Source organism: Aulonocara stuartgranti, assembly GCF_965226115.1.
Source record: "Aulonocara stuartgranti genome assembly, chromosome: 23".
NCBI classification, from domain to species: Eukaryota; Metazoa; Chordata; class Actinopteri; order Cichliformes; family Cichlidae; genus Aulonocara; species Aulonocara stuartgranti.
The window spans coordinates 13,158,535-13,289,230 of record NC_138958.1 but is presented as its reverse complement, the minus strand read 5'-3'; the positions used below and the strand labels follow the sequence as shown (position 1 = coordinate 13,289,230).

At 40.8% G+C, this 130,696-nt stretch overlaps 7 protein-coding genes across 20 annotated transcripts; 3 read left to right on the top strand and 4 right to left on the bottom strand.

The window, feature by feature from the left end:
- Positions 1-852: 852 nt before the first annotated feature.
- dpt (dermatopontin) lies at positions 853-7,116 on the bottom strand. Its single transcript, XM_082525000.1, has 4 exons — positions 6,759-7,116; positions 4,255-4,380; positions 2,476-2,583; positions 853-2,306 (listed from the first exon to the last, which is right to left on the bottom strand). The coding sequence occupies exons 1-4, from the start codon at positions 7,025-7,027 to the stop codon at positions 2,240-2,242; spliced, it is 570 nt and encodes a 189-aa protein (XP_082381126.1). The 5' UTR covers positions 7,028-7,116; the 3' UTR covers positions 853-2,239.
- Positions 7,117-31,611: 24,495 nt separating this feature from the next.
- atp1b1a (ATPase Na+/K+ transporting subunit beta 1a) lies at positions 31,612-40,179 on the top strand. Its single transcript, XM_082523228.1, has 6 exons — positions 31,612-31,857; positions 35,988-36,116; positions 37,358-37,510; positions 37,614-37,783; positions 38,609-38,689; positions 38,803-40,179. Exons 1-6 carry the CDS (start codon positions 31,764-31,766, stop codon positions 39,055-39,057), a joined length of 882 nt encoding a protein of 293 aa, XP_082379354.1. The 5' UTR covers positions 31,612-31,763; the 3' UTR covers positions 39,058-40,179.
- Positions 39,653-63,465, bottom strand: nme7 (NME/NM23 family member 7). 2 transcript variants are annotated; one of them, XM_082523216.1, is made up of 12 exons: positions 63,357-63,465; positions 61,210-61,311; positions 60,842-61,008; positions 59,192-59,302; positions 57,750-57,800; positions 57,422-57,629; positions 57,223-57,328; positions 50,883-50,947; positions 50,203-50,271; positions 49,361-49,462; positions 40,749-40,856; positions 39,653-40,241 (listed from the first exon to the last, which is right to left on the bottom strand). In XM_082523216.1, the coding sequence occupies exons 1-12, from the start codon at positions 63,357-63,359 to the stop codon at positions 40,209-40,211; spliced, it is 1,125 nt and encodes a 374-aa protein (XP_082379342.1). In that variant the 5' UTR covers positions 63,360-63,465; the 3' UTR covers positions 39,653-40,208. The 2 variants fall into 2 exon arrangements, with proteins under 2 accessions (XP_082379342.1, XP_082379341.1); XM_082523215.1 differs by having other exon boundaries at positions 39,653-40,856.
- A 288-nt stretch (positions 63,466-63,753) lies between these two features.
- On the top strand, positions 63,754-67,137 carry LOC309699945 (uncharacterized protein). The gene is given in 9 exon segments (XM_082523227.1): positions 63,754-64,071; positions 65,163-65,230; positions 65,302-65,459; positions 65,538-65,641; positions 65,958-66,119; positions 66,202-66,407; positions 66,577-66,656; positions 66,739-66,793; positions 66,795-67,137. Coding segments are annotated over 9 exon segments (1,062 nt in total). The 5' UTR covers positions 63,754-63,912; the 3' UTR covers positions 66,865-67,137.
- On the bottom strand, positions 67,081-77,796 carry LOC309699942 (basic immunoglobulin-like variable motif-containing protein). Of its 3 annotated transcripts, none has more exons than XM_082523213.1 (10): positions 77,746-77,796; positions 72,992-73,534; positions 72,781-72,910; positions 70,832-70,927; positions 70,634-70,738; positions 70,456-70,550; positions 70,245-70,377; positions 69,364-69,447; positions 69,190-69,286; positions 67,081-69,111 (listed from the first exon to the last, which is right to left on the bottom strand). In XM_082523213.1, the coding sequence occupies exons 2-10, from the start codon at positions 73,464-73,466 to the stop codon at positions 68,815-68,817; spliced, it is 1,512 nt and encodes a 503-aa protein (XP_082379339.1). In that variant the 5' UTR covers positions 73,467-73,534; positions 77,746-77,796; the 3' UTR covers positions 67,081-68,814. The 3 variants fall into 3 exon arrangements, with proteins under 3 accessions (XP_082379339.1, XP_082379338.1, XP_082379340.1); XM_082523212.1 differs by lacking the exon at positions 77,746-77,796 and adding an exon at positions 75,821-76,650; XM_082523214.1 differs by lacking the exon at positions 77,746-77,796 and having other exon boundaries at positions 72,992-73,198; positions 73,338-73,398.
- On the top strand, positions 76,372-82,519 carry LOC309699944 (inosine-uridine preferring nucleoside hydrolase). 10 transcript variants are annotated; one of them, XM_082523224.1, is made up of 8 exons: positions 76,425-76,444; positions 78,873-78,936; positions 79,029-79,148; positions 79,403-79,591; positions 80,315-80,497; positions 80,642-80,753; positions 80,830-80,966; positions 81,044-82,519. In XM_082523224.1, the coding sequence occupies exons 4-8, from the start codon at positions 79,409-79,411 to the stop codon at positions 81,407-81,409; spliced, it is 981 nt and encodes a 326-aa protein (XP_082379350.1). In that variant the 5' UTR covers positions 76,425-76,444; positions 78,873-78,936; positions 79,029-79,148; positions 79,403-79,408; the 3' UTR covers positions 81,410-82,519. The 10 variants fall into 10 exon arrangements, with proteins under 10 accessions (XP_082379345.1, XP_082379343.1, XP_082379350.1 ...); XM_082523222.1 differs by lacking the exon at positions 76,425-76,444 and adding an exon at positions 77,811-77,840; XM_082523219.1 differs by lacking the exons at positions 78,873-78,936; positions 79,029-79,148 and adding an exon at positions 77,377-77,569 and having other exon boundaries at positions 76,372-76,444.
- Positions 82,520-82,594: 75 nt separating this feature from the next.
- On the bottom strand, positions 82,595-124,968 carry tmem131 (transmembrane protein 131). 2 transcript variants are annotated; one of them, XM_082523195.1, is made up of 41 exons: positions 124,637-124,968; positions 116,942-117,003; positions 116,764-116,804; positions 108,516-108,584; positions 106,481-106,601; positions 100,743-100,859; positions 100,525-100,647; positions 100,356-100,436; positions 99,914-100,064; positions 99,776-99,832; positions 99,611-99,672; positions 99,415-99,523; positions 98,926-99,034; positions 98,673-98,826; positions 98,157-98,327; positions 97,793-97,903; positions 97,306-97,440; positions 95,477-95,581; positions 95,314-95,400; positions 95,001-95,153; positions 94,835-94,910; positions 93,416-93,530; positions 93,185-93,323; positions 92,891-93,000; positions 92,734-92,806; positions 92,438-92,589; positions 92,210-92,352; positions 91,550-91,736; positions 89,625-89,810; positions 88,731-88,886; positions 86,702-87,120; positions 86,437-86,618; positions 86,229-86,359; positions 85,852-85,970; positions 85,006-85,140; positions 84,763-84,913; positions 84,491-84,609; positions 84,318-84,399; positions 83,798-83,901; positions 83,558-83,715; positions 82,595-83,474 (listed from the first exon to the last, which is right to left on the bottom strand). In XM_082523195.1, exons 1-41 carry the CDS (start codon positions 124,803-124,805, stop codon positions 83,196-83,198), a joined length of 5,403 nt encoding a protein of 1,800 aa, XP_082379321.1. In that variant the 5' UTR covers positions 124,806-124,968; the 3' UTR covers positions 82,595-83,195. The 2 variants fall into 2 exon arrangements, with proteins under 2 accessions (XP_082379321.1, XP_082379322.1); XM_082523196.1 differs by lacking the exon at positions 108,516-108,584.
- Positions 124,969-130,696: the final 5,728 nt, after the last annotated feature.

Here is a 130,696-nt window from a genome sequence, read left to right as displayed (position 1 = left end):
TTCGGAAGATTTAGAGGAAAGATTTAATTTTAAAAAACAAAATAGGTTTTGGCTTTTTTAACTCCACTATATGGGATTAAATTCTAGTTAAGGTGTGTGTCTTATGCTTACTTTATCTGCTTATCTGGAATATACAGTTGCCATGTATACTGTGAGTCTTGGTTGTAGTTTCTAACACAGCTTAAATGTGTTTTTCAGCCCTGAAACTTTATCCTGCGCTCATCAACATACATTTCTGGGATTTCAACTGAATGATGTGTTAAAAGCATATTTACAAAAAAAATTCTCATTATTTTCTGTCTTTTCTGTGTTCAAATACAAGAATAAATCTTTGCGCTTCAGGTCAAGCATTCTTTGTCATGTTTTATGACTTTAAGGCGCCTTAAAACCACGACGCCATCGGGAATCAACGTCACTGAAAAATAAACAAACATGATATTTGTTCACTAATCAGCTTTACAGGCGCTACCGGGGGATTTACCTTCCACAGTCTCTTACCTCTCTGCACACTTTCATTCTCGTGGTCCTTCCATCTGTTTGTTCAGTTGTGTGACTTGAACGCAGCTTTCTTTATAAAACCCTGTGAGCTGTTGAACAGATAATCAAAACAATCTGCCTCTGAGTTTTTGCTTATGGCGATATGAAGCAGTCTGGAGTCTACCTTAAGCCAATTTAAGCCCAGAGAAGCTGCTGATGTCATCACAGCTGGGTAGCTGCATTATTCTTTCTCTGAGATACTAACGTGGTTATTTTAATGTTTCAATAAAAGCTCTTGTTGCCACCGTCACAGCCTTTTATTTCCCTTTTATTATATTTTTAGGTGAAATAAAATTCAAACTGAACACAACAGAGTTTCACATTAAATAAATGAGGTTTTTAATCCAGGTTTTCACACAGCACGGTTACATGGATTTAAGTACAGGTTATAATTGCCAAACTGGACAAGACACTTTAATAAAGGATGGACAGAGGAAGCAGGTGGGACCTCGTTCATTGCATGCAAATCTTGTTTCGCCAGTGACTCAGAGAGAGCCTCTCATTGCTCCCAACATGACTGATCCGATGTTACTACCAGCAGAGTATCTCAGTCAGCTCTGTGAATGCCATTATGTGCATGAAAGTCACGTGTTCGGGAAATCTTGGAGGGGAGCCTGATGAGCTGTGTTTTCCACAGCCATTAACAGAGTATCAAATTCACTTTGTTTTGTTTTGTTTGTGACGTGCTGCCAATGGACTTCCACTTCATCCAGTAACCAAACAAACAAACAAACAAAAAAAGGTTGAAGCTGTCCAGAGAGCCCAGAGAAGCCCAAATCCCCCCAGAACCACCATGGAGATGTTCATTTTAACTGTTTATATGATATATTTATATTCTTCATGCCAGACTAATAGAAACAGTGGTTAAAAATGCATAAAATAAAATATACATATGTATACTATACATATGGATGAAAACATGAACCAAGTCACTTATGATTAACATCAGTATTATGCTGTTTTAAAGGGGACCTATTTCCAACTTCATATTTTATTCTTATACGGGGCCCTGGTGCAGCTCGTTCTCATGTTTTTTCTGGTTTAAACTCGTTTAAATAAAGTTAACAGGAATAGCCCCATTGGCCGTGGTGTCAAACATTTAAAATGCCTGAAACATCTTTTGGATTTTCAATTACCTGCAACATTAGCTGCGGAAAAACAGGGTTTGGATTAAAGGAAGAGTTTTTTTTTTCTAAAGATCAGTTTTCTCGGTTGCCAGGCTGATTCCTCCCATATGAAGAGTCTTGAAACTTACAGCACTTCCTGTAGAAACACATTAGCTTCAGGTCTAATCAAACAAAAAAAGGGAGAATCTCTGTCCATGAACATGAGCAGAAACGTTATACAAAAGCTGCCTCCCTTTAAACCAACTGTTTCTGATTGGATGCTCCTCTCATACAGAGGGTTTGAACAGCTTTCGGCTGTCAGTAACTGTGAGGGGTAATTTTACCAAAAAGCAACCGCCTATCTCTCTTTCACTGATCGATTGGCTGTTTGAAGCGATGGATACAGGTATGTTTGAATCTTCCCTGAGCATTTGGCTCACAGGGGTTGTGACTTTGGCCGTGTTTAATATGAGCACCTGACAGTGGAACAGGAGATATAAGACAGTAAAATAAAAGGCATAATAGGTCACCTTTAAATGTATATGTGAATATGTATTAAAAATGTTTATGCACCGATAAAAAAACTCCTCACATGTCTATAAATTGTCAAATTCACAGTCAAAGTCTGTCATTCTGCACAGGATGTACTTCCACTGCCGATCTCTGAAAGAAAGAAAGAACATCTTGTGAGTGTGACCACAACACGTGAATCAAGTTTTATCGTTTCCTCCATGTCTCGTCCACTGTGCCAATAAATTCTGATCCCGTAGGTCTGATTTTGAGATATAAACATACAGCTGCAGTTAGACATGGAAAAATGTTCTTGACAAACCTTAGCACTCCACTGAAGGTGGTCTGGGCACCTCGGATAAAGTATCCATAACTTGGGACAACTAGCTCTCCCTCTTCTTTGTAGTATTCAGGAATGTCAGTGGTCTTCCTGCAGGAAGCCGCAAATCACAATTTTATTAACCATTTGCTGATTGAGTCAGTCTGTTTTGTAGCAATCCGGTTGTTCAGTGATGACGCGACGAATCCTACTTCCGGGTCTAAAGTAGTCTGCATTTAATATGGCTTTTGTGTGGTTAACATGTTTAATGTTATATATTTTCTTCTATTTGATCTCAAAAAGCTCCTAAAACAGTCAGTGATCACTGTTGACCTCCGTCGGCTTTTATTACCGCTAATCATTTATTTAAGCTCAGTTTTTAAAACCTTGGGATGTAACTACAGCCCAGCCCATGCAGCAGTATATGAATGACTAACCTCGTATTGTGGATGGATTATCTCAGTTGTTCACCTGGCTGAAGTTTGGTCCTTTTACAGCATCCTGCCATGCGATTACATTTGTTCCTGACCACCGAGAACACTCACGGTAACTTTTATCGAGTGGGAAAAAAGTTAGCTTGTTTATATTATGTTTGTTTATAGCTGTGTCGCTAGCGGTCCCGTAGCACATCATTATATACCAGCTAGCCCAACTTCAGTAACCCTACAAACGTCACTGCTGTTTAGTTTTCTGTCTTCATTTATGCTGGAAGTGATAGCAGAGCTGTACGTTTTAATTTGTTTCCAAAACCCCGCAGTCAGGACATGCTATATTGTATTTAGATAGAAGCTAGCGAGCTAACTCCCTGCTAACTTCTAACTCCGTTAAATGTCATAAATTCCGTTTTCATGGATGCCTGGATGCTAAACTCAATTGCTACACCTGGTAGAGCAGAACGCTGATCATTTTATTAAAGATGAAAGACTTTAGACAGTTTTTCAACTCTCAGTAATGCCATAGTGATCGTTTGATATATGGACCTGCAGCAGAGTTTAGACCCAGACACGGCTAGTGACGTCAGACTGAACAACCGGATACAAATAAAAACATTAATACCACGCTCACAGTTTACCTAACAGCATCGTTAAAGCCAACTAAGTAACATCTTATATACTGTACAAAAGATGTAAGTCAGACTAATGTGGCTTAAACCTGAATTCTGTCTAATGTCCAGCAGGTGGCAGGAGAAAAGATGTGCGACTGTCTAGAAGTCTATGTGAAAATTAGCCTAGATCTCAATGGTTAATGGTGTCATTTGATATTTTAAAGTCTATTTATAACAGTGTGATTATTTTTTAAATGTGGTCTGACTGGGAAAAAAATGAGGTAATACTGAAGGATATGATGTAAGGCATGGCTAGCAACTGGGTCTGAAAGTGAGTTAAAGAGCCTTAAGCCTGCATTCTTACTGATGGCCTGCAGAGGGCGACTCCTCTGGCTTAAAAAAAGATATCCAGTTGTATAGAAGTCCGTGAGAAAATAACATTCAGCTCCCTTATTCAATGAGCTCAGTAAGCACTTTCCTGACAAGTTTATGGGTTCAGTCACTAAAACACGAGTTTTATTTTGTCGTTATTTTATGATCAAATTCTGTGGTCACATTATGGTCGTTATTAGAGTCAGGAATCCTTTTATAACCAGACTTGTGAAGTCTGGTTTCAAAAAGTTGATGACGTCTAAAATTTTCTGCTTGACGCTTCAAAACCTCAAGTTGTTCACAATTTCTCTGTTTGAATTTTGCATCCCCACTCAAAAAAATCGAAATCCAATCTGAAAACCTACATGCAGGAGTAGGGACAGCGGCGTTTGTAGAAGCAACAGTAAAACTGCCATTCCCGGTCAAGAGTGGACTCAAAGTACTTGCTCTGAACACCTGCTACCAGGCCGTTACGGGTGCATGTTGAAGTCCTGCAAAGAAGTATAAAAGTCATTAAGTGAGTAACACTTACTTAATATATATTCAACAGTTAAAAAGCTGAGAAACAGTTTTAGATGAGACTCATTTAGACAGTTTGGTGGAAAGACCAGCTATTTTATGTTTGGGCTAAAGACATGCAGCATGCATAGACGTTTGTCATGGCAACATGGACCTGGCCTGCAGCCTTTCAGTCGGGGGCTAAGTTTCCCTGCAGTTTACTGTCCTCCCTGGTGTAATTCAAACAGACAGCTATGTTAAAGAGGGGCAGGCGAGGCTGCGGTAAAGAGCCTTCACAGTGTTTGCAGACCAATCAGTGGGATGGGTGCAGTCAAGCTCAACTTGAAATAAATCTAAAGAGCACAAATGTGTTCTGCTGTCCAAACCAGAAAGAGTCATCTGAAACAGATAAGCGGTCTGTTTGGAGGGGGAATTGTAGACTGACGTCTCTGTGTAAACAGCGGGTTGAATCATAGACCCAAACCGGTTTTCTAAAGGTTGACCCAAGTCCTTTAATTAGATCAACCTTTCAGTGGAACTGATAGTTAGTCAGAAATGTTTATGTCAAGTTGGAAAGGACTCATTTTATTTTCTTCTTCGCTTTAGTGGATTCTTACTGTCAGAGCCTATTGTGCATTGCAGTGATCCTTTTAATCCTTTTTTCATGAATGGCATATTGCAAAAGTTCAGAAACACGTGAAACATGTGGCCTACAAAATGCACGGATATCCCTAAAGAACACAATTGGACGAAGCTCTTTAAAATTCACTGTTCCCAGAAATTTCAGCGGAAAACACTTATGGCTGCTCTGCAGTGAGATGGTGATTCATACAGACCCAGGAGGACCTGGATCTGTTCCTCTGAATGAAACAACAGAACAAAAAGCAATGTTTTATGAAAATAACAGAAGGACAAATATGTGGAAAGTCTGAGAACAGCTGAAAGTTATTACATACTAACTCTGAGTATGACAACCTTATAGGTCCAAAGAACTTCAGCTTAAAAAGTAATTTAATTACTGTTTTCAAATTATGTTTGGCTGGTTGCATCTGCTTATAATGTAAGAAATGCCTGAGTAAATAAAGTGGAGCAAGTGCAGGGGCTAGTGTTTATGTGGTGGTTTCTGTCATAACTGAATACTTTTTTTCCTGTCCTCACAGGTTCAGCACTCTTACTATTCTGAGAACCTCCTCTATCATATAAATGACTAACCATGTGCTGCGGATTGTCTCAGAGGTTTTCTTAGCTGAAGTTTGGTCCTCTGCTTATTGGGAACCCTCATTATAAACTTTTATTAAGAACAGTTTGACCCTTGTCCTCCATCTTCCCTGTGCTAATGTGTTTATATTAACCATAGCTCTGTAGCTAGCCACCAGGTGGCCACATATGTGGAAACTTTAGAAACTGCTTTTTAATCTCCTTGTTTATATTCAAAGCTCTTTCAGCGCGGTGTTTCAGTTTGATTTAGAAATCCTTCAATCAAAACTTGGTGTATCATCTGTAGATAGACAAGCTAACTTCTTGCTAACTTCTAACTCGGCTGGATGTGGACGTTAAACTGCACTGGGTCTCCAGGGAGAACAGAAACATTGATCTTTTTACTGTGGAATTTGGACCATTTTTAAACTCTCAGTGGTGCGTTGATTGATTGATTTCACACCTCACAGGGATTATATTCGCTCCTCTGCTTTGCACTTTAATCTCCACCTTTAGTTCATGACAAAACCTATGAGTTTGAGCCTGTGACGTCTATTCCTGAGATTTTGCTGCTGTGTTTAAGTGATCCACCCAGTAACAGTGGCATTTATGGGCTAGTTGGAGCAACAACCAACAAAGCTGTGCCTCTTGGATTTGCCTGAAGTTAACAGCCGAGTGATGCTTATTGGCTCCGGGATGCATTACTTGTATAATTATTACATAAAAGAACAAATCCAAGCGTGTCCACAGCTGCTCCACTGAGGAAAAACAAGATTTTCCTGCTTCCCTGATGTTTCCATTGGGGATTGTCCCTTGAGTGCATTTACAACCTAATGCTCTCAATCACTGTGCATCACTTATTTTGGTATTGCTGCAAGTAGCTGGCTAAAGCCCCTAAAAGCCATTTAGCATAATGTCATTTTCAGAAAGATTGTAAACTCCAACAGTTAAGCAGACTGGGTTTTGTGCATCTTCACATTAAATGATTTACTGCTATGAGCCGACTTACAGCTGACTGCTTAAATATGAATGACATTTTCTGATCTAACTATAAACCTGGGACGCATATGACTGTCTTCCAGCATGCCTCAGCACACAGCTGTCAAAGTTTTAAAAAGCAAATAGAAGTTGGCACCAAGCAAGTAAAAGACAGATTAAGACTTAGCGGACCCACCACTCCATCCCAGCACGGTTGATGTCGTCCCACCAGCAGTCACTGGGCTCCCCCAGACCCGCAGGTGTGGGCTGGCACTCAAACGACCACAGGCGGTCGGAGCCATCATTCTCACTGAAGTAGCTCCTGATGGCCACGATGACTTCACCGTGGGGACACTGGAAGTTGAATCCCTGACGGTAGCCATTGACCCAGCCCATGTCATAATGGTCTTGAGACTGAGCTGCCACTGAGGCCAGCAACGCCAACAGCACCAGAGCTGGATTCATGATGAGGAGATCAGTCCATCTACTGCACTTCTTCACATCTGCCTCAGCTTATACTCCTCCAAGCCTTTTGTTGTCCAGATGTTTTGTATCCAGGAGTGATGTGTAATTTGCTGCTGGCAGGATAAATCCACAAGTAGACCTCGCGTCATTTTAAGGTGGACTCTGAGACAGAGCTTTCACAAAGTCCTAGTGCAGATGAAGGTTTACCTTAAAAGACAGCGCTGTAATCCTCTGGAGAATGCATTCACATGTTAACCGTCTAAATATGGAGGATGAAATCATCTTAAATATTTGATGTCTTATTTTTTCCAAATGTTTAATTCTTTTTGTTTAAAAGTTTGGCAACAGCTAAGCAAAAACTGAGCAGTACAGCAGGTCTGTATAAATATTGTGCTCAAAATCATGAAAAACTATACAAATTGTTGATATGATGTATTTTTCTTAACCGCAAGAAATTGAATAAAAAGACCATTTGCCATTCAGCTTTTTCAAAAAAAGCATCTGGTGTTAAAAATAAAAGCAAAACAAACAAACAAATACAAGACAGCAAACTTCTAAATGGACAGTGGATGGCAGCACAGTAGCTATTTCCATCTTTTATATACAGCCTTTAGCCCGAGAATGTTTTTTTTTCAACCACCACATGAAGTTTTCCATATATACTAAATTTACTATGTGGAAATTGCTTAGGGTGACCTAAGCAATTTCCACATAGTAATGGGCGCTGAAGTTAAGTGCGAGTCACTCCCACATACTCAATGCTGTGCTGTGAATTTTCACTACCATGCCAAGAAAATAGTCCCAAAGGAAAACACTGATTACCCCTGCTCGTGCAATGTGTGACTTAAAAAAAAACCACAAGAGCCAAGCTGCTTAGGGAAACTACTGAGCCGTTTTAAAGACATTAAACACTACATTTGTGACCTGTTTTGCATGGTTATAGGGAATTAGAGGAACAGCTTCAAGTTAGCATTTAATATCATAAAGAAAACCGTCAGCAGAGCAATATCCATTACAAACAGTAACACACATGACACACCTTTAGAACTTGTGAAAACCAGGCACAAATGCACATGGCACAAAGTACAGTGGATGATTGCAAAGTTTCCTCGCTGTTTGGCGAAAAACCATTATTACACATCTCCTCAGTTTCTTCTGTTCCTGTGAAACAGCACTCCTGTAAAAGCATGACTGCTGTCAGAAGATGTGCTTGGATTATTTATGGAGTGAGGTGTGAGAATCATTTCTGCAGGTGTTGCTTTTGGTCACGCTTGCTTGTTTTATGTCCCAGTTTAAAAAAAAAAATCTAACAAGAAGACGTCACAAGGGGTCTGGAGCACATCTTTCACCTCATTAAGGTGCCAACACACTGTTTGGGTTTTTTGTATATGTAAATTTAATATGGACAAAAACACGTTTGGAGACTGGATTTATTTTATTTTCATTTATTAAATTAATTTAAAGATATATTGTTCATATGATTAATTATGAGTAGTGACCTGAGTACTGGATTATCAAATGTGAGGGATTCTTGGAAGAAATTATTGAAATATAGCTAAATATAGGGTCCTATTTTTAGCATATACTAATCCATCCAGACAATAATAATAATAATAATAATAATAAATTCCATCTTTTTCCTCTTCAGCTACATTTAAATAATACCAGTTTGTCCCAACTTCTTTTTACACATAGGTTGTACTTTTTACCCTGCTATATTATTCTTATGACTTTAAATGTTTTATTTCTAACCACAATGTTTTTAAATATATTAATTGCTTGGAAAATATGAATATTTATTGTAGTCATAAGACATCACTTGAAAATAAGTCAATGGTAAGTCATACAAATTTTTACACATATTTAATTATGTCATAAATTTGAAGAAACACACACATACAAACAGTGTGGTGACAGTTATGATCAAACTTAGGTTTCACATTTAAATTTTAGAAAATAAATATGTATATATATATTTTTACTACAGATAAAAGTTGCCAACTGTGTATCTAAATGTAATAGACAAAATGTCTGTGTGTTTATTTCTTCTACAACTTCTACACAATCAGGAGTTGCGATATAGCAGGTATATCTTGGAACTTGAAGGTTCTTCCTGTATTAGATTTTATGATGTCATCATGTTGCCAAGCAAGTTTTTATACACCAATTACAGTTGACGAAAGCATCATTTTAATTTCAACAGGATAAAATTACTCCTTTTTGACATTCACTCAAAAGTCTACCTGTTTGTTTGTTTTTAACTCTTCTTAATCTGATTAAATATATCAGATTACAATAATACAATAACAGTACATTAGTACAACTCCAAATCATAACAAAGATCACCTGAAGACGCTTTATATTGCAAGGTGAAACTCTACTACAATGATACTGAAAAAACTCCAACAATCAGAAGACCCCTTATGACCAAACACTTGGCAACAGTAGGGACGAAAAACTCCCTTTTAACAGGAAGAAACCTCAGGAATAACCAGGCTCAGTTAGAGTCAGCCATCAGTCTCTAACTGGTGAAAGAATTATTTTATAGAAAGTAGCAACATTTTTTACTTTAAAGGCAATTTTTCAGATACAATCCCAAACATTTGAAGCTTCCTGCTTCTTAAACATGGAATGGTTATTTGGATAAAAAAAACACCGTCAAACTGTACCTTTGGGTTCTCGGCTATAACTATCAATTATTTGATTGAGAAAATAATCAGCAATTTATGATTAATTAAACATTTTTATAAGAAGTTATTACCACAATAAAATGCCGCTTACAGTCACAGCAGACCAATGTTAGGGGTTCAATATACAACTTTTATTAGTGCAGTGAGGACAGAAATCCATTTGATCACGGTTCGCCTGAGAAACTGATCCCATGTGAGACGCCATCGTCAAAGCATCTAAAAATAAATAACAGCACATGCTCATCAGGAATGTGTCACTGCAGGAGTTCCACAAAAGTCAAAATGGAGCAGATCTGGGGGGGTATTTATAGACACTATTGTCTATTTAAAAATCTCTATTTAGAGCAGTTCTGTTGCTACTCTGAGAATGTAGGGCTTCATTCATGATACTTTGATCTGAATGTGACATACACGCTGTACAAGCCGAAGATCACACAGAGGTGGCGGCCGGGCCTCTGACTGAAAGTGGCTTCTCACGGTGTCGGTGTGCTGAGGTCTGAGCTCCGAAATCTCCTGCGTGCAAACGATTTGGCAAATGAAAGATCATTTAACGTAACTGGTTTCTAACATCAGGATGAGTAACATGAACATGCTGAAAAGATCTTTGATGCAGTATGTGAATAAAAAATTTTTTTGAATCAGATGTGCACAAATAAACACAAATAGGCATCTGTTTTTCATCTTCAAAGCCCATCATCATTCAGACAAGAGTCAGCAGCACTCCATTTGTTTACCGTGTTTGGCTAAAGAACACAGAAAAGTCTGTGTTTGTATAAATGCTTCATAATTTACCCACAGAGATATTAAATGTACAATTCACACCATACGTCAGAGTTTACACCTCTGTGGGTCTGTTTGAAGACACTTTGGCAAAACACTAAAGTCAGCATGAGCACATAACTGATATTTGCCTCTAAGACCTCAGCCACACAGGCCTGGAGACCAGGCAGCAACCTTTAGGGAAAACATGGCGTTCCCTGAATGCTTGGCAAGTGGTTGCTGGAGGTTACTGGCTGTTGCTGGGTGAAATTAGTTGCAAAGAGGGTGCTGTACCAAAAGCCTCCTCATGATTGCTTTGGTTGCTAGCAGACTGGTAGACTGCAAGTCATTATTTCCCAGATAACTGCACTGTAGAAAAAAAAAGCTTGAAAAGGCACCAAAACCATAAACATCCAGAGATCCAGCTCAGAGACTGTAATAAGCTGAGGTTTAGCCGGCCTAGGTTGGCATCCAGATGTCAGTAAAAGCGGGCAGTGTCACAAGTCTGCAGAGCTTGTATATTGATGTGAAGTGTTAAGATTTAAAATTCAGACACACAGATGCAGATAGAGTAAACAGAAAACACACCTTTACTGCTGGATACGAGTCTAACAAAGTGATATAAAGTCAGACCCAGCAGGAGTCACACCAACAAAGCCACTGAGAGGGAAACGAGAAACTCTGACCAACACTAAGCAGGAGACAGCGCTATATATACACACAGGAGGGCAATGGGGGGGGGGGGGGGGGGGTTAGACAGCTGGGAAACACAAGACACAGCTCAACTAATCACGGAGGACAAGACAAGAGACACCAAACACAGAGCCTGAGACTAACAAGATACGCACACACAGGGGAGGAAGGATAAACAAAACTATAACCTGCAGGTTTTAGTACTTCCACAATGACTTCATGTATCAGATTGTTGCTTGAGTTGAAGCAAAACAAATCTTTTTGACCTGATGGTGGAAGAGGAAAAAAACTGTGGATTTTTTGGAAGACACTAAAGCATTAAGGTTATTCTTTGTATAAACACACTGGCTGAGAAAAACCAGTTTTCCCTGCCCAGTGTTTCATTCAAACTCTGTATGGAGAACAATGTCCTGTCTATTAATTACTCTGGGAAAAAGGCTCATTTCTAAAGTCTGTCAGCTCAATAAAACTCAGTGAAGCTGGTATTTGGACACGAGCAGCTGCCAAGTAGATGCTGTTCCTCTCAGAAATGTCTTGAAACAGTTTGTACAGGAGTACAGTTTGTACACATTCCAAATGTGTACACTGTGTGGCCAAGTAAAAGAAATACAAATATTCAGCAATTCTTCTTATCTTTTGTGAGAAATGTTTCCATGTAACACATTGGAAGTTTCCGTTGCCTACTGGTGGTGGTCAGAGGGCCCGGTGGCGCCAGTGTCCGGCAGCCTCGCCTCTGTCAGTGCGCCCCAGGGTGGCTGTGGCTACAATGTAGCTGCCATCACCAGTGTGTGAATGTGTGTGTGGATCACTGGATGTGTAAAGTGCTTTGGGGTCCTTAGGGACTAGTAAAGCGCTATACAAATACAGGCCATTTACCATTTACACTTCCTTCTACATAAAAAAACAACAACACATAGATTTATAGCTAACAAATTTTGTTTCCAAGAAGTGAAATTTACATTTACAAACTCCTAAAAATGGATAGTGCGGCCAATTCCGAGCATATGTCCCACTCTTTTTTTCCACAACTAAACACAAAACCTAATTTTTCAGCTCCTTTGACAAAATGCATGACTCAAAATGTATGTGGCAAAATGTCACAGACTCATCAAATCCACACAATGTCTGCAGCTCTCTCACACACACACAGTCAAAATTTTGTTAAAGGATATGCAAGTCAAGTTTTCCAAACTGCATGTGGCTGTCTCTCTGCAAAAAATACAAAATAAGAAGTAAAAACAGAAAAGGACCAGAGGAGAGATTGAGCCTAAATGCAGAATGTTCTGTGTCACACAGGCTCCTTTCACCATGGTAACTCATGCTGAACATGGATATGGTCAGAGTTTCAGGTTAAACTCGCCTGGAAGTTGATTTTTTCAGCATGCTTTCAGTGTTATTAGGTGGTGCAGAAAGTGTATAAATGTTGTCATCGCTTTTACGCTCAAGGAAATGCAGAACATACGCCGAAAATACCTCTTCCATCAACCAATTTAATTTCACCTTACTGCTAACAAACTAAAGAGATTTCTACATCTCCTTTTTCAGGCTGTGGTACAGTAAGCTTTAATGTTCAACGTTTCTGAGCTTTCATCTGAGCCATTATCTTTGAAAAAAAAAAGCTGCAGCGCTGAGACCACACTCAGCCATAATATAATGAGCTGGAATTAAAATGTCAGTTTTACTGCTCTGTGCATGAAATCACCGGGTTAACGATTTTGTGCAGCATTAATGTCTTGTCTTATTTTGAACTGTGTTGTATTTCACTGTTTATAGCTTTTGTTCTGACCCAGGTCATAATTTTGTGTATTGTTTTTGCTCCTCCACACTTAATGGTGGCATTGTTCGTTTTCTCTGCATGGATTTCAAAGTCATGTGTAATCCCTCCAGCACACCCTGACTTTCTAGCTGACAGGCACTAGACACTTTATGCTTAATACCCAGCACTGATATGAAATTTGATCTGTGGTCAGTTTGAATGCATTTTGGCAAATCAAATGTGGAGAAAAACTTAACCAGTGCTTTCACCACAGGTTTTGCCCTCAATGAACGCAGCAGGGTGGCCTCGGGAAAACGTGTGGCGACATACAAAGTGATGAGTACATATTGAAGACCATCTTTGGTCCTACTCAGTCAAATACGGATTGGATGTGAAGAAGCTGGAGGGATTAACTTTTTGAGTTTACCACCCGTTAGACATATAAGACATGATCGACAGTATCTGGCAACATCAGATTGAAATCCTGGGCAGAGAAAATGGAGGAGCACTCTGTCATGAGTTTTCCTGATTCCTAAGTGTCCAGACAGATGGTGGTGATGGACCAGGCTTAAAACTTGTAGACCTGAGTGACCACTTCACACTCCATTCCAGACACTGGAGACCACTTACACAGCAAAAGACTGGTAAAATTGGTAAGACACAGGTTGGGTTACATGTGATTGTTTCTGGGCAGCAGACAAAGTAGCATCAGATACTTTAATGAGCTGCTTTCTGTCTATAGCCAGACTATAGCCAGACTGTGTCATCTGGTATCACATCAGATGACACAGTTTCATTTTTAACTTCAGGGGAAGGGCTAACAGGAGCATCAGACTCCACCACATCACCGAGCATAAGAGCCTGGGCACTAGTAACGATGCATGCCAGAAAAACTGAAGAGACACCAAGCCAAGAGGGGGCATGAAGGCAAGTATCAGCAGTTGGTTTTTCAGTGACTTCGGGCGTGGCAGGAAACACCTCTCCCCCAGCCAAATCACATCAAGATCAACATCAGCAACTGGCAGCTCGTCTGGCACTCCCACTCCCACTGTGCCAGACACCAAGGGGGAAAGTAGTATAACTGTATGAAGCAACACAAGCAAAATACTCCTTTTTATTCCCCACACTGGTCAGAAAAGGCACTATGCAGCGTGCCACAGAATCCTTTGCATCAGTATCTCTTAAAATAGTGATCGCAACTTGGTCCACCTCACTGGCAGTCAGTGAAAAAAAACCTGCAGAGTTAAAAGGCTTGGACACTTTATCTATCTCTTCCGAGTGGGGTTTTAAGTTTGTTTGAGCCAGCTGATGCAAAGAAAGCCTGGCTGTGTTGAACTTTGTGCGCAGTTACACTCCTCTGACAGCAGCATGTACCTTTGAGCAGAGATAAAACTGTTTTGATACATTTTTTGTGGTTTTACCAGAAGAATTAAAGGTTTTGCGAAACGTTTCTTTCGTGTGTGTCTTTGCCATTAAAAAAAAAAACCCTAATTGAAGACTGCTGTTTGTTTCCTGTTTCTTAACTGTGAGTCAGGGTTGCTTTCTTTTAATGACTGCAATAACTGTAAACTTACCCTTTAATGAGGCTTTTTTCTTCTTCAAGAAAGACCCCAAATCTAAAACAGTTACTTTGAAGGAGAAATATTATGCTCATTTCCTGCCCCATATATTATTTTAAAAGTAGCTTTCTGTGGTTCACATTTCGGGATGTCTGTCTTAATTTGTTTAAATGTTTGAATACATGCGAGATATTTCATATTTGACTATAAAAATGAATAATTATTTTTTTGGGACAATAAGCAGCACTTCCCACAGCTCTCCATCTACTGAGAAGCACAGAAGATTTTCTGGATTTTCACCAGAAAAGGTGTTAGGCTTGGCCCTGCTGGGCGTTAACAGGGTGCTATCCACTCGTTCTACCCCCTACTGTGTGTTTCAAAGCCTGAACAGCTGTGTGATGTATGTCTACCAGCAGCTCTGCTTCAGACTTCAGATGCCCCATCGATCTACTATACGTTCTCTAATTATCTTCTATAATTAAGGACCAAAAGTGGACCAGGGTGAGCAGATAAAGTAGAATGGCATCATTGTCATTGTGAGCAGAGCAAACAGCAAAACTTAGCAATGTGGCTCCAACATGGTGTTTAAAATAAACCACTGAAGACCAAAATGCATATGAATAAATACCATTATTCATCTGCATTTTATAAATATTTAAAATGGACAGAAATGCAGCATAGTTTGCTGTCAGTACAGACATTTATCAAAAAAAGTGTTTAGGTCTTTGGAAAGAAAGAGTCTCTGAATCTACAGGTGGGTGTTTTGGCTGATATGAAGCTTCTTCCAGAGGGTAACAGATGGTGAGCAGTCCCTGATAATGTTTTTTTGTTCTTTTGCGGTAGTGAGAGTTGGTTATGTCCTCCAGGGATGGCAGCTGGCAACCAATGATTTGTTCTGTTGTTCTCACCACTCCTTCCAAAGCTTTTTTGTTTGCGACAGAGCAGCCTGAACAGCACATTGGTAAGCAGTATGTTAAAAGAAACTCAACTGCAGTATATTAAAAACACATGAGTAGTCTCCTCTCCATGTTGCTCTTCCTGAGTGGAGTCTCTGATGTTCCCTCTTCACCTCTTCACGAGTAGTGTTGGCTGACCAATTGGCTGAAATTTCCCATTAGCACAGAGTGGGGCTGGAGGTGGTCTGAGTTACACTTTTTCCTGTTGTTCAGTATTACCTCTTTGGTTTTAGTGTTGTTCAACAAAAGACTGCTGATAGTCACTGAATTATCTCTGTATGCTAACTCATCTTGAGCCTGAGGAACAGTGACCACGATGGTGATGGATGAGTGGACAGGACTACAATCATATATATATAGAGTGGGTTAAAAAAAAAAAAGGACTCAGCACACAGCCCTGTGTAGCTCCAGAGTGATGGATAAGCAAGTGCGGGGCCCAAGTTTGATGCTCTGAGAATTATTTCTTATGAAGGCAGTGATCCAGACACAGATGGTAGGAAGAAAGCCCAGGTTTGTTGACTCAGATGTCTGGGGTGACCAATTTTTAAGAACAAAGGTGATGTGTAGATACAAAGTTGATGATCCATACCATCAAGCTGTGCAAAAGATTTGTTGGGGTTAGGATAAGGAGACAGGTGACGATCATTGAGCAGTAGGATTGTTTCATCCTGAGAAAGAGCGTGCTTTCTTAGTGAGCACTGGTGGAGTATCAAGGGCTAATACAAAGTTTTGGACTCAGAAGTGGGCACGATAGGCAACAGATCACTCACAGTAAAGACTTTATTTAATACAAAGGACTTGGGCAACAGGTAACCACAAGGAGTGAGCATCACGCGGGATAGATTCATTGGTAACAAGGAGTGAAGATTCTGGAAGGGAGGCATCCAGGTGAGTGTCCAGTGGAGCAGGTGAGTGTGCTGTGCAGTCTGTCCTTAAACTGCAGGCTCTTAACTGCAGGTAATGACATGCAGGTGTGTCTGCAAAGAGCAGGAAACCAGCTCACCAGAAGGGAGGTACCTGGATGCAGAGGCAGGAATGGAAAAACAACCTGACACTCAGCCTGGATGATGACACGGAGAAGTACAGAGAAGGTCGGAAAGAGCTTCACTGTGTGGATCAGTGAAAGCAGATGATTGGCTGCTGAGATAGGAACTGTGGTACTGCACGAGGAAGTCATGAGTGGCAGAGAAGAATATGAAGGTGGTACAGGACATGTATGAGGACAGTGACGGGTGTTAATGTTTATTTGGAAGGGCAATGAATATTAATTAACATGAGCACTTAGATTAATCATATAAATATACAGATTTAGCTGCACAGGCTAATTTTCATGTGCTGTCCCTGGCAGGTTGATGGCATATAAGATTATTAAACAAAACCAAAAATACAGCAATCTGTGAGCATAATTAAAGACAGAAACATTTATAAAATAAAACACATACCCCATACAGGTCTGGGTGGTAGGTCTGAGCCCCTTCTTGTTTGCAGTGTGATGGACAGGTTGTCAGATCAGGTAAGGCAGAAGTCTCCAAGGACTCCATGATGTTTGCAGATGCCATCCAAAGAAAGAGATAGACAAGATGGTAGCGAGACCTGCTGTGATATATTGTTTGGAGATGATGGCACTGACAACAAGACAAGAGGTTGAGCTGGATGTGGCAGAGCTGAAGATTTTCGGATCTTCATTGTTACTAGAATGTACAGGATTGGAAATGAGTGTGTCAGAGGGACAGCTCAGGTCGGGCGGATTTGAAGGCAAAGCTAGAGAGGCCAGGCTGAGATGGTTTGGACATGTGCAGAGGAGGGATAGTGGATATATTGGACATATATTAGACAAAGGATGCAGAAGATGGAACAGCCAGGCAGGAGGAAAAGTGAAAGAACATAGAGAAGGTTGATGGATGTAGGAAATGTGACGAAGGATGTTAGGGATAGGGTGAGAGTTTAGTTTAGAAACTACTGCTTTGAGGCAGGTTTCATCTGATTGGTTTGAACAGTGAGTGGGAGGGGCTTCAATACTCTCAGCCAGAGATGCGTGACCATATTGGGGATTTGTGCTCTCTTTCACATCATACAGAGCTAACTGTATTGATGAAAACTTTTAAACTGAGTGGGAACCAGTTTAAAATGAACATCCAGTACTGGAACAAAAAATAAGGAAGAGAACATCATTTCCTTAAACAAGTTAGTAATTTATCCTTTATCCAAATAGTTATTTTCCCATACAGAGTAAGGAATATTAGCTATCACTTTCACAACATATAATGCTGTTACTCATAAGGCTGATAATATTGATGATTGCTTCTCTCACCCCAACCGGTCACAGTAGATGGCCCCGCCCCTCCCTGAGCCTTGTTCCGCCGGAGGTTTCTTCCTGTTAAAAGGGAGTTTTTCCTTCCCACTGTCACCAAAATGCTTGCTCATAGGATTGTTTTGTTTTTCTCTGTATGTATTATTGTAGAGTCTACCTTACAATATGAAACGCCTTGAGGCGACTGATGTTGTTTGGTGCTGCATAAATAAAACTGAATTGAGTTAAATTGATGACAAGGCTAACACTCATCTTGTTGTTGTGTTACACAGTTGTGAAATGGAAAAGGCTGCGATAGAGTTTGAGGGTGTGGTTAAAAAATAAGCATTTAACAGTCAGAGAGTTTAGGAGTCAAAATGGTTACCATGGTTATATCGGTTTCCAGTAACTGGTGCAATGGGCGTGATTTCATCAGAGTGAGTATGGCTCAGATATTTCCTGTGACTTCTCGTCACTTCTGCTTCACTGATTGATTCCGGTGTAATGCTTGCTGCCTTTACAGTTAACTTTAATAAAATCAGGATCCTCATCCTCAGTGGATTTCAGAATGGACTCTGTGGAATACATCGCAGTAAAGACCTCAACGCAGCCTCTCAGCAGCTTTCTTAATGGAAGCAGTCGCTATAGGGAGGGTCACACAAGATACTATCAGGTGCCTGAGTTTAAGGTGCAGACCATGAACCACAACATCCTGTCCAAAATCCTGAGTGGGGATAATTCTTTTATGTTGCTCTCTCTCTCTCTTTCATGTTATTTTCTGTAATTATGTTAGTTGGTTAATGAATAAAACAATGATGCTTTCAGGGGCTCCAATATTTTCATTAAATATTAGGATACTGTCTTAATAAACATCTGTCATCGAGGTGCTACATCCTGAGCACCTTGTATAATTTCAATAAATAAGGTGTATATTTTTAAAAAGTACAAGAACAAGGGTTCATCTGATCACCAGCTTTCAAAGCGTGGAAATCACAAATTGCACATGGTGTAAGTGACAGCTTGATAAGCCACTCAGAAAAAAAGCTGTCTTAATGAGAAAGAAACTAAAATGTCTATTGTCAGATTAACTCAGGGGTTCCACTAAGGCCCCCTGAGATAAATAAGGGCTCATTAGTGTCCAATAATTCATAAATGGTGCCAAAAGCAAGTACGACAGGTCTCCTTTAACATAATCGACTTTGAAAATATATTGTCACCTGTGGCTATAATAACAAATAAATAGTGAGATACTTAGCTTCTTAAAAACGTAACTATCTCTGGCATGTCGTGTTGCGCAACTGCAACTGTGAGGATGTTAAAAGGTCTCTCGGCATGGTGCATTTTCCCCAAAAGCCTTTGCTGTTTAATAGTCCTTCACTGATGAAATTAAGAGGCCAGCCAAAAGGCCACCATAGTAACGTGGACAAAACAAATCACTCTGCTTCAGGCTGTAACCTCGTTAGAACAATGCGTCGTGGTTGTTTGGAGGCTGTGTCTGAGCCATGGTTGCTGAGGGAGGCAGGCAGGCAGAGATAAGCCTCACTGACAGTAGTGATAACATGAGAGTAGGAATAATTGCCCAGAAATTAATCACACCCCGAGTACTTCAGGCACTTGATACCCTGTTTTCATTTATTTGTATCCACTGAGGCCACAGCATCCGCCTCCGACTTCAAAGTAATCTGAAAGATGATGTGTGAGCATCAAAATGATTAACAGACAGGGAACCTTACTACAACAAAACTAATTTACATGATCTATTTTCTCTGATTACAGATATATTTAAAATGTCCCTATTATATGTTTAATATTTTAACACTGTCACCTACAAATTGAGTGAATAGGCTTTAATAGTTCTGCTTGGACAACCAGCACAGTTCAACAACTCTGATCTCCTCTGACAGATCCTGGAGAGTCAGAGCAAGAACAAACTTATTTCCTGTGGCTGTACTCCTCTACCGCAGAGGTCTCAGTAATAATTATGAAAGTCAAATGGAAATGTGAAGCCTCCTTACTTTAATGACACAGTTTTATATTTTCAGTACAAAGTGTGTTGCACCCACTTCATATAGCATAATGCTAATTGCAGACTAGTTCACATCACGTCTTCTTTGTCAACATGTGGATGATTGGGTGTGTCTGCATCGCTTACTCGAGGAACACCTGGTGCCAGGATACACTATAGGAATCAGTGGAGGCAGTGTGATGCTTTGGGCAATGTTTTTTTCAATATGTCTGAAAAAATCTTTTCATTAAAATCATATTTTTGAATAAAAAAATAGCTTTTTTGAAAAAATAAAATATAGATATTATTTATAGCTCTCTAAGAAATATACATCCTGGACATTCATCTTTAATAGCATAGTTTTTCAGACTCGTAGGTGCCTGGTTTTCTAGAACTTGCAAAGCACTGCAGAATTTAATTTACCAGAATCCTGTAACTGCAAACTGTGGCTACTGTCTAGTAACAGTTCTATAGTACTACCTCCAAGCACAGCTTTAGTGTGGTCTGTTTGCTAAGGTTAGAGAGTGAGGTTTATCAATAGTTGATCAAGACGTCACAGCAGACTGTATAGAAATTTCAAGGCACATTCATAGCCTGTATAGAAAAAGGCCACAGTTGCCTTGATGTCAGCCATTAATACTTGACTTTACATTCTGAAGCTTTAGTCTTAGTATGTACAGAGTATGTAGTTATCAGCTAATAACAGGACTTCACTAACTTGTTGCTATGTAATACAATGAAGGTCATTCAGTCTATACACAAATCTGTCTCATCTGCAGTGGAAGTGGATTAAAAAACACACACACACACACAAATGGACTTAGCTAATGTTTTTCCTATTTTCCTCTCTTGATAATATTCAAATGACTCAGAGGAAATCAGAGCGTAAACATTTTTTCACTAATCTGAGTATTTATTTTCCTCCTACTGCTCATCGGAGACTTTTCCAGCATATTTGAATTTCAAAACAAAACTGTTTGACCTTAAAGGACAACTATGTCCAAGGTCACTTGTCAAATCACAAACTAATTTGACAATTTTTAAACTCACTGCTGGAAAGGGAACCTGGTGAACCATCTTATGTCAACATCCAGACTGAATCTGTCAAATCCTGCTGATTTCTGTCCCGTTACATAATATCAATTTACTCACATCACTTTTTCCCCATTTTTTTTAAATGACACACTCAGACTGCGAATTTATATCTTTGCTCAATTTGAAGAAGTAGGTCAGTGAATGCTGATGGGTGGTGGGGTTGCATGTAAACACAACTATTACCCTCTACTGCTGAAGGTGACGCTTACATTTCACACTGGAAAATATGGATTTAGTTCCATTTTATTTTACACAGTGAGAATCAAGTTTAAATAAAGCTTCCACGATGCTTTTTTAGAAAATTATGGAGACAAATTAACAGGATCCTGGGTGAGAGGGACACTGATAAATGATGCCACACGTTGTAACCACATTCTAGTTTATCCTGATGTCATTTTCTCTTTTTGTCCAACGTAGAATTCTTACATAATAACTGTAAAAATGTGATCAAACAGTCATTAAATTGAGAAAAATGTATTTCTGACTCACTAAAAAAGCCATATGCAGTGCACAAAAAAATAGCATTATGCTATATTGCTAGTAATACCTGAATGGCTCTACCATGCTAAGAACCAAAACAAATCCTGTTCTTTCTCACTTTTTCTGGAATGCACTAACTTGGGACTGACGTCACTCCCGGGGGTTGGTTTTGTAACTTCATAGTAACATAGATGAAGATAACTATGCAGCTGAGTGGCATTAGGCCAGGTTGGCATAAAAAGAAGAAAATAAAAACACCTTCATTCCTGAAGAGCACAGAATAGCAAAACAGGTGCAATAAAAAGGAGGAACCAGGATGAATCCTATTTTTACACACTGAAGAGAGAGGGTGGAAGGGGGGGAGATCTGTGAAGCTCATGATCCCAAAGATCTGGAATGAGACAGCCACTGAAGGAAAAAGAAAGAAAGGACAGTCATCGGTAAAGCAAAGAAAAATATGTCACAGTGTAAACAGGATTATAGTGCAACATTAGACACGAATCGATTCAGTGAGACCAACCCAAAGCACTAAAGATAATTATAGGTCATTTACATTATAGGGGCAGTATGATAGCGATTAACTGAAATTTTAGACAAAGATGAGTTTTTAGTTTGGATTGAATGAGCACGGTGGAGTCAGACAGTCTGCTGTTTTAGAGGAGGGGAAAGGTTTCAGTGTCATGTATTTGAAACAGTTTTACCTTTGGAGAGAACAGGCTACTTTTTCTTTATACTGAGCTAGTCTAAATTTATTGGTCTCTCTTGTCATCAGTATAAGATCTGTGAAAAGGATGTTTTAATTCAAGAGAATAAATCAGGAACCACAAGCCTACATTACATAGATAAGGTTTTCAAAGTAATGTTTATAGTATGATTGTGAATTTAAACAAAACAAGCAGATCTCTTTCTGAATGTACACAATATTCTCAGTCTCAAGTTTACTCCTTTCCTTTTGAAGGCAAAATCCAATTATATTCCATTATAAGATGAAAGATGAAACCCCTCTTCAATCAACCATCAACAATGTCAGAGGTTAATTGTTGGTTTTAAAGTGATGGCAAAATGGATGTGAGAGGAAGTGTTTTGTGATGGTTTATAAAATGCACTTTGAATGGCCAGTAACTCTAAGCTACACAGATGTCAATTCAAGTTATATTCTGTCACTTCCTGCTTCTCAGAAAATAATCTCACTTACATTTACTACTTCAGCCTTGTTCTCTGCTGGAATATTTACATTATCTTTTTATAAGGGTCCTGTAAAATATGAAAATTTTTTGTACCAAATCCACTAAAACAGCTTGGTTTATATAGACAGGGGCTCGGAAAGAATGTGAAGGTCTTGTAAAGCCATTTCTAAACAACTGCAGATTTCAAGATCAACAGTTCAAACAACAGTATGAAAATACAAGTAACTCAGATGTGCAACCACCTTGCTGAGGTCTGGGAGAGGACCCAAACTGTCACCCTCAGTTTTGTTAGGATATTCAGCAGCAACACAGGAACCACCCAGGCTCAAGCCTGACATGAACTGAAAACTGCTGGAGCACCAGTGAAGCAGTTTTACATCTCTATGCCCTGAAAGGGTACCGCCCAAGAATTAAGCTCCCTGCTCCAAAATTGACAGCTTCAACCTGACTGAAACGGGTGCCCAAGAAAGGTTTTGTGGTCAGATGAAATAAATATTAATCCACATATTTGGAGAAGTAGAAGTAAAGGCGAGACCTTCAAACCTAAGAACACTGTAACAACTATCGAGCGTGGTAGCATCATGCTCTCGGGAGGTTTTGCTCCCAGTGATATTGGTATATCCCACAAACTGGATGTAATAATGAAAAAGCAGGACTACCTCCAACTTCTTAAAATTCACCTCAAATTGACAGCTAGATGATTGAAACTTGGATACAATTGGGTGTTTAAACAGAACAAGGATCCCACACAGACATATAAACCGGTTTTGGAATGATTAAAGAGACTAACATTAAGCTTCCGTAATAGCTTTCCCAAAAGTCGGACCTCATCCCAAGTAAATATTTGTGGACACTTAGTAAAAGATTTAAGTGATATTTGTGTATATGTTTATATTTGACTCTGTGTGGATTAGAGAAGATCCAAGATCAATTCAAACATACCTAATTCTTGTTTTTAAAGTCATTCATAGTCAGTGGTAAGTTTATTGTCCCCAATGGGAAATTGATTTGCAACATGCCAGCACACACACACACACACACACACACACACACACACACACACACACACACAGAGAGAGAGACCAGCCCAAATTTCATGAGTAGCATTAACAAAGTGCAATGTGCAGTAGTGATGGTATCAACGCTTATGGTTTAGTGATGTTAATCATGATAATAGCAGAAGGTATAAAAGACACTCTGTGTCTCTTGGTGTTCACTGCAAGCAACCTGAGAGAAGCAGCTGAAAATCTCTAAAGAGAGGACGGTCTTAACATGACAGAGGTCGCCATCATCAGCACCTTATAAAAGTGAACAAGCTGGACTTTAACCAGGTTACCAAGTCTGGTCGTAATGGTCAAAGAGAAATTACCATACCAAGCAATGATACAAAACATTAAAAATTTTATAAAAAGGGGTCATAATTTCAGATGAAACGTTAAAAACTCTCAATCTCCTTTAATAGTACAGTCGTTGTTGGACCTCAACAACAGCGTAAGCAATCCAAATACAACTGCTAACCTTGTGTTGTGGATGGATCATCTCAGATTTTCTCTTGAACACCTGAAGTTTTGTCCATTTGTTTCTACTCATCAAGACATTACATTTTATTTTAACACTTGGGAAAACAGCAACATTAAAAAAAAATTGAAAACAGAAAGAATTTGGGCTGTTTAAAACTGTCAGAAAGGGGTCAGATCATGAGTTTGAAGGAACTCAAGGAGCAACTGAACCCTGAAATGGCTAATGATGTTAGAGATGGAGACAATCAGCTAAACCCTGCTAATAAAGTCAATTTCTGTTTATACTACAAAGAAACAGGCCGAAGAATAGGGAAAGCCTTTCTATTCCTGCCAGAAAATCAGTCCCAGCTGATCAATGGGTATGATTAGTTCCCAAAATGTTTAACTGTCCTTTTAATAAATCAGAGGTGCAGTCACGCAAATTTCTGTGTGTTACCAGACGAACAAAAGGGTGTTTAAAAGTGACACAGAACAGCTTCAGTTACTCTATGGGTGACCAAATAAAGAAACAGAACTCAAGGGCTGATGGCCAACCAATACGTTACGCCAATTACATTATGTTTAAATGACAGCTTTAGCTTTTATGTTCAGCTAAAGGCTACAGTGGCATTAAATGCTCTATAATTCTGTAAGTCTTTGAGCTACCACACAGCATCACTTTAAGAATAGCCACCAAGGCTAAAATATAGTAAGCTGACACGGATTGACTCTGGTAGAGCTCTCATGGGTTCGGTTTGTAGAGAGACATCTCTATCTGTGATCACTGTACGGAAAATAATGTGACGTTCAGTTTATTGATTTTGCTGTGTAACCCAGACAACCCTGCAGGGCATAATCTCAATCAACATACTCTACAGCAAGCATTCGCTACTAAGACTGTACGGCAAACAATTCAGCTCATCCAGTTACAGTTTACATTAACATATTTTAACCCCACCAGGACATCGGCTCACTATGACCCTTATCTTTTCAAAAGCCAGCCAAGCTGCTATTTAGAAAAGAAAAGTCAGTCTGATGAAAACCAGAAAACCATCACATACATTGTAGAAATCCACAACTATATGCCAGGTACACTCTTATTCCAACTAGGTTAATTTTTTAACATCCACCAGGTTGTGGATCCAGTATTCTACAAAATGTCTGCCCATTTTGAAAACCCAAACAGAAAAGCCTTATGAGAACATGGAAAATTTTAAAACAGCATCAACTAAGATCAGCTGAGAAAGAGTGGTGCAGTAAACTGGAAATTGGCTAATTCATTTCAGTAGAAAATATTGAGACTTCCAAGGAGAAAAATGAATATGCGTGGAAATTTTCAGATTTGAATCCCATCTTGTGTGCTGCTATCTGGATGTTTCTGCTTGCTACGGTATGTGACTTCATCCTCACTTTTAACCCTTACTGATACTGCACACAGTGTTGGGAAGGTTACTTTTAAAATGTATTCCACTACGGATTACAGAATACATGCCCCAAAATGTAACGTATTCCGTTACGTTACTCAATGAGAGTAACGTATTCTGAATACTTTGGATTACTTAATATATTATCATGCTTGTTTACAACTACATGAATGTACTATTGCTGTGTGATTTATTACTATTACTGAAGGTTACTCGCCATATCAATACCAACTAGATGTTTAAATCTTAATATAAAATGAGTAACAGTAGGTGGACATTAGGTAAAGCTGCACTTTTTGCAGCGATCTCGTATAGAAAACTATTCCGCGCGTATATAAAACAGGTCCGCGGCTCCGAACCATAGTAAAGGGACCTCTGGCTAATAAGTCGGGTCCCTGTCGGCTCGTAGCCGAAAACTAGCTTTACTTTGTTATCTGGGTCAACTTTGCTAGCGAGAGACAGAGAGAGGCGTTGAAAGGCTGCTCCAACGGAACTTATTGTTTCGGAGGAAAACATGAACACAGTGTACAGTCGAGTGTTCATAGCGTACTTACAACTGGGCTCGTCAGGCTCTCTTTTTGGCTGCAGTGGTTATTAATATATTTACATGCTTCAAGCTCCCGTTTCTGCTCGGTGACAGCTCGTACTTTTCTCTTTTTTCTCCCTCCCTCGCTCACAGACACATAACGTGTATGGCAGTCCATTCTCCCTGCAGCACGGACTACACTGCCCATGAGGCTACATTCTTTAGGGCTATGCCTGTAACACTCTGCCTATTGCCTTCATATTAAATCATTTAAGAAAATATTTCTTCACGTCATTATGAGACGCGAGATTGAGACACGGGCATTTGAGCCTCTTAATGCGTGTTTTGCTTGGGTTTCCAACGGAAGGAGGAATCTAGAAATTCTAGGAATCTAGAATTACTGATAATACAACAGAATCAAGCAGTAGATGAAGCCATTGTTCAGTGTTTTAGAGCCCACATCACCAACCCAGCAGCAAATGAAACATCCAATCACTGCTGGTGGAAAGATGTTCTGAAGATTGTGGGCTTCGTTCTAATTCTCCTTCTGGGGCTTGTTCTCATCGCAGTTATTCCTCTTTAATGTTCAGAAATCCTACATCAGGAAAATATTTTAAAGAGAATAATTCAAAGATCCAGAACTGAAAATCAGCAACAAGTGATACCGCCCAGGTGTCATCTGCCACTCTGAGGCAGATGACACCTAAAAAAACTTTTTTTCCACTCACCCCCCAACCGGTCGCGGCAGATGGCCGCCCCTCACTGAGCCTGGTTCTGCCGGAGGTTTCTTCCTGTTAACGGGGAGTTTTTCCTTCCCACTGTCGCCAAGTGCTTGCTCATTAGGGGATCATATGATTGTTGGGGTTTTTTTTGTTTTTTTTAAAATTTATTTAATTTGACAGCATGTAAAATAAATTCAAAATGAACTGAGATGAACTGTTCCTGCTTGATATTTTCAGCTAAAGCAAATTGAGCATTTGCTGTTATGGCTTCCTAATGTACCTCTGTGTCTTTTAATTTTTAAATTTCTGTAAGTTATATAATAGACTTCATTATGTCCTTGATGTTTGTGATTCACTTCCATTTTAATCATTTATCTTTTAAATTTTAAGTCACACTTTGTTCAAATGCACTGTGTTAATGTATTCTTTACTGCCATATGAGATGAAAAGAGAGATGTTTCTATGTTGGTATATTTTAACTGACAGACTGTTTTAGTTTACACTTGACAAGTACTGCTTACCCCTAACAGAAAGTCACTTTATTTCTACCTGACGTAATTTATATTTCTGCATATTTGGTTTTGTTGAAAGTGGAGCTGGACATTGATGACAGAAGCACCGGCAGAGTCCATTCACTCATCCAGAAGTGGTCCACTAATGGATGAGTGCCACTTGATAAATGTGTTTCTAAATGAACTGACTTGACTTTCTAATTTGAATTAGTCACAATAAACAACAACAAAAAAGCAGATAATGTATCTATTAATAAGAAACTAAGCCAGTGGAAAATAGTTTAGCTGTGAAGTGCGAGCTGTTTCAGCTGTGGACAGTCTGTGAAGTAGAAATATGAAGTACAGCACACGCTCACACAAGAAAGAGAATAGCTTTTGCACATTTCTACTGTTCATTCAAAATTAAAATGCATTAAAACAGGTTTTGGCATCTACTGAGGATGAAATGGTGGATGATCGCAGGATCCTTTACCTGATAAAGAAATGCCCTTCCTTTCACAGCATCCAGCCAAGTGCATGACATTTATCATTGATCATCACCAGTCAGTGTCAAGAACAGGAATGCCAGATTAAAACTATGGCAAAGAAAAACAAGCAAAGCAGCTCAGTAACAGTCATTTATTGGATAAACGATGCAAAAAATTAGCTCGTACCAAAATGCTGGGAAATTAAATGGATTCAAAGAATTTATTAAGGTTCCTAATCGAAAACAGAAAAGTTCACCCCAAAAATCCCAGACAGTGGTAAAGTCCAATGACTGAATGTATTTTTAATATTAGTTAGCAATATTACATTCACATCACTTTTAAAATTTAGACTGTAAGACATTTCTGTGAACTTGGCATGAAAACAGTTCATTATTTGAAGTTCTTTTTTCTTTTGTTCTTATTACACCTCATTTTTTCAGGTTTTGATTTGAGATGTTTTGGTCCATATCCAAAGAGCTGATCCAACAGTGGTTTCTGCATAGACTCACTATTGTTGGTGAGCTCAAGACCAGCTCAAATGCTGCATACCACAGTCCATCCACAGTCGCTCTCAGAATGCTGCACCTCCTGGTAATCTTGGCAAACCCTCGATGCCTGTTAACAGTAGGCCGCTGTGTTATCACTGCACTATCAATGGCTTTCCAAAGCAGTGCATTACACTGTTCACTTTTAATATTATTGGTGAAGTTAAGGTGCTTTTTCGTTCTTCTTTTTTATATATTTGAACTTTAACTTCTGAATATTTCTCTTCTCATTTCCTAAACACAGTTTTCCGAAACATGTATTAACAAAGAAATTCTGTTTTGATAAGATCTGCTCCCACAAACTGACATGGAGTCGTCGTTGCTGTCACACCTTTTAATCGCCGTCTACCTCAGGTAATTTATATTTCTGTATGTGTTCTCTGAGCTAACAGTATTTTTTTACAAGAAGAATTGTGTTGCTGGTGTTTCTGCATCATATGGAGGCCTACATTTTTATACAGGTGATAAACCTTCTACTCGGTCCTGTCTGTCTTATTCAAGAAGTTAGATCATAAATTTGCTGCATGAGGAAATTTACAGAAGAACATGTCACTTCTTGTTTGCTTCAAACAATGCATGCACAATGTCAACACGGTGAATGTGTTTTGTGGGTGGGAGTGGTAGATGCAGCGCTTTTAAGCATTGCGTGCATGTTTTATTGTATGTCTCTGATATGCATTTTATATTTTATAGATCGTTTAATATTGCGTGCACCTGCCTAAGGGCAGCAACTGGGAAGCTAGCAGCAAAATCTAGTAAAAGGCATCTTTTTCTCACATGGAATCAGTGTTGTTATACAAGATCCTTGACAATTAAAAAAATAAAGTTGTCTAAAAGGTGTCATACAGGTCAACATTTTTTAGCTGTTGAAACAGTTTTAACTTATTTTAGCTGCAGTTCTGTCTGGCTGGTTTCACTTGGGCTGCATCTGCATATCAGCATGTTTTTAACCACAGCGTTCTTGTGAAGATCACATGGACCGTGTCACTTATCCCACAAAACTTTAAAGTCAAAATTTACAAAAAAACAAAACAAACAAAAAAACAGAAACTGAGAATAGCTTTCCATTGGCTTCACTCAGCAGAGTTAGTCATTTTGGTTTTCATTGGTTCGTTTCCTTTAGCATGTGCTAGTTTCCATCATATTCCACAGACAACGGCAAAATGTTCTGTCTTTATGGTGACAGATTTCCCTTACTGAGGATAATATAAGCAGGAAAATACAGTGATATGTTAACTGCACTTCACCCATGGTAGTAGGCTTTGATAAAACCCAGACTGTCCTGGAGTGCTGGCTTCTGTAAACCACCATGAATCAAGCAGTGCCATCTACTTCTGCTCAGCTCCTTGTGAAATTCCTTTGTCTTATGCAGTGTTCACTAATATATTTGGCAATGATGACTACCTCTCGGATGTCCAGTCATGACTTCGCTCTCGGATGTCTCACCATAGCGGGATCTGTGATTAACAATCGTGTGACTCTGAACTTCAGCGCTTAAGTTGTAATCACCTCTATAAATGATGAATTCAGCCACCAAAAACAACAGATTAGGTGCTTTTTAGAGCTGCAGGTTAAAGTTAAATGTCATGCTGCAATGTACGTCACTCCCTTCCCTTATCCTTTCATGTTGAACATCTCTTCCTCTTTTTTGTTCTGGTCACATGACAGTTTGTTGCTTCACCTTTTTCATACATAACTCAGACTTTAACATAAATGAATGATTTTCATTCTAAAGTTATTGTATTGTTATTCTAATTAAAAACAGCAATTTGCTACCATCTAGTAATAATAACAAGGTTGTTGTGTTTAAGTGAGTCTGTCCTTTTGTAAAATCCTTACGCAGCCTTTGTGACTAATGTTCGCTGCTGATGTATTGGCCCTGTTTCCTGGACCGAGGCTCTCCTTTTGTTTAACGTGTCGCAGTTCTTTGTCTTTTCTGTTTTCAACAAATGCGAGTCCCCAAAATCTATTCAGTCATCAATCTCAGCCTCTCCACCGAATATTTGAGAAAAGAATCAGTCTCGGTCTGACCAACATTTCAGTGTGGACATGAAAAGCAGGGTCAGGATGTTTATAAAGAGTAATACAAACCACACTGCACATCATTCATTTCTAACCTTGTGCTGTGGACGGATCCTCTCACACACTCTCTTGGCTGAAGTTTGGTGAGTTTGGGTCTATTTTGCTTGATCCAGCCCAGCAGCCAGACCCTGAACTTAAACGGGTAACAAACAGATGAGCAGCCTCCGTTTCACCTGTTCATGTTTCTCTGTGATGATTGCTTTGAAAAGTGTCTTTGTGCTGGTTTTCATATTTGTTTTCCATTCATACCTATATGCTAAGAGTAAGATTATATGAGAAGAATAGGGGTTTGTGTTGGTGTGTGGTGCTGTAGCCTATAGATTTATGTCATTAACTGGTAAACATGAGGAATCACAATCATTACATTTTTATCAGTTACTATCCTTACCTGTGTCGTTATCCACCTGTCGGTCAAAGAGGCACGCCTCTAACATTAAACATTAATAATGTTTAAAAGAAGATTTGTTCGTTTTTAAATTAACTCTATACAGTTGCTATGGAGTCTATGGGCCCTGATTCACTGCTGAAGCCTCCAGTGGCCATCAGAGGAACTGCAGCTTTTTAACTTCCTCATTAGCTTCATGTTGGACCCCTTCAGGGGCGGATCTAGAGAAATGTTCTTAGAGTGGCATGAGGGTGGCATGGAAATCAAATAGGGTGGCAAAATCAAAGCCTTTTTGTTTGTTTTCCACCTGGAGACGTTTGACTACATTGCACTCTGCCTTTGTGAAATTCATTAGTACCCTCGCTTACACACATAAAAAAACAACAACGACACAAAACACTAACTATACAAGATAACACAACACGCTAACTATACACTCCACGCTAAACGTCGCAAATCTCTCCCATTTCAAAACTCTCTCTCTCTCACTCGCTTACTCTGTCTTGCTGCCATCACTCCCATAACTTGCCCCTCTTATATTCAGTGTTAACTGTAGCTAGGCTCAAGTTGTTAATGCTAGCTTATTTTAATAGACAACACTGTCATATGCAAAACTAGGGTGGCAAGATATCATTGTAGCGTGGCACATGCCACCCGACGCCACCCTTCTAGATCCGACCCTGGAGGTTTCCTGACACTACAGGTCATATTTTTCTTCCCGTCTTTTTCTCCCCCACCCCAGAGTCAGGTTGATGCTTGCCATGACTGCAACGTAGACTGACTGAAAGTCGTGTTCTCCGTGTGCTGATTAGCCTTCCTACCTCTAACTGCCGCTCTCTGTTTGGCTGTTTTGCATTGAGCAGGGGCAGGTTGTGATTTGCTACCCTCGGCCCTCCTCTCCGGGGCTGGACTTGTTCACAGAGTTTGCAGGCGGAGTCACTGGTTTCCCCTCTGAGATAAATAGTGCGCGGTACAAGTGGGAGCAACGCGCAATCGACTGTCCTTTTCTGTTTCCTGCGAGGGACAGTCGACAGTCTCAGCCTGAGAACTGAGACGCAGCAGAGCCGTTAAAGCAGAGAGAAAGCGACACGGGGGGGAGTTACCATGTCTGGAAATAAAGACAGCGACGGAGGATGGAAGAATTTTGTGTGGAATTCGGAAAAGAAGGAGTTTCTAGGGCGCACAGGAGGCAGCTGGTGTGAGTACTCTTTTTGTTCTTTATTTCCGGCAGGCGGGCTGCTGGTTGTTGATGATGGAGCAGAGTGGAAACCGACCGTGCTCACAGCGGATTATTTGTATTTTGACTCAATGTTTTGCCGGTGCAGACGTTCGCACCTGTTAGAGCTCCCAGCCGGAGGCGCGCCGAGTCGTGACTTTGCCTTTTTAACGGAGGCTGCGTGCGCAAGTTGGTGTTTAAAACGAGAATGAAGTGAAAAAAGGTGATACACGAAGAAGGAGTGCTCGGTACGGATCGATTGGAGTCCAAAACAAGGACAGTAAATGAGGACAATAAGCCAATTTGGTCTCCGTGGACGTAAATGATTTCCTCCTTTTGGGGTGTTTCTGTGCATTTTTCAGGGCTCCCGCGGTCATAGGTGTTCATTACGAAGGCGTAGCCCTGATCAGCTCATTGATTAGCGGCAGTCTTTTCTGAAAAGGTCATCTTGAAGGACAGCCGAGACTTTTACCTGAACCAACAAGTTGGTAGCTGCCACCGTTTATTTTGTTGTTCTGAGTGTCAGCCCTCCGCGGGGAGCAGGAGAAGGGCTGAGGACATTTTATTCCTGCCTTTAATAAACCCGAGCAGCTGATCCCTGGACCCGACACCCGGGCCCAGCTCTGCCTTCCCCACGTTTTAACTCGAACCCGGGATTATTGGATCCGGCTCTAATCGTTTCAGCGCCGTTTTCAATACTTTAAGACGCCTAACGCGGTCCGCAGCGGTTGATGGTTTGATGGGATCACTGCCCTGCATTACATAGCGCCAATTAGGCTCGTTAAACCGTTTTGCACGTCAGATATGGCGCGTATGTGCGCGTCTCCCCCTCCTCTCCGGACGCCGCACGGTAACACTGTGATCACGACTCACATGTCTCCCGGGCCGCCCCTCTCTGTATTTTTATCCTGGAAGAAATGAGGCGTCGCTGTGTGCGCGCGTTGAAGCGCATTCTTCGGGGCTTAATGAAAGCTTCAAACTAACACGTTTATTTCTGAGAAACGGTAATTCTCTGTGGCTCAAAGCACGGCTGTGTGTGGCGATTAAAATCAGGAGCTGCTCTCGGGTGGAACATTTCACCCACTCCATGTTCTAGGTGGTGGTGTGGGGTTACCAGGCTGGTAGTTCAGTGTCCCGTGGAGCACACGCAGTGAGCCATGTTGCTTTAGCAGCAACAGGTATGTCTGCTCAAAGCATCTCTGGCCACAGCGCTGATCACAGACTTGTTTGAGGCTCAGAAAAAGCCTCTGAGTGTGACCCAGTCTTTATCCCCCAACTTGACACAAGCCTCTGTGGTTGTCTTATTTTTGGTCATTTCATAACCACTGATTTATTTTAGTTTGGGTTAATTAAATGGCACATAAATATTCTTACGCTTCAAAGTCCTCTTTCATTTCAAGACTGTAAAGAAAAAAAAGCCCTGATTGGATTTTTTTTTTTTTTTTTTTTTTTTTTACTACAAACACATCCGGATCATGAACACAGCACCGTCATCTGCTCAGTGATTTCATGGTGGATGACGGTCAGGTTTTTCCATAAAGGACTTTTTTCTGGTTTGAAATGGGCCTTTTGGGGTGGAGGGGTGTCAATTAACGTCACTTAACAGAAGTCTGTGCTTTTTCCTGTTACTTTTTCTGCCTCCCCCCCCCCCCCCCCCCCCCCTTTAATAAACAAAATACATTTTAAGCCTTTTTGTTTTGTCCCCCCCCCCCCCCCAAGAAAAAAACCATCCTCGTAGCTACAGTGAAAGCCCAAAAACAGGGATTGTTTAAAAAAAAAATAAAATAAAAATCAACTGGCACAAAAGCAGTCAAATACAGAGAACAGATTGGTGCCTTTACTTGCAGCATCATGTGCTGGTAGATTTATAATTTAAAATCTGCAAAACTTTAAAACATACAGTGTGCAGTACAGAGTAAATCATTAGCACATTAAACTGTGTTTCAGTAAAACACTCGTGCTAATTGTGTGCCATGTGAGTCGCTTGCACTTTTCATAAAGACAGACAGGAAGTGGCGCGGTGACAGCGTCAGTCTTGGCGCTCGTTACGTCTCCTCCACGTGTTTGTCTCAACATGCCAGACGGAAAGTAGGCTGCGGGGCTGGTGAAGGCCTCTGCGAGCGTGGAGACACATGTGGTATGAATGCGGGGACAGTCCCTTCACGGCGTGCTGCAGCAGCCTGCTGGGGGAGGTGCTCTCAATTCAGAAGCTGCCTTTCACCACCCCCTACGTCTCCCTCCATGCTGTTTACTCTGAGCCCTGCAGCGTTTCAGGCCGCTCCGATCGCTCAGGTGAAATCACACAAACTGACAGCCAGACAACAGGCTGTACACATACTCAGCCACAACATTAAAACCACTAACGGCGCGAACAGCCGCCCTCACGACGGAAGCTTCTGAGGAATCTCCTGGCAATCCAATGGGTCTTTACTCTGACACAGACCATCAAAGCCCTCCTAGTGTTGCCACTTGGCAGCCATTTTGAAGCATGATCTAAAATGAGCTGAGTTTCAGAGGCGTAGAATCTCCAGTCAGCTCTGAAAACTGCCCCAAAAGTTTGTTGAATTTGCCCCAGAGAGAGGTTTTTAAAAGCTCTTTTCTCCTAATAAAGTTTTACTTCCACCACTATTTCTGAGTGCCATGTCTTTCTTTTAACATCTGTGGTGCCTTCAAACATCTCCCTCCCCCATGATAAGGTGACTGGTGCTTACACCGTGAAATTGGCCTGACCTCAAGACCCCCCCCAATGTTGGTCTGATAAAGCCAAAAAAGTCTGCTGCCAGTTACCATTGCAGCGCACACAGAGGGTACAAAGTTTCAGGCAGGTGATTCTAATGTTGTGGCTGATCCTGTTCTGATTTCAACAGGCCAAGACAGGTAAAGAACATCCGATTGGATGGTCCTTCCTGCTGCGTGCCACACCTGTTTGACATCTTTTCACTCGCACACGAGGAATAAGCCGTTATTTGTTTTGCAAATTCACCTCCCCTGCACAGCAGGCGGTTATTGCAGCATATTTTTCCGAGATGGCGCACTCCTAGGAGTTGACAGAACTGTCAGAAACCCGCGCCTATTGTCAGGCACTGCTTCATAGGACACTAGCAGCCACCGCTTGGGGCCCGACTAGACTCATCCCAGAGTCTAATCATGCTCTGTATTGAGGGGGGGGGATTTGAGGGGAAAAACCAAACAAATTCTGCTTGCGTCTTTGCTATCACAGGCAGCTAGCCAAGTGGCCTTTAAAGGCCTTAAAGCGAACCTCCTTTCAGGTTCGCTGAGCTCTTTTCTACTTGATAGAAAATCAGAATCAGCATTTTTAACCTGCCACAGATCATAACTGGGTGTCCGGGGGCTTTTCGGAGGTGACTACGACCTTAAGCACAATTGAGCATAGAGTTACAAAGAGTCTTTGTTACCTTAGTTAACAGAGGTTCAAGCATCCCCCCCACCCCCACTGTTTTGGCCATCTGAACAACAACAACCTTTTAAAGCTTGCTGAAATTAAACCACACTTACAATTTACAAATTTGTTTGATCTCAAAACTTATTTTCCTCTGGAATGCCAAAAATCTGATGGGGAAAATCAGGAAATATGATGCTGATGGTTTGATTGCATCATACAGGGAAGCATGTGCCGTTACAGTTTTGTTCACTCGTGTAATGAAGCGTTTGCCTAAATTCATCACGTTTCTATGCACAGGAGCATGAACAAGGGCTTTTTCTTTTCTTTTCTTTTTTTTTCTTTTAATCCTAATTGTTGAAGGTGACACAGCCGGGTGGGGGGGTCTGCAGGACTGAACAGTGACTCATCCTGTTGCTCTGGAAGCACAGCCAACCCACCTTCTGCGTGATCTGTTTAAACTTTAAATTAGGTGAAAAGAACCTGGGAAAGGGGTTTATGAAGGATATGTTGCTGTTGTGAAGAAATGCAGTACATTTTCCTGGGTTTTGGGTAGCTGATGCTAGTCATGCTCTAATAAAGCAGTCAGTCTTATCACCTTCAGGTGCTTGTGACTTCTGAAATCTGAGGCGATGTTATATTTCACATTTGAAGCAGTTTCTTTCTTGCTGCTTTCATCTCAGTAATTTGATTTCTCTTCCTTCCTCTACAGTTAAAATCCTCTTGTTTTATCTGATTTTCTACGGATGCTTGGCTGGAATTTTCGTTGGGACCATTCAGGCATTGCTGCTAACATTAAGCAAAGACAAACCCACCTATCAGGACAGAGTTGCTCCCCCAGGTAAGCACATCCTCTTCCTCCTCACCTTTCTGACTTTGCTGCTGCATCAGCTCAGCGATCAGACAAAAAGCCTGTTGGTGTTTCGTGGGCGTTACAGACGACTGTTTGGGAGGGGTGTGCCTCTGAGCAGCTCCTCTATCGGCAGTGTTTCTGACCTTAAATAGGTTCGGCCATTTTGTCCTTCACTCCCCTCAGCCGGTCGATGTTCCCCCCGCGGGCAACAGGGGAACTAAAATGTGTGCTATGATTATGCATCACAGCTGACACGACTGCATGTACTTGCGTGACTACAGTTTGTGGCTTGTTTCTTCAAAGGAAGAAAAAGTTTTGTTTTTCCACCACAGCTTTTAAAGGCTTGAGGGGGGGGGGGGGGGGGAAAACCTAATGTGTAATCTCGTGAGAGTGTCATCAGACAACGCTGCAGCAGTTTAAAAATTTCCTGTGCGCTCTGAGACTGATTTGAGTGCCAAGCCTCATCTCGCGGTTTGCACAGCACATGCTCTGCCCCTTAGCAGTATTTTTAGCAGCCATTCTAGATGACTGGCTGCATGTGGCTGCCGTTTTGTTCACGACTGTTGACAATCAGAGATTAGAGCGAGCAGAACAACAGCGTGAGCGTAGAGAGCTCTAAGCTGAAGCAAGTTTCCAGAAGTGGCATGATCAAGGAAGCGGCGAGAAAGGTTCTTTTTTTTTTTTTTTTTTTTTCTCTCCCTTCGGAGCGTGATCCCGCCTCCCACTCAGAGGCTAAAAGTTTCCATTGTGAGAGAAACACACGTGAGAGTGGATGGGTGGGGGTTGGTGAACTTTCACAAGCCTCCTCTGACACTCAAACTGCTGCTTCTCCTCTCGCCGTCTCAACCGGCAGCTCGAGTCCCGCTCATATCTGCGGCAGCAAATAAAACAGGTCCTGCGGCGAGGCCGAGAAGGGTTTCGCGGCTGTCATGCTGCCTCTAGCTACTCTCACTGTCACACTCTCCCCTCGCCACGCCTCGCGCACCAACTCTGTGGAAAATTACTGCTGTGAGGAGCTCTCAGAGGAAATCCCCAAGACCCTCACATTGTCCTTAGATAATGGAGAATGCTCACAATGGCTCACGTGCCATGTCATGTTGCTTCTCTAAGATATTTACACTTTTTTTTTTTCACACAAATTGAGGTTTTTTTTTTTTTAAATAAGATGTTTTTATTTTTTTGTCCCATGACTTTTGTTTTCCTACCAAACCAGTGTGGTGTTTTTGCAGGTCTGTCACACACCCCACGCTCAGACAAATCTGAAATTTCTTTTAAGAAGAGTGATCCGAGTTCATACAGAAAGTATGTCCAAAGCATGAACGAATTCCTTGAGCTGTACAATGAGACAAAGCAGACTGGGGACTCCTACGAGGAATGTGGAAGCAAGTATCATACAATGCAATCAGCTTTCACCATTTGTCACTCATGAGTGGATGTTTGAAGATCTAAACTTAAATTTTGTTTTCTTACTTGTGGCATTTTCAGCGCTTCCTAGCACGTACAAAGATCGAAGTATGGAAGAAAAGAAGAAAGTCTGCAAGTTTTCTAGGTCTTTGCTGAAAGACTGCTCAGGCACAGACCCTGATTATGGCTTCATGGAGGGGAACCCATGTGTTATCATAAAGCTCAACAGAATTGTCAACTTCCGACCAAAGGTATAGTTACCGCTTAAATTCAAAGGCTAATAAGTAGCGCAAAATGGCACCAGTCCTTTTTTTTTTTTTTTTTTTAAATTCTTTTAATGAGCTTAGGCTCACCTCAGACATTAATTTAACCTGCAGGCATGAAGTAAACTGTAGTCCTGGACTGTGCTGCTCTGTTTTTATATACCTGAATATCAGTATAATAACAGCACAGGTGGCGGTGATATGCTGTGTAGCTAAGTTAGAGCTAGCTGGCTAACATCCCCCATTTTGGCTGTAAACTTGTGAAGCTTTGCTTTGTGGCCTTAAGATGTAAGTAATCTGTACTCAATCATTTGGCTACCTTAGTGGATCGTTTCTGAGTGAACAATCGTAGCACTATAGCGCTAGTAGAATTGCCTTTTCAAGGAAAAAAGATGTTGTAAATTACAATAGAGAAACTTCTCATTCCCATCTACTCGTAGTCTCACTGCCTCTCAAATGACTAAAACAAGTGAGATGTGCTTGCAGTGAGCTCTTGCTCAGAGTAGAGTTGGCAATCATTTGTCTCAAAGGTCAGATGTGTGGTGTCAGGGGAGCTAAGGGGTCAGAGCAAACAGAAAACCCAAATCCACAAACAGAAAAGCAAATACCCCCCCCCCAAAAATTACAGGGAGTGCATTTCCAACTTAGGAAACCTTACAGACATGTGAACCATCCATGAAGCTTTTTCCATTATGTTTGAAAATGGGAAAACTTTTGAGAAGCTGGAGCTTGAAGTTGCATTGTGGTTAATGTAGGCACCAATAAGTGAAAGTTTAATTTAAACCAGTTATTGCTTGTTTGTTCTTTCTTTAGGCTCCTTCAAACAACTCATTACTAGAAGAACTGCCGGTGAAAGTTAGCTCTAACGAGATCCCCATTTACTGCAAGCTTAAGGTACGTTTGCGAGAGCGTGTGGCTGTGGCCTTCCAGTTCACAGATACAGGGAGAATGAATATTTGTCTTCAAAAGGACCGGCTGTAAGTCTCACTCAAGTATTGTGTTTGCAGAGAGCTGAGGATGAAGGCCAGATCGGAGAGATAAAGTACTATGGGATAGGCCAAGGCTTTCCTCTGCAGTACTACCCATATTACGGCAAACAGCTGCACCCCGACTACCTGCAGCCCTTGATGGCCGTTCAGTTCGTCAATGTGACGGAGGGAAAGGAGATCCGCATCGAGTGCAAAGCATTCGGAGACAACATAGATTACAGCGAGAAGGACCGCTACCAGGGACGCTTTGACATAAAGCTCACCGTGTCGTGACCTGAGCTACTGCGAGCACTCAATTTGAAAACGAATCCAACTTAGAGAAACCCATTCAGATAAAAACCACCACTAGTCTTTGAACATTCATAATATACAGGACCTACACTTAATCCGTGTGCTTTACACTAGCTTTTCTGTGTGTTCGTCGAGGGTTAGAATGTAAAATACAAAAGTAGCAATAGCAAATATTTATTCTACTGTACATGAAAAGATTCCTTGAGCCATGGGAAACGTTCATCCATTTACTGTAAAACGGCAATTCCACTACTGACGTGTAGCGAGTTGTTTTCTGTCCCGAAATACTTCACCCTTACGTGGTTTCTATATATTTTTGGAGTGTCCAGTGCTGTAGTCTAGTCCCAGCTGTAACCTCTTTGTCTTATGTCCGCTTTAGTGGTCCAAGGTGTGTGCGCGCGTGTGTGCTCGTGTCTATGTGCAGGCGTTTACAGGAGTGTGTGTTCATGTGCTCTGACTAACTGAATTACTGGCATGGTACTCTGAATGTTTAAGGCCCACGTCTGAGTAAATAAGTGCTCTGTGTTTGCGCTTCGTCGTCCCGGTTATTGGAGGAGGGGCACATTTGTTTTGTTCACCTTAGCTGTTAGATATGGTTTGATTACATTTATGTTTGATACTTTAATGCAATTTTTTTTTTTTTTTTTTCTTTTTTTTTTTCCTTTCTGATTCTTAGTGTAGCGCTTTGTGGGTCCAGCCTAGAAGACAGTCACCTCCACAGAAACAGTGGCGACTCAGTTCTCTAAAATTGGTTTGCTGGAGACATCACGTGACGTGATGCTACTTGGTATTGAATGTTTTAGCCATTTTCATGGTGGACAAATTTTATATTTATGCAGTTGTACAAATTTTTTTTTATTTTATTTTTTTTAATTTTTTTTTATTTCCAAAAGTGTAACGTATGAATCTAATACCAAAGTCGCTGGTCAAAAAGTTCAAGAACATCAGAGGCAATGCAGTATCCCGTGTAATACGTTTTAGTTGGTGTTAAAAAATACTTAATTCAGTGTTGAAGATCAAAACACTTGTCAGGAGTCTGCTCTTGTTACTTTATTTAATCTGCATAAGGCTGGAACAATAAACAGAAAAATGAGAAAACTGGAAGTGTTTGACTGTGTAGTTCAACGTGGTTTTCATCCATCCAAAATCTTGAAGAAATACTGCACCTGGAAAAGGAATTTAAGGGACATTTATAGTAACAGCTGATGAATTAACACTGTCTGACACCTCAAATGTCTCTGCACAAGCCCTTTCTTTGCTACTGTTCCAGTCAGGGGAAAATGGCAGCTCAGTCAGTCATAGGCTAATGTTCAACAAGGAGGCGTTTGTCCAGACTACAGATCAGGAGTTTTCCTGAACAATGACGCACGATGGGTCAGGCCCACTCCCTGCAAAACAATGGTTTTGTTTCAAATTCCTCTGCCATTCTTGCTTTTCTAAAACCAGTGTGATCTGAGGCTGCCCCGGCCCACAGGGCGCAATCATGAGACTGGACATGGCCTTAGAGTCCAGGAAGGTTTTGTTCTCGCTAAATGTGAGGTACTTATTTATGCAGGGGCTCAGGGTTTCTTCATAGTGTCTATCTGGAAAAGAATGAGAGGAGCTGTACAGCTAACACATTATGGGTGTCGTTTCAGTGTATGGAGTGCACAACATGCGCATGCGCCACCCACCTCCAAAACACTGTCTTCGGGGAGGTCTGTGCAGTGGACGGCGTTTTTCACTTTGTCTTTGCCGTACAGGGCGCGCAGCGTGGTTGGACGAAGGTGCCGTGCAATTTCCTGTCGGATGGAAACATCTGGATTATCACGTGTTCATTAGCGTTGCACTTCAACATTAAATTAAGTGAATTCGGCGCTGTGACGCCATCTCTATCCTGGTGTCAAAGTCTGTGGACAGTTGTGAAAGTCAACATCCTGTACCGGCAGAGTGATTACTCAGCGGCTGAACATGTGATCCTGTGGAGGAAGTGACAAAACAGACACTCAGCAAATTTTCCACTGACTTAGGGGTGGGGGCCTCGGTTCTCAAGCACATTTTCACCACAGCTTTTCAAAAATGACTTCACTTTTTGCTCATCTTTTGCAGAGACCAACTGGCAAAGCAAACTAACCTTCATTAAATAAATAAACCCTCCCTGAATATGTAACACTAAATCCTGAGTACTGTACAATGAATGGCTGTTTAAACCTTTTCCTATTATTATTATTAGTATTATTTATTTTTTTCTAAATTTCATTTCCATGATGGATAACTTGTTGACTTGTAGTTTTACAATCACATTTGGAGCCTTAACCTCCCTGTCTGCTCAGTTAAGACTTGACTTTCTAGCTGCGGGCAACTGTTTAAGAAATGGTTTAGATTTTCAATAATATACAAAAAGGGCAAAAAAAAAAGTAAACCAGACACTCGATTAGTAGAAGGTCCAGACAGCAGACAGCTAGCAGTGATTTAACTGTGACCGAGCGTTTGCTGTTACGAACTGGCTTGATTCATCAGTTTCTTCTACTGACTTAATTATATGAAGACTAAATATTCTTATACCTCATATCTATTACATGTTTAACTTACCATCTACATTTTAAAAATTGATATGAAACCATCCTTGAAGTTTAAATTTTGAATCTTTAATTTGAAGCTTTTTGTTTGCATTGGGGTTTTTTGTATTTATATAGAAAGCATTTTGTGACACTGTTTTACAAATTTGACTTTCAGACTAAAACCACTCCCCTTTATTTATAGTTAAGTATAACAAATTTTTTTCATTTTAATTTCTTACGGGCTACAAATCAAGTCTTTTTATTCAACACTTTTGTCTGACCGCTATAGAACAGTAGCCACCTTCTTCCATGCAGCACATTTATCTTCAGTCTATTTCTGACACTCCTAAGGTCAGAGCTGGCCTGTCTCATCCTCTTGAGTTTCCAGGAAATGAAACCCTCCCAACAATGTCTGCCATCAGGAGAGGGGTGTCTGATGAATAGTTCATTTACCAAAATGCCTGTTTAATCTAAAGCAAATCTTACGCAACGTGAAGTAATATTTGATATGCTGGGAAAAGCAAAAAATATGATGGTGTTAACACAGCAAGGGTTGTGTGGTCTTTGTGTTCGGCAGCAGGGAAACATTTCTGACTTGTTTATCCTTCGGTGGATTATGAGCCTGCAGACAAAAGACAGGAACCAGTTTGAAGGTCACAAATCACCCAAGGCTTCCTCTCAAAGAGATGCATTGTCTTTCGAAAAAACCAGTTGGAAACCCATCTGCTGTTCGAACAATCGCACTACACAACACGTAAAAGACTACAAAGGAAAATAAAGACTACAGGCTCAAGGACTCGTAGCTAAAGATCAGCTGGGAACTTTGTGTCAACTGAGTTTTGTTTTTTTTTTTAAAACTCCCTTTTAAGGTTAGACATTTGATTAGGACGTCAGTAATGGCGGCTTTCCACCAGGCTGCCATAAAAATGACACTTACAGCTTAAAAACTAACCACCAACTAACACCCATTGCATCAAAAATGGAACTGTTGCTAACAAAAAGTTGTTTTATAGGTATTTTTAGGCTTGGCCAGCAAAAGACTACCAGAAGCATGATGAATTTCTTTCACCTCGGCCTTCTTGAAACAAAGTCAATTGATTAAGAATTGATTAAGCTCAGAAAACACCCATGGATGTCCAGCATTCAACTCCAATTTTACAATCTACCAGTTTCTGATCAAGCACATGTTAGCATGCTAACAAGTAAGCAGACTTCCCTCGTCCTGGAGTGAGGGTTGTGGATCCCTGGAATAAGGCCTGTGGTGAATCATAAAATACAACAGTAAAAACACCTTCAACATTCAGCATCATCATGCTAAATAGAAGCGGTTAACGGTGCATTAAAGTCGCGCACTTGCGGTACAGCTTATTTACAGCCTAACATTAACTTCTAAGTTCTTGCAACTGCGTTTATGGTTCAAATGAATTATACAACTGGAAATTTTTGTGGAGATTCTCCTCATCTCTGGAAGACAGCAGGAACATCAACAGGTCTCCTAATATGGCTGTTTGCTGAGTGTGCGTGCTGCTGGTGGGAAACACAGTATAACATCCTGTGCAGATCTGCAGTTTATGTGTCCCGTGCCACATGAGACTAAAGCCAGCGATGGCAAAGGGGAAGTCAGGGGAAGATTTACTTAGCAATAAAAGAATTCTTTGCAAAACACTGCTCTCTGTAATTGCATTATCTACCCATGAGTGGCCTGCTGTCAGTGTTTAATTTGATTTTAATGAGTCCCATAGTGTACCAGACTGATGCTCACATAACAACTGCTAACTCTGGTGGCCAGCAAAGACTCGGGCACAGGGACCTAGTGGTCACATGAACACACAGATATGCCTGATCCTTAACACCCTGCTGACTGTCCCACCCTGCTGAGAAGAGCAAGACATTGAACTGATACTTGAGTACACCCACTGTACTGCACTCTTTGAGCCTAAAGTCACGAATACTACAAAAAGTGAAGTGCTTAGATTGAGAGTTTTCTATCACCATTATTGAAGTTTTAGAAAATATATATTTTTTAATTAGACAAAACATTAAACACAGCCTCTAAAAAATGTAAGAAAAAAGAAATTTCAATAAGGCAGAAATTACACAGACAGAAAAAAAATAAAAGGGAAATAAAACAGTTCAGTGAGAGAATGTCTACGTACAAACGAAAACAGTGTAAAAATCTGAAGTTACAATAAAAAGGCTCTACAAAAAAAATAAAACTGAATAAAACAGTGCAGGTTTGAAATTAAACCACAGAGATGAGGGAACAGATGACTGGCTGCTGTGTTATTTCTTTAAAAAAGGAAAAACTAAGCAGTGTATCCTGTCTTCGACCTCTATCCTTGCAGCTCTTTAGCTGGAAACGATTTCTTGTTTATCTTTTTCCTCTTTTATTTTCATTCCATGGAACAGATAAAAGAGAAGCAGATCCTGAAGCTGCTGCCAAAATGAAATATGGGCACGGACGTCTCAGTAGGCCAACTTTAAAAGGAACAACGAACGTGTCTGGTTACAGTTTCCATCGTTAGGGTTTTGGGTGCTCTAAACTGGACTAAATTTAGCACGGAGACCTCTACAGAGAAGCCGATACTTTTTTCCACTAAACCATTACGCCTCAAAAATCAATAGGAAAAGCATATTTTTCACCATTACAATGCAGGGCTGGTTTGATAGCCTTGTGTAACGGGAAGTTTGGGCCTGTCGGATCATCTCTTACAGTAATATCTTTAGTTGGAACACAGTGGCCATCCATGCTGCTTGTGTATAATCTAAGAAAGTAAAGCTGTATAGACGACCGTTGTGTCTGTCCACTCTGATAAGAGGACACATCACAAGACACGGTGCAATCTTATGACTGAGTGAGTGCAGCGCAGGGAAGCTGAAGGGTGGAGGTGTGAATATACCAGCGCTCTTTATGCCTAGTTAATGCACTTGGCTGTATATTCGAATCGTTTCTGCTCCCTCCTGTATGGAAACACTGGGATTAAATTGATCTAGCATCCACTCTGGCATGATGAAGTGGGTTCGAGGTCATTGAATCTGTGCTGTGTATAGATTAGTCAAACAGAATTAAATCAATAGTCTATTCTTACCACAAACAACTGACCCTTAACTATGAATAGACTTGTGGGGGTGACAGTGTTTGTGCAGTCTAATCTGTCAGCCTGATAGTGACGTCGGGAGTGTCTTTACGCACACATGCACGCACACGTACGCACACACTACGTTTGATAAGAAAACATTCCCTACTGTGCCCGCTGTTTGAAGAATAACGACATCTACGGGGGTAAAAACCATGATTTTTGTCAATATTTAATCTTCATTATTTAACTAAACCGAACTGTAAATATTTGCCAGAAAATTCTAATTTTTTAAAAAACTGGAGTGTTGAAACTTTGGACAGATTCAAGAAAAAGAAATCAAGCATCAATGCATTTTTGAGTTTTAATTTGTATGAGGTGACATAAAGGTCTTAGAAACTACAATATGGTTACTGAAACGTAAAAAAAACTCTGACTTTCTGCTTCCAACATTATGAGTGAAATGCAAACCATTTCCAATCTACTGTTGTACTTTTGACTGAGCTGCTCATATATTTTTGTGCGCATTGATGATGTGGTCAAACTCTGTACCGACTGGACTGGCTGGATTTAGCTACATGTGCCTGTCCACAGAAAACGAGCAGAGCGGGCAGCGGTTCCTGGGATAGATTGTGGGGTTGTGCTTGCAGAGCTGGTTCTAATGTTAGCCTGTAATGTTGGGCACTCAACCATTTATCCAGTTTTAAACTATAAGGAGGCATGGACAGTGTTTTTGTATAATTAAGGAAGTAATAAAGTACTCGGTAATCAGATTAAGCATGACCTATGCACGTGAGCATCAGTTGCATAACAGAATGAGAGCGCGTCCCATATCTGATGATGGTTGTGTGTGAAGTGTAATAAGAGTTTCGGGTTATTGTCCTCATAAAGTACCCCACCCAGTGCCACTGAAATCATCTGCACGTGAAACTTAAATCTCACATCTCTAATATTATCCAGCCTTTTCCCGTTTCTGTCAGCCAGTAATTTGTAACCGTTAATACACGCTTTCATTTTCATCCCGTCTAGATCACTTTAACTCACTTGTCAGTGCATGTTTCAGTTCTTTGTTCAGTTGATGCATAACAAAAGCCAGTGGGTGATCAGCCCCGTTCCTGCTTTCTTTCACTGTCTTCCAGTGAAATTTGGAATTTATTTTAAAATTGAATTAAATCCATTCAAGGCCATCCGCTCATACAGCAGACCTGCTGACGCCTTAAACCTGTGCTCAAACCTACAGTAGAAAATTTTACATCTTTTAAATGGGTCTTCTTGACCAGAAGGCCATCTTGGCTTAAGCTGATCTGGAAACAAAAAGGGTGCACTTGATTTATATCACAACACAAAAATGGCAAAAGTCAAATCCTTTGATGTGTTTTCTTGTTCTTCTGAAGCTGCAGAAGCCAAAATTGTAACTGAAATTAAAATCCAGCTAATCATCCAGCCCTGACTTTCTTCTCAGAGACCTCTGCCCTTATGTGACTAATCTGATGGATCACAGAGGTGAACTCTTCTGAAGAGCAGGAGTGCTGATGTTTAGGTGATTTGTCAGATTATAACGAGGTGAGAGTGAGGCCATGTGGTGATTAAACTGTTTGACCTCCCAGTTAGTCAGAAAACTCTGAAGCAATCAAAGCGGTTAGAGTCCTGTATGGGGCAAGAGGGCTAAAAAGAAATGACAGCAGCTCAGTGAACAGTCTCCTCAGACTAATCGGAACCACAGCTGCAAAAGTTATGCATTATATTTATTAGCTTTATAGTTACTTTTCAACTAAGTTAGATCTTAGATTGCATTTACTCATTTCAGTTTGGAAATGTTTCGTTTTTAATGTGGATTTTTATTGTATTTTCGTTAGTTTGTACATTTTGTGTTTGTTTTGTTTTCATTCCTACTTTTAGTTTTTTGTTAACTACAATAACTATTAATCTTTGTTAGGGTCAATGAAATAATTTCCCCATTAATCTAAACACATTTCTTCTTCTGTTGGGTTATTCCATATAAATCAGACAAATCTGAAAAGGTTTGTAGTAGCCAACTGATTCTTCAATAAGTTGAATATTTTAACCGGATCAATGGAAAGTTTTCTTTCACCCTATGAACATTTTAATGAGTAATGGGCTGAAATTGTACAATCCTCATCATTTCATAAATACACTTGGTGACAGACTGAATTTTGGTAACAGAACTTAAACGTGTTTTTTCAGCCTGAAAATTTCATGTGGTCATCCTCCTGTACTTTTCAAGTTATGAGGGTTCAAAAATGCTGGGGGAAAAAAATCAAAAAGTACCAAATCTGGACAGACACCTGTACGCTAGACCTGTATTCTACACTCAACAAAAATATAAACGCAACACCTTTGTTACTGCTCCCATTTCCCATGGGATGGATGTAGAGACCTAAAATTCATTCCAGATACACAATATAACCATCCCTCCCAAACAGTGGTCACAAATCAGTCCAAATGTGTGGTAGTGGGCACATCTGCTATATTGAGATAATCCATCCCACCTCACAGGTGTGCCACATCAGGATGCTGATCTGACATCATGAGTAGTGCACAGGTGTACCTCAGACTGCCCACAACAAAAGGCCACCCTGGAATGTGCAGTTTTTTGCGCTATTGGGGGTCTGGGGACCCAGAACCGGTCAGTATCTGGTGTGACCACCATTTGCCTCATGCAGTGCAACACATCGTCGCATGGAGTCTATCAGATTGTCAATTGTGGCCTGTGGAATGTTGGTCCACTCCACTTCAATGGCTGTGCGAGGTTGTTGGATATTCGTGGGAACTGGTACACGCTGTCGTATACGCCGGTCAAGCACATCCCGAACATGCTCAATGCGTGACATGTCCGGTGAGTATGCTGGCCATGCAAGAACTGGGACATTCTCAGCTGCCATCTGCCCTGAACAATGTGAACCATGATTCATCCGTAAAGTGCACACCTCTCCAATGTGCCAGACGCCATCGAATGTGAGCATTTGCCCACACAAGTCTGTTACGGCGACGAGCTGGAGTCAGGTCAAGACCCCGATGAGGACGACGGGCATGCAGTTGAGCGTCCCTGAGACGGTTTCTGACAGTTTGTGCAGAAATTGTTTGGTTGTGCAAACCAATTGTTCCAGCAGCTGTCTGGGTAGCTGGTCTCAGACGATCTTGGAGGTGAACCTGCTGGATGTGGAGGTCCTGGGCTGGTGTGGTTACACGAGGTCTGCGGTTGTGAGGCCGGTTGGATGTGCTGCCACATTCTTTGAAACGCCTGTGGAGACGGGTTATGGTTGAGAAATGAACATTCAATGCACGGGCGACAGATCTGGTTGACATTCCTGCTGTCAGCATGCCAATTGCACGCTCCCTCATTGCTTGTGGCATCTGTGGCATTTTGCTGTGAGACAAAACTGCACATTCCAGGGTGGCCTTTTGTTGTGGGCAGTCTGAGGTACACCTGTGCACTACTCATGATGTCAGATCAGCATCCTGATGTGGCACACCTGTGAGGTGGGATGGATTATCTCAATATAGCAGATGTGCCCACTACCACACATTTGGACTGATTTGTGACCACTGTTTGGGAGGGATGGTTATATTGTGTATCTGGAATGAATTTTAGGTCTCTACGTCCATCCCATGGGGAATGGGAGCAGTAACAAAGGTGTTGCGTTTATATTTTTGTTGAGTGTATTTAGAATAATGTGTTATAAACTGAGCAGTGGAAAACACATCTTTATTTCGACATCAATGAGCAGCGGCGTAGAGTCATGTGCCCTGGAACGCATTAGCTAATTAACTTTAGCCTTAAATCTTCAGCAGAGCTGATTACAAGTGAAAAACAAGTTGAGTGTTTGATATTTTAAGAAGAATCACAGCTGAGTTGTCAGCAGCTGCTGCACCTGTAGCGGGTGCAGGTGTGGAGTCTGTCACTGTTATGGCAACCGAGCAGAGCGTCAGATCATCAGATTTCACATCACACACCAGCATAGTCACGCAGCTCGGGCTTCATTAACACACACACACACACACACACACACACACACACACACACACACACACACACACACACACACACACACACACACAAATATTTTTTTATCTGTCTAGTCTGACAACAAACAAAAGCTTTAAAAAAACCTGAGCTATGTATTATTTTTCCTGTAAGCAGCATTGAACCAAATAGTGAGCTCAGTCTAAATTAGAAATATCAGGCTTTAATTACTTCTCAGCAGATGTTTCCCAAAGAAGGTGAATAAGAAGAAGGTGCAGAAGATTTAGCCAAGCAAACGGGTATGTAAGGCTGCACAAAGAAAGGGGGAGGAGCGCGAATATAATTGTCTAAACTGGATCTACTCAGGACAATAAAAAGTAAAGCCACAGCAGAGAAATGTTATCTCTTAAGACGAGATACTTACCGTTTAATGCTGAACAACTTAAGACCTTTCATAAAAGGAGGATTTATCGCTGGGCTGCTGGATTACTTAAAGCTAGGTGCATGTGTGTGTTACATGTTGTATAATCACTTCATTTTTTTGTGAAGAGGACATTTGGAAAACTCCCTTTTAAAGACAGGCTGATGGATGGATAATCGTTTGCAGAGAATATTGATGAACATTTTGACATTTCACTTGTTGAACAGGCTGCTCCTGCAGAATTTAAACAGGAAACACTCACCGGATCAGCAGGGCCACAGAACTCCCTGAAGGTCTTTGGTGCGTCTGTGCCATGAATCTCCAGGGCCATGCAGGGTCCAGAGCACAGCTCGGTCACCATGTTCTGCGGGAACCAAGCGGAATTAAAACCCACCTAGTGCTATTGTTTTGGAGTGACACTGTGTACTTATATTATTATATTATATTTATAAACATAAGACTTCCTGCTAAGTTTAGAAAATATGTTTCTATAATTTGATTCCAGATATTGGTCGCACTCATCCTCCTTGTGCTTGCTGCTGTGGGTGAATATTATCAGGTGTCCAAAAACACTCCCGTGAGTGCACGTTTGAGAATTGTTTCATTTTTGCTGCCACACATGCATCACAAGGCTGACACTAAAGACGTATCTCTGACTTAACAGCAGTATCTGACGCTATTGGCGCCATTATTACATAATGTCTCCTATCAGCTCCTATCAGTTCATTTTACACAAACTAATGATGTAAACAACTAAGATTACTAATCATCTGTATGCATTACTAATATACATTCAGTAAAAATAAATATTTACTCAAGTTCAACATTCAGTTTGTTTATTAATGATGATTATCATAAAATGTGTGTTTTTTGGGTTTTTTTGTTAACTTAGATCAGTTTACATACTCATTATAGCAACAATCAAAAACTGAGCTTCAAATATGGGCTGCTGGCTGGGAATCTGACACGCCTTGTTACTCTCTGAAGACCTTATGACTTCCTTATCGCACAGAATTTGTGTTGGTGTCATCAAAAGTAGCAAGGGGCAGGGCAGTGATTCTAGGGCTTCCTGTGAGGGCACAACAAGGCAGTGTTTATACTCACAGGATACTCTGTGACGATGCCGTTGTAGACTTCATAGAACTCTTCGGCGTTCACCCGGTCCATGTTGAACTGCGAGGAAAAATGATTAGACATGAAAAACAAGTAGGAAATTACAAATGGAGATAACACTCCAGGAAATGACAGATGAAAAATAAAAGGATACAGACAAGAAAAATTTAGCTTTAATCAAATGGACAGACTTCACTCAGTTAGGATGCTCTGTGCTTATCTTCTGTTACTTTCTGACTCTGTGTATGATGCCGTACCCAAGTACTCCTGGGAAAACACCTGTATAATTTTGCTCAGTGCAGACGCTTGGTAAGAATGTCTCCTCTCTGCTTGTGTTTAACATCGCATCTATTTGATTGCAAATACAGATCAAGGATTTTAGCAGAAAATCTTGTTTCCTGGAATTCTTTTTCCACTTATCAGGGACCTGTTATTTTCATTTCCAGGTCCATATTTTTACGACTTAGGCTCTTCTAGAATAGCTCTGCATGATTCACAGTTCAGATTGTCTGAAACAAGCAGTTTTAGCTTCTTTTAAGAATGCTTTCTATCCCCATCTTTATTGACAAAGTATGTGTGCACAGGCCTTATTACTTTAAACTCTGGTATATTTCATATGAACATCTACCATTACCACTAATTTGCATGAGGACCAGTGGAAGAAGATTTACCATCTGAAGAGCTGAGATCTCAAATCCACCAGCGGATATGGAGTTCAGGATCTTCCCAGCCAGACCTGTGGATATATCAGAACAGTTCATATCTGCAATCTTCTATAATCTTTCTGTCAAGTTTACCCAGGCTGATAAGTGAAGTCTATAGTGGGGCAATAAAACCTGGAGTGAGATCCAAAACAAACAGCCTCTGCAGCAGCAGCATGATTACCTGATTAATATTCTGAAGTTAAGAGTTATTATTAGTAAACATGCAGTGAAGCCATCATAAAGCGAGTGTTTATTTTGCAGTGACCTCAGTTTTTCCTTTGCATTGAGATTGTGTTATGAGCATCCCGTTAGTGGAAAAATGATTTTCTTCCTGACAGCCTACTATTTAGAAAAAGGTGCACGTCTCATTGCAGCCATCTATTACTGTAAAATCTGGCAGAGCTGCAGTGACAGTGAAGGTCAGACTGATGCAGACACATAACTGAATGAGGGCGCCAGTCCCATAATCTCAGTCTGACTTCCTGATAAAATGTCGTCTGTGTGCTCGTCAGACCGGACTTTCCATTAACTCTAAACGCCACCGTGTGGATTCATGACTTGCACTTTTGGCATCGATGAGTCTCCTTCAGTCCAGTTGTGAGGGAAGGAAGCAGCTCCCGCGTCCTCTGTGCCCTCCCCAGGCAGCAGCCGGTTCAGGATCGGCACACGCTCTCAGCAGCTGGTGCTGTTGCTAGGAGATCATATTCTGGGTGCCTGGCAACAGTAGCTTCTCTGTTCCAGTCATGTCTGAGTCACCAATTCCTTCATCACTGATGTGATTGGCTGAGTCCTTCCTTCAAATGTAGCTGTCACGTCAATTAGCCTTTTAAGTGATCCCCGAGGGATCGGGGCTGTTTGGGCACTGATGATCTCAGTTTGGTCTCAGCTGCAGCAGCAGAACATGGACGGATGTACAATTTTCTAAATTCAGTTTAATAAAATTCTTAATTATTCTAAGCATTAATAAAAAATAAAAAAAAAAGGGGGGGAGGGGACATATAACTTTAAAAGTTGCATTTTTGAAATTTAACACAAATAATTTACAGGACAATATGCACTTACAGGCCAAATTCAATTATCCTTACGGATGATGCTATAGGATAAATGTCTTTGTGATTTTCTATTAAAATGTATTTTGGAGTTTTAAATTTTTTTGAATTTGATTTTTTTAATCTCAAGAAATAAAAGGAAGCTGAACTAACAACACTAAACTTCGGTGTTCAAAATTACTTACTATTATTCTTTATTTTATAACCAATTTCTGATCCTGAACTAGTTTCATATCTCATTGTTAATTGGAAATCTGAAAAATAAAAAAGTAAACTGTCAGATGATCAAAACGAATTAATGAAATTGCAAAGGAAAGGTACTGAAGACACTTAAAAACCAAAACTATATAAGCTGAAGTTGACTAAAGTTACATTTAACAGGAAGACACAAACAAAACATATAAACAAAAACATTTTAATAATTCTCTCTCTCTCATTTCTGTTCAGGCCTCTGGTAGAGCACCTGAGCGCATAATTATTGCTATTATCCACATATTTTCAAATTTACTGACTAACCGGAAAGAAGAAGAAAAAAGCAGCAAGAAGCATTATTATTTTTTGATTAAGATGCCAAATTTAGGGCTGTCAACGTTAATGCATTAACCCGTCATCACGATTAAAATTTTTTAACACAATTAACCCATCTGGAGTGCAGAATGGACAAACTTTGGACAAACTGCCTGAAATGCGTTGACAGAGACATTTCAGGGATTAGATGGGCTAGTTGCATTAAAAATTTTAATCATGTTAATTGTGATGACGTGTTAATGTTGACAGCCCTAGCCAAATTACAGTTATTTATGCCAATCCTGAACAGAAAACTAACTTTTCAGGGTTCACTGTCATACTTGATTAATATCTGACTTCTCAAACACTTCCAGTGTCCCAGCTAATATTTGGGTATAAGTAATGAGGTAACCAGAGAAGTTTCGAACACATTCCTAAAATTTGTATGTTTTCCTTTTTTATGACAGATGATCTAATAAAGTTGGAAAGCACTGTACAGATCGTATATCAATATATCAATAAATATACTGATACACATATTTAGATACAGTGTACGTGTCCAGCAGTTTCCCCCCCATTCTTTTAAATGCATTTCACTGCTTTATGACTATCTTACTCAGCTCTACATAACTGTTCAATATCTGTTGCTACAAAAAATGATTTGACTTCAACAAATGCAGACCTGATTTTGAGGCGACTGCCCCTTTAAATATCAGAAAACAAATGAGCGAAAAAAAAAGTTATTGTGCCTACAGCACAGCTTTCCCAGCATTATGTCAGCAAATACCTGCTAAGCCACCAAACCACAATGAGCACAGAGAAATTTGTGGCTGGACTTTGTGAGATTGTGCAAGATCCTCCTTAAATAAAGATAAACAGTCTGTACTGTAACAACGTAAAACAAAAAGTTCTTGAAAGCTAAACAGAGTGAAAACAGCCTAAATAACAGAGCAGAGGTACCAGGGTTAACCCTAACCCTTCTTTTTTTTTTTACCCAAACAATAAATAAATAAGAGTATAACACAGGGGAGAGCTTTTTAAAATAATTAAAGTGGACTTAATTACAACAGCATCAATGTGTACAGTCAGCACTAAATGAGCAGCTCCATCATAAGCCACAAGTCTTCATTCACACATACTTCACATCTGAGGTCATTTACTGCAGCAGCAGATTGCGAGATTAACAGTTGCTCAACGAAACCCTAAAGAAACCAAAGAAAGCCTGAGTGCAAGTTATGCAAGTTTTTTTTTTCCCATTTCACGCGTTCTCTCTCACGCATGTTTCACAACATTTGAACAAGTCACAGCAGGGAGACCACAGGTGTAACGTTAACAATGGCACCATTCCCTTTAGGTGTGGCAGGAAGTCATACAAGAGAGCAGCATGCAATTCAGCAGGGTGTTGGCGCACACACACACACAAACACACACACACACACACACACGTGTGTGCGTTTTAAAAATGTCCCCCAAGGAGAATGGTCTGCACTGTGGAATAAAACATCTCTTAACCAGAAACACTACGTTCCTCTCACCAACCCTCTAGGCCACAACATCAGAGTTTTACTGACCTGTGGAAAAAAACAGGAATCCAATTTTCTTAACTTGAGAAAAATGTACTTGTTGCACCCAGGTTCAGTCTGTCTCAGTCTTCTTGTTCCTCAACTCATCCTTGCTGTTTTAAACCATCTTGCTGGGTTTAACATCTTATCTGCACTTGAAATCAATTTTACAGTCTCCATGCATCTCTTTCTGTTTTTCCATTAATGTAAAAAGTACCGACAGCAGGAAAGATGTGTTTGCAAGACTTTACAGGTGGAAGCCTAACTGTGAAGTTTAGAAATGCCATCACTGGAAAGGCCATGAGCTGGTCAAACAGCCCCATGCCACAGGTGGTTAACCTGTGCCTTAACAGAATGCAGTTTCAGTCTGGTCCACAACAGTAAGTGTAAGTAAGATAAGGTATACTTACTTTACTACTACTTGGGGAAAATATAACTAAGACTTTGTTCTGGGACTTCTAGAGAAAGCAGCAACACAGAACAGATCATCAATGACAGCTGGGGCGGAGGTGGGTTGCAAAGCAGTTTGCAGTTGCAGTACTTACTGAGTACAAATTAAAGCACCTTAAATAACACGCCACACGCAACGTTAGCCAGTTAGATTTATAGAAAGGTATCAGCTGATGTGGACTGGCACTGAGATCAGCTGATCTGCTCAGATTGTGGGAGAGCTGTGCGGTGCCTGAACTAACACTATCCTTGGTTAATGGTATTATTTTTGCTGTTCCAGAAATTTTTTTTAAAATATAACCTGTAATGGAAATGGATTTTTAACCCAGCTCAAACATTTTACGTTTTGTTTAATCAGATTTGGGTGGAATTTTTCTTTTAGGAAGGTGCTCAGTTTAGCCTGAAATAACTGTCAACACGGCTGTCTAGTGGCAGGATTTGTTTCTAGAAAGACTTTGTTATAACTAAGGCTGAAAGGAATGCCATTATTGGTTACTTGCATTTACAGCAATAACAGGGAGCCTGGTCCAATCTGATACTAAACAAATGACCACTGAGGACAAACACTTGAGGCTAAATGAGGAATAAATTGAATTAATTCATGAGGGACCCCAGTGAGCTTGTTTACTCTAATGCACAGCGCTCCAGGACAACGAGCCCAGGTCTCTCCTCAATCAACAACTCTGTGTATGCATACTTCAGCTCTTATCCAGAGAATTTCAGATTTCACAGGTCAGAGCTCCAGAGGCATGCACTGTGAAAAGGGATCAGGGCAGGGATTTGGAAAAATCCAAATCCAAATGTGGTAACCACGCAGTGCCTCCTTGTGACACAAGCACAATAACAGTCATGCATGGAATGAGTGTCAACCAACAGTACTCTTGTGCAAGTATTTATGGTAAAACTGATTATTTAGATCAGTGGTTTCCAAACTGTGTTCATCGAGGTTGAAAACTCAGGACTGCTGTGGGACTTTGTGACAACTATATATTATTTCAACTTCTCAAAAAATAACAACTTCATTGTTAGTATTTATAAAAATCCTTCAAAAGAGAATCAACAGTCTGTCTGCGCAGCTGTAAGGCAGAGGGAATTATGACACATGAAAGGTCCTGACTATTAGTGAGAAGGTTAATGTCACAGGAGTCAGTTCCTTGTGTTGAGGGAACCAAAAGGGAACACCAGTGCAGGTGACCCTACAATTAAATACAATAAGAAAGAAAACCACTGCAAAAGCTACATGTGTCAACATCACGTCAAACTAGCTAAAAGGGCACTCCCTCAGAGAGAAACCTTTTAAAAGATTTCCCAGAACCAAAAGCTTCAGACCTCTTTGTCTTTTTTGTAAGAGCGATTGGAGGTAAGGTATGAGGAGGAGCCAGAGCACAAACTAAACAAACCCTCAAAAAAACAACAAAAAAACAAACAAAACAAAGCTGTAAGTTGGGTAGGAGGCGCATGAAAGGGGCACACACGCTTTCCTAAATACTTCACACTTTATATAAACAGAACATGGTGACAATAAATGACAGAGAAAATGTCAAGTCTGTCTTCACTGACTTTCTCATCCAATGGATGGACTCCAACTCCACCATGTTTAACTGGAGTTTGCGACAGAAGTTTTTGTTCTGTTCTGCAGCCTGAGTGAACCCGGGAAACTGGCACCTGAACCAGATACAGGGATTAAGCTAGCAATGTTCCACTTAGTGGATGACTTGTTCTACCTCAACCTACTGGTAGGGAAACAGGAAGAGCTGAACAAGGATTGCCCAACAGTAAATTCTCAAATGATAAAATAAAATAAAATAAATAAATAAATAAATGTCACACATTATACCTGAGCCCTATGTGAGGGAAACCCTGAATAAAAGATTAAAGCAAAATGTGTTATTTTATTAATAGCAGATGTTAGCCAGGTTTTTCTTTATAATAGTCTGACTATTATTGATTGACTATAGTCTGACTATTAGATTAATTTAAGTAAATTAACTAAGTTAACTCTAAGATCTGGAGGCAATCAGGCTGCCTGAATATTAGTACTTACGCTGATATTTCAGGTTTCAGTGGTGTTAAATGTTCTAAACATTGGTTGTTTTTCTATTTTAGGCTTCAGCTCATGTACACTGGTCTAATTATTTTTGGTATTTTTGCTGTGTAACTAGTCAATGCTGATTGTTCTGCTGTTTGTCTTAGCCAGGACATGCTTGCAAAAGACATTTTTAATCTCAAGAGTCCTTTTATCCTGAAAATAAAAAAATAAAATAAAGATCTATGCTCTTCATACAGTAACAAAACAGAAAAAGAGTCAACTTATGGGTTAGTTTGCAATTTGTATTGTTACCTTCTTTCAGTCTTGCAGGCCTGTATTTTATTTTATAAAATAAACACATTGTAAGTCATATGCTGAAAGGCAGCATGAACACGGGTTCAGTCCCCCCCGGACTGTTTCCAGTGTGCCATCTCAACTTGGGCTTTCTCTATTGCCCCGTCAAATAAAGGCTGAAAAAATGCCCCCAGCAAAAAAAAAGACTTAAACTTTTTTTAAGTTTAAGTCTATTCTGAAGAAGTCTGCCACATCTAACCAAATTCATGGATTTTAACATGTTTCAGCACTTTTTGTGAGCTGATGAATTTGTGGCTAACTGCTTGTATCCAATTCAGTCTGCTGAAATTTTGCTGTGGTGTGTGATTTGGTTCACCTTCAGGTGCAGCTACTGTTAGTAATTGTGTTCTCCTTACCTTCAGATATGGCGTGGGGTTTGATGATGCAGCATGTGCAGTCCGTAAAGGCGGCTGTGTTAGAGGGACCGTGCCCAATCGTGGAAGGGAAGAAAAATTCAGTTTCCTAACAAGAATAAAAACACTTTGATCACGTCTGGGCTACCAGGGCACATGTGAGGATGAATAAAGTCTGGAGGTCACAGAGTAACATCCTCACTCTCGCTGCTGCAGCGGGTGAGTCGGAGCCATGCCCGACATTTTTGATGCCATCTGTTCCAAATTGGGCACGGACGCTCTGTGGCGCCTCCCTCCGCGCCACAGCAGGGTCTGAAGTTCCCAAGAGCCCCCTCCAGATAGACATGGCCTCATCACCCATCAGCTCCATGGCAACCACCGGGCCCGAGGACATAAACTGCACTAGGTTACTGCGAAATGGAGCAACGTGTTTGTTTACATTTACTGTTAGGATTACTTTGAATAATATTTTTTTGCTATCAGATATCTTTTCTACTGAAATTTGAGGCATCATTCACCGGGGCACTCACTTAAAGAACGGCTTGCCTTGATGTTCAGTGTAAAAGTCAGCTGCCTGGCTCCTGCAACGCAAGAAACCCATAAAACAATGAGTAAATGAGCAGAAAAATGACGCTGTTTACTGACAGAGACATTCATAGAGGTCATCAGTCTTCTTATCTCCCAGCTTTTTATCTGCGGTAATAAACTCATTCTACAATCATACTATTTAAATAAAGTGACATTTCAACATCAACATTAATTTCATGTCCTTGGATTTTGGGAAGTAAATGATGGGCACTCTCCCCTGCCCCCCAACCATGATTCCACCAAGGCTAGACATAGAAATTCCACAATTTCAAATGTGTAGGTGATAAGAGTTATGATTAATAAACTGGTACCAATTACAGAAAAATATTCTGAGCGTTTACTACTCAGAAGAGGTTTTTTTTACAGTACATTTTGCTTAAAATATGCAAATAATTGACCCAGTTATAAGTTCTGCTACTTCTGGGAAGCAAAATGAAATGTAAAACTTCTGAATTTTATTACAGGCAATGCCAAAGGCGGCAGTAAATTCAAACCTTGAGCCTACAGTGGATTAAGTGGAGGATGTTCATGTTAAACATGGTCAAAGTTTCTAATAATGAGGTTAGGGTGTGCACAGTAATCCCTTTGAGCCAAAAGGGCTCACAGGGCTGCAGACTGCTGTAAATGCTCACACAGTTTTTCCACTCTTGGATCTGTGTTTTTGTGTTTTTGAGACATGTCATAAAAAGGGGATATCCTTGGATTTGATGATCTGACTCCACAAATTTAAAGCAGAAGGATGTTTAGATGCAGAAACAGCAGGTTACAGACAAATGCATAGACAAAATGCTGTACATAAACCCCAGGTATTTAACTTATACAAATACAAAATAATCAATAAAAAAAAAGGTTAATTTTATGCAGAAGAGTGAACAGATGAGTCAAAGACCACTCATTTTATGTGAGCATTCTCAGAGACTTGAACATAAAGAGAAAGTTGATACCACCGTTGTGATATGACTGTTATCCCGGACTGGGCTTTTAGGTCTTGTTGAGCCATCACAGAAATCCCAGATATGTTCAATGTCTTTGTTGTATAACCCCTCAACTCAAAGTTCACTCAACTTAACAAGCATTATACTTCAAACTGTACTTTCAAATTAAACACAGAAAGATCAGATCAGGGTGAGACTGGGCTAATGTTGTGAGGTCATCCACCTGATAAAATTGCTAGTGTTTAATAAAAATCAGACCTTGTTTGCCTCTTGGCTCGCCATATGTTCCTAATGTGTGTGAGAACGGAGAGCCATCCGTCTGTTTATACAAGGACACTGGCACCAAATTGCCCGTGTTTCCCTCTCCCACAGCTTGTTTGATACTTTCCCACAGTGAGATTATTAGTATTATTATTTTTGGATGTTTGGCAGAGAGGCTGTGACTTTACCACGTGAGCTTTGTCATCTTGGCTTTGGTCACTATCAGGTTGGAGGAGTAGATCAGCTCAAGGATATCTCCGATCTTGGTGACTACGTCTGGCTTTATCAAAGCAAGCGTTCTGGAGACACAGGGAGAGGAGAGGGAAAATAAGAGATGCGATTGGACAGCAGATATCACAGCCAACAGAAGGCTGCACATTAGCACACTCAGGACACAAACAAAATAATGTAGGTACAGTGAATACAAAAAGTCTACACAGTTATAGTACCAGGTTTGTGTGATATTCAAGATAAATAATTTGAATTTTTCCACCTTTGATGTGACCTTTAGCCTGTCAAATAAAAAATAAATAAATCTTTTAAGGGGGAAAAAAGTGAAAACTTACAATAAACTGGTAGAATAAACATCCACACCCTCAAACTAACAGATATTTAAAAATCCTCACTAAATTACAGCATTCAGCCTTTTAAGTTCGTGTCATTGCAGCACATTTAGACCTCCACTATTGGCCCACTTTTCCTCACAAAGGAGCTCCAAATCTGTCAAATTGTGAGGGCGCCTTCTCTGCACAGCCCTCTTCAGATCCTCCCACAAACCTCTAGCTGGATTCAGATCTGGGCTCTGGGTCATTCCAAACGTTTAATCCGACCTTCAGAGGGGTTGTTGTGCTGATAGCTGAAACTCTTCAGCTTTCTAGCGGACATCTGAGGGTTGTGTGCTAACTGACTTGACTAGCTAACTGACTGGTATTTAAAATTGGTCACCTAGACCGAGGCTCCAGTTCCACCTATAGAACCCCTAAAGCATTATGCCGCCCCCACCGTACTTCACCATGGGGATGGTATTGTGTGGTCATGGGCAGCGTAGTTTGTGGAATTATGGCCATAAAGTTCAACCTTGTTCTCATCAGACCAAAACACAGCTTCAGACATATGAAAAACACAATTAATGTTGTCACCTGTGGTGCACAGGAAGTTTCTGTCAGAAATTCTTGCAGCTTGTTTAATGTTCCTGCAGGTCTCTTGGTGTCCTCCCCGACCAGTTTTCTTCTTCCTCCTCTTCAGCATTGATCATCTTTCAACTATCCAGTTGCTGGTGATGTCACTATTGAGCCATATTTTCTCCACTTATCGATGTCCATCTTCACAGTGTCCCGTATCTTTGTAGTGCTCCTGTTACTTCTCTACTGATCTTTATTGATTTACAGTCACTTCAGAGCATTCACCCTCCCCTACTGTATGCTATACTTCATTGTAGATTTCATTTTAAATAGATAATCTTTATCCGCCCAATATCAACAAAGTCATTCATAACCCAGCACTGGAAACTCTCACTTATAAAAGCATTCAAGCCTTTAATTCAGTACTTTGTTATACAGCTCCATAGATAAGTCTTTACAGTGTTTGCACACCTGGATTTAGTCTTTCCATATACATTTTATTCTGTGTCTACACAGCTTGTCAACATTTATAAAAATCACAGATTTCAACACTCAAGAGCAAACAGCTTTGTTGTAATCTCTTCATGGGTGTTTTTAATGTCTGTCAGCAGGTTACAGTTAAAGGATTTATTTGTAAGGCCATAACTTTCCAAATAGATCAATCGTGTCTACATGGGTAGACACCCCCCCAAATGTAAGTTAGATGAATGATCATACCTTTCTTTTTTACTGCCGAGTTTGTTTGCTGTGTACTGATCCCCATAATCGATCAGATGTAGCTGTCGTGAGAACACGTTCACTCGATTCCCAATAAATAAGTCCTCCTGATGCATGTCATTGTATTTGGTCCTTCTCAGAAATATCCGCTGGTTCTTTACATCAAACTGTAAAACAGGTATATTTTTCAGAAATGCTAAAGACAAAATCTGAAATTTTCATCAATATGGAGTTAATTAAAACAAATAAGCTATTTACATTTTCCACTACAAGGTATTCATATTCTGGATTAAAAAAAGAACATTCATAAACACACCTTCAGGCAGAAAAAAGAGAGACAAAAAGTAAGCACTGGAGCAAAAGCGTACCATTTCTACTGAGCCATCTCTGGGGTAGTAAAACAGTTGGTAACGCCGCAGGAGGGCGGAGGTGGGGTCATACCACTCAGTAAGAAAGGCAAACCGGTCCTCCTGAAAATAAATAAATAAATAAGTATAACTTAAATATTAAGCTTCTTTCTGCAAAGGAGAATTTCTGGCAACCCCCAAAAAGCCAAAAGAAAATATTTTTTCACCCACATGATTTAATTTCCTCCATTTCTCATTATAAAATGATCAAGAATAACACAAAATTGACCATTTATTTCAAAAACTGAAACTAACTAACTTATGAGGACAAATCATGTGTGTTTTTTCAACCCCAAAGGCCCAGTTTGAGCCAGGAAAACCCTGAATCTGTGCCAACAAATAAAACATACTGAGCTTTTAAAAGGTCGCCTGAAACCACAGGCCAATGTTCAGGTGAATGCGCAAGCCTCACAGATGTAAACTAGGAGGCATGAATCCACACAGTTCAGGTTTATTTTTACATTTTGGTCCATTTCCACAAATGTATTTATTAACAGAAAACGAATGCAGTACATAAGGTGGTCAATATTTACAAAATCTGGCTTTTTACAAACCAAAGGCGTCTGTTATTAATAAGCACAGAAATGTTATGACTCAATATGATCAAGTATGCTCACCTGACTAGTAGCAGACTTTATTCAGTTCACCTTGTCAACCAAAAACAATTCAGTAAACACGGATAACGATTGGTTAGCACTGTTGCCACTAAGCAACACAAGCCTGGATTTGGTTTGCAGGTCACTTCCTGCAGATCAGACCTTTCGCCAAACGAAAACATTTCGAGCATCACAAAACCAAAAATACCACAAAGAAGATCATTTTTTGGTTGTTCTACAGCGAATAAAATATGGGCTCATGAGATTTGCAAATATTGCATTCTGCATTCTGTCTTCCATCTTCAGGACAAGTTTGCATTTCCACACTCCTTATCTTCCTCATGACATTTCCTATTAAGATTAAGCAGTTAGGAAGACACAGGAAGTGATTTCACAGACTATTTCGCTGCAGTGATTGTCCTAATCACCGCCAGGCCAGTGTTATCATGTTTAAAGGATGATTTGCTGAAGGTGTCTCCTGGTCTTCTGCTCATCATTAATCCAATTGGTTTTGCAAAGAAAATGTTCCCTATCTCTTGCCCCACTGCTTCATGAAGCCTGGGGATGATCCGGGTCTTATCCCGAACAAGCAAAACATCAGTGCTACTATTACTTTCTTAGTTTGTATATTCAAAGCAGTGCTCCTTCAATGTGGGATGGCACCACTGGAAAGGCACAGAGGCAGTAAAAAGTAGGATAAATGAATACAATTTCTTCAAGGACAAATAAATCAGTAACAGTGTTTTGGTGCTGTTAGTCTGATTAATTAAGAAAAATTCAAAGTGGGTTATTTTTTCATAATAAATGACTGCCCTCCTCCTCCTTTCTTCGATTAGCTCTTAAAATATCAGTAATATCATTACTTTGTAATGTTTTATGTTTTCAATTATTTTTAAGATGCTCAGAATTTTCTTCCTCTCATATTCTGTATCATTGCATTTTGTTTTCTTTAAAGTATCTGCACCCACCTCCTACAGGTGCTACACAAATATAATTTGATTGATTGATTAACCAGTCTGCAGTTTAGCATTAATCAGTCGTCTAACGCACCGTGTGAGAGATAAGGATGTCTCTCACAACTAAAAGCTCAGACCACCTCCTCCACTCAGCCTAGTCAATCGAATAAACAGAAAACATGGGCACCAGCTGAATGGATAGAAACTCTTTGAGCAGAAACATGTTTGATGCCAGGTATACCAACATTAAAAGCACCTGCTCAGCTACACCTTTAGCTAATTTAATCATAGCTGATGTTCACCGTTAGACATTAACCACACAGCTACCTGTAGTATCTGTAGTTAAACTGTGTATAAGCCATAAATGATATTTTTAAAGGAGCTAACGGCTAACCCGTTAGCCTGAAGCACTGATGTTTAGAACTGCTCGGCTAGCTTGTGTTTATTATGCTAACAGTAGCAAACAGCAACCTGTTTCAGGCTCTAACGGAAGTTTTTACCTTCACCGAAGCCCTCACGCCCCCCGGTTTGATGACATGAGGGAATCTTTACTCACCATCTTTTAAAACATCCCTGTAAACTCTGTGTGACAGCACACTGTTGTTAGCTAGCAAACATTAGCCGTACTTCGTTTCTATAGTAACTGCAGAGGTGCATTCACGTGTTCATGGGAAGTCTGACCTTTCAGCACAGTTTTTGTTATTTGTTTTTATGCAGACCTTAAAATGTAATATATTAGTCATAAATGATTGGATGGATATCTTAAATTAAACTGTATACGTGATAATTATAAAGCAGTACAAAAGAAAAGCTGCGCTGTCTTGCTCCAGTGGTTGTTTATAAAGTAAAGGAGCGAGCAAGAATCGGATTCTGGTGAAATACAGTGTGCATTTATTGTGTAGGAGGACATCTAGTGGCGGTCTGCTGATGCTGCGAAGAAGTTCAGTTTTGAGCGGCCATAAACGCACCTTCACTGTTACCCGGAAGGACAACATTATGAAACGTGAAGGATCTGATGTTGCACTTCACTCTCTTCTGTGTGAATAATTAAGCTGCCCGGTGGTGTTATTTCAGAGGAGTCAGCGTTAGTAACTTGACTGAATGATCTTCTTATGAAAAGCAGTGCAAAGAATTCTCCAGTAAATCTTTTAATAAAGTGTTGCTCCATGGGCTCCTCTGCTCTTCTCACACAAATGGTTAATGATGAAGGGCCATTGATCCTAGATGGTGGACTGGCAACTGATCTGGAAGCGCATGGAGCCAAACTGCAGGTAAATCATAAAAATAACCTGCAACAGGTCACCATTTTCTATTGATTAGACTAATTTAATTTCTCTCTGGAGATGTTTTGTGTCTATTTTTAATCCATGTCTGTATTTTGAAGTTGATGGCAGTAACATATCTATAAAAAAAAGGGTGGGACAAGGCCATGTGTCTGGGAACTGAGGAGAGCAGCTGCTGGACTTATCAGGAGAGGAATGTCATCCCATTTTGGTCTGATACAGGATTCTAGCTGCTCAGCAGTCCTGAATCTCCTTTGTTGTGTTTTTGGTTTCATGATGCTCCAGACGCTTTGCTTGATGAAAGGTCTGGACAACAGGCCTGCAGTTCAGCACTCAGACTCAGATTTGATGAAGTATGCTGTTTACCATCATCCTGCTGAAATACGCAAGGCCTTTCCTGAAAAAGACGTCACCTGAATGGGAGCATATGTGGCCCTGAGATGTCCAACCCACTGAAACCCAAGAGATTCAAAAGCGCACAAAACAAAACAGAAGTGTTTTTTCTTCTTACATTAAGTTTCTTTGTCTACAGCACATCTGTTTGTGAAGTTAGAAAAACTCTGTCCACTCCACCCGAGAAACTTCCAGTCGTCACCACACCTGCATTTCCTACACGTGCTGGTGAAACTTGTGCAACTTGGGACTTGTTAGTTGCTCACAATGCTTCACCTGGGATGTAGACTGCAGATATTCCCTACTTAGAATCACAGCTTGCTGAACTTTACAGAGTCAGTCAAACCTGAGCATCAAAGGCTCATCTGCGATCTGAGTGTACTCTGTATCTTTGCAGCATAGTTTTGTATTTATTTTCAGAGAGATGGTTAAATGACCTGAATATATCCTCTGGCCTTGTTCTCACGGCCTGTCTGTGACTGTGAGCTACTTGTTTTTCACAGCTTTTATTTTTTTTTCATTGTATTATCTTTACTGAATTTCCCAAATCTGCCCTCTTGAGAAATATAAAGTACGTAAACAGGTGAATAATATTTTTATCTGGTCTTTACAGATCAAATATAAGATTTTTTTTTATTAATGTGAATCTGGACTGAAATTCGTGTGTGTGTGTGTTACATATGCAGGGAGACCCTCTGTGGAGCGCCAGGCTTTTGCACACTGCTCCTCAGGCCATAAGAGATGCTCATTACAGGTGTGTCCATGCAAAAAATGTTGGTAAATACAAATCAATCAGCACTTAATGTATACACTTTGTGTGAACAGGTTCCTCCTCAGTGGTGCCGATGTCATCACGACAGCCACATACCAGGCAAGTATCCCAGGATTCATCAGCCACCTGGAGGTGAGCGCTGAACGCGCCAGAGAGCTGCTGATGTCCGGAGTTCATCTGGCCAAAGAGACGGTGAAGAGGTTTGAGTCAGGTAGGAGAGCTTACGCTGAGCTGAGCCGACTCTTGCTGTAAACTGTGATATAATCTCACTGTTTATTTCTCTGTAAAGGGAAGAGACGCCCCCTGGTGGCAGGCTCTGTGGGGCCGTACGGGGCCTTTCTCCACGATGGCTCGGAGTACACTGGCGCTTACGCAGAGCAGATGAGTGTTGAAGTAGGTACCCCTCAGCCACCTACTGGACTTTATGCCTGCTTTGAGAAGATTACCCAGAATAGTTGTTTATATCTCCGGTTCTGGTTCTGTTTATATTTTCGGTTCATTTCATGAAAAATCATTAAGTACCTCCTTTTTTGGGACAATAACTTCAGTATATTTAATGACACTATGACACTTTTTACCTTAATACTATGGCTACTTTCAGAATTACAAACAAAATTGAAGCATTTTGAGTACAACAGAGATCTATATGACATTTTAATTGTAAAACACATTTAAGCTGTGTACACTTGTGTCTTTAATCTATTTGAAGGAGCTTAAAGTTTGGCACAGGCCTCAGGTTGACTGTTTAGCAGCTGCGGGAGTTGATCTGATCGCCTTTGAGACAATCCCGAGCATCAAAGAGGCGGAGGCTGTGGTGGAGCTGCTGAGGGAGTTTCCAAACTCAAAAGCCTGGCTGTCGTTCTCCTGTAAGGTAATCGCTGCCCGTGAACAGCGATGACGAAAGATCCATATTAGTTCGTTGTTAGTCACACAATGACTCGCCTCGCCATCAGGACGAGAAGCGTATATCGGACGGCAGCCTGTTCGCTGACGCCATGCGGGTCGCCGAGAGATCCACGCAGCTGCTCGCTGTGGGAGTCAACTGCTGTCCTCCAGACGTGGTGGAGTCGCTGCTGGACTCTGCTGGACCGCTGCACGTCTCAAACATGAGCTGGGTGGTGTACCCTAACAGCGGAGAGGAGTGGGACACTGAGCGGGGGTGGGTCTGAAGCTAAATTAACACACTAAGTCTAAACGCCTCACATCAACGTTTACATTCTGTAAATACAACATAAAGCTACCATAAAAACTTGATTCCTTAAAGAGAAAAAGGAAAATCTGCTAAATATCTGTGTGGATTCAGTAAAGGATCTTTTTTTCATTCAAAGGTGGCAAACATCAGGAAAACCATCAGGATGGACGCCTGATCTGAGCCACATGTGGGTGAAGCAGGGCGCTGCTCTGATAGGTGAGCTCAGCTGCTTTCTCTTATACTCAGTCTTTTTCTGTTTTGCAGCATTTTCTCTGAGCAGCTCTTCTCTGTCTTACAGGGGGATGCTGTCGTATCGGCCCTGCTCACATAGCAGAGCTAAGACAGCAGTTAAAGGGGCGTTGAACCTCCAGCCTCTGCAGAGAGGCCTCAAAACTTGGCTGCCTACAAGAACAGGACAAGCTGAAGGAGGCAGAAACCTGTCACTGCTGACTTTCTGCAAATTATAATGAAATCTGTGATTGATTACATGATGCTGGTGACTAAGACTTTCATGGTAAAAAGGGTTCTACATGCTTTATTTGACATGAAATGAGACTGTGAATAAGCCGTGTGAATAAAAGCAACACCGGAAGAGTCACAATAAATGTTAAACAAAAAAGAAATACGAATGCTGCAGGAATTCTTAAAAATCCCATTTTATTGTAAAATAAGTCAATAAATAAACCACTACATCAAACCCACTTAGGTACACAATGACTGTGTGTGTGGGTCAGAGACAAACGGACCCACAAAAGGTGCAAAGAAACATGTAAAGGAACTGCTCGTGTCTGAAATAAACCATGAGTGTCACTCGGAGTGTCCAAAGTTTCTACAGCTCCTGTGTTTAAACACCAGGATTGTCTACCGTCCCCCCGGAGATTTCACGAAACACAACACAACGCCAGCAGCTTTCACGATACTTTAACTGGACGAGCCGCTGAACGCCAGGTGAGAAACGATCCCACCTCCTGTACCTGTACGATGAGCTGCGTCTGAAAGAATGTACAGTGGATGTGTCGGTGCAGCTCAGATTAAACCTGCAGAAACGTGTCTGTGATGAGCGGCAACGCCGTGAGGTTTGCTTTGAGTGGGTCCGACTTCTCAAAGCTCCTTTTATTTATTATTTATAGATTTATTCATTTATGATTGCGGCCAAATCTCTTGCGGGAATGATTACAGCAAACCAAAGCATCCTCCCTGTTTCTATTAGAAGAAAACGTTCTGCTGGGATATTCTGCAGAAGTGTTGCACGTTTTCTGATTGGTCAAATATTTGAGCTTTTCGCAACAGGTGGCTACAAATGAGTTTATTAATTTCAGTTCTTCTGCTGCGTCTCGACACAACAACACAGAGCTATTGAAGAAATTCGGCTGCTGCCAATCCACATTTCCACAGACCGAAGAACCAAACTTGCCGTAGTGTTACAAAGAGAAAGTTGAGACGATTTACATGGGAAACATGTATTTGAGAATTATTTCTGAATTTTTACTCACTCAACACTCAACCTTTTTCCAGAGGAAATAACTGTAACTGGTTCAATGTCGCCCCGGTTAGAAGGACGCAGACGACTGATGGCCTCAAAGTTTACTTCGTTAGTTTGTCGGTTTACTGCTTCAGACTGAAAACACAAGGCTGGAAAACCATTTCAAGTTACTGCTGACCTGAAAGCTGCACGCAATGCTACATGGGCCAGAAATTTCATGTGGATCAGTCATGGAACTGCCTCTGTAATGATTGCGAAGCAGCTGTCTCCATATTGCTTGTCTTCACTGCTAAAGGACAAAGTGAGCAAAGAAAAAGGATATGGCCACAGGAGACAAACAAGAAGTGAAAACACCCTAAAGAGAGTATCTGCTTCAAAGCACTAAAATGAGCTGAACATGTGGTAGTCTTAAATATTCAAAAAAGACTCTTGTGATTTCTGTAAAGCTTCTACTGTCAATAAATTCAATAAAAACTGCTTCCTGGTCACTTCCCTCTATAGGTTTTTAACTGGGAGGAGACCCCCTAGCAGACCCATATCTCATTTTGACTGGGAACACCTTGGGATGCCGCAGGGGGAACGGGAAAGGTCACTGGGAAAAAGGATATCTGGCATAACCTGCTGAGCCTAGAAGTGACCCGACTTTGGATAAGCAGAAGAAATGGATGCATCGAGCAGTTTTAGGAGATGATTTTAAAAAAAATGAAACTACGTATCTGAGCTGTTTTTGGACATTTAAAGAGTCCTAACGCTTCACTAACAGTGCATTTTGGTGTTTTCATGCCGTTTATTAACAGTAAACTGCAGAAAACCCCAGACCTATTCTTTAACTTCATAACTTCACTACTGTTTAGATACTCAGTCCTCATCCTGCTCATCCCTAAGAACCTTTCAGTCTGTGATGTCTTCTTCGAGGTCGCTGTCGGGCGAGCTGCGCTGTCTGTACTCCGTGCTGTTGGACAGGCGTTTCCAGCTGGTGTCTTTCTGGCTTCCCATGCTGTGCGAGCGTCCCAGCTGGGCCATCCGCTTGGCTGACGTCCTCTCTTCGCTGTCGTCGCTCGCGTGGGCCCTTTCCGTGGCAGATTGGTGAAAGTCGTGCCGCAGGTTTTCCAAATTCAGCGCCCAGGGGCCAAGCTTCTGCCAGTTGACCCTCTGGAAGGCCATGATGCAGTGCAGGTTTCCACCTACCTGCGAATGAAGAAGCCTTTTAGTTATTCACCATCTCAGACACACAAACATTTAAACAGCTGGTCTGAGAATTGGAACCTTTTTGGTTTTGCGGCGCTGAATCCCCCTCTCTGTGTGGCGAATGTCCAGGTATTCTGGATTTTGGGTGTTGAGGTCAGTCACGATATCCAGCCACCTGCAGAGAGAACTTCCTGTTAAACTGCTTAACAGCAGCAGACGTGGAAATGGAGTAAAAACTGAACAGAAACATACTTTTTACAATGAATAGCCGGATGTTTTCTGCTGGGTTCCCCGATTAAGATCCAGTATTCCATTTCGTTAGTGGGAAGAGCGCCCCTTCACAGAAAACAGGACAACATCTGTTACTAAAAACTAGTCAACTAATTTGTTAATATTTTCATATGGTGACATTAAGAATGTAAAGTCTCTTGTTTAAGTCCATAAGATTTTACATCTCAGGACATAATAAAAAAATCAGCTGCTCCTCAGAGGGTCATAAAATTAGGTAAATTAAGTTTTTTAAAGTGTGCTTTCATGGATTTAACCTTTAACATGCTTATTGTGGCCTGTAGAGTTATGGAGTTTCTCTGAGCACTGCAGGGTTTGAGCATGGAGTGAATATGCTGGGATGTCCACTCCTGGGAAGACTTAGCACACACCTGAATGTGCCGAAGCCTCTGCTTTTAAAGAGGTGTTCACACTTCCTGAGCACCTCTAAGAATAAACAGTTTCCTGTTACTTACCCTCTAATTCAAGTCAAGACTTTGTCCTCAGGACTGCAAAGAGTCCCATTAAAACGTCTTTTTCACGCAGCCAAAAGATTAAATAAAATCTCTAACAAACGTAAACTTACAGCAAACAATGCAACAAAGAAATATGACAAAACAAAACAACTCTACACAAAAAGAAATAAGCTAAATTAAAAAGTCTAAAAAAGTTAAAAAAAAAATGAACGAGCATCATCAAGTAAATATCTACATAAAATAAAATGAGCCTTTAATGTGGATCAATGCAGTAAACCGAAACCTCATTCATTATATTTTGTGCAGGGGCTAGCAGAAAAATCTCAAAACACAGCTTTTAGCGAGCACTGATCTAAATGAGCAGTTCTAACTGCTGTGACGTGGCGTTACCTGTACGCCTTTGCTGCTTTGAGCGGCGTGGCTTCGAACCCCACGGGGCAAAAGTAGTGGTTCTGACAGTGGTAAATGTAGGCCATGGATTCGTCCTTCAGGCCTTGTGTCAGTTTCATCAGAGCTCCTTCAGCTGAAAAGAAGAACGAGTTTAATCACTCAAGCTGCACATCTGTAAGAATAACAGCGCTGAGTGGGTCAGCTGACTCGCCTGTTTCTCCTGCTGTCTTGTGCTTTCCGTGTGGTTTGTACAGAATATAGGAGCAACCTCGCACTCGGAAGTTGTCGTTGATTTGTCTGAACCACCTGTGAGGAAAACGCACTGACTGCAGACCTGCGCACTCTTTAGATTTTTTTTTTTTAAAGTAAAAGACGGAAGGTTTGTGTACCGCATCAGTGTAGCGTTGCCGGTGAAGGGACCAAACTTGATTTCTTCAAACGGCGGCTGAAACCCCAGAATATGCAGAGCTTCCTCCTGAGAGATGGGTGGCAGACTGGCAATGCAAACAAACATTTACACCTTTTATTCATCGCCCACACTTCATAAGCTGATTTTTTTTTTACGAGATAAGATGCAGGCTGCTCACTTTCCTGCGCCAAGCGTGCTGTACAGGAAGTTCCAGCAGGAAACCAGCGAGGAGATCCCACAAGACGTCTTATACTGTGGCCGACTGATGCAGTACCTGCAGAAAAATGGATTATAACACAAAAGACAGACTTCTGTTAAGGTAACGGGTCCTCTCCGAAAGAAGACAAGAGCTTCTGGAGAATCACCGGGGTTGCAATGAAAATACTTTTTTATGTGGGGTTTAATTTCTTCAAGTATTCATATTGGTTTATCAAAATTGCCAGAAATAACAGGAAATGCTGGATTACAGTAGGAAGGTAACAAATATTCACTGCCTTAAATCAATGTGCAACCATTCAGCAGAATGGCAGAGTCTTACTCCAGAAAAAACCCGGAGGACAGAGGCAAACATTTGGCACTGCCCTCACAGCTTTCAGTCATCCGCCTGTGCAATTACAATTTCAGATAAATGAACACTTCTAGATGCAGCTGTCACAGCCACAGCGACAACAAAATGAGACAGCCGTTGTGCTGTGAAAGAAAAACTCATTCAAATAAACACAAATGCGCTGACCGTGTCCTCGCTCTTTGGTTTCAAAACTTTACTGCCCTTCTTTAGTAAATCCTGACCCCAGGGGACAAAAAAGGGCATTGAGCTGGCTCTAAAGCTCTGCAGTGAAAATGGAGAGTGCAGAGAGTCAAATCAATCTCTCCCCTTTTATCTCAGACAATCAAATGTTTCCATCCATCCTCTACATGACTGCCATCTTGTGGCCACAGTCAGCAGTTGTCGCTAAAGCTGCGCTTATTTCATGCACAATGGAGACCATAGCTCCCTCTGTTATATAGTCGTGTCCGTCTCCCAGTAACACTGACCGGAGGAGCTTTTTTCTGATGGTTTGCATATGCACATTTTGGACAAACCTCTCGTCTGGTCTGATGGGAAACAAGAATGCAAGGGAAGCAACCCCGGCTCTGCTTTCACTGCTCTGATATCAATTATGATTGACCCTTTGTGTGGAAACACAGCTTAGTGGTGGAGTAGCAAGTAAAAGAGCTTCAGTGATTTACCGTCGGCGAATCACCTCAGCCGACATGTGTGATGTAGAGAAGATGAAGTTTGAAAAGGATGTTAATAACTCCTTTAGTACATTAGCAAGGGAAGCTATAACCATAATGGACATAATAGACAGTGGCGCTGACCATGTCTGGTCTAATAAAACAGGCAAGCTGAGCAGGTGCAGGCTCAGCAGCACTTTCAGAATAGCATCTATAAAAATCTCTAAACGTAATAGGTTTAACCAGCTGTTTTGCCAACACTCCACCAACATTTTCCATCCATATTTTAATCCCCCGATAGATATTGACCATTAACCACGTCACACAACACTCAACGCTTTTAATTCAGATTATTTTTTTGTGATTAATATTTTCATATACTTTTGTAGACCTGTATTTATCAGCTCATTAACTTTTTTAGAGATCATCGCAAACATGTGATGTTGGACATTAAACATTAAACAGAATAACTATTTACAATGCGCTCAACCTTAAACATACACAGCAGTTATATGTTTAAGGTAATATAAATAATACACGATTTAACACGGAGAGAGAACATTATTCTGTAGAGTGATTATTTTTACTTTTGATATTTTAGGCACAACTTTCCAATAAAACAGTTTCATGTATACTGAGGTGTTTTCATAGTGTTTTATTGGTTCTTTTCCTAAACAGATAGTAGATACAAAAATGTGAAGATGTCCATGTAGAGTGAAAATAAACAGCATGAATGGTATGTTTTAATCTGATCCAGTTTATCTTGTTAAATAGTGAGTAAATAGTAAAGAGAGATGTTTTTTGTTTGTGTGTACAGGGAGATGGAGGGGATGGTCTCTGCTTTCCTTTCTGTAAAAGTCACTGCACGAACATGGAGGAAATGAAAATGGAGGCTAAATATAACATTACCATCTTCTGAGGTCGAGCACTTTCCTCTGTTTGATCTCCTCCAGTGAGGCGTGAGGAGGGACATCTTGCAGGTTCCTGCTGGGTCTGTCGGATGACTTCATCTTCTTAGCGCCGCATTTCTTACCATTGCCTGAAAAAGTGTTTCAAAAAACATCAAAGTGTGACATCATGTAAACCAAACTGATTAAATTCACTTCCAGACCTTTCTTACTTGCTCTTATTTTCCTTGTATATGCAGTGTTGAAGTCTGCTGTGTCAATCTCCCAGGCCAAAATAGGCTTGGACACGTCCTCCATGTCACAGTCCTCGCCTGCCCCCCCACGGGAACCTCCAGTGTGTGCGGCACTGAGCTCTGTGGAGGGTTTGGGCTTTACACGTGGGGATCCGTCATCCTGCTTCTTTGAGAGCGCGTCCCTGCCTGTGTTTGGGGGGCAGTACACGGAGGCAGCCTGGTTTAAGAGGGCATAATCAGAGCAGACTGTGTAGAACTTCTCACGGGAGTGTGTGACCGGGCAGGTCCACGGCAGGTGGAGCTCAGCACTAGAAGCCCGCCTCACCCTCGCGGCATCCCGGGCCAGGGACCGAATCAGGCTGTGCTCCTCCTCCCTGTCTGCGGTCCGCTGCAGCCCTGATGGCTCCGCAGACCCAGACAGGTTTGTTCCCTGACCCTCTGAGGTGTTAGGCATCGAGCGGCCGCTAAGCTGACTGGCAACAGAACCGGACGAGACGGAACGCGATGATGGAGAAGTGACCTCTGCAGGGAAAAAAGGAGGTTATTCAAAATATATGAGAAGAAGATGAAAGTGCAGAGATAGAGACCTCACACTGCACTCAGATAGGAGAAATCAGTCAGCTAATAGTTTTATCTGACACAGAAACATCTGTATTACATCAGGATAGCTCAGCTCTGCTGCCACAAACACAGACACAGGGGAATCTTACATATGTTACATATCACAACAGATTTTTATTCACCAAGCTCTTTCTGTGTATTTGTTCTCCCTCTCCTTCTTCTTTGTAATTTTTACCACACTGAGCTTGTCTTCCATTACTGTATTTTATTTTACCAAACTATTCTACTTTATTTTTGCCTTTTTGTTGCACGTGATGTTTAATATTTTAATATTTTTGCTTCTGTGAAAGGAATTTGCATCCAATCACCTGCCTTCAAATGTATTTGGATCATACATTGGAGAGAATGCAGAACCAAAAAGCTCCTGAAACACATGAACCAACTTTCTTAGTCTAACAGTTACCATAACTAGCAAAATCCATCATTATCAAAAATTTCCAGTGGACTTTTCAACAAGATTGCTTAATAATTAAATAATTAAGTCCTACAGAGTGAGGGGATGCCTGAGGAATGGAGAAGAAGTGCACTGGTACTGATTTTCAAGAACAAGGGTGATGTGCAGAGCTCCACACCATGAAGCTGTGGGAAAGAGTTGTTGAAGCTAGGTTAAGTAGCAGCAGTATGCCTTCATGCTGAGAAAGAGCTCTACAGATGTAATGTGTGCTTAGGGAGTGTTGATGGGGGAGTACAGAAAAGGTCAGAAGGAGATTGACGGTCTCTGCATGGATCAGAGAAAGGATATTATAAGGCGCCAAAAGAGGAACTGCATAAGGAAGTCAGGAGTGGCAGAAAAGTATGTTAAGGTCGTGCAGGACATGTATGAGGACAGCGAGACAGTGGGGAGATGTGTGTTAGGAGTGACAGATGGGTTCAAGTTGGGGGTGAGATTAAATTTTTTTCAGTGGTGATGGAGAGGCTGATGGATGAGGTCAGGCAGGAGTTTGCAGATGACACTGATCCGTAGTGATCAAGTGGAGTCTGCAGAGGTGGAAGTCTAACGAAAGACTTCTTTAAGTTGCTTGAAGACGTTTCATCTCTCATCCGAGAAGCTTCTTCAGTTCTAGGGTCAAATGGTGGAGAGTCCCAGATTTAAACCCTGTGGGAGTATCCCCCCAAGAGGGACAAAAGGACCCCCTAATGATCCTCTACCCAATCACATGAGCCAAGGTGTGAAAACGGGTGTAGGTCATAATCAGCCAAGGTTTCGGGTGAGCTCATTGTGAAACCTAGCCCCACCCTATCATGTGATTTCCTGAGGTCATATGGCCCAGGATGTGAGTGGGCGTTAAGGCGTCTGGGAGGGAACTCAAAACTGGATTATAGATGGCAGACAGTTGGTGTCGTAAGCCACCGCCTTTGTTCAAAGATGGTCGCTCACAGTGGACATAAATGGCTTCTTTTACTCCTCTTTCAAACCATCCATCTTCTCTGTCCAAAATGTGAACACTGGCATTTTCGAAAGAGTGACCTTTGTTCTTTAGATGCAGATGGACTGCTGAGTCTTGTCACGTGGAGGTGGCTCTTATATGTTGTGCCATGCGTTGGTGAAGTGGCAGCAGAGGTGGAAGTATATACTGGAGAGATTGAATGGAGATCCGTAAAAGCAAGCCTGAATACATGTTTGTGGATGAAAGAGAGACGGATGGAGCACAGGTAACGAAGATAGATCGGTTTAAATAACTGGGGTAACTAACTCTCTCGACCGCGGACGAGAGAGGTGAAGACAGGAGAGCAGCAAGAGTGAGAGGGAAGGTTTACAAGATGGTAATGAGACCTGCTTTCATGTATGGTTTGGAGACAGGAGGTAGAGCTGAAGATGCTCAGATCTTCATTGGAAGGGATGGTGGACAAACATGAAGCAGATATCAAAAAATAAATTTTATAGACAAAGTAGAGTGTTAATAGGCAGAGGGTCTTATACAATTGTAAAGCAAGCTAGCTCCTTCATTTATATACAGTCTTTAAATCGTCCCCCTGGCAAACCCAGTGTTGGTCCACGTTAACGAAAACACCTGAAACTATGAACATAACAAATTCCAAAGACATAATCCTGAATGTCACTTGTCAGGCTCACGGAGAGACAAACAAGCACTGTTCCTCTTAGCCTTTAGCCTACAATGAGTCACCTATCATAGAAACAGACAGCATGGCTCTTGATATCCACCTAAACATTAACTAACGGTTCACCTGTAAAGCTGCTGCGATCACCCACAAACATCCAATTTGGTTAGCGGACGTAAACACGCCCAGCCGTCATTTTCAGCATCACAGATAGACTCATAAAATCTTCAGTAATGACCACCCTTGGCGGGGAGGCGGAAAAAGATAAAGCTGAGAGCAAACTACCAAATCGCCGCACACATTAGCACGAAAAATGTGGAAAATAGCCGAAAATAAGCAACAAACGTCGTCCTTCTGACCCGCAGCCTCTTCCTGAGCAGGTCCATCGGACTATACCATTCTGAGGAGCAACCGGGAGGAAGGGAAATATCAACGTTGTTAAATTCTTATAAGATTGTTAAAAAAACAAAAACAGAAAGTTTAAATGAGCAAAAACACTTTTCATCGCACACATGTGTATGTTATTGCACTGCATTAAATTTACTACATATTTGGACGTGTCCAGTTGGCGCCTCCTCTTCCCGTCTCAGTAAAATTATTTCTCAGTTTAAACCAATCACAGTAGAGCGCTTGAATGGACGAGTCTCGTCAGCGTCACGTGATATATTCAGATAGTTCCTGAAAGTGCATACCGGGCAATTTAAATTTGTAGACTCAGAGACACGTCCGTCGATACATTTATTATTTGTGGTAATTATTAATCTCTAAATGCATTAACTTAAAAAAAACGTTATCTTATATGTAGTTTCATTAATATATATGTATGCGGTGAGTAAACGGTCACCGTTACCCACGGCGTTAACAGTTATTACTATGGCTTTAACGCCATTGTAACAAGTTAACATTGTTTTTCCATCCACCCATCCATTCTCCTCCGCTTATCCCTTTTCAGGGTGGGGGACTGGAGCCTATCCCAGTTGTCATAGGGCGAGAGGCAGGGTACACCCTGGACAGGTCGCCAGTTTGTCACAGGGCTAATTTAGAGTTATGTCTTTGGGCTGTGGGAGGAAGCCGGAGTACCCGGAGAGAACCCACGCAAACACGGAGAGAACATGCAAACTCCACACAGAAAGGCATATACTTAAAACATTTTCCAAAAACCCAGGAGTTGAGAATCTCAATACCTCCATTGGTTTTGCCGAGAGCAAGTTAAATGCAGACATGCAGTAGGCTTGAATGGGAAACTGCCTGCTGATATTTAGCAAAGAATCATCAGTTACTAATGTAACATAAACTTTTATAAACCTATAGACATGTAATGACATGTAGAGCTGCATATTCTGTAAATTAGTTTCTGTGTATATGGAAATAAATATAATGAAGTTAGTCTGTAGGCACATTTTGAGGCAGATCAGTTTGTACTAAAAAGGGAAAGTTGAGACTGAAGGCAGACGCTGTCCCAAGCATCTTTATACATCGCCCTGTGGTCCAGAGGACGACCCCTGTACCACAATGCACACAAACACAGAGTGCATAGCTGCTGATCATAGCTATACTGTTAAAAGTGTATGTCACTTTTAACAGTATAGCTACAAAAAATGTTAATAATGACAGCATGAATAATAACATAACGGTTAATATTTTTCTGCATTATTTCAAGGCATTATTTTAAACGTTTAAAGGTTACCAGTGCCACGCCCTGTACTCATACCAGTAAGAAAGACTGAGGAAAGAAAAATGGAAGAGATTGGGACAAGACAGTGTGACAGAGGGGAGACGGCTATAAGAGAGAGACCGGAAATGTGTCCCTCTGCGGCTCACGAATTGGTCGAGCGCCTGCGGAGGCTCTTTGAAGCTCAAGCACGCAGACCTAAGGTGAGTCTGTTCATTGGAGATCCGACTTAAACCTTTAAAAGCGAAAATATAATTACATTACTTGCAGTTTAAACCGCACGATCACTCTATAAATACAGATTGGCCGTTTTTGTAGTGGACATACTGTGATTTCTTTCTTCTAACAGGTGACCTGACTCTAAAAACTATAAGCAAACCTGAACTTTGATCTTTGCGCGTCCTCTGGCGGTCGTGGCTTGCTATTGGATCACTTCCGGTTCCTGTTACTACTTACAGTGGTGTTTTTCAGCAGGTTAATCTGTGCATTACATGCTTACATGCTTTTGTTTAACGGCTCATTTCACAATGTAACCTTCACGTTCTTTATCAGAAACACACTCTTTGCTGAATCATCTGCAAATTATACGCATAATATTCACTCATTGTTTGTTTAGGAAGCTAACCTAATTGCTAAGCTTAGCCGAATCACTAGCAGAATGACTTCTCCTGTCCCTGGTGGTGTGCTATATGATAACAAGTAAAATACAGGGCCAATCTTACCGATACGGATACTTCAAAGTTATAAAAGCAGTTTATACAGAGCAGTGTGCTTGAACATGTTACAATGGTCACTAAATCGCAGCGATAGTAACTTTCCATAATAATTAGTTAACACAACAAAACAACCCTTTCAGCTTGTCATGTATTTTGAAACGTTTTTTGGTTTTTAAAAGAATTTATTTCATTTAATTTTTTTTAGAAACCGAGTTTTAAAGAACCTTGGGTCAACTTCTGTTTTAAATATTTGTTCATGGTTAAGATATGTTTTTCAGTTCCAATACTAGAATTTATTTAACACATTTCAGATGATAATATTATTTGAATAACCAATAATACTTCTTTTTATTTACATAACGCCAAATCAGATCAACAGTTGCATCAAGATGCTTTTTATTGTAAGGCAAAGAGCTAACAATCAAGATGACCCCCTATGAGCAAACCTCACAAACTTACTTACTTAAATACTTTATTGAGTAATTGAGTTCATTATTATTAGGTTGTTTTAAAAACATTCTGAAAAGCCTTTAGTTTTCAGGGCTCTCTTTTGTGGAAACAGCTCCCAGTTTAGTCAGATTTGTGTGGGATATTTTGCTCTTCGTAACAAGTAACAAATATGATTGATGTGATATTGGTGTCAAAACTTTTTTTTTCCTGTAAAAAGATTTTAAATGCGCCTTTCGGTACCTTTCTGAACTAAAATGACACCACTGACTCTAGTATTATCTGTAGGATTTTCATTGCTAATAGAGCATTTCCCTGGCATTTCTTGTTTTAACAAACACAGAAAAGAAAAAGGGCTGAGGGGTAAATCAAACCTGATAACAGGATAACACTCCTCAGAGGTCATGGTGAGGAATATTACACTGCTGTTTAGTCTTTGATTGAAGACTTGAAGATTAAAATGTCAAAAAAACAACAAAACAAAACCGTCTCTTGCCAGAAAGAGTAACCTCAGAGTCCAAAGGGTCACCGAGGAGAAGTTAATCTGTATGAGTGTCTCCACCTACCTGTACTGCCACAGCCAGGTGTGAGGCAACAAGAACCGAGGCAGGCTCCAAAGGTACAGAAGTCCACTAGAGGAGTTTCTCTCAGCAGATACAGGTAATGATGACAAAGGTCCTTCAGACAGCTCTGAATACTGAGCAGAATCTACTGTGTGAGCTGAGAATCAGGATCCTGGAGATATTTGATAGGCAGAGCAGTGAAAAACTCCTCTCTAATGAAAAACCAGGTGGTGCATATGTCCGCCTGTTAGGAGCTCATCATATTTTACTGTTTTACAGTTAATGTATTGTGTTGTTTGTAATCTTACAGGAGACCATGGAAAAGAAGCTAATGATCATCGACACCGATTGCGGCATAGACGATGCTCAGGCAATAATGATGGCGTTGGCGGCGCCTAACATCCACATCCTGGGCGTCACCTGCGTGTTTGGGAACACGACGGTCGACAACGTGTGTCAGAACGTTTTGAGGGTGCTCTCAGTCTGTGAGCGTAACGGGGTGCGTTTACTGAAGCTGTCTGAACAATCACAATCTGAGGAAATGCAGATTTGTGTATTTTAATATAGATGTAATGTTCTTAAATGATTCATTTTCTATGAATTTTTTACTGAATGTTTCACCTGCTGTGCAGCACTTCGGTTCACGTGTGTTTAAATGTGCTGTAGAAACAGTCTAAGTTGTTACTTTTCAAAGTATTGGTGTAGCACACAGACTCATTAGTCACAACAATTAGGGTATTGTCGAAATTAGAAGAGCACAGACCTCCAGCTATTCAAATATCAATTATTAAATAAAAACTGCATCACACACACACAGATGTTATGTTTAGAAACAATGATCTGTTTCTAAACTGCCCTCTCTGAGGTCCCTTTAAGGATTTTTTTTTTATACCTTTGTAAATCATCCATTGGTTGTTTAAACAGATGGGATTTGTCTGCCTTTGAGAGTCAGTAACAGACTTCCTGTCATGCATGTTCATAAAATGTTAGTTTAACCAGATTAGGAGAAAGGTTCCTGGACTAGTGAATTTCTGCTCACATAAACACAAATGGCAGCATTAAAGTAACATCCTTGGCGGAGTTTAATATATTGTAATCTTTGGTATTTTGTGACAAGTCTTGCTGAGCCTGGCCAGCAGGGTTTACACCGCAGTGTTGTGTCGGCAGAACTCAGGTGTTAATCTGTAAGGAAAGCTGCACTAATCTGAACTTCCTCCTGTAGATTCCAGTGTTTCGAGGTTCTGCTGGCCCTCTGGTTGGAGCGGGAAACTCACCCACTGACCACTTTGGAAGTGATGGACTCGGAGATGTGATAAAGGAGAAAGATCCTTGTTGGGAGGAGAAAATCCAAAAGGAGCATGCAGTTACCGCAATAATAAGACTGGTGTCCGAAAACCAGAACCAGGTTCAAAAACTCCTTCGTTTAGTCACAATTTGATCCTAAATTGTGATGCGTTTCCCAAAGAGCATGATTCTTTGCTCAGTTAGGCACAGATCTCAACAATTCCCCTTGAGAAAACACTAATGGAAGAAAACATGTCCTCCACAGGTCTCCTTGGTGGCTCTCGGCCCGCTCACTAATCTGGCGCTGGCGGTCAGACTTGACCCCCATTTTCCCCAAAAGCTCAGGGAGGTGTACATCATGGGCGGCAACATGGAAGGTAAAACGGCCTCGTGGTGACTGGTGTTCGAGCGTGAGGCGTTCAGGAGTGAATAATGGTGCTTCTGCCTTTATAGGAAAAGGAAACGTGACTCTGTGTGCAGAGTTTAACTTCGCCATGGATCCAGAGTCGGCCTATATTGTTCTTGAGGAGTTCCTCTGTCCTACCTACCTGGCATCGTGGGAATATGCGTGCAGAAACGCACTGACGTGGGTAAGATCTCCACGCTTAGAGAAGTGCATGGCCCTGCCATGTGGGTCACTTTAAACTGAAATTCCTGATTTGTGCAGGAGTTCCTTGAGGAGCTCGTCAATCAGGACGCTCCAGCTGCACGCTTCATGAGGATGATAACGTCTAAATGCTGGGCTTATTCCAGAGAGGCCATGATGACTAAGAGAGACGTGTACTTTGGGCCGGGCTTTGTCTCCTATGATTCCTACGCGATGGCGGCCTGCATCGACCGCAGCGTGGTGACGGAGAGCATCGAGTGTCCCGTCCGCGTGGAGCTCCAGGGCTCCATTGCTCGAGGCATGTTGGCGCTGGATCGCACAAATCAGCTGAAGAAGAGCCACAGCGTGTTTGTGTTGACTAAATGTGACACAGCCAAGTTCAGCGAGCTTCTGAAGGAGTCCCTCAGACAGCCCTGCAAGAAGTAAAGTCTGGACTTCCTTCATTTAACTGCTGCATCACTAAGTGCCCTTTGACTGACATCATTTTATAGCCACAAATGATGTCAGGGAAGATGGTTACTAAATTTTCCCACCTGACCAATCACAATAAGCTGGATTTTTTGGAATGTTTTATTTAATAAAGCAATGCAACCTTTTACCGTTATAGGCGATCGTGATTGTTTAAAATTAAAATCCCTCAAGAGTACATCAGAGCTAAGGACATTTAAACTGCAACCAAATCAATTTTAGACCCACTCCAAGTGTCACAATCTAAAAAATAAAAGCTATATCAGAAAATGATTTGGACTCAGGAGGATTCACGGCGAAAAGATGAGTGAAATTTTACAAAGAATGCACTTGGTAAAGTTTTTCTACGATTAATAATCAGAAAACGGATCGAACATTGAGGGTAACAAAGCTTGAAACTTTGTCACATGAAAGTTGTTTGTACTCATCTCACAAACACACCAAATCATACTGAGTAAATTTTTATTCTGTTTCCAATAATAAACTTTTAGCATCAGTAACATGCAACGTAACAGCACTAACGTAAAATCTCTTACATTAAAAATTACAATCTGAGACATAAGATGAGGATGCTCCACTAAACACGTGCTACGTTAACTTTAAAAATACCCTTTGGAGGGTTTCATTGGCTGTATGTTACTGTGTGCCAGTAATATATACAATATTCTTAACTAAAAATGTTTCCTATCATAACTTTGTCAATCGACTTTTTACTTTGTTTTTTAGGATAATGGGATATCGTGTCATAAACACATATTTATGTATGAGGAACAGAACCAGCATTGTTACCGTGGATATTTGATCGGTTTTCTTCAAACAGTAGTTTTGGGTAAACTTTTAGGGCTCAGGCTTTCAGGTGAAGCGCACAACAACCTAAACCTCTCTGCTGTTCCATGTCCAGTCGTGGATGCTCTTTGTAATGAGGTCAGTGTACGTACCCGAAGCTTCAGACGGCTCTTCAATCATTCTGAGGTTTTTCTACGTCTTGGGTCATAAAGGCTGGCTTTAGACACAGAATGCACTGAGGGGCTGCAATGAGGCCCAGTGTCATATAAAGAAGGATCATTTTGAATCATGCAAAGCTGTTGTAAAAGCCTAAAGCTTGAAATGTTTCAATGGAATAAAAAACCTGAAACATGAGCGTTTCTGCTGAAATCCTTTATTTAATTTTGCTGACAAATCGAGGTGATGTACAATACAAACCTCAAACTTAAATATTTTTTTGATCACCTGACCAATTTATTCCCACAGAAGGCTTTGAAGAAGAAGAAAAAAAGTAGTGGGGACATGAATTTTCTTGAAGCTTTTTTGGGGGCTGTTTCATGAAGAACAACTCTGGATTTATTCAAGATCCCTGCAGCCAAATAAAAGCCTGGTGCAATGACAGACCTCAAAGCCACCAGTAGGAATCCAAGTGATGGTGAAAGCGGGACTTATGGCTTCAAATAGACATCTATTCCAACATTAATACTGAACTTAAGAGATTTTGCTCCAAGTGTCACTTTTAAAGGACAAACGCAGCCTTCGCCGTGCTATCAGCCTCTTAACTTTAGGGAAACCTGTTAAAAGAAATTCAAATAAAAGTAAGCATCCCTCCCCACCCCCACCCCTCGGGAATAAAAAGCTGCAGAGACCTATACGCAGCGCCGGGCTGGCGATCGCTCCAGGCTGCTTCTTGTCGGGAATCTGATTACATGAGAATTTGCTTTATGAGTACAGAGAACTTAAGTGCTACGGCGTGGCCTTAGTTGGTGTTGTTGGAGGAGCTGGGCCACGGCTCAGAGCTGCGCCTGCTAACGGTGGGGCCCCACATGCTCCAGGGGTTGTAGGTCCGACTCATCTCGGTGGAAGCCACCACGGCTGGCGGTGGCGACGGAGCGGAGCTGCTGACGAGATCCGTCAGAGGTGTCGAGGTGGTGGTTGGAGGGAAAGGGTTTAAGGCTGGCTCTGCACTCGTTGACCAAATGGAGCTGCCGAAGGGTGTGGTTGTAGACCACGGGTTGCGGCCGTTTCCCAGGAGTGACTAAGGGGAAAAAAATTTAATACAATCATGAACAGGAAGTCGGAGTATCTGCGAACTGCATCATATCACAGAAAAGATCTCACTGTGGCTGAGGTGGGCGTAGAGCTGGGGGTGCTGGTCCAGGAGTGCAGGGGATCCGTGGGGCTCGGTATGTCCCAGATGGAGGAGGGGACGGTGGTAGTGAACTCTGGCCAGCTCTGCTGAGGCTCAGATGGCTTTTGGAGACTCATTCCACTGAACACTAAAAACAACAGACACCACACACATTTTAGCTGGAAGGCTGTGAACAATCTGAACACGAGGCTCTGCGTCCGTCTGCTTACCTCCCGTCAGGTTGAAGTGGTTGTTGGAGCCAAAAGCGGAGAAAGCGTTGGCCGACTGGTAGTTTGGACTGCTGGTCGTGTCGATTGGACTCCACAGTCCAGAGCTTTAAGATAAAAAGGAACGCTCAGTTAATAGAGCTGGCCCTGGGACACCGATCCAGAGTACTGCACATTACTGTCAGGCCACGATCGCAAGAGAGTGGAAATTTGTGCAGCAGTGTGCTGATCTACAAACAAGGACACAGCCACTTCCTTTCAATCCAATCCAAACATTTGTGGAGAGAACTGACGAGTTTCAGGACAGAACCGAAGCCTTGGCACCTGTTCGCAGCTTTGAGCCATTCACCTGCGCCAATACCATCCTCATAATATCTGCTCTGTCATTCCAAATAAATGAACACTCCTTTGGCAGAGCAGAATATCACCTTGTGCTTATTTCAACACTAATTTCAGCTCAATTTGCAGTAAACTGCCTCTAAAATGAGATATTTGTGCTGGTGCACACTTTCCTTCCTGTTACCTGTCTGAGCTGTCGCTTTCAAAGGATCTCATGTGCTCCAGACTCTTGCCTTGGCTGTCAGTTTTACCTGCACCAGAGCCACCTGAGGGAGGCAGAAAACATCCCGTAAACAAAGCACAGTGGGAAAAATGTTCCCACTAACATAAAGGACTGATTCAGCGCTCCATATTCACCTGGGCTTTTGTCATAACCTTTAGTTACAGCGTCAGCAAAGGTGAGGTTCCCGTTTTTGCCCGGCTGCGGGAGGGCTGCAGGCAGTTTATTTCCTGGGGCTTTCTTCTGGTTTATCTCACTGTGAATATACAGCACGTGTTCAGTACTCTTGTTAGAATTGCAGCATGCTTTATTCTGACAAATCAAGATAAAACATGTCCTGTCTATGGCCTTGGCGCCTCTCACTGTTAACAAAAGTCCTAAACGACTGACTGTCCTGCATGTGAATCACCTGTTGCTGCTGACCACACTGCTGTAGGTTCCTCGAGACAGTAAGCTGGGGGAGGTGGGTGGAGGGGAGCAGGTCCCAGCTGTGGCCGATCGCTTCAGGAAAGGATCTGCATTTATCGTCTGCAGGGAGATCTGCTGAAGACTGTCAGCTGCTGCAAAAGGAGACGGGAGTAAAGCAGCTCGTTAGACTCGTCGAAGACCGGTCTGAACGCGAGCTGACGCCACCGATTGGGTCTGGACTTACGGATGCTGTTTTTGGAAAGAGGGACGTCCCACTCAGGTGAAGCGCACTCCTTCTCTCCTTCAGAGCTGCTGCTGTGTCCCAGCTCTGACGCTTTGGGGAAAAAGGAAGGCCGCCCGTCCTCCAGCTTTCCGTCTACTGTGAAAAACACGCCAAAACCACCAAGGTCATTCTGTGGAAAGTGCCTCTTAGTTGCCTGCTGGCCTTAGTGGATCTGACTCTAAGAATCGGCTGATTTTTATTCAGCATGTTACATGACGCCATGCAAAGTTTTACCTTTATAATATGACTGAACTTTGGCACTGCTTATTCGTGTTATTTTTACTTCCTCGTAATTTCGAAGACAGACACATGAAATCTATGTTTGTATAAAGGTATAAAGGAGACGTTTAATATCCTGTAAGTTGTTTTGAGCAGCCACCCAGCCCACATGAAAATATGACCCCGCAGTGAATTTTCAGAAACAGATGAGGGCACTAATGCTTTCTGATTCTGCTCCTCTACATCACAGACATTAAACTGCTGCTTTTTATTCAAAGTATGAGCCCATCATAGTGACGCTCAAAGAAAAAAAACATGATTATATCTTGGCTTTAGACCATCAGATAGATAGATAATCAGGTGCTACACCCACTAAAAGTTAAAGGACTGAGCGTCTTTAAATGTGTTTTTCAGCTCTGGAAATTTCATTTGAATATCTGCTGTATTTATGAAGCCTCAAAAATGGCAGTAAAAACAACGAGAAACCCCTCATGTACTTCGAAGGCCTGTAATACTGAAAATATTCACAGTATGAAGGTCAAATTCTGGATGGCATAATTAAATAAAGTTATTGTATACAAAACTTACATCTAGGTTTCTGTAGAGGTCTCGTCTTTGTGATGCTGGTGAGAGGATGGAGAGATTTGGAGGGGAAGTTCTTCCGCTGCTTGGTCTCCAGCGGTGTTACGTAGGGCAGCTCGAGAGAACTGAGAACACGAACGATTTGTTCAGGAAGAGAACAAAGTGGAAGCAGTGGCTTGTAGTTTAACTTGTAGGTGACTGCGTGGAGTCACACTGAGCATTTCTATGTGCCACTGATGTTTTTGGTCAGATATCAGACGCAAATAGAACATTAAGAAAAGCCTTCTGTGGAAAATGTGAGGTCATAAATGAGTCCACTGTGTTATTTTAGTCACTTTAGGATGAAAAGTAAAAAAGAAAAAGAAAAAAAAAAAGACTCAAACCTGGATTTTTCTGCTTGGTTCTCCTTCTTTGTGATTACTTGTTTCTTCATTTTAGGTTTTATAAGAAAATTTGATGTTTCTTCTTTTGCCATTTCCGGGGTTATTGTCCTTCCTTTCTTTTTTACTGGTTCCTGGAAAAAGTGATGCATATTTTTAGCAAACAACAAACAGAGACCATGTGCTGGCACATACTTTAACATTTTTTTACCTCTTTAATGTTTGTCTCCACATCTGGATTGGAGGTCTCTGTAGTCGTGGAGGAGCTGTCGTCGTTGTCGGCGAGATCTTTGAGCTCGTCTCCCTGAGTCTTTACTGTTGACTTTTTCTCCTTCTCTTCCTTCTTTCTCTGGGCTTTTGCTTTAGCGCGCAGCTTCCCTTTGGATTCCAACCCTGCAAACGATATCAGCACACACTGTAAAACGCTGTGAACGACCACAGAGAATTTCTCCTCTCATTAAAAGTTGTGTCTGTACCTTTGCTTGGTATGGACTGAGAACTCTGCTCCTGAAGAGTTTCAGGACTGAGCGGCTCTGGACGGTCGAGGTCGTTGTCCATGGCTCCAATGAGGTTGGCGAACTCGTCGTCGGGGCAGATGCCTCTGTGAGGCAGCAACGGGCCGCCTAAGCTTGGACTCTGGAGGTCAGGCTGTTTGGTGCTGCGACCTTTGCGGTTGGTTACCTGGCAGGGAGCTGGAGGGCCTTCGTTGCCAGAGACTGAACTTCCTTTGGTGAGCTGGGAGGAAGGTGGTTGCATAGGTGGGCGGGTGAAGCTGATCCTGGACCTGTTACCCTGGCCGTCGGAGTCTGGCGAGGGACGGCTGCTGTTCTGTCGGCCTCCCCGAGCTGACCCGTTGGTGGATGCGTATAAACCTCTGGAGTTTTGTGGTGGGTCGCTATAGATGAGTGTTCACAAAGAAGTCTGTCAGTAACTCTGTATATGCACATTTATAGTTTTAACATTTAAACTGTCTCTGGGCGTTGATAAAGAGCGTCAAACACGGCGGTTCAAATCTGTGAAGCCCCTGCTCGCTGCAGGGAGAAGCACCTCATCCTCTGAGTGACACACTGAGCACTAAGTGAGCATTAACAGGAACGACGGTGACAGAAGCTTAACTTTCAGGGGAAAAAAGCTTTTCAAAATCTTATTTTGCGGCAAAATCATCAAACCTTCTCGGAGGTTTGACTGCTGAGTCTATAGATTATTTAAAATAATTTCATAATTTCTTGAAATAAATGCTCAAATAGGCTCCCAGAACGCTTTAAAGATGGCTGCCGAGTGAGAAGATTTGCATGTAGAACTATTTGGTCTTGATTTGAATTCTCAGCTGTACTGAGAACAAGCACAAGATAAAAAAAAGTTTATCCGCAACCATAAAGTTTTGCTTTGTGCTCCATCTCAGTGCGCCTCCGATTAAAATTCAAATCGACTGAATGGCCGGCGATAACGGCCAATAAGCTGTTTCAGTGCCAGATATGGTAAAAACTGCAGGAAGCGGTTAGCCACAGGCAAACGGCCATCAGCAACCTTCTTGGCGCGTCAGAGGCAATTAATCCAGTTAAAAAAACAGCAAAAATCTTCAAATGTTTGGACATTTTAATGACTGAAGCCTGAAGTTTAAGGAGTGCCTGATTATAAGGGCCAGATCTGGACTGCAGGTCTAAATTTTGAATGAATGAAAAATGACATTACAGAGAAATGATGCTCATTGGAGTAACTACTCAGTGCACGTTGAGCTGTGGGATTAACATGAATTTATTAATCTGTGAATTCTATAAATTTCAATGATACCTATATGAGGAGAGCTCACATGGACGCATGAATGTGTAGAGCTAAGGATGTTAACAAATGGGAAATGCTGGGGTGCCCATCATGGTCGTGGTTCAAAAATGTATTTTAACTTCAGCTGCCAACTCTACAAGAAAGCAGCTCTTAGTCTATAACACACACACACACACACAAAAAAAAAAAAAGCTTCACGCTCCCGGGGAAGAACAGCTGGAGGTGATGGACAGTCGGTTTCCAGGTTTGGTGAGATCTGAACTATGTGCGAACAGCATCCTAATAAATGACTTCAACATGCTGAAAAGGACTGAAAAGCTGGCTACGGACGCTTGGACGGGCTTAACGTGTCCAGGTGAGAGTCACGCAGGTAAGTGTGCACATGTTCTTTTTGTGGTTAGGAGGCTAGGAGCCAAAAAAAAATTTAGTTTGGTGTGAAAACGACACTAATAATAATAATAATAATAATATTACGTTCACCCTCACATTCAGATGTTTAGAGGTTGGACACTGATCCTGTTTTATCTTTAAAAATTGTTCTAAGTTCTGCACACAAACATTTGAAAGGATAATTTTTATTGTGCGTTTGCTGCACCACTTTTACGTCCTCTTTCATCTCAAAAATCAGTTCTCTTTACCAATATGTGCTCGCACCTTTGAACACACCCGCTTGTGCCACGTGATCGGGCTTTGCCCAGGTTGTCACTGAGCATTTACACTTACTTTGAATCAGTGTGAATTTGCACAATGTCCCTGAGATTGAAGGGTCTCCCAGTCTCCAAGGTGGAGTTGGATTCCACGGACACGCGCCTCTTGAAGGGCTCCCATATGCTCTGAGCCTCCAGGTAGGCCGTGGTGATCACTATCAGAAACATGGAACTGTAACACAAACAAACAGCACACATGAACCGTTTGTCAGATTGAGATCAAGCTTTCTGCTAACTTAGTTTAATCTGTATTCCAAAGCCGTTGCTATACAAGCATAACTGAGGCTTATAAACAATCCCATGCAAACATGTGACCTATCTGCAGAACTAGATTAAGTATCCTACCATTAAACCTGAGTGTAGGGTTACAGCGTGAGCGTGACAAGGCTGCTGCTATAACAACACTTTTTGTTTCAGGGTTTTAAACAAACATCGGGCTCATTAATAAAAGTGCAGCTCTGTCTCCAGGTAAGAGCACCTGTTAGCCTTGAACACCACCCTGTTCCCTTTGGGTGTGTGAAGGTGGAGCTGCATGAATAGCTGAGAGCAGAAATGCGTGCACACAGATCCTCTCTGCTGTTTCCTCATCCTCATCTGTCTTTAGTGAGCATACAGTCTTTGCTGTTACTTTTCTGGCAAGCAAATAAAGTTTTATTTAAATCTAATCCTGCTTTAAAATAAAAAGAGCAATCCCAGTGATAAAGAAAGAAGAGCATTGGTTATGAGCAGGAGAATTAATATTAATATTAAAAGTTACATTAAGGGTAACATAATCTTGATGGCCTAACTGCAGAAATTCAGGTTAAAACCCTGAAGTCAACTCTACAGCTACTCAGTTTTTTGTAATGAATTGATTGTCACATAGAACCGTGTTCTGCATGTTTTGCTTGCGTTGTGCGGCGACACCCACCTCATAACGATAGACACAATGATGTAGAGCTGGAGCTCCCAGGTGGGCCTGGGCAGGGTCTCTGCACATGTGGCTAACATGTGATAGGGCAACGAGGCATTGAGGACAAACACAAATTCTGAGCCGCCGCACGACACCAGCTTCAGCTCCCGGATCACTCGAGAGGAAGTGAAATCGGGTGTAAACCTGACAATAAAGGAGAGAGAGAACACTGAGCAGCCTGTCCTGCGATCCACGTGAAACCTGCTCATGGGAGGAAACACCTGGGAGGTATCTTTATGATTTATGAGCTAATGAGTTATTTATATACACAAAGATATGTACAGTATAAAGATGAAGGGTGTGTCTGGTTTCAATGTTTCTTTGCCTATAATAAGCATCTGAGAGGCTTTTGTCTGAACGTACACGCCTCAGAGGATCCAGCCAAATTTCTCTCTGTGTCCAAATCTTTAAAAGCATCCATTGTGTTTCACCTGACAGTCCTGATCAAAACAAATTATATTTACAGCCCAATATCACAGGTAAACTCTCACCGAGGCAGAAACAAACCAAGGACAGCAAGAAGGTTGCGTACATATAAAAACTACCAAAAATAAAGGCTTGTTATTCAAACTCATCAAATAGGTGGGCAAATCAGACAAATACACCAGTTAGACACGAGATGCATTCAGGTGTGTCAGCACCTGGGTGTTTCTGTGTCTGCACAATAACAACAGCGCCCTGGAAAAGTACAGGAATTCAAACGAAACAAAGCCATGAAAACACATTTATGGAATTCACTCAGCTTATTCTTTTCATATCACTCACTCACACACACACACACTCTTTTTGTGTCCAAGTGCATTGTTCCTATTTGGAATATTCGAGTCATGACTTGCAGGAGTTTATTCTGGAACCCTTTTCACTTTGAATACATTTTCACTTCATTCAAATATATTCTTTTATATTCTGATATCCGTCCGTTTGTACGTTTTCACGGGTGGTGCAACCATAAACAAAACTTATCATAAAGCAAAAAAGGAACAACAGTAAAAATGCTTCGTCATTCAGAGGACCCCCTGAGGTTGAATATGGAAAGATTAATTGCACAATAAAATGCACACCAACGACCCTATAGAAGAGATTTCAAAGTGCTTCTGAAGCAAACTTTTAATGAAGCCTTAATCTTTGAAATTTACAAAAAACAAAAAACCCAACAGGGTTGACCAATCTAGCTTCAACTGTAAACATTATCAAAAACAAAAAGGTTGAAAGCTGATCTATAAAGCAGCTTTAAAGAGAGGGCGACCACAAAGAGCTAGAAATGAGCAGAATAGATTAGCTTTAGCATAAAGTAAGCCTCAAATACGAGTGAAAAAGCTTTATAAACTGTCGTGCCCTAATAAGTTTGATAAGTCATTGTCATAGTGTCTTATATTCCCACTCTTCAGTCTCACTGCTATGTGGGTTTGAGCACTCTTTTCATACACCTGTCAGGGCAGAGTAAAGAAAGGCTACATTTCTGCCTCAGGGCTTCTGCAGCTGTAAATCCTTCTCCAATCACAGCATGGCTCTCCTGGCCACACCGCTGGGCCAGATTCTGACACCTCTTTGTTACATTTTATTTTACAAATTTAGGGAAGCAACATTTCAGTATCACTGACTGTGTTTTTGTAGCATTACTGGAAAAAGTTGAATTAATGCAGGTGTTTCCATTATTGATTCCCCTGCCTGACAAAAGCACTTTTAACTACTCCCCCGTGAAGCTAACTTTCTTCAGACTGGCTAACACCAACAAAGAGAACATTTAAACAGCACTTAAATGAGCTTCTGCGCCTCAGATGGCCATATTAGGGATGGCTCGTGTGGCGAAGGGGGGAATGCACGCACACACGCACAGGAAAACCACTGATGATGGAGGTGTGTGTGTAGCAGTGAGTCCTTACAGTATGACGAGGTCTTTCGAAGCATTTGGCTTGAGTGCAAATTCTTGACAGTTGAGAACTTTGAATCCGAATCCTTCGCAGGCTTGTCCATTGATTTCTGCCGATTTGATGGTGATCGGGAGCAAACCCGTGTTCTCCACTCTGAACGTCCTTTTCAGAGTGAAGTTTGGCTCTTTCACTTTTGTTTCTGAAACAAAAAACAGGGACAATCAAGATTCAACTTAATGTTTCAAAAGAGGAAAAATTAGATAGAACATACTGAAACACACACACACACACACACACACAGTAAATGTACTGGAATAAATCCTGTTAACAGCAGGGCTCACTGCGTGTTTGGATATTTTCATTTAGGAAGTTTAATTAATACATAATGTTGTCTTTTTCTCTGTGATATTTTACATGTCTAATCTGTTTTATTTCATTGCATTTATTGAGCTTTACTTTGCACATCTATGAGTTCTCGTGGATGGGGCTGCCTTTGAAATTGAACACTGGCAGATTTACTGATCTTTAGAAAAATAGACCAGCAGGCCAATTACTAACATAATGAGTACATATTCCTGCCAACAGACAGTTGAACTTAAGATGAACCTCTACAACATGACTGGCTCACATTGATTGGGTGACACCGCTCTCTTGCATCGTTTATAAACTCACTCTCTGTGCAGTCTTTCAACAGAGCTTCAGTCATTTTAAACCTCAGCGAGCTGCCTTGTCCTGGAAGCTTCCCTCCGACCTTCAGGCTCTCTGTCGTGCCTCGTCCGTGAAGTATGATCGTGTCGATCACCGTCAGGTTGTTTCTAAACAGATGCCCCAGTAAAGTGATTCATTTCAATGGAGGAGTGCATTTTTGTTTTAGTTTCTAACATTAAAATGTGGTATTACCTGACTATGAGGAGGGAGGAGACGCTGTGGTTTCCAATGGGAGTAAATCTTATGTTGAAAGACTTGACTTCTCCAGGCAGCAGGAGGAGGTTGTACACAAAGGGCCTGGTTGAGCCTTCTACAAAGCCTGTACTGCTCCTCATTAGCGATGTCTGTCACACAAACGGAGAGACTGTTAGAGACAAACAGCTTCCACATGCTGTCAGATCCACGGACAAGAGGACAGTGATTAGCAGCACAATAAGCAGCCGATTCTCCGATTTCCTGAAAAGCCACCAAATCAACAATGGACTTACTTGATTTCTGTGAACCTGGAACTCAAAGGTGTTTGTGTTTATATTGATGTTGGATAAGTTTCCTAAAGGAAACCTGAAAAAGAAAAGTAGTAAAGAAGACTGTCAGCGTAAGCTGAGGGAAAAAAGAATAAGCGGGAGTTTAGTTGTGACTTCTTACCTGTCGGCCAGTTTTCCAGAAAACACAGAGGGGTTTGGTAAAAGCGCCAAGGGGAGTACTTGGACATAAACAGGGACATCTGCTGGGTTCTGCAAAATCACCTCCTCGTCCTGCGGACAAACGATGTCATGCCTGAGTTTGAAACATGTTTAAAACACGCAAAACCTGTGTGCCGTGGTCCTAAACACCGACTTCTGTCGGTGCTGTGCTTTTTTGGAAATCGAATTTCCCAGAGGAACCCACCCGAGGGATTAATAAAGTTCTATCTAATCTATCTAATGGGCGAGTACTCACAGAGGAGCTGTTGGTGTTGGTCAGGGGGAACGTGATTCTCTGTGAAGAGTTGACCAGCGAGGGCCACGTCAGGTGTGCGGTTATTTTAGCCTGAACGTTTTTCTGGAGATCTGTGTTAACTTCAAAGACAGCTTCGATCCTTTGGTGAGAAAAGAAGTTACATTTTTACTTTATTTTATCCTGGAAAGAACTTTTATTTCATAGTGCGCTTTGAATGCACAACGTGCTTACTTGTGCACAGAGCGCTCCTTGAGCTCTTTCCATCGTCTGAGGAGCTTCTGGTGAAGATCGACATCGGCGTCCCAGATATCCTCCTGTAACGCCAGCCCATGAGGTTTAGCCTCAGCTGTGGAAGGAAAAAAATAAATAATAAATTAACCACTGAATTCTCAACCATGGGCTCAGACTAGATTTATATTTTAGGGATGGGACTCGACCATAAACCCACATCTCTCGAGGATTAGGGATGCCACGTACTGATGATACTGTGAGATTTAAAAATGACACATCGGTATTATCTGTCTGCTATGCATGTATAATAATATCAGAAATAACACTTCAGTTGTTCTTTTTATATATTTCTGAGCCGACTTCACTGCTGTTGTTTACAGACACCTCACTTCTCCTTTCCTTGCTCTCGGTCTCAGTGTGTGCACCTCCTCACATACAGAGTGGAGAGATCAAATAATATTAATGAAGCTGCGATGAAAGAGTCCAAATAAACTAAATAACGAGAGATTGAAGCTGCTGCGGCGGAAAAATCATCGTCTGACCAAAACTTGCAGTCGTTAAAAAAAAAAAAAATGACTGCAAACAAAGAATAGCTTCTTCATGCTGTGTTAGCACTCCTGCAGCTAACTTTTATTAAACACAGAACAATGAAATCAACTGAATTGACAGTATCAGACTCAATATTCAATCCAGAGTAAATCCAAATTTACTCTGAATCCTCCAGTTCTCACTTAGCGACGTTGGGGAAGGAAAAAAAAAAAGTCACTTCAAAATGAGCAGATGTTGCTCCAGATGGAATTCACCCAAAAGGGCTGCAACGAGTTTGTAAAACTGTATTAAACAACAGTTCTATGGCTACTGGTACTGCTCCATCTCTCTTTAAGCAGATAGTTGTTCAAGCCCTGCTGAATACCTGGACCCCATCTTACCCAAAAAACTACCAGCCTGTCTTCCAGACTTCCATTTCTTTTAAAAGTCTGGGAAAAAGTCTTTCTTCATTAACAGAATCCACTGATAAAAGTTTGCAATGATCTGCTCGGGCTCTGGGGACTGTGCCATCCTCATCCTCCTTGGCTTCACTGCTGCATTTAACAGCACTGACCACAACGCGTGCACATCAGTGCTGGCATCTGCACTACGCTGGTTCATCTTATACCTGAATAATAGATCCTTCTCTATGTTTACTGTAAACTATTCTTCTTCACCAGCAGCACTGTGCTGGTGTAGGGTTCTATCTTAGGTCCCATCCTGTTCTCTCTATACATACTTCCTCTGGATCAAATCATCAGTAAACATCAAAATTTGAGACACTAAAAGGATCCCACCTCCTCACAGAGGCATAAGTCCGGTCTAAAGGGTTTGTTGTTAAAAACACCGACGTGCACACAAACACAGAGTTTAATAACAACTAAAACTTACATTTAAGCACAAATGGCAGGCCCACATAACAGTGATCACCACACTGCAAGCCGGCGTCAAAATAAATGTTTGCCACCTGTAAAACAAGTAATAAAAATACGTTTGTGTCTCAAAAGAAAGCGTGACCCACTTTTTGTGTTGTTGAGGACTGGGAGGATTTTTGTACCTTAGACTTCCGTCTGGGCTCCAGCTCGTCTTTGCTGTTGCGGAGACGTTTGTAATAAAATCGGATGTCTTCTGTCAGGGAGCGGATCTGCTGCAGTCTCACTTTCTGTGTGAAGGAGCTCTGTATGCTAAAGCTTTGGTGAACTACCTTCCCCTAAAGAAGAAGACATGTAACTCAATCCAACACCTCAGGCATTAAACAGGAAGCTGGCTGCTTCTTCTTTTCTTTTCTTTTTTTTTTTTTTAACTTAAACACTCATCTTCTGCATGCTGCCAGCACATGATGGCTGTGAAATCAATTTTGTGTTACTTACTGGAAATGAAGGTGGCAAAATGATGTGTTTGGGAGAGCTGTTTAATGTGCCCACTGCGACGACAGCTTTCACCGGGATGGTTAATATCTGAGGCCAAAAACAACACCAGGTTATGCTTTTATGTTGAAGAAACTGCCTGAAAACTACACACCAGCCAGCCTACCTCATAATCTGTGGTGAGGTGTACAGCCCCGTCGTACGTGCCCTCCAGAGCTTTGGCCACTAGTGTCACTCTGAATGCTGCGTAATATCCAGATGCTAATATAACCTGTGAAAACAAAAAGGTTTTCTGTCTCTCAACACTTTGTGAACAAGCTACAGTTTCTCTAAAGTCCGTCCCCTCTTGTTTTGTTTTCTTTGCACACATCATCAAATTGCTTGGAATAACAATGTTTTATCTCCGATCTTGACACTGTGGTTGAAGAGCTTCCACATCCGAGACAGCAAAACACACAGGCAGTAAATTTCTTTCACAGGTTTCATAGCCTTCCCTTTAAAAAGGAAATGAATACTGAAATGGTTCTCTAAAAGCCAAAAACAATCAAGAACATAGTTTCAATTTGGATTTAAGATGATTAAAATGTTTAAAACCAAACAACCAAATGACAGAAAAGATTATCTGAGTAAGAAGACCTCTTAGATTCAAAATGAGATGCTGCTTAGAAGGAAAAAGCTTGAAATCAAAGAACAAACAAAACTTAATTATTTGATTTTTTGTGACATGCATACTACTTGAACAATATGATGCATGTCACAGTTTATTATTTTATTTTCATACTTTCCAAACTCTTTTCCCCCTTGAGAGGTTTCTTTTTTTTATCATTTTGTTTCATTTTCTGATTTGTTTAGCTGTACGACACTGTGGTTCACGGAGCTTTTAGATAAATTGACTTGAGGGAATCTCTGAGTGCTTCAAACGGTAGCTAGAATGGCTTTCAGGGCCTACTTTACAAGCTCAGCTGGTCTGACAGCCTCAGTAATATGAGAAGATGCTTCTTCATTAATCAGCAGTGGTTCTGCCAACTTCTGCTCAGCGTCTCTCATTTCTACTTTTAAACAACTTCCTGTTTTGTTGTGATCTCTGAAGTACTCACAGTAGTGTGAATTACTAAAAACAACATTAACTCAGCCAGGCAGCAGCCTGATCTGTGTTACAAACCTCATTCCAGATAAAATCGGTACAAAGAGAGAAACCTCTCAACTTAAAGCGCAACTGCAGCAGTTTAATGCCTGTGACACAGGAACAGAAACAAGCGGCAGTGCGCTGTGTGTTTGATCGGTTTCCTGATAACTCTCTGGAGAAAACCTGAAATAGTGCATTTTGGGTAAACTTTCAAGTTTCACATCACCCTGTGGACGAGGTGGGACCTCAAATTACTTGCTAAAAATACAAAAATCTTTTGTACTTGAGGTTTTATAATGCAAAGAGGTAAAATTCTGCATTTTGCATTCATTAAATATACTAAGGTTAATGTATGAATGTGAGTCAGCCGTTTGTGAGGATGGGGGGGGCACTGACTGGAGGACACCAGGCCCAGCTAAGCTGCATCTTCTTTAAGCCTTCATAGTGCATTTATGGTCAGCATTGAAAAACAGAACCGGGAGCTTCAGATTAATGAAATACTTTTGCTTATGTTAATTATTAGAGCCAAAAAAGTCCAAATTGTAAACTGCGCAAAACAGTTATTTGTTATTTATTAACCTTTTCATGTGAGATTCATGCTTTTTCTCAAAAAAAAAACATGAACATAGATATTTATAAGCTGTCACAATTTTTAAGTTTAAATTTTCACAATTAAATACAGAAGTGGTGACCTTGTTCATGTGTCTCACGAGAAACTCCCGTCCTCACAAACTACAGCCACAAAAGTTGAAGTGAAACTCATGTCGTAGGATTTCACTGGACTGATTGCATCAGACTGAAGCTTGCTCTGCTCACTCTAGCTTCCTGTGGGGATTAGCGTGATGGCGTTCGGGCTGTGGAGGTCTCACCGTTTTATGATGGGAGGCTGAGGTGTTCTGCAGCTCTTCCAGGTGACCCTGGGCCACCGTTGTGTTCCCTTTTTCGGTCTTCAGCAGCTCCATGGAGAGACTGTCTCCTGTGACCAACCAGGACTTAATCTCCAGCTGGAGGACAGAAAAGAACAAAGTGGCGCTTTTTCACTTTTGCCAAGCAGCATTAAACTTTACATGGTTTACACTGTGGAAACAACCTAACAGCCTAACCCTAACCAGCATCCGTTCATCTACAGTGGAGTTTTTAACCAACAAACCGCAACCAGGTTTATCTGAAGATAAGGACACGACAGCTAACTCAGTTTTACTCAGCACTTTGCAATCTTATGAAATTGAGCACGTCCATGGGGGAAAAGCTTTAGAAGCCTAACGACACATAAAGGCCTGAAACTTTCATCCCGAGATGCCGAGCTATGACAATTTACAATCGATCACTCCAATATCAACTTGTACGGCTTCTCACCTCTATGGGGTTACTGTTGACCACTACAAATATGATGCTGCTGGTGTCTGTTGCACTGCGGACACCAAAGTCCAGCAGGTTCTCCTTCAGACTGGGAGGCAGAACCAGAGGCTGTAAAAACAGGCAGTAAAAACAGCATGTTACACACTCTAAAGTAGATTTAAGTACCAGATTCAACAGCGATGTATTATGAAGCTATAATGCAGTCTGGTATTAGTGAACCAAACCACTGAGAGGCAAGAGCATCTATAACTAGTACAGGAGCTTTCAGTGGATATTATTTTATTGTTTAAGAGTAAACAATTGTATTTACAATGATAGACCGAGTTCGCCCGTCTGCACCCACTTCATGTTCACTGCGTACCTCCAAGAAGCCGGTGTAAGCCCGAACAGGCAGGTGAAACTTTGATGCGTTTGTGATGAGCAGGATGTTGCTGTCTATGTGGATTGATGGTCGAACCGGTCGGAAGAGGAGGGAGAAGATGTAACGCGACTCGTGTGGGGGGATGAGGATGGGCGTGCTGAAGTTCTGCACCTAAAACAGAAAGAAAAACATAAATAAATGAAAGCGATGTCAGCGCGATGCTGGAAGATCAGACTTCACAGTCGGGTTGACCTTGGATGGGTCGTTCCAGAGAAATCAGTGAGTATCTCCAACCCGAGACCCGACAAGCAGGTGATTGTTTTACTACAATAAACAATGATAAATTCCATGAGAGCATATGCACAATGCACTTAGAGGCTGTAACGTGGAAAATATTCATATTACGAGGGTAACATTTTACATGTCTATTCTAATTATTTTACCCAAAAAGATTCAGTTGAACTTTTCTCAGCTTTGACTGTTTTACGTTTCTTTGTTTAATGCATTTCTGCTCACATTAAACATTGTTTTGGCCTCTTCGGGGAGGGACACGTTGTGTATCCGGATTGCGAAGCTGAAGGCATTCGTGAGGAAGATGGGTCTGTCCACCGGGTCCACGGGGCTGTCCCTGATGTGGAACAATGTGGCTGTGTGGTCAAAGCCCAGGTAGCTGCCACAAGAGGAAGCACACACACAGCAGTGAAGCTTCAAATTAACTCTTACAGCAACATTTTCATTTGTCTCCTTGTTCATCCTCAGAAAAACTTACCCGTCTAAAACCTCTGCTTGGTATGGGATTTCAAGCTTGGAATAACTCTTCTCTTTTGCTTTAACTGTTATTTTTCCAGATAACTGATATGGTCTTCTGGCTTTTGAGGCTACAGGGGAAAAAAAAAAAGATTCAGAGAGCAGATAAGACACTGCAAAACACATCAAAGGGCCTGCAGGAGGAAGCTGCGCAATAGAAAGGAAGGAAATGGAAGGAACTTCTAAAAACTAAGTCAAAGGAGAACAACTGAAGCTTTTGATTATTTATACAGATGTGTATCTTGAAGGTGACGTTATGTTACTTAACATAACTTTATAAAGAAAGCTGCCAAAGAAGCATCATGTTCATGAGTTTCCTCAGGAGGAAAAAACAGCTGATTCAGCTGAACTCTTATGAATGACCACGTTCACAGGTCAGTGTTAGAGACGGTGACAAGTTCAGCTTCCTGTGACCTGTCAAGTAAGAGAACTGAAGTAAAACTCAACTTACCATCAAAACTAATACTTGCGACTTTGGTATATCTGTTCTCTCCAGCTTTGAGTGTAACTGCTTTGAAGTCTATTGTGACGGCTTCATTTGACGGTGTTGTACGTACACTCTGAAAAGCAGCATGAATACAGTCATGGATTCTTACAGCCTTGAGATACTTGTTGTGTTCATGCTTTATTTTGCTTTGGATACGCACCGTAATGGGAACATCTTTTGTCCCTGAATTTAAAAGGTGTAGATTCAGCAGCTTTGGACGATCTGCAACACGAGGAAGTAGGAGGCAGAGATCAGAGGGAGGAGTCGGGAGGTTGGTTTGAAAAAGAAAATACTGATAGATGTCGTTTCTTTAAGGAAAGCAAACCTTGTGATCTGAGTGTGCCAAAGTCAAGCATCTCTGTGGAGGAGTATATACCAGGGGCTGCAAACAATGAGTGAAACACGAGTGTTAGAAGGGAATAATGATTAAAAAGAACTGTCGCACAAAGGTTTAGCAGCACACCTGATGTGACCTCCACCTCTACGGGGAGGATGATGAACTGGTCCTCATTGGGAGCATTGGTTTTGATTCTGATGAAAGCCGTGTGGTTGTCCACATCTCTGGACGAGAAGCTGGCTCTCATCACCCCTTTTGTCTCAAATGGGGGAATCTCCTGGAGGAGGGGAGGGTTGGTCAGCGTCAGTGGGACCGCCTACTGTCCTTTAAAAACCTCACTTTGCTCTTATTCCCATTTTACTCTAATCTGTATGATTCATGGGTCAAAATAATCCTTTAGCTACTCTCGCTTTAAGACAACTTTTGCCTGATTGGCTTTAACAGCGTGTGGGTGGGGTTTCCCACATCACTAACAGCATACAATGACCTCATTGTTGGAAACACCGGCCATGTTTAATGTGAACAAGCACAACAGGTCCATAGCTTTAAAATCAAAAGGAGGACTCACCCATAATTTTATAGTGCCTCCTTGTTGGCCTGTGGGAAGCTCCAGATGCAAATCCCCACCACTGGAGTACATCTCAACCACCTGAAGCAAAGACAAGAAGCAGACCAAATCAATCATCAAAGAAAATGTGCAAATAAAATAAACAAAGGGTACAATGTGTCCGTATTACCTGCAGTGGTTCACTGTACGGGTTGTGGATGTTTATAAGAGGTGAGAAGCTGCTGTTTACTGGGACTCGGGCCCCAATGAAGGGTCGCAGTCTGTAGGGGTTTGGTATACCAACCCCGAAAACCTTCAGTTTCAAAGACAGATACGCAACATTAATCACATGTTTCACACAAAAAAAATGAGAGAGAGAAAAAAAAAGGTGTGCCACTTCATTTGTACCTGGTATGTAAACACTCCATGATGTGATGTATTAATAAATAAAGTATTTTCTACATTCCCAACTACTCGAGCAAGAAATACCACATCAAATGATGTGTTCCCTCCTGGTGGTATTATCTGTTGGAAAAAAAAGAGACATTATAAAAGACATTAATAAAGAGACGCCAAAGAATACAAATCTGTAAAAGAATTAACCCCCCCCCTTGTTACATTTGGCTAATTGATGATGATTCTGTACGCTCAGTTTTTATGCTCTAGCACAGGGGTGTCGAATTCCAGGCCTCGAGGGCCGATGTCCCTGCAGGTTTTAGATCTCACCCTGGGTCAGCATGCCTGACTCAAATGATTAGTTCATTACCAGGCCTCTGGAGAACTTCAAGACATGTTGAGGAGGTCATTTAGCCATTTAAATCAGCTGTGTTGGATCAAGGAGACATCTAAAACCTGCAGGACATCAGCCCTCGAGGCCTGCAGTTCGACACCTGTGCCCTAAGCCTGCAGAGGTATGTAGGTGTAGGTGAATAAAGCCTGATAACTGGTTAGTGGACCATCCTTAAAGAAAAATCCCCCCCCCAACCACACACAGGTCAGGACAGAAGAGAAAATACTTCATATGAATATGGCCATGGATCTGTGTCTACTATTTTCTAAATTATCAGATGCAGGCATTTATTTCACTTATAAAAAAAAGAATATTTTTAAAGACTGAAAGTCGACTGAACACCAGCTTATTACAGATCTGTCACATCTACCAGAGTTCGTGGATTTGAACATATTTCAGCACTTTGTGTGTCATGTTTGTATTCATCTGTTCATCATGTGGCCCTTCACTTCAGTAGCTAAGCCACTCTGACCCTGAAGGATAACGTCACCAACTCCAGCTCTAAAAAGAGAACCCAAACAGATCCCATAAGGTTATTCACATGCACTGACCAACAAACTTCTAACCTCACAGATATCAACGCCCACTTCCACACCACCTGATCGTAAAAAGGTCCAGTGCTATGAAAACATCACAGCTCCATGGTAACTTTAGCATTTTGGTGGGGACGGTTTTTCAGTGGGCGATTGCTCAGGGGGATTTCTGAGGTGGATTCCATCCTGCTGCATTTATAACAACATGAGTAATCCACAGCATGAGCTGCCTTTAAAAAAAAGAGGAATAAATTATCTATGTTTGTATACTAAAACCATTCTCAAATATACTCGTATAGACTTCAGCCAAAGCAGAATCTCCTGCTGTTGGAGGTTAAATGTTAATAAAGGGGTGTTAGATGATACGTAATAGGTTAAATAATAAAAGCCCGATCAGAGATTAATCCAAAACGTGCACTTTAAAATGTGCATTATTCGTTTATTATGTGATCAAGTTTTTAACTCTGAACCTTCATCAAACAGGAATTAAGCAGACTTAACAATTTAAAGCTTTTTGTGCAGAACAATCTCTGAACATTGTGCAAAAGGGAAGAAGCTGACTGTGTAGTGGCCTATGGCCATGGAGGGATACCAGATGAAGAGGTATTCAGATTAGGACATTACCCAGATCGTCTTTTCAGTCTACAAACCTTTTTCTGGTTTTGGTGTGTGTAAAAAAATTAGCTAATATACCACTAACCTAATGTTAGTAGGATGTGAAGAGGAAAAACAAAATTTGAGTCCAAAATCCAAAGGTATCCATTCACGTGCAACGAAAAACAGTAACAAATGATTGGTGTTGATCGCCTGACTAACAATTCAACTCTTCCTCAAAACAAATAAATAATAATATGATGTTCTGTTCATTTTTTTTTTTTTTTAAACTGTAACTTCCTCTGTGCCGCGTTCAAAGAGACAATACTAAGAAAACAAAAGTGAGGGTGATGAAATATAGGATTTTGAAAAAATGTACTCTACAATATATTCAAGTGATAAAGGCACAGGTAGAAAGTATTACCGCATACCTTAAAGCAGAGACTCATGAGGTTGGGACCTTCTGGCATTCTCTTGTTAGTACAACCATAACTAAGATTCAAAGCACATGCTGAACTACAGCATGTGATCAGAGGAGGGATCCCCAAACATATCTGCTACAGCAGCACATACAGGCTAACCGCATACAAGCTCGTGTGAAGTTTGTAATGGTGCAGTTGTCCTCCTAAGCTGTCAGATTTCACGTTTAATAGCACAGTTCCCAGCAAGCTCTAACAGAAGAGTTTGCCTTTATCTCAAAAACGTAAAGACTCGCTGATCTCAGTTCACATGTCGTTTCTTGAGGGAAACATAAAGCATAAAGTTTACGCTGCACTATTCTGGTTTGTACATTTGTCGCCCTCTCATCAGACCTGCTCGTCTCCGACCTGCTGATGTGCGCTGCGTTATTAAAAGAAAGTGAGCTGCGTCTTCGGTTTTTGCATAATCTTTCACTCCCATCGGCACATTTCTGCAGTTGCAAGCTCACACCAACTTGCCCCGTTAATAAATATGTTCAAAATGCGACACTTTTCCTGCAGAAAAAAACTAAACAAAAAACCCAAACTTGTTCCTGATTAATGGACACCACAAGAAAGCTACAAATATGAATGAGCTAGAACCTCTCACTTCTGATTTTTTTTAAATGAGTGGCATCAATGAGTTCAAATCCATTTTAGACACAACTTTAACCGATCAGAGCAATGACATGTGTGACGTAGAGCTGAACGGGAAACGGCAAAGAAGGCAGTGATTGTTGAAGAACTGCCACGTTGCATAAACAGTTATGACTGGCCTGCATGAATAAGGGTGAGTGGAAAAGTCTGGCTGAATGGGAGGGGATGGAATGCACTGAAATGTGAGCTCTCATATTTGTGTGGTTACCTAATTCTGCCTAATTCTCTGATGGTTAATAAAAAAAATAAAAAAAAAATCTCCCTGGAGGAGTGAACCTGTCTGGCCTAGAATCAGTAAGCCTATTCAAACAAGCCTTAACGTCGCCTTAAAATCTGCCCTGGCTTCAGTCCCACAGAGCGACTCGGTGTTTCTCAGTTGTACTTCCATTTAAATGCAGCTATTAAAAGGACTTTGATCTTCCTGCTGACTGCTCAAACATACTTTTGTACTCTATGGAAATATTTCCTCAGGTTATGATGCAAGATAACAAAAAAAAAAAAAAAAAAAAAAAAAGCAACCACATTTATCTCAGCAAGGCCTCACTCCATGACAGATAGGATTCTTAAGAATGTGTACATTCACCAATTCAAAGAATTGCAAACAAAACGACCTGACTCAGATCCCCCTGCTGCACACCTGTATAGGCTGTTGTCACCACAAACACCTTGTTCTAGAAGATGATTCACTGGCAACACCTTAACAGCGTCTCAGCCTCTAAGACACAAACTGCCTATTGTGAAGCCACAGAACAGGTTTCTCATATAAAAGGGAGGACTCTAATGCAGCACAGAAAAGCATTCAAAAAGCACGTACACATGATGCACACACCTTCTTATTCATGGGCTATTCTTTCTTTTTACCATTTTCTAAACACCTAAATACAGCAAAACTACCAAATGCCAAAAGCAGATTAAAAAAAAAAAAAAAAAAAAAAAAAGTGTAAACAAGTCAAAAGTGTCCCGTTTGCCTCAATGACATCTCTGAAAGGTTAAAGTTCCAGCAGCACGTGCCCAACACATCTAGACTTGTAGTCATCATAAAACATTACACACACATTTTAAACAGGACAGGTATGGAGCAGGAAAAACATAAAACAACCAAAAATATGTAAATACACATAGAAATTTTTTATTTTATTTGTAGCATTATTTTTATTTATTAAAATTAAATGTAATTGTTTTTTTTACTCAATTAAAACAAATTATTTACATTTCGGTTGAATTTTTTTTTCCCTTTGTTTTTCCCCAAACTCTATACCAATCTTATTTTAAATGTCTGGAAAATGTTTGATGACGAGTCAGACGAAGTCACCAGCCAACCCACTCAAATAACAACTTATGCTCTCTGCACTTTGAAGCCGGTAAAGGCATGGAAGACACAGTCACAAAGCTAGGCAGTCACATGTAGATCCAAATGGACCCTCACCCTCACTAATGACAAATAACGTCACTTATACCCAAGCAGACCTGAGCATAGTCGAAGATGTGTGAAGTATAATAAGACATGTTGGGCAGACGGTCCCAGACCTTTAGATTCAGATACTGGGATGAAACTAGCTCATAGGCCGCCTGGTAAAGGAACACCGAAAATTCCCACTGCTGGAGAGATTAAATAAATTCATTAGACTTCCCTCCCCGAGAAATAACCAAATCACAGCCCCTCATATTAAAGGCCACATCCACATTTCTTCAAGCAGCATCAACTGTTGGGACGAGACTCTATGACCAGATCCTGCATACAAACAATCTGTGAGGAAAAAGCTTTCTGCTGCTGGAAGTTTTCAGATTTCTGATCATGTTGGAGCAGGCATTGGTGTGCATACAGGAAAACACAGTCCATGCAGAGTTGTTTGTGTCTACTATCATAAAGGGGAAATCACAAAAACATGTATAAAAGCCTGCCTTCAGCTTAAGCCCTGCAGTGAAGAAAAAGTCATAAGGTACAAAGAACCTAATAGAGGAGTTTAAAACAACAAAAACACAACTTTGCCACTGCAGACACTGTTTGTGCTTTTCTTTAATTTCTTGATCTTTGGCATTTTCTTTTTTTGTGTGACTATTGTTATTTGCAGCAACCCCGGGGCTTCCCTTCTCGTGGGTAGCCTCTGCATTGATCAAAATCCCATAATCGTTCTCTCTGTGCAGATGAAAACTCCCAAAAACAACGTTTTCCCAGCAGGCTCTGTGAGGGCACAGTGATCATTTTTCCACACTTTACTAAACTATGTCTGAGCGCATGATCAAATCCAAGACTAACTTTACGAATAGCTCATAAATATCATCATCATGATCTTCAGCCTCATCTTGCTCTTCTCCCATATTTTCCCTGCAGGATGATTTCCCTCCCCCTTTTTTCCTAGTTGCAATAGAACAACATTTACAGGCTAATTGAAAGCAGATATTCATGTTTCATGAAGTGGTGATCATTCAAAGTTTTATTTAAAAAGTTCCTGAAAATGTTTAACAAGAAAAGAGACTTTAATTTGGTTAACATTTGTTTTCATTTTAGGTTTGAAGGATATTTTGGTACCCTGAAAACATGACATGTTCTTGTCTTTTGTATGAAATACATTTTACTGATGATTGAATTTCAACTGGATTTTTCCACTCAGTGTGGGAACAAAGTCACTGCATCTGGTTTGGTATAAGTCAGAACGGCATGAACGCAACTCTAAAGGACTGAGCTCATAACACATAACAGATATTTTGCTTTGCTTACATAATTTGATGTGTCAATAAATAAGTTTGATGGCTTTAATTTTGATTCTACAATTTAAAAAAAGAGAGACAAAAATAAACACATTAAAAACTCCTCACTGCTTCCGTATGTTGCAGAGCATCACATTACCAGTGACAACCAATCAGTAAAGACACTTCATGAGAGTCACAGGTCTATCCTCGCTCCTGTGTGTTTACTGTGCACTACCATTCATCCATGCAGTCTGACTCGTGTGTATGAAGACACACAAAATGATAATACTGATAAACACAAAGTCAGTACACTGAATTCATTTTCAAGATTAAAAGCGATCAACTTGCTTACACACAGCAATAACACACACACGCGCACAAAATAAATGTGGTTTCAAAGGTTTTAAAGTGACAGCTACTTACCCTATTCTGGAAAAAGGATGCGTGAAAATGTGCTGTTGTTGCTGATATTGATATCAAACTAATTTCTTCAGAGCTAGGGTTATGTAAATAAACTTTTTCCATTTTTGGCATTCCAACGGGCCTGGAAGGAAGAAGAGAAGGCTTGGTTAGAGTATATAACAATATATGTAAAATGGAGCCATAACTCACATCTCCAGCTTTCCATTTTTATATTCTTGGACTGTATTACAATAGCTTTGCATGATTCATAGCTCAAATTAATAGTTTTTGCATTATCCTGGGCTTCGTGCCTCTGTGTAAACATATTAGCATATTAGGGATATCCCCTCTCACTGAGATAATACAGATCAAAGAGATCCAAGACAGGAAAATTTGGACTACATATGCTGACCCCAATGTTTGCAACCCTGGCCATGTTTAATATGAGCATCCACCATGACGCATTCAAAGAAGAAACCGAGCAGCACCGATAAACATGCCATGAAAATTAAAGGTTTATGAGCTTGGGGAACCGACTGGTTTAGACTGTCTTATGTTAACAGATACTTCAGAGATTTTTGGACATTAACCTACAGGTGTAACTTTCCTGTGGGGACAGGATTTGACATTCAAAAGAGTGACTATCTCTGCATTGTTAACCCAACACCCCAAGCTCATCATAAACTCTTTGATTTCCAGCCTCAGAGTGAACCTGCGGTTTCTGTTATATCAGTATGCTATGAAAATCAACTCGCAGATACACGGAACTCGGCGTGTTTATGATTCTCGTTACTGAGTGAAATAAAATTGAGGGAAGTTAGTTTTCAAATTCTGCTAAAAATATTTTGTCTGCTGGTTAAATCTGAAATAATCCCCTGAATGCTCTTTGACACAAAAAATGTATTAAATACATTTTAAAAAGTCATCATTCTAAAGTCGAGCCACCATCATCACAAGCTCGGTGACACAATTTTTATGCCCTTAAAACAATCACAGCTGATAAGCAAATTGTTTACTAAGAAAGTGGGACAGGCGAAGATGGGCCGCGACAGCCGGGTGTCTGAGTGCGAGTGACCCCCGCTCCTCCGAGCGCTCCTGAACCTGCACCCTGGTCGTGTAAAATTTAGCCACGCTGGGTGGGTGTGCCTGACTGGAATGTGACATATTAAGTCCAGCGTAGGTGAAGCTTGGGTCTGTAAGAGCTAAAGCATATGTGGTTTGTAAAATGAATTCCACAGATTGCTCAAATATTTTCTTAGAATTTATTGTAGACATGCAGGTGCACTCTGAGTGGAGGTGCACTGCAGAATGACTAATACCTAAGAGCTGTATGAGTACAGCTAATACTGGTTAATATTATGATCAGTTATTTAACATGTTTACTCTCAGACCCACAGAAACAAACAGTAAATTTATTAAACTTTTTAAAAAAGAGGAGAAGAAGAAACTGGTCTTTTTATCTTTCGAACGATTGAATGGGGTCAGCTCTATATTTCCATGTACGGTTATAGCTTCTTTTTTTTTGGGGGGGGGGGGTTGTTTACCATGAATTTGTCAACTTCTCCTACAACCTTTGATATGTATGTTTAATTATACTTGAGCTTTTTTGATTGTATGTTTCTTTATAGACTACACTGGGATGTTTTGCAGTGAATCGTGACATTTCCTGTGGCAGATGTCTTGATTTCAGGAGTTGGAAAAAGTACGTTTCTGTATAAAATATGACTGAACAATGAAACAGTTTGGTTATCTGAGTGAGAATTAAGTTAATTTCCTTGAACTATGATCATATTTCAACTCCGTAAACTCCATAAATATGTAAACGTGGCGTTAATCAAAACTTCCACAGCCTGGTGGGGACTAACGTTTTAGTGAAGGATGTGGTAAAAAGCAAAAAAAGACTTTGGCACGATACTGGTTTTATCTTTTAAAAATTGCCGTAAGGCAAATTGAAGTCTGATCCAATATTCACTCAAGTGCAAGTTCAAACAGGACCACACAAACAATGTGAGAATCAAAGCGTAAATCACACCACTCCAAAGAGAAAGAGACTCACTGTTCATGAAAATCCAACATTGGAGGTTCAAATCGTATAGGTCGACAGTTCCCACGGTGTGTGGACGTGCTGCGAGAGACAGGAAGGTGTGACAGCAGCAGAAAAATCAAAATAGGAAAAACAGCCTCCATGTTGGTGTGCATTTCAAACAACTGAGAGGTCAAAAACATGAGCGCACGGTCAGTCTTCAGACTTTTTTTGTGAGTGCGTTAACCAGCAGTGTGACCACTCCCATTGGCAGAGCATGATTTCCATATGTAAAGTCTCCATGAAAATCTAAAGATTCACAGGAAAGGCAAAAAAAAAAAAAAATAACCCCAACAACAACAAAAAAAACCACCTCTCTCTTTGTGTCACCCTTGGTGTGTATCACTCCCCTTATAATAAGAACTAGTTTTGAGAATCGGGTAAAACTGGCCCCGTCGCGCAGCTCGCCAAACCTGTTTGACAGCAGGTGTATCTTAACAAGAGAGAAGCCCGTCCCTAAATACAGGCAACTCGTCTTTTTGGCCTTTATGCAAATCGCATGAAAAGAAAAATTCATCAGCAATGCAGACGTGGCACTCAGCGGAGCCTCGGGTAAAATATGTAATGTCACCGCCTTTACAAACACCACAACAAACAAGTGAAAATGTTTCATTGTGATTTTTCAAGAATCTCTCACAGGTAACTGCTCTAACACTACCTGGCAACTTACAGGAGATCAGTTTCACCTTTTTACTACCCAGACAAAGGAATCAGCAGTGAGGAGACACGATGAGCTTCCCGCAGCACACAGCAACGTGGCGGCCCTGCCATCGCTTCTGCCATCGATGAAACAACTACTGACAAATTTCGTGACATTAAGGAATCAAATGGGTCCTGGCTGTGAATCCTGTCACTGGGCTCAGCGCTAATGTGCTGAATGCCAGCATGTAACTGGAGCAGCCTGAGGAGGTCACAGTTAGGACTGGGGCTGCTGGCCACAGATCTCCATATGTGCAGTGACAAGTTAACATCAGCATGGCCAAAGACGTCACCGCCAGTTTTTTAAAGATTCTGTTGGTTTCATGGTACATCACATTATCATTAAAATCATTTGTGCAGGGGAGTCACGTGGGACCGCCGAAGAAGATGGCCGCACACTAGAGGCGCTCCTAAAGCCTGTTGATTAATGTTCTGAATCTGGAAACATACACTCCAGCTGTAGTCGTAAATTGGACACCCTTTGTGGACTTTGAAGCTTTTCAAGGATTACCGTCTTTGGAAAATGGCAGGTAACAACAAAGCAAACTTTTTTAAGGGAGCTAGGAAGAAGCAAGCTAGCATTAGCCTCGCTCCGGAACCACCCGAAAGTGCATCTGCATCTGAGGCCGCCTCTCCAGTAGTTGAGGACGGTATAGGGAGCGAGAGCAAAAAAGACATTTTTGAAGAAATTAAGAAGATGAACGCTACTCTTCAGGTCGTAGCAAAAGATGTCACCACTATTAAAGAGGCCACTAAAGAATTGAAAGATTCGGTGGAAGATATAAAAGTGAGGTTAGGGGAGGCGGAACAACGTATATCAGACATGGAAGATGCCAGCGTGCTTACCGAGGCAAAAGTGGACAAATTCCAGAAGAGGATGGACGCGTTGTGGTCGCGAGTGGAGGACCTTGAAAACCGTAGCAGGAGGAATAATGTACGGATCATTGGACTCAAAGAAGGGGTGGAGACACCCGGGAACGTGGACAAATATGTGATGGAGATACTGGCCAAAGCATTTGAGCTTTCTGGAAGTGAATTTGAAATTGAACGTGCCCACCGTTCCCCGGTGCCAATGCCGGAACCTAACGAGCCTCCCAGGGTGATACATGTCCGCTTTCTACGTTCATCTGCTAGGGAGAAAGTGCTTCGGGTGGCCAGAGAGAGGCGTGGAGTCGATTGGCAAGGCTCCAAGCTATCCTTTTTTGAAGATGTTACAAAGGAGCTGGCGGAGAAGAGGAAGGCATTCAACCCGGTGAAGAGGCGTCTTCGGGAGCTACAAGTGAAGCATAGGCTGATGTATCCTGCAACGCTCGTTTTCACGTGGAACGGACAAAAGAAAGCATTCAAAGACGGAAAAGAGGCCGAGAAATTTCTGCAGGAGTCGACTTAGAGGAATGCGGGACATGATGTAACAGATCGGAGTAGTGTATGTGGATTTTGAAATAAGGTAACAAACAAACAATGGGCACAATGGGGCTGTGGCGGTGGTGCTGCTGTCGGATGATTAGCGTGTCTCACGGACCACGAGCAGTTTGGGGTCTCAAGCTAAAGTTAGTTAGGCTTGGGTAGGAGGGGAGGGAAGGGGCGCTTAGCAACGTTGTTCAGAGTTGCTATGCAAAGAAGGGTTTTGGTTTTGTTCAGGTTTGTTTGTTTTTTTTGTTTGTTTTTAATGACGGCTAGTTTGATAAGACCAGATGGGTTTTGTAATATTGAGTGCCTATGCATATATTTGTGTTGTGTTGTAAAGCGCACAAGGTGTGCCTTACCCCATTTCTGTTAGAAAGCGATGAACAGGTATACTAAAATAATATCGTGGAACATAAACGGATGTGGGGACCCAATCAAGAGGAGGAAGGTTCTAACATACTTAAAATCTAAAAATGCAGATATAGCGTTTATTCAGGAATCCCACATTGCGGGGGAAGAAGAGGCGAAAAAATTTAAACGAGACTGGGTGGGCTCCGTTTTTCATAGTTCATATTCGAGTAAACGAAATGGTGTATTGATCCTTGTTAATAAGAAATTAAGCTTCGTGTTGCTGAAGAAGTATAATGATGACGAAGGACGCATTATATGCTTGGAGGCCTTAATTAATGGGGTTCGAACAGTTTTGTGCAATATTTATGCACCTAATAAGGAAGAGCCAGTTTTTTTTCACAAAATTAATAAGATAATAGGGGATCATGTGGGGCAGGTGATATTGGCTGGGGATTTCAACCAGGTGATGGATGGGATAATTGATAAGAGTAATCCCAGGGGTACGTCTACACCCAGGGACAGAGAGGCTGTTCATTTACTGACAGAGGATCTTTGCTTAACGGACATTTGGAGGTTAGTTAATCCCAGTTCAAGGGAATACACGTTTTACTCCAACTGTCATAAAACATATTCGAGGATAGATTTCGCCTTAATATCAAAGTCTCTGGTCGAGTCAGTCGTAGACTGTGAGATTGGTGCCATTGCTATTAGTGATCATGCCACAGTAGAGTTGCAAATTGACTTGAACACGGATAGAACGAAGAGGGGCCGCTGGAGGCTTAACACGATGTTGTTGCAGAACAAGAGTTTCAGTGAGGAGTTAACAAAGGATCTCAAAATTTTTTTCGAAATCAATATGGGTTCCACAGACAAAGTAGCCACAGTTTGGGAAGCGTCTAAAGCATATATAAGAGGAAAGATGATTGCATACGCATCAAAAGTTAAGAAAAGTGATCTAGAACGGGTAGAAACCTTGGATAAAGAAATACGGGAGTTGGAGAAGGACTTAGCGAGTCAATATTCAAATTATAAAAATCAGACTATATGTAAATTAAAATGCCAGTTGAATGACATTTATAACAAAAAGGCGGAATATGCCTTATTTAGGCTCAAAACAAAATTTTATGAAGGTGGCGAAAAGAGTGGAAGACTATTGGCAAGACAACTGAAGCAGCAAGATAATTTGAATAATATATCTATGATTAAGAAGGACGGCCAAGTGATAACCTCATCGAAGGAAATAAACTCAGTTTTCCAATCATTTTATCAAGATTTGTATACGTCTGCTGGTGTGCTTGATGAAGGGGAGGTGGAGACATTTTTTTCAGGTCTACAATTACCTACTCTCTCTGGGGAACAGAAAACGAGACTGGATGAGCCTATAACGGAAGAAGAGGTCAGGGCTGCGATCTTATTAATGAAGAATGGGAAATCGCCAGGCTTGGATGGCTTCCCGATTGAGTATTATAAGAAATATATCGATATTTTAGCCCCAGTCCTGCATAAAGTTTACCTTGAGGCATTGGAGATAGGTTCCTTGCCGAGTACGTTTAATGAAGCACTGATCTCCCTTATTCCTAAAAAGGATAGGGATCTGTCGGACCCAGCAAATTACCGGCCTGTAAGCCTTTTGGGCGTTGATTGCAAAATTTTGACAAAGGTTTTGGCCTCCCGCCTGGATCAAATATTACCAGATATCATTAATGGTGACCAGGTTGGCTTTATTAAAAATAGGTCCTCAGGTGATAACATTAGAAGACTTCTTCATCTCATGCACAGAAGCGAATCTAATCTAACCCCGGTTGCGGCCTTCTCGCTAGATGCTGAGAAGGCCTTTGATCGGGTGGAATGGGGCTTCCTTATGACGACCCTCGCAAGGTTCGGGTTTGGGCCTGGGTTTTGTAATTGGGTCAAAACTGTATATGCAAGTCCAAGGGCAGCGGTTTTGACAAATGGATTGGTGTCAGGGTTTTTTCATCTTACTCGCGGGACCCGACAGGGGTGCCCTTTGTCCCTGTTGCTTTTTACAATATTTCTGGAACCGCTGGCCTTGGCTATTCGAGCAAACAGGGGTGTCAGAGGTGTTCATGCAGGGGGTATGGAACACAAGTTGTTTCTATATGCTGATGACATCTTAGCAGTATTGACGGATCCCATGCAGTCTCTACCAGCGCTACTCACGTGTGTTGAGTCATTTTCAGGGTTGTCAGGTTATAAGATAAACTGGGACAAGTCAGAGGGCATGCCATTGTCAGCATCATGTCATTCTGGATGCGTTACTCCATTCAATTTTAAGTACTCACCTTCAGGTATGAAGTATTTAGGAATATTATTAAAACCCGACTTGGAGGATATTATGCTTTCAAATGTGGAACCTCTCCTCCTAAAGATAAAAACAAATCTGGATAAATGGGGTAAATTGAATCTTACACTATGGGGTAAAATTAATGTGATTAAAATGATGGTGGTCCCACAGTTCAATTATGTTTCCATGATGTTACCTGTACGGATTCCTTTGCACATATTTGGTCAAATTGAGAAGTTAATCAAAGATTTTTTGTGGAATAACAAGAAGCCGAGAGTGAATATAAAGAAAATGTGGGCCTCTAAAGACATTGGAGGAATGGCCCTCCCAAATGTGAAGTTGTATAATTTAGCTTTTGAATTGTCAAGACTGGCCAAATACTGGACAGGATCGGGCTCTGAGCTGAGCTGGATGAAGATCGAACAGGAACTAGCGAGCCCCTTCACACCTTTGGATGTTCTCTCGCAGGGCGCGGCAACTAATGGACAAGACTCTCATGATAACCCAGTGCTCAGGTATTCCAAAGCTGTCTGGGTGGAGGTGCACAAGTTGTGTGGAGCATCTCATCTAAGACAACCTTATGCCTCGCTATGGAACAATATTGCTGTAAGGATTGGGCGGAAAACTGTGTTCTGGAAGGAATGGCTTGTCAAAGGCATACGCAGGATAAGTGATCTTTACTCAGGGGGAGTGTTTATGTCATTTGCTGAAATAACCCGAAAATACAGTTTGACAAGAGAAAATAATTTTTGGAAATATTTACAAATAAGGGATTGTGTTACCAAAGGAAAATTTGCTCAAAGCTCGAATATGGTTGTGGAGTTTTTAGAATTGTCCAGTACAGCACATAGGGCGGCGGTTTTCTACAAACTGTTTAACAATCCAAAAAAAGAGATATGTGAAAACTTGAGGGTTATATGGCAGAGGGATCTGGGTTGTGCAATTTCTAAAGAAGACTGGCGCAGAATTTTGTCATTCTCTGATAAATATATAAGAGAGGCCAGGGGTAAATTTACTCAGTATAAATTAATACACAGGTGGTACTTCACTCCATCCAAACTTTATAGAATGGGAATTAGTCCCAGTAATGTATGCTGGAAATGTAGTTCAGATCCAGGGACATTTATACATGCTATTTGGGAATGTGGGAAAGTTTATCCCTTTTGGCAAAAAGTATTGGACAAAATAGGAAGGTGGATTGGTTTGATGATACCCCTGTCACCAAGACTGTGCTTATTAGGGGATCGGTCAGTATTACCTGGGGTTTCAAAATATGACTTTGTGGTTATAAAGGTGGGGGTGATCGCAGCGGCTCGAGTTATTCTCAGTGTATGGAAGGAACCGTCTCCTCCAGAATATAATAGGTGGAAAGAAACTATGCTGAAAATGGTGTCGTATGAAAAGCTCTTGGCTAGGATTAATGATGATAGGGAGGGTTTTGACGAATCGTGGGGACGTGTTTTTGGCTGAGATGGTTGGAACTTATTTGGTCAGGGCAATTATCTTTAGTCATGTTGTACGCTTGCTGCACTGTTTGTTTGTGTAGGCACTCAGTAAGGGAATGACTTAAAGATTTGAGTTAACTGATTTGAGTTTTTTTTTTTTTTTTTTTAATTTTTAATTTTTTATTATTATTATTATTATTATTATTATTATTATATTTTTTATATATATTTTTTTTTTCTGTTGTTGTTTGTTGGTTGTTTTGTTTTTGTGTTATGAAATGTTAAAAACAAATAAAGACTTCAATTATAAAAAAAAAATCATTTGTGCATTTGTGGGTGTTTTTCTGTCAGGAGAGCGTGTATTTTATTATTTTTTTAAAGTAAGGTCATCATAATAAAACAAACTAAACACAACTAAAATACTAAATATTATCCTCTCTGGCTCTTAAATACGGACCTTAAGAAGCTGCCAGGGGCTTGGCTGTGATCAAGAAATCCATCATCTTTCCGTCACCAGGCTTCGCTTACTCTAACAGTGGCTAATCTTAATCTCGCTAAGTGGTCACAAAGGTGGTTATCAACTGCATACGTCAACACCAGGTTTCCTAATGTGGCGATAAGCACGTTCGCATGAAAGACGTGGTGTTCTGACGGATCAGTGGGTACCTGTTGATCTCTTCTCTCAAACACAAGCTGCTCCAGAGCAGAACAGGGGTCCAGCACAAGTTACAGTGGTTATTTACACCAGTAAGAAGTGAACCACATTCACAACAGTGAAAGCACCTACTCCTGCTTACTACACCAGACCTCTGGCGTTCTGTAGTTCTGTTGTACCACTTTCTGTTTTCAGTTGGCGTTTCATTTCCTGTGACTTCTGTGCTCCCTGGTTACTGTTAGTTGGTGTTTTAGTATTAGTTGTTTATCTTTTGGTTACTTCCTGTTTTACTTTGTAAGCTCAGTCTCACCGGTGTCTCATTCCCGTTTTACTTCCTTTTTTTTCTTGCTGGATTCCCTCCCTTATGTTTCCTTGTGTTCTATTGCTGGGTTTCCCCCTTTTTTTTTTTTCTCTCTGACTAAGTCAGTTTTTTTGCCTTCAATGAATAAAGACTCCTTTTGTTTCTTACCTGCCTGCCTCTGCATTGCCACACCAAATATACAACACCACTGTAGCTGTTTGTTCACCAGTACAGAGGTTTATCTGGCAAATACATATCGCAAACAGACAGGTTTGAAACCCCACACACACACACAGAAAAAAAAAAAGGGGAAGTTTAACATCTAAAAAGGACTGGAACACACACACTGACCTCAAACATAACTGTCTAGGGAGTGGTCACGCCATGCCCCTAAAGATAACCTTTGTATGGTTTACATGCTGTCTGAGCTGTATGCTGGACCCTGATAAAACATCCATCTGAAAGGTATGCGAGCCCTCTGTGACGCTTCAGAACCGCTATACAGGAACATGATGCAACCAACTGACTTTTTACACACTTCCTGTAATGAAAATAGTCCTTACTTGTTTGAGCACTTCTGCCTGTTGTTGTGCCAAAGCTGGGATAAAAAGAGCCTGAAGCAAATAATAACTTCCTCAAAAAAAAACAAAAACACTTCAGTCACATTCGACTGCATGAAAGAATCCTGCCTGCTTCTAACAGCTGCTGCAGGCTATAAAACCAATGTCACTGTGGACTCGACTCATCCTAGAACATGTGGCCAGAAAAGCGCTCAGGGTGACACAGACAGAGAGGTTTCTCTGATGATCAGTGGCACAGATATTTGCCCTTTTTCCCCACAATCTAATTTTTTTGTATAATTTTACCCCCTAAATGATCTTAACATGCTGTCACAGCAGCCGCATTGAAGCAGTAAAACTTGTTTTGCTTTAACACAATACACTTTGCGTTTGCTTGTTGTCCAGGCAAGTTAATGTAGAAGCACACGGTTTAAAAATACAAATACAACATTTTTATTGAATTCATGCTAGTATAAAAAAAGGGAGGATTTCTCATACCTTTGTTGATGATATAAACTAAAATTGATGTCAGACTCTCCCTGCAAGCACAACACAAACATACAGTAAGAATTAATCACAATATCAAAAACCAGGGGATTAATTTGGTAGTTGAGCAGGGCTTTAGCCTCTTCTTGCTCTGTGAAGGTCCGTTACAATACCATTTTAATGGCCTTACCTGTAAAAGGCTGCCCTCGCCAAAATGTAGAACTTCTAGTATTGTGTCTGACTGAATGAATGCTGCAAAGAGAAAAATAGGAAGATCAGAGAGAAACACATTTTTACACTACATAAAAGAAAGCTAAAAGGGGTAAATGTTCAATAAACAAAATCATAGCATACTGATGTGTGTGAGCTGCTGATTGGGTTACCAAAACCAACTAACGCTTCATTTGCATGGCAAAGCACCTTTTTGAAATCCCTGAAAAGGTACAGACTGATTTATGGACTGGAGATGGCAGCAGCTGCTGATTGCTGTCGAATTTAACGAAATAAAAACCAACTTCAACTTCAATCTTGTGTACTGAACTAGAGACAAGAGAAAGTTCAGCCTCCAGATCTGTGCTCCTTTTCTGCTCCATGTGCGGTGAAAGAAGGATCTAATCCAAAGCTACTTTCACCAGAAGAAATTCCGGCTAGGTGATGAGCCTGATCTCAAATATACCGTAGTAGAAAAGCAGCTCATTCATTAGCTAAGAGATCAGATCAAAACCGGATTTTTGAGTTGGTGTGAAAGTGATCTGGTTGCAGTTTTTAACTGATTTTAAATGTGCTTTTCAGCTCTGAAATTTGAAAACTTTCATTAAGTATATAAAAAAAAAAAAAACGTAGAAAAAGGAAACAAAACAAATCAAAAAATACAAAACATCTGAATTAAGAGTGTAGAGAGGGAACAGCCTCACCCCAGTCTCCAGCTAAAATGTGCTTCAATACTGCATTTAACTGACCAACCCAATAAACCCAGCTATCTTATTTTACTTTCTTAGTTTGATTCTAAACTCCAATTTTCATTCAGATTTCATTAAACTAAAACATTCTTTCACACTTTTTTTGTGTTTAAGTTTAGTTTGAGTTAGGTGTACAGGTTTTGCCACCAATAGTCTCGGGAAGAGGGGTGTACCGGGGGACAGTGCCAAAGTATGTGGTACAACCAATGTGTTCCAGTTGTGTTAGTCAGCCACGGAGAGAGCGAAGCTCTAACATTCAAAGAGCTAAAGAGCTGAGCGTTAAAAATAATGCCATGTCCACTGCAGCCACCAGTTTTGTTTTTGTTTTCTTTAACGTTTTTTTCTGTGCTTCTCCCACTCTGGTGAACTTCACTGTTAGTCTCGTCTCTGATCTGGCACATTCATCAACCAATCAGCATATGAACGATGCGCAGCGCCACACACATTGAGCAATATGTAGTTGGGATTTTGGAGGACTACACCAGAGCATTTTTCTCCAAAGGCTCTCTGTAAAACATAAAAAAAAAATAAAAAAAAAACGTGCGCAAACAGACACAACTGCGGGAGCAAAACCTGAGCATAACCCAGGTCTCAATCACTGCTGTGAACACAGAGCAACTCTGCACGTCTGTTTCAGGGTGTTATATAAATGCCAGGGTGGGGTTAAGTGAAGTGAATCCTCAGCAACCACCATTATCGACATGATTTTAAAAGGCCGGATGTCCCTTCCATCATCTGCAGAGCTTTAAATTTTGCCTTAAACTTAACAGATCTCACAAGTTGTGCTACTAGATCGACCTTTTTCTGTGTTCACAGCTCACTGTCGGCAAGCGTAATTGTTACGTTCAACTAACTGCTACGTTTAATAACACCCTGCAAGCTACAATGTAGGTTTTAAATTCAAATATCTGAGCAGAATCAGGGGATCTAAGCAGTTAAGAAACATTTCACAACTTCATTGAGCCGATGAGACACAGCCAACATCAGGCTGAGCAGAGGTGTGAAAAAGCTACACTTCCTGCTGTACATCACGAAAAAAAGCTAACAAATAATGAAAGTCTCAAGCTCTGAATACACGTCTGCACAAAATTAAACCGAATCACTCTGATGTCCTGCATCCTTTAAGTCCTAAATAAAAAATGTTAAGCTCAATCCCATCTCTACAGCAGAGTAAAACCAACCTCAGCTCAGTATGCCGTGCTCACTGTCTGTTAAAATTATATGTCTTTACAGTGGCTTGAAAAAGGGGTGGATGTCGCCATTTGACTGGCAGGAATAGCACCGGCAACACCTCTGTGGGTGTTTCATTATACAGTGTCACCAGTCTGTGGTCCACAAGGATGATGTGGCATTGGTAGAGATGCAAGACTCCATGGCATCAGATTTTTACATGAAACTCCACCGCTTTAGTTCTCGGCGTCCTAAGCTTACGAGTTTGTCAGGAGCTCTTGAAATCGTCTCAGAATGGACACCCGGAGAAACAAGCAGTGAAACTGGTACGAGAGTGAAAAGTACTTTGCAGGCAGACATGCTGATGTTTCCACGTAGAGGACGCCAGTCTTTAACAAAAAAACAAAACAAAAACACAACAACACTTCTAAGCCATTTATGTAAATCTACATGCAAATTCTGTCTTATTTGCTGCACAGTGACATTGACGTGTCTGTCATAGCCACTGCCTCACCACCTCCAGATTACAGACAGATCAATGTCTGAATCGAGTAGATCGGTTAGATAAGAGAACATGAAAGCGAGCAGCTGTCGAGTATATTTTTTTTTCCCCTCTCTCAACTTTCTTACCTAAAACAGTCACGATAGAAAGATAACTTCTTAGCGTTTAACTTTAGCTACAAAGCTCTCGTTGTTTTTCTTGTGTTGTTATTCAATCGTGTCCGTTTCTCTCGCCCTAGGAGCTCAAACTCGCCGCTGTTTAGTTCAGCTCCAGCTAAGGTGAACAAAGGGTCAGGATTAGATCCATCCACACCAAAACAGCCTATTCAGCCTCATGGATGGTGTACAAAGTATGAAAAAAACTGCAGTAAAGACAGCAATTACTCAAACCTTTCAACAAAATGCATTTCTATCTTTGGTTTGGAGATGCCAGCTTTATTCCAGAGGAAAGAAAATCATTCCTCAAGGTCATATTGTAGCTCACCTGATTGAGCAGGTGACTCATTTTCCAGAAGCTATTGCAAGGGCTGGGGTTCAAGTCCCTGCATGGCGTTACCCACTACTCTCCCTGCTTTCCTGTCTCTACTGATGTGTCATGCAAAAAATTATCCTTAAAAATCATAATTCCTAGATCTACACCGGGCGTTTGAATCAGAAAGGTAAAATTTCACGGCCACTTCATCTGTGGAACAAACAAAAATGATCTAAAGGTAGTAAAACTCAAAGGTTTCTGTGGATGACCCTGGGGAAGGACCATTTAAACCTATCCAGAGCTTAACTGTCTAAAAGATGATGCTAAATAATCATGAATACTAAACAAAGGGTAAAATTATTACATCGTGAAGTTTGTTTTTGATGCAACGCTCTCACTTTTGCTCCTGTTATAAATCAAATCACACCCTTTTCCCCTCCCTAAAAATTAGGGCTGCCACAAACGATTATTTTGATAGTCGACTAGTCACCGATTATTTATGCGATTAGTCGACTAATCAGATCATCATCCACTGGACGTAAAACTACAGCTTATTGCACCAGCAGCATCTGCTCTTATATAACTATCATTAGCTTACAGCTTTAAGCTTTTAAGGTGCTAACTAAAAATAAAGACAAGATGATAGTTTATTCAATTTTAATGAAATTTGCAGATTGTTTCGGTAAAGTTTAATGAACTCCTTGCTATCTAAAATATAACAGGACAACGGAGTATATTCTCCAGCATCTCACACTTTTGATAATCAGCTGTCTGCTTGACGTTTATTCAGCTGTGTAAAAACTATAACTTTAATCTCAGCCAAACCGATTTACTCAGGAACAAATAAAATACAAAAAAAAAAAAAAAGCCAAACAACAACATTTTTAATTTATCTAAGTGACTCATATATATTTAACCTGAGTCGCGAAAGACGGCGGTGGGTTTGAAAACAATTTGCCGGGAGTCCGGTGTTCTCACCGCGCTAGTGACCTAGCCCCCGGCTAGCTATCGAGCTAGTGGGTAACAGACGTCTCCGAAAACGTCGGAGCGCTTTTGAAAATATGTGGTGTCCTGATAAACTGAGCCGATATTTGAGGTTTACACAGCTACATTCTCGCCTGAAAATATGTTAAACGTTTATTTTGTGACCCAGAAAGAATAATAAGAGTAATATTAAAACTAACTAGCTACCGCCAAAAACAATTAATAGCTTGAATTTTAATTTTATTTGGAGGAATAAGTGCCATTATATATCTAAAGATGATTTGGTTAAACCATACATTGAAGGCGGTGGAAACGCAATTGATTTTGACATAATGAATGGTGTTTTGAAACTTAAATGGTTAAAATCCTTCCTAAATAATCCACACTCCATTTGGTTTTTTATACCAAGTAAGGTCTTTAACACACTAGGGGGTATCGACTTTCTCCTAAAGTGTGACTTTGAAATTACTAAGCTACCTGCTAAACTCTCTGAATTCCATAAACAGGTCCTTCTTTATTGGAAAATGTTATTTAAACATAATTTCACTCCACATAATAGCCCAATTTGGAACAATAGATATATACTGATGAACAGAAAATCTATTTTTATTCAAGATTGGTTATCAAAAGGTGTTTGGGCAATTGCCCATTTTGTAGATGAGGAAGGACATGTTCTAGGACATCAAGATTTTTGCCAAAAGTTTAATATCCAATGTTCTAAAAGTAAATTTAATCGGGTTATAAAATCCACTCCATTGTCACTTAAAAACATAGTTGTAAATGATATAATATATTCTGACATCTCCCCCAAGTTAAGGCAATTATATATAGATGGTATTCGATTTTGTGATGTTAAATGCAACAATAAGTTTCTTAGATCTTCATTAAGGAGTCTTTATTCTCCAAATTTACTTAGACGTAATTACATATTAAAAGATTTCCAAAGGGAAGAAATTGAAAAAATAAGAACTGATTATATCACCTTCCCTATCCCTCCTAAAGGGAAAGAAGTCCAATTTAAAATCTTGAATAAAATTTACCCGACAAATAGACTCCTTAGTGATAGATTCAAAATAGAAATGGGTAATTGTGTATTTTGTGAAACAGAAGAGGAGGATTTGGACCATCTATTCTTTTTGTGCAATTTTATACAAATATTTTGGTTGGATTTTCATACCTGGCTTTATTCCAGTGGGATTCAAATTACCCCATTTACCTTAAATATGATAATGTTTGGAGTGTTTTTGAAAGAAAAGAAAGCTAATTATGGTGTTAATGTGTTATTAATCTTGTGTAAGTATTTTATACATAAATGTCGCTTTTTTAAGATTAAACCAACACTGGCTCACTGGAAAAACGACCTAAACCTGTTGGTTAAATCTTTGACTTTAGTTAAAAAGAAAAAGGCTGCTTTTTTTGTTTCCTTTGTAGAAGATTTTGATTTAGTGAGTTAATAATCTGTTAATTTATGTGACCCCATCTTTATATTTTATTTTCACTATATATGAAAGTTGCTAATATGTAAGAAATGTTTATTCTCTGAATCTGTAATATATGGTGCATTTTGTTTGTATGTTTATATTACTAATAAAAGAAAAAAAGAAAAAAAAACTAGCTACCGCCATTGTTGGAAACTAAGCTGGGCCGCGCTATGAATTCTGGGACACAGCTGCTTCTTCTTCTTCGGGGTTTAACGGCAGCTGGCATCCTTGTACATGCTGTGCTGCCATCTTCTGTTTCAGTCCGTTATTACACTCTTAAATCCTGCTATTATTCCTGCGTCTTTTGCGATCTTACAAAGCTTCAAACGACACGTCGACTATTAAATCAGTCGTCGACGATTTCGATAGTCGACGTAATCGTGACTAGTCGACAAATCGTGGCAGCCCTACTAAAAATGCAAACTCACTGTTGAGTTCAGCTGAATAAAAGAGAGCGTTCAGTCAACAAGGTCGATGCAGAGGAAGTAAAACTCAACATTTCCTCTGTGAGGATTAATGAAATGGTCGCCTTTGTCTCTGGATCACTCGTAGTCTTCAAATCCCGTACAGGCTCTAACTCCCAGCTGGACGACCCCGAACCCATCGCCACCCTCCGTTTTTCCTCTTCTTCTTCTTCTGTTGAATTATGTTTAAAGTTTGAGGAAATACTCGGTAAAAACTTGCATGATACTTATCAAATTAATGAATAATCATAATGAAAAAAAAATTCGATTACAATATCTACCGAAATTGAGATTCTAATATTGTCACGATCGAGCAGGCTTACTCCAATTTTAAAAAATGTGATTGTGAGTCAGTTTGACCACAATAATGTTGTAGTGAACCTCTGATATGCGAACAGCCTAAATTTAATCAGCTGACTCAGTTTGCACTGTTGGTAAAAAGCATGACAAGATGAAGTCAGACTCTAAGAGTTGGTAAATAACTCGTGAATTCATTCAAGTGCATTACTGGAGTGTGAGGCATTATCACAGATCTATAGGAACATTTCAGGCAGCAAAAAAATAATTAAATGTTAGTTAGAAATTCATTTTAGTTGAACTACAACTTGTTGGTGAACAAATCCATTATTCCCCAGAGTTTGTAGTCACAAATCAAAATCACAACATCAACTAAAAAAAATGGTGGATTATATTTGTTAATGTGATTGTAACTGTGATTCTGAATCATTTTAACCAAAATAATGTTGTTACAGGGCGAGCCCAAATCCAGTGCCGAGTGTGAAAACTGCAGTGAAGTCATTGAATAAGCAAAACAGCAACACAAATTATCTGTAAAATGTTTCACACGGGAAAACCTTTAGTATTTCTAGATTTCTCGACCTAGACGAGCTGATTGAATTACAAAGACGTTAAGTACTTGTATTATTTATTTATAAAGAGTGCAATATACTGTAATATACAGAGGATGACTCGTGAATTTGGACAGAGATACAAAGCTCAAATTGTCCCCGGGGAAAACGGGTGTAAAAGTACACCCGTTTTCTCAATACATCATCCATGAACTACAAAAATAATAATATAACAAGTATCTACCAGTTTTTAAAATAAGTGGTGTCTTTCGTTTGGGTTGTTTTTCATAAAGCCTGAATATTAACATTACGCAATGTTTTTTTTCTTGCTTGGTCCATGAACCACTGTGAGTCTGACACCTCTGCTCTGAGAGTTGCTCAACAAGTAACACAATCACCTGAGTGCACTTCTTGTGAGGTCCAGGTTCATGTGGACTAATTCACGGGCGCGTTTCAGGGCTAGCTCGGACCACCTTGGCCCTGGATGACAGCTGTGTGCCAGTCATAGTGACCTGACACGATCAGAAGATCGATAACAAGCGGCTGGAGCCCAATCAAACAAACAGTCGAGGCTTTTCCTCACTGAGCCCGGTATGAGGAAGTACTGCTGGGCAGCTTGTCCCCTACAACTCCCCTCTGTCTGTGCTTCAAGCTCACCCAGAGGCTCCTCTGAGCCAGCTCTAGGGCTAGCCGAGGCTGTAAACCCTGTCATATCTCACAGGTAAATTATTAGCCCAACTAAGCCATATAAGGAAAGAATGACAACATGCTACAGACGAAGCTAACGTCCAGAGTAAGGCCAAATACATTTGGCTAACTAACGGCAGTTCTTTGTCAGTTTAAACACAGCCTGCTCTCTGTTAGCGTTTAATAATAATTCAGCACTGCTGGGTCGCTGTTAGCACCGAGCTGGTGTAAAGTCGGCCCGCAAAGGTAGCGCTAACCACAGCACACACTTGGTGAGATGTCTGCGGAAGTTAGCTCCTGCTAAAGCTAAGTTCCAAACCTTGTTTATTCGCCCGCGTCGTGTGAATAAAAGCAATAAATAAGATCCTCAGGAGCCCCACGCAGGCAGCTCTCCGTCTCCTCCTCTGGCGACAGCTCTGGGCTCCGGCTTCAGTCGCCATGCTGCACGTCTTTCTGTTACGATAACAAACGAGCAAGTGTGCGGACATGCCCGTGTAAACCTCTGCTGCCTCTGTCAATCATAGCCGTGAAGAAGAAAAAAAAACTCCCGAGAGCAGCGGCGGCGGCTAACTACCAACAGGACGTCGGCCTCTCTCTGCTCCCGCTTCCTCTTCCGCTCCATGCGACGCGTCACCGGCTGCCACGGACAGCAAGCGGTCATTAAACAACCTTATTACCGGGATCAAAGCCCAGCGGAGACCCTTCAGACAACACAAATTAAACGCTAGAACAGAATGACACCGTAAACTTATAAAACTAACTACACTTAAATTGAAAAACGAGGAATATTTGGTAACAGAATCTGTCATTTTTGGAATATATACTTTAAAGCTTCATTCATTCATTCATTCATTCATTCATTCATACTAGACAGGTTAGTCACTTTAACTGCCTCAATCAGAACATAACATGCAAACTCCACAAAGAAAGGACCAATGGTGACCCGAGCACCACCACAGCTCTCATTCTTCTCACTTTGGTCATATTTTACATCTTGTTTGTGCAGAATATATATTTCTAATATAAAACTGTCTCGAATTTTGGTCTTTATATATAGGGTGAGACAGAAGTGCTCAAAGCAAAGAGAATGCTCCTCCAGAACATGCTGTCAGCTGCAGAATCCCTCAGTGTCCACTTAGACCCAGACCCAGATAAGTGGAAAAGGATGGATGGACTATAGTTGAAAACGAGATTGCTGCATATAGTCCTTCAACTTTTTTTTAAAAATGTAAATAAAAATCCAATTATTCTTGTGTTTACAAAGGAAATGAAAATAGTAATAATAGTAAACGCTGTCAGTCCTGTGTGTGTTTAAGTCGACTTTCTGTCATTCTCCTGCATTTTTGTCCTCTTTGTTAAAAAACGTATGATTCTGAGGTTTTCCTTTGATCTTTCTTAACCACTTGAAATAAAGTTTATTGGAAAAAAAGAGACTTTTAATTGCCGTTTATGTGCTGTAATCATTTAAATTATAAAAAGAAAAACTGGGTGCTGAAGTTTTTCAGCTCTTGCTTGTAGACATGGACTGTGGACACGGATTGTCCTTAGCAGGAGTCCTTCAACATGCACAGCATACGATCTCTCTGCAAGAGGAACAAGAATATAATGTGATGTATAAAGGTGAAAATAATTCCTTAGTTACTCTGGCTTCTGGGGTTTCTCTATTAAATGGTTCCAGTTTGCATCTATGACTTGGGTGCAGTAATAAAATGTGTTCCTAAGCTGTAATGTTTTCATTACAGAATTATTATTTTTATTTCAGTGCTACAAAAGACCAAAGTCACTTGTGTCAGACAAGTGTTTTAGACAAATGACATCTCCCCTAATTCTTTGCCATTTACATCAAGGAATTATTTCTAAGGCAAGTAATTTCTGAGCTTTACTATTTTTTGCTTAAAGCGAAACACCTCAACCGATGTCACAAACAACGCCAGTGTGTACACACTGAACTATGCTCGTACATGTGCTGTGATCTTCCTTTGGTCCAAATATTTTCACTAAAGCAGAAAAGCAGCAGTGAACACCCTCCAAATACCGGCTCCACCGAATTTACTTATATAGAAAAAACATTGCCTATAGATAAATGTAACTATGGAGTACAGAGGTTACTGATTGACAGAGAGTGCTGACAGGTACTCAGTGAATCTTTTAGAGGTAAAAATGGAGATAACACGAGGTCGTGGAGCCTGAAGACTGCTGCTGCTGACACAAACCTGCTCTGCTTGGTGCTCTTTAACCCTCTGATGTCCGTGGATCAGTGTTTACTTTCACTTCACGCCTTGTCTAAGGGTGTAAACAAATGTTTCCTTGAACTGTAAAGTGTGACTTTCATCACTGATGTTGTTCTAACGAAACATAAGAGAGTCTCTTGTACTGAAAAAAGCAGAGCAAGAGCTTTTACAGGACAGTGACTATCTGCAAAACTTATAGTAAGATAACACAAAGATTGGACTTGTTTCATAACAAGGACAAAGGTTGGTGATTTACTGCTGGCTGCAAAGCTTCTTGTTATCGTCAGTAATTTTACCCAGGGGATAAACTGTATTACTCATTTACACTATATGTACATCAAGTATTGATATGATGCAAGCACAAATCTGTGAAACACAGATTTTTTTTAAGTTAGTTAGTGTTTGTATAGGTTTATTTGATTTATTATCAAGCAGTCTTTGTATATTTTTAAACCCGGTAAAAAAATTCAATAAAGTAATCAACAGTGTGTCTACAATTTGTTAATTTTTTAATATAAATGTGAGGTTCTAGAAGCCTGTCTCAATGATGAATAAAGAAGTTATGATGCAATTAGATGTTTTACTTGCTTGTGAAACATAAAAGAGGAATTTCTCCATGTTTTCCAGGCATTTCTGTAATATCTGAACTAGAACTACAAGTCACTAAATGAGATCAGTTCCATTGTTAGTGAAACAGAGCAGCTGACATCTATATTGAGGTAATAGTGCTGTGTCACTGACAAATAACCATCTACATGTGTCACCATGTGATGTGTGCCGATCCAAATGTCAGATGCCTGAAACAGAATATTCCTAGGAACGATGCAATTTAGTATCTGATAATCAAATCCAAAAACAGCAAAGTCGAAGAGATAAAACACAATCCAAAACAATAAGAAGCCACAAAAAAATAAAAAAATAAAAATTCCAAAGTGGAACACGGGACTATATATACACAGTGGACTGATTACCCAAGAGAGGAAAAAAGTAAAACTAAAAAAGGACACAACAGAAGTCTGACCTTCAAAGTAAAACAACCAAAGGATAGAGAGCAACACTAACAGATAATAATAATAATAATAATAATAATCAGATACCTCCTCTCTCATTTCCTAGATTGCACACCGTGGACTTCTTGCCAACTCATCTTAAGCTTGATTTAGCCTTCTGCAGGAAATTCCTTTTATCCCTACACCGCAATCCTTTAATGTGATGTCAGTAAAGAGTCATTTGGCACATTTGTGATCTCTGATTTCAGATCTAACAGTGCTGATGACATTTTTTCTATTTAGGGTCACTTTGAATTAAATTCACAGCAGAGTGCAATGTGACAATATCTCACCTATTTTAATCACACTGAAACAGAGAAGCGCAGAAAGTTGGTTCATCTTACAGAACTGAAACAACATTTGAATAACAAAAGACTGCTGCTTAGTTGAGTCCTCCTTCTGCCTTGGCTTGTATATTCCAGCTTTCATACATTGTAGATAGAGAGAGGACAGAGAAATATCACCCTGAGAGAGATAACACAAATGAAAAACCAAAAACTGAAGGTCAGCATTATAGGGAAGATAATGAAATCGCAACAAAAACATCAACCGAGTTAAAAAACAAAAAAACAAAAGCAAACCTCCAACCAGTGAATGATGCAACAGTCTGCCACATTTACAATATATATAAATATTTGTTTATGAGTGCATGATGTTTCAAACTGTTATCCTTGATCTTCAGGGGCTTTAAAGCAACTTTGCCCATGTCATGTCTTTAGCACATCCAGAGGTAAAATTGTATGGAGTCATGGAATCACTCAGGTTTTAGATACATCATCCCGTTTAAAGCATGAACGTCTGTCCCAGGCAGCTCAGTCTCTGGGCAATGTTTACTTTTAAGGTAACTGTATTGCATTTTGTATATTAATTTCATTTTCTTCTGCCTTTTTAAACATACTTTCACAAGTTTGTAGTTCAGTAAATGTCAGATAAGGGTAGCAACACTCACATTAACTTTGACTATGCAAACATTATGTAGGAGTAGGTAATGGATAGTAGGTGCTGATTTATAAATAACTAGACATGAAAAGCTTGAGCTTATAATATAAGTTATACTACAGTATGTTTCTAACTAACTAGGCAGCTCATTCGATCTCTCTTCACAATACTTTCTTTAAAAATGTAACATGTTTCGGAATCAACGTGTTAAATGTGGTCAGTACAAACATGGCAGTAAGAAACAGTTTTAAGTAGTTCTATATAGCTTTAAATATCACTTTGACCTTAATACCAGTCTGCTGACCTTAAAAGACAGGTCAGAGGTCAAATGTGACATGATACTCTAAATGTTGACAATATTCATCACACAAGTAAGAATCGTCAAAGTTATAAGGCTTTTTGTCAGACCCTAAAGACCTGGGTGGATGTAAGCCAAATGTTAATGAATTTTTAACATGACCCTACTCTGCACTTCTACAAAGTCAGAATTCATTTAAAATGTTTCGAGCTATCGTGTTTAAAGACAGACTGGGGACACACATTCATGCATGCATGCAAAAGCTACCAAAACATAACCCCTTTGGCGGAGTAACAACTGTCACTTTGGAAGTCAGTGCCAAATATAGTGATGATGATCTTGTTACTGTTTTCCAGGCATAAAGAACCATCTGTTTTTAGTAAAAAAAACAAACAAACAACAACAACAAACTACAACAAACATACAAGACACACAGGTTCAGTTTTTGGAAATGCAAAACATCGTGGCTCAGCGTCCTTTTTTCCAGGCACTAACTAGGCTGGTATTAGTGATTTTTCGAGGATTATTTATCATAAAAGTATGAACTATTAGGTAATTTATTATTTAATCAGCTTCTGGGTGATTTAATTTCATAGAGTTAGAGCATTAATTTTGGCTGTGCTGATTCAGTTACGTTCTTGTTATTGGCCATGATTTGACGGATGAAACTCTTCTGGAGGTATTCTTTGCAGCAGGGCTGACACATGGGGGAAAACACTGTCACAACTTCCTTCTATAATAATAATAATAATGGATTTATATAGCGCTTTTCAAGGCACCCAAAGCGCTTTACAATACCACTATTCATTCACTCTCACATTCATACACTGGTGGAGGCAAGCTACAGTTGTAGCCACAGCTGCCCTGGGGCAGACTGACAGAAGCGAGGCTGCCATATCGCGCCATCGGCCCCTCTGGCCAACACCAGTAGGCAAGTAGGGTAAAGTGTCTTGCCCAGGGACACAACGACCAGGACAGAGAGCCCAGGGATCGAACCGGCGACCTTCCGGTTACAGATGCGATTCCCAACCCCCTGAGCCACGGTCGCCCTCTATAGAGCTCCAATATTGAAATGCTGTGTTTCATAAGGCAACACCTTTACATATATGCAGGAATGTGTACCTTCAGGTTTCTGTGAAGCATATCCTAAAGAAAAATCTGTTCATTTTAGATCTGATTGGTCACATCTGCCTTGTTGGAGCGCCTTAGATATTTAGCGTGACACAAAAATGGCGTGACTTTGTTTGGGTTTGTGCTATTTTGATGCTTTGAATGTTTTAGCTCAGAAAAACCTGCAGGACCTGCTATCGGAAAATCGGAAGCAACACTGTAAATATTTGGAAGTTTTATTGGCAATCTTCTGACTGTAACAATACTTCACAACTCACAGCGTAAGTCATGCGTGCATGGCTGCAATTACTTATGCATGTATTAATGTTTTGGGCTATTTGCAGTCCAAGTGTTAGATTTCTGATGTATCAAAACATTCTTATGCAAAGTTTACGTGGCATTATGTGAAATACAGCTGGACTGGAAATGACTAGTGCAGTTACCATTAAGTAAACCTGCTAATTTTTTAGATCCTCTCCCAGTGCCTCACGTGCACAACTAGAATTTTTAGAAAGCAACAGAAAAGGGAAACTATCCAAATTATGTGAACTGCATACGTGCAGCAACTGCAGGCGTTTCTATAAATACACCTGGCAAGCTTAATGTGGAAGAGAGAGACACGCCTACCTGAAAATATGTATATATGCTACATTTATGCTTATATTCGCACTCTTTCATTCCCTTTTATTTGGTATTCCAACTCTGTAACATGCAAGTTCCAATTGTGTTGTGCTACTGGAAACTGAATTTCC

Bases quoted from the DNA above. Each gene is read 5' to 3' on its own strand.
- dpt (XM_082525000.1), bottom strand. From the start codon at position 7,027: ATGAATCCAGCTCTGGTGCTGTTGGCGTTGCTGGCCTCAGTGGCAGCT. The intron at 2,584-4,254 runs GTAGGTTTTCAG...GGCTTCCTGCAG, and splicing joins CGCTGTCCCTACTCCTGCAT to GAAGACCACTGACATTCCTG. The intron at 2,307-2,475 runs GTTTGTCAAGAA...TCTTTCTTTCAG, and splicing joins ACCTTCAGTGGAGTGCTAAG to AGATCGGCAGTGGAAGTACA.
- atp1b1a (XM_082523228.1), top strand. From the start codon at position 31,764: ATGTCTGGAAATAAAGACAGCGACGGAGGATGGAAGAATTTTGTGTGG. The intron at 37,784-38,608 runs GTATAGTTACCG...TTCTTTCTTTAG, and splicing joins TTGTCAACTTCCGACCAAAG to GCTCCTTCAAACAACTCATT. The intron at 38,690-38,802 runs GTACGTTTGCGA...TTGTGTTTGCAG, and splicing joins CCATTTACTGCAAGCTTAAG to AGAGCTGAGGATGAAGGCCA.
- nme7 (XM_082523215.1), bottom strand. The intron at 57,630-57,749 runs GTGAGTGCCCCG...TCCATTTCGCAG, and splicing joins CAAGGCAAGCCGTTCTTTAA to TAACCTAGTGCAGTTTATGT. The intron at 50,948-57,222 runs GTAAGGAGAACA...ATATATCCACAG, and splicing joins ACCCCACGCCATATCTGAAG to GTCTGGCTGGGAAGATCCTG.
- LOC309699942 (XM_082523212.1), bottom strand. From the start codon at position 75,851: ATGTTTGTGGGTGATCGCAGCAGCTTTACAG. The intron at 69,287-69,363 runs GTATGTTTCTGT...TTCTCTCTGCAG, and splicing joins CCGGCTATTCATTGTAAAAA to GTGGCTGGATATCGTGACTG. The intron at 69,112-69,189 runs GTTCCAATTCTC...CTTCATTCGCAG, and splicing joins AGCGCCGCAAAACCAAAAAG to GTAGGTGGAAACCTGCACTG.
- LOC309699944 (XM_082523219.1), top strand. From the start codon at position 77,432: ATGGAAGAGATTGGGACAAGACAGTGTGACAGAGGGGAGACGGCTATA. The intron at 77,570-79,402 runs GTGAGTCTGTTC...GTAATCTTACAG, and splicing joins CTCAAGCACGCAGACCTAAG to GAGACCATGGAAAAGAAGCT. The intron at 79,592-80,314 runs GTGCGTTTACTG...TTCCTCCTGTAG, and splicing joins CAGTCTGTGAGCGTAACGGG to ATTCCAGTGTTTCGAGGTTC.
- tmem131 (XM_082523195.1), bottom strand. From the start codon at position 124,805: ATGTCCGCACACTTGCTCGTTTGTTATCGTAACAGAAAGACGTGCAGC. The intron at 95,401-95,476 runs GTAGGCTGGCTG...TTTTGGCCTCAG, and splicing joins ACCTCACCACAGATTATGAG to ATATTAACCATCCCGGTGAA. The intron at 92,590-92,733 runs GTAAGTCCATTG...TTTGTGTGACAG, and splicing joins TCCAGGTTCACAGAAATCAA to ACATCGCTAATGAGGAGCAG.